At 51.9% G+C, this 137,543-nt stretch overlaps 6 protein-coding genes across 24 annotated transcripts in view; 2 read left to right on the top strand and 4 right to left on the bottom strand.

Moving 5' to 3' along the window:
• The window catches only part of FAM83H (family with sequence similarity 83 member H), a 32,769-nt gene extending 14,106 nt beyond the window's left edge, over positions 1-18,663 (bottom strand). The window contains exon 1 of the mRNA XM_033156083.1: positions 18,584-18,663. The gene's annotated coding sequence lies outside the window, so the exon portion shown is untranslated. The remainder of the gene's footprint in view (positions 1-18,583) is intronic.
• Positions 18,664-30,406: 11,743 nt separating this feature from the next.
• On the top strand, positions 30,407-33,904 carry LOC117050414 (putative IQ motif and ankyrin repeat domain-containing protein homolog). Its single transcript, XM_033156082.1, has 5 exons — positions 30,407-30,533; positions 30,921-30,983; positions 32,514-32,647; positions 32,952-33,116; positions 33,787-33,904. The coding sequence occupies exons 1-5, from the start codon at positions 30,440-30,442 to the stop codon at positions 33,811-33,813; spliced, it is 483 nt and encodes a 160-aa protein (XP_033011973.1). The 5' UTR covers positions 30,407-30,439; the 3' UTR covers positions 33,814-33,904.
• A 3,313-nt stretch (positions 33,905-37,217) lies between these two features.
• Positions 37,218-44,912, top strand: IQANK1 (IQ motif and ankyrin repeat containing 1). The gene is made up of 10 exons (XM_033156177.1): positions 37,218-37,247; positions 37,670-37,795; positions 38,038-38,177; positions 39,507-39,561; positions 39,836-39,928; positions 40,263-40,371; positions 43,259-43,355; positions 43,547-43,681; positions 43,890-44,018; positions 44,688-44,912. The coding sequence occupies exons 1-10, from the start codon at positions 37,218-37,220 to the stop codon at positions 44,851-44,853; spliced, it is 1,080 nt and encodes a 359-aa protein (XP_033012068.1). The 3' UTR covers positions 44,854-44,912.
• A 786-nt stretch (positions 44,913-45,698) lies between these two features.
• SCRIB (scribble planar cell polarity protein) lies at positions 45,699-101,916 on the bottom strand. 17 transcript variants are annotated; one of them, XM_033156073.1, is made up of 46 exons: positions 101,716-101,916; positions 93,125-93,242; positions 92,360-92,438; positions 90,659-90,748; positions 90,525-90,581; positions 90,196-90,259; positions 89,028-89,102; positions 88,395-88,539; positions 87,044-87,162; positions 86,704-86,903; positions 76,670-76,836; positions 76,408-76,529; positions 75,928-76,053; positions 75,315-75,593; positions 72,487-72,816; positions 72,227-72,289; positions 70,580-70,669; positions 70,390-70,467; positions 69,511-69,828; positions 69,232-69,312; positions 68,279-68,563; positions 67,923-68,033; positions 66,962-67,138; positions 66,487-66,603; positions 65,927-66,115; positions 65,635-65,754; positions 65,409-65,465; positions 62,063-62,131; positions 61,877-61,960; positions 60,064-60,348; positions 58,767-58,835; positions 58,576-58,626; positions 58,116-58,160; positions 57,626-57,751; positions 57,416-57,523; positions 57,086-57,338; positions 56,425-56,605; positions 55,998-56,090; positions 55,716-55,910; positions 51,252-51,437; positions 50,622-50,761; positions 50,447-50,484; positions 49,727-49,801; positions 48,694-48,742; positions 48,573-48,606; positions 47,192-47,255 (listed from the first exon to the last, which is right to left on the bottom strand). In XM_033156073.1, the coding sequence occupies exons 1-45, from the start codon at positions 101,875-101,877 to the stop codon at positions 48,602-48,604; spliced, it is 5,871 nt and encodes a 1,956-aa protein (XP_033011964.1). In that variant the 5' UTR covers positions 101,878-101,916; the 3' UTR covers positions 47,192-47,255; positions 48,573-48,601. The 17 variants fall into 17 exon arrangements, 15 of the variants coding, with proteins under 15 accessions (XP_033011966.1, XP_033011957.1, XP_033011962.1 ...); XM_033156066.1 differs by lacking the exon at positions 48,573-48,606 and having other exon boundaries at positions 46,975-47,255; XM_033156071.1 differs by lacking the exons at positions 48,573-48,606; positions 49,727-49,801 and having other exon boundaries at positions 46,975-47,255.
• A 1,721-nt stretch (positions 101,917-103,637) lies between these two features.
• PUF60 (poly(U) binding splicing factor 60) lies at positions 103,638-115,381 on the bottom strand. 2 transcript variants are annotated; one of them, XM_033156063.1, is made up of 11 exons: positions 115,283-115,381; positions 112,812-112,907; positions 112,301-112,390; positions 111,511-111,561; positions 109,228-109,389; positions 109,028-109,120; positions 108,318-108,531; positions 108,044-108,234; positions 107,597-107,741; positions 104,315-104,550; positions 103,638-104,069 (listed from the first exon to the last, which is right to left on the bottom strand). In XM_033156063.1, the coding sequence occupies exons 1-11, from the start codon at positions 115,307-115,309 to the stop codon at positions 103,770-103,772; spliced, it is 1,605 nt and encodes a 534-aa protein (XP_033011954.1). In that variant the 5' UTR covers positions 115,310-115,381; the 3' UTR covers positions 103,638-103,769. The 2 variants fall into 2 exon arrangements, with proteins under 2 accessions (XP_033011954.1, XP_033011955.1); XM_033156064.1 differs by lacking the exon at positions 111,511-111,561.
• An 8,505-nt stretch (positions 115,382-123,886) lies between these two features.
• Positions 123,887-137,543, bottom strand: part of NRBP2 (nuclear receptor binding protein 2) — a 21,516-nt gene continuing 7,859 nt past the window's right edge. Inside the window, exons 2-18 of one of the 2 annotated variants that reach the window (XM_033156061.1) lie at positions 133,227-133,349; positions 132,973-133,074; positions 132,247-132,336; positions 131,813-131,853; positions 131,622-131,716; positions 131,376-131,399; positions 130,568-130,651; positions 130,417-130,472; positions 130,109-130,204; positions 129,117-129,249; positions 128,913-129,015; positions 128,772-128,822; positions 128,357-128,492; positions 128,016-128,069; positions 127,754-127,817; positions 127,401-127,456; positions 123,887-126,533 (exon numbers count right to left, since the gene is read on the bottom strand). In XM_033156061.1, coding sequence (XP_033011952.1) covers positions 126,465-126,533; positions 127,401-127,456; positions 127,754-127,817; positions 128,016-128,069; positions 128,357-128,492; positions 128,772-128,822; positions 128,913-129,015; positions 129,117-129,249; positions 130,109-130,204; positions 130,417-130,472; positions 130,568-130,651; positions 131,376-131,399; positions 131,622-131,716; positions 131,813-131,853; positions 132,247-132,336; positions 132,973-133,074; positions 133,227-133,349 — 1,377 coding nt within the window. In that variant the 3' untranslated portion in view covers positions 123,887-126,464. The remainder of the gene's footprint in view (positions 126,534-127,400; positions 127,457-127,753; positions 127,818-128,015; positions 128,070-128,356; positions 128,493-128,771; positions 128,823-128,912; positions 129,016-129,116; positions 129,250-130,108; positions 130,205-130,416; positions 130,473-130,567; positions 130,652-131,375; positions 131,400-131,621; positions 131,717-131,812; positions 131,854-132,246; positions 132,337-132,972; positions 133,075-133,226; positions 133,350-137,543) is intronic. The other variant, XM_033156062.1, reaches the window with a different exon arrangement.

Raw genomic sequence — 137,543 nt, 5'->3', positions numbered from 1 at the left:
ATATTAGATATGAAAAAAGATGTGAATGACAGTGCAAAAATAATTGATGAGCAACTTGATAGAATGGGAAGTAAAATTGATCAAAATACCAAAATTATTGTGGAACTATCAAGTGGGATGAACGATTTGGTAACAATAAATGTGGAATTAACAAAAACAGTCCAATACCTTAAATGCCAATCCCAAAATCTAGAAGAGGCAGCTAAGAGGATGCAGAATGAGAGTAAGGAAGTGAAAAGGGAGTGTGACAAGATAAAAAAAGAGACCGCAGAACTGAAATGCAGGAAGCGGCACTGGATGCAACAGCGACATTACAGATGCAAAGGAGAGAGAGCATTTTAAGATTCAGAGGTGTCCCAGAGGAGCAGATTGAGGAGAAAATTAAGAAAGAGTTGGCCAAGTGGTTAGATTTGGATGAACAGGTGACGTCTCAAGGTATAGAAAAAATACTCAGAATTAGATCAAGTGTAGCCAGAGCTAATAAGTGGCCTGGTGACTGCCTAGTGTCCTTTACATCAATTGACATCAGAGACAAAGTGCTGCAAATGAATAGATGAAAGAGACATTATCATTCTTAAGGAAATCCCTGTTAGGCTTCTGAAAAAACAAAGAGACAGCTACAAACTTCTTGCCAAAGCCCTAAAGGCAAACTCTATAGTTTACAGGTGGGAGTTCCCAGAGGGTATCTCCTCCTTTTTTAAAGGAAAGAGACAAAGGTATATGACGGTGGAAGACACCAACAAACTGGAGGAAGTATTGGAAGGAAATGGGAGGGGGAAAGCTAGTGAGAGGAGTGGACAACACGGACCCGACAACGGCAACGAAAGGAGTGATTTAAGCATCACTTGAGGGTGTTAATAAGTTGTTTATATTTGTATTATATTTGTATCCAGTTAGAACTGGATATGGAGCAACTGATTGGTTCAAAATTGGGAAAGGAGTACGACAAGGCTGTATATTGTCTCCCTGCTTATTTAACTTATATGCAGAATTCATCATGCGAAAGGCTGGACTGGATTAATCCCAAACCGGAATTAAGATTGCCGGAAAAAATATCAACAACCTCAGATATGCTGATGATACTACCTTGATGGCAGAAAGTGAGGAGGAATTAAAGAACCTTTTAATGAGGGTGAAAGAGGAGAGCGCAAAATATGGTCTGAAGCTCAACATCAAAAAAACTAAGATCATGGCCACTGGTCCCATCACCTCCTGGCAAATAGAAGGGGAAGAAATGGAGGCAGTGAGAGATTTCAATTTCTTGGGTTCCATGATCACTGCAGATGGTGACAGCAGTCACGAAATTAGAAGACGCCTGCTTCTTGGGAGAAAAGCAATGACAAACCTAGACAGCATCTTAAAAAGCAAAGACATCACCTTGCCGACAAAGGTCCGTATAGTTAAAGCTATGGTTTTCCCAGTAGTAATGTACGGAAGTGAGAGCTGGACCATAAAGAAGGCTGATCGCCAAAGAATTGATGCTTTTGAATTATGGTGCTGGAGGAGACTCTTGAGAGTCCCATGGACTGCAAGAAGATCAAACCTATCCATTCTCAAAGAAATCAGCCCTGCGTGTTCACTAGAAGGACAGATCCTGACATTGAGGCTCCAGTACTTTGGCCACCTCATGAGAAGAGAAGATTCCCTAGAAAAGACCCTGATGTTGGGAAAGATGGAGGGCACAAGGAGAAGGGGACGACAGAGGATGAGATGGTTGGACAGTGTTCTTGAAGCTACTAACATGAGTTTGGCCAAACTGCGAGAGGCAGTGAAGGATAGGTGTGCCTGGCGGGCTCTGGTCCATGGGGTCACGAAGAGTCGGACACGACTGAACGACTGAAAAACAACAATTTGTATTATAAGTTGTTTATATTTGTTTTTATTTCTGCGAAATGAAGATACATTAAAGTATGAACTTAAAAGATTGTCACCTGGAATGTAAATGGACTTAATGATAAAGCCAAGAAAAACAGAGTAGAACATATCCTAACTAAACAAAAATGGGACGTAGTATGTCTGCAAGACACATGTTGTGAGAAAACATAAAAGAGTGTTGTCCAATAAGAGACTAGGATCAGACTTCGTGTCATCAGATGAATTAAAGAAAAAAGAGGCATAGTTATTTATGTAAAACCACAACTTGAGCCAAAGTTACTATATAAGGATGCAGAAGGAAGAATAGTTATGTTAGAAATATTGGCTCAAGGTGAGAAAGTAATAGTCATAGAAATCTATGCCCCCAACAAGAAAAAAGCCAAATTTTACCAATTCCTAGAGGAAAAGACAACGGAGTATCTAGGAGAGAAGATCATCTTTCTAGGTGATCTAAATGAGGTCACCTCACCAGAGTTAGATAGGACAGCAACGAAAACAGAGAGCAAACAATCAGAGCTGCCACATCCATTATTTTGATTGGTAGAAATCTTAAATATAAACGATTTATGGAGAACTAAGTACCCCACCAGAAAATAATTTACACATTTTTCTGAAGCCAACAACTCTGCCAGTCAAATTGATGCTATTTGGGTCTTGAAGGAACTGTTACTAAGAATCATAGAATCATAGAATCATAGAGTTGGAAGAGACCACAAGGGCCATCCAGTCCTACCCCCTGCCAAGCAGGAAACACCATCAAAGCATTCCTGTCAGCAAAGCTGAAATTCAACTGAGGACCATCCAGACCACAATCTAGTATTGGTATGGTTGAAAAAAGACGAGAGGACAGTAAAGAGATGGAGATTAAACGAAGGTTTGTTAAACGAAAAAACAGTTCTGCAAAAAGCCAAGAAAACCTTAAGAGTTTTTTGACCTCAAATCAGGGGGACTGACATTAAGACTGTATGGGATGCAAGCAAAGCCATCCTAAGTGGGTTCTTCATACAATAGAACACAATCCAAAAGAAAATCACAAAGAAGAAAAAGATGAAAATGGGAAGAAATTGGGAAAAATGAAAAATAATTCTTTAATAACCCGGACAGTGAATTAATCAAACAAAATATTAAAATGCTCCAGACACAATTCTCAATGATTATTAACCAAGAAAATCAAGTTGCTAAAACATGGAAGCATTAAGTTTGCAAATAAACCTGGCAAACTATTAGCTTGGCAACTTAAAAAAAAACAGAATTAAAGGATCATAAACAAAATGATAATTTCCTATCATTTTTAAATAAATTGAATTTTAGTTTTGCCTGTAAAATTTCTACTACAAGCTGTAAAATGTATGTGATGTATATGTTTATGTTTTTGTGATTTTAACCAATAAAGAATTTATTTATTTAAAAAAAAAAAAGATTTGCTGACATACTTTTGGAAAGACTGAGAACGATTCTTAAATATATCATTCCCGAAGACCAGGCCGGCTTTCTCCCTGGATGTCAGATGCAAAATACCGTCAAAAGTGTTATCAATGTGTTGGAATACTTAGAAATCAAAATTGACAAACCAGCAATATTAATGCTGGTCGACACAAAGAAAGCCTTTGATAATATCTTGTGGAGATTCATGAAAAGAATGGTGCAACTAATTGAGTTGGGTGAACAGTTTTGTAAAGGAATTGAGGCTATATACTCTGATCAACAGGCCAAGATTATTAACAATGGCAACATTACAGAAGACTCTGTAATAAGAAAAAGGACAAGGCAAAGGTGTCTGCTATCCCTGTTAATATTCATTCTGGTAATGGAAGTGCTGAATAAAAAAATAAGGGAAGACCAAAACAAAAAAGGAATAACATTAGGAGAGAAAGCATATAAACTAAAGGTGTTTGCCAATGACCTTATTATAATGACAGAGAACCCAAAAGAAAGTTTATTAAATATATTAGAAATAATCCTGAATTTTGGGCAGGTAGTAGGGTTCAAATTAAACAATTCTAAAACAAAGCTCTTGGTCAAGAATCAAACTAAACAGGAAAGAGATGATCTAGAACAGGCATAGCCCATAACTTTGGGGTAAAATTGTAAAAAAAGCTCAATAACTTCAATCTGAAAAAAGCTCAACAGCTTTGGTTGTTCACTTCATCAAATCTGGCCCTCTTTGAAAAAAGTCTGGGCACCCCTGATCTAGAAAATGTCTCGAACTTGGACTTCCGGCGGCTGGCGCCATTATGGATGGTCGTGGGTTGCTTCGGCTGCGAAGCACCCATTTCATCCCGGGGGTCAGGAGCCCTGCAGCCGCATAGCGGGGCTCTGGTTGGGGCGCGGGAAGAGCGTCCCGTGCCCTGGGCTCCCCGGCGGTGCCCGTTGTGCTCCGAACCCTTCCCCCGCTCCCCCTGTAAAGGGGGAGTGGGGGTGAAGGGACTACGGAGCCGGGCTTTAGGGGACATGCCCCAACCGGGATGTTTACATGCGGCGGCAAAGTCCGTGATGAGCGTCTCTGTTCTACCTGTCATTAAGGAGTTGCTAAGAAACCAGAAGCTGTGAGTAATTGACTGACTCTTTGTATTCCGGGAAAGCTCTGGGATTAAGAAGAAAGGCAGCCCGCCTCTCTCCCTTCGGGTGGTGAAAGAAATTAACTCTTTAAGTGACTGCTGCTACAACAATCAATTGAAAGTATTTGGAATTTGAAAGCTGACTCTGTTGAGATCTCCTTTTGGGGGTTAACTGAGGAAAAAATATCTCCTTTTGAAGTTTTGGTCTTTATACTCTGGCATCGGAAGAAATGGCGGCGACTTGGACTTGCGTAGGAAAAAATTGAGACAAAGAAAGGAAAAGACAGGAAACGTAACTTGATACCCACCTCCCCCCGAAGATGTTGGACTTTGCGCTTATGTTGGCACTGAAGGATTGGGAGGATGAGGAAAAGCTTACTGTCTTTCAATTGGAACTGCTTGATCGAAAACTAAGAGCCTTGAGTGGGATTATAAATGGAAAGAATTTGTTTTCCACAGAGGAGGCTTTTCGAAAGTTTTATTCAATGGAAACAGACTTTTGCAAAGAGTTGGAAGATGTGTTGAAAGGATGGTTTGAGATGGCTGAGCAAATCCGAGTGAAACAGGGGCCGATTTCAGGGGGTGGCAGCAGCCCTGGAACGGAAAGATTTTTAATATCCAGACTCCGAGGTGGCAGTTCGGGGTCGAGGGACATAGAATTAAGATTTCTACAAGAAGAAGAAGTATGGTACAAAGGCTCGGAGAAACTCAGAATGGAGAGGATGAACATCTTGGAGCTCGATGCAGGGTTTGTTGTGGGTGCAACCTGGATCTGTGGACATTCAGAAGAATATTATAGGAGATCCGGTTCTGGTGAAAGACAGGAGAAGATAATGGACAGAAGGGGAGTGGGTTGAACCAATTAATGTATAATATAGATGGTCTGCCATGGAACCGAAATCGGAGTGTGAAGTCTGTTAATTATAAGTCTATTTTAAATAAGTAAGGAGATATTGAATTTAAGTTAAAAGCAGCACGATAAATGATAGAAGAAACAAGTTTAGCTGTAAGAATATTTGGTTAAGTTTTAGGTTATAATGCAAAGATTAAGACAAAGGTGTTTTTTCTTTTTTAAGTAAAGTTAATCTTTATAGAGAAAAGTTGTTAAGGAAATAGTGTATTGTTTTAAAACCGAAGGTGTACAGGCGGGGGAAGTCAAACGTCAAGATTTGGAACTAGAATTTTTTTTTTTTTAGTAAGGTATACAGATAAGAAGAAGAATCCTGACATTATGTGTATTTGTATTTGTTTTGATATTTGTAGGTGTGGGGGTTGGGTTTGTGTTATATTGTGAAAATGTCAATAAATTCTGTTAAAAAAAAAATAGAAAATGTCTCGAACTTGAAGATCTGCAAAAAGGCAAAATATTTGGGAATATGGATCTTGACGAAAAATATTAACCTATTTCAAGATAACTACATTAAGACCTGGATGGAGATCAAATCTAGAAATATGGAGCAGATTAAATTTATCTTTCTGGGGGAGAATATCCACTATTAAAATGAATGTTTTACCAAAAATGCTTTTCTTATTTAAGACAATTCCTGTGATCAGGGGAACAGGCTGCATCAAAGACTGGCAACGAGACATCTCAAGATATATCTGGCGGGGGGGGGGGAACCAAGGATTAAACACAAATTATTAATTGTTCTTAAAGAAAGAGGATTTTCCCTGCCAGATTTGAAATTCTACTATAAGGCAGCCTGTCTCTCCTGGATCAGGGAATGGTGTATATTACAAAACACAGACCTTCTAGATCTGGAAGGGCATGACAACAGTTATGGCTGGCATGCCTACTTAGGCTACAATAAGATCATGATACACACAAAAAATTTAAACCACATTATAAGGAAGCCCCTATATATGGTTTGGGCAAAGTACAAAGGTCTGCTCAAACCTAAAACCCCATGGTGGATATTGCCCCAGAAGCACTGGCAGTGAAGAAAAAAAATATGAAAGGGAATTGGCCAACATATAAAGTATTGTTAAAAGAGGAAGAAAATCAGTTGAAATTTTTAAAAAATTGAAGAAATCAGGGCACACCTGTCAGGTTGGTTACAATATCACCAACTTCATGAGATATTTAAACTCAACAAAAGAAATGGCTTTGAGATGGAACCCTCCAGATTGGAAAAAGAACTGAAACTCTCTCCAAAATGTAACTTTCTTCCCAGTCAAGGAGGAGGAGGTAAAATCAGTAATGGTTAAATGGGCTCAAGACTTTAGTCACAACATCCCTATGGATGCCTGGGAAAAACTATGGAAGGTAGACACTGCCTCCCGCAGTTTGGCCAAACTCATGCTAGTTGCTTCAAGAACACTGTCCAACCATCTCATCCTCTGTTGTCCCCTTCTCCTTGTGCCCTCCATCTTTCCCAACATCAGGGTCTTTTCCAGGGAGTCTTCTCTTCTCATGAGGTGGCCAAAGTACTGGAGCCTCAACTTCAGGATCTGTCCTTCCAGTGAACACTCAGGGCTGATTTCTTTAAGGATGGATAAGTTTGATCTTTTTGCAGTCCATGGGACTCTCAAGAGTCTCCTCCAGCACCAAAATTCAAAAGCATCAATTCTTCGGCGATCAGTCTTCTTTATGGTCCAGCTCTCACTTCCATACATTACTACTGGGAAAACCATAGCTTTAACTATACGGACCTTTGTCGGCAAGGTGATGTCTTGGAAATCTTAGAGGTAATTAAACAAGGGGGAAATGGGAAAGCCCCAGGGCTGGAAGACATTCCAATAAAATACTATAAGAAATTAAGCCAACAATTAGTCTCCCCATTAAAGGAGGTAATGAACCACATAATGGAAAAAGGACAGATTCCTAAAACATGGGTAGAGGCATACATTACGTTAATCCCAAAGCAGGGATCAGATCTCACAAGTGTTAAAAATTATAGGCCAATATCCCTGTTAAACAATGATTACAAATTGTTCACAAGTATCTTGGCCCAAAGATTTAAAAAGATCATGATTCTACAAATACACACAGATCAAGCAGGATTCTTGCCAGGGCACCATCTAAGAGATAACATGCGGAACATGGTGAATATAACTGAGTATTTGGGGATTAAAATAAACAAGCTGCATTAATCTTCATCGACGCAGAAAAAGCGATTGATAACCTGTCATGGGTCTTCATGAAAAGAAATTTGGAAACAAGGGGCTTGGGTACTAAATTTATGAGAAGCATTGATGCGATATATAAAGATCAAAAAGCAAAATTAATTATAAACAATGATTTAACAGAAAATTTCCAAATTACTAAGGACACAAGACAGGGGTGCCCATTGTCCCCCCTGTTGTTTATATCAACATTAGAAGTTTTGTTACAAAAAATAAGAAAAACAGATAAAATCATTGGAATAAAACTTGGAACAAAAGAATACAAGGTGAAGGCTTTCGCCGATATTGTTATAACAATTCAGGAACCGCAAACAACAATTGGGGAGATGTTAAAAGTTATTGAAGAATTTGGCTCACTGGCAGGTTTATAAATAAACAAAAACAAGACAAAAATGATGGTTAAAAATCTTAATACAGAACAAGTGGACCATATACAAAGGGAATCAGGGATATCAGTGGTGAATAAAATAAAATATTTGGGTATTTGGCTATCTCCGAAAAATTCCAATTTATTTAAGGATAACTATGAAACAACATGGAAAGAAGTTAAAAGAAGTCTCAAAACATGGAGTACATTGAATTTGTCCTTCTGGGGAAGGATCGCAGCCATTAAAATGAGTATTTTGCCCAAAATACTTTTTTTATTCCAAAATATTCCTATTATAACAGGCCAAAGATACATTATAGAATGGCAGAGAGTAATTTCAAGGTTCATGTGGCAGGGGAAGAAGCCCCGAATAAAATTCAAACTTCTAATGGATAAAAGAGAAAGAGGCGGCTTCTCATTACCCGACTTTAAAATATACTATGAAGCGGTGTGTATAGAATGGCTAGGAGAATGGTTTAGATTGAATAATACGGATATATTGGACTTGGAGGGAGTAGAAAGTAGATATGGGTGGCATGCCTCCCTCTGGTACAATAAAGTCAAGGTCCACAGAGATTTTCTAAGCCATACCATAACAACAGCATTGTATGAGATATGGAATAGATATAAAGATTGGTTTGAAAGAAAAAAACCCACGATGGCTGTCGCCTCAAGAAGCACAAACAGTTAAAAAATTAAACATGGAAAGTAAATGGTTAACTTATAGAGATCTACTGTCAGATGAAAATAACACAATTAAAACCAGGCCATATGAAGAAATAAAGGATAAAGTATCAGGGTAGATGGAATATCATCAACCGAATAGTATATTTGTAAAAGATAAAAAAAATGAAGGGGTTTGACCAGGAAAGATCAATAGAGAGAACATTGTTATGGAATAATACGAAAAAACTATCAAAAATTTATGATTTTCTACTTGAATGGAACACAAAAGATGAGGAGATCAAGAGTGTCATGGTAAAATGGGCAATGGACATAGGCTATAACATCGAGTATGAAAAATGGCTGAAATTATGGAATACCAGAATAAAATTTACAGCATGCACATCGCTGAAGGAGAATATATATAAAATGATGTATAGGTGGCACCTCACTCCTACCAAACTGGCAAAAATGTATAGAATGGGCAATAAAAACTGTTGGAAATGTGGGGTGAAAGAAGGTAACTTCTTTCACATGTGGTGGACATGTGATAAAGTAAAGATCTATTGGGAAAATATCTATAATGAATTAAAGAAAATCTTTAGCTAATACGTTACTGGGCTTTATCGATTTGAAGTGCGCCTTTGATTCAATCCCTAGAGGGTTATTATGGGACAAACTGAAAGCTACTGGGATGGAACCTCGGCTACTCTTTCTGATTAAAAAGCTGCATACTAACAATATAGGTCAGGTGAAGTTCTCTGTTGAAGATCATCTATCTACTAGTTTCACAACCACTAAAGGGGTCAAACAAGGCTGTATCCTTGCCCCACATCTATTTAATCTATTCTTAAATGATATGAATCAACAATTACTTGCTGTAAACGTCCACCCTCCTAGGTTAGATGCTAAAGCAACTCCCACCCTTTTGTATGCGGATTATACTGCCCTCCTCTCCTACACCAGAGTTGGGCTACAAAGATACCTAAGAGCATTCTCTAATTACTGTCAAGTGAACCACCTAACAATTAACTATTCTAAGTCAAAGATTCTGGTTTTTTTCTAAAAGTTGGCGTCCATCCAATTGGTTCATTGGAACCCAAAAAAATCAAACAAGTAAAATGTTACAAATACTTAGGAGTCACTTTTCATTATACCGGGTAATTTAAAATGGGTGACCCATCACAACAGAACAATTAATTTAGCTAAATGCTCAGTTGCACAAATCAAACGTTTCTATTTCCTTGGCGGTAACCAATTTGTGCCTGCAGCAATTAGTGCCTATAAAGCAAAATCAGCCTCTCAGCTCCTATATGGGATACCCCTATGGATAACCAACTTTAATAACAAAGTTGAGGGAGTCCAAGCATCCTTCTTTCGGCAAATTCTAGGAGTTCCAAAATGTGCTACATATTTGGCTATCTGCGCAGAATTGGGCCAGCACCTTCTTGAAACAAGAGGTTGGATCATCACTTTTAAATACTGGTTGAAAATCCATTTTAACACAGAACCAGAAAGCTTACTATCCTGCCTACTAAAAGATAAACATAACTTTATTTGGTTCTCTCTCTTTTTTCATTATTCATCTTTATTGTTTAAAAACACACAAAATAAACATATACATCGCAGATATCCACTTCTTCAAATATATTTACATATATAACTACTATCCACATTTACACACACATACATCTCGTACCTCCAATTATCCTCATTGCATTTTGTAATATTATATTTATCTGGCGTACAATTATAATTTCCATTTATAATTCATATTTTTCATCTTTGGATTTCTATTTACTTGTTTAAAGGTTCAGTCTACCTCTGCCATTAGGATTCCATTTATACCATTATTCCTTAAATATTCTTTAAATATCCTCCATTCTTTCCATACTTCTTGAGTCATCTGTCTTCTTATTTTACCCGTTGTTTGGGCTAGTTGTAAGTATTCTATCATTAAATTTTGCCAATCCGCTATAGTTGGTGCAACATACATAGTACTCTTTCTGTTTTTTTAATCTCTTCTGGCAAAATACTTAACAGGAACATTTCTGGTCTTTTTTTGAATGTACATTTTATCAATTTTTTAAGTTCTTCATATATATCATTCCAATAATTACAGGTGTAATAATAAATAAAGAAAGTGGGTCGTACAAACATATGTGGTGGACATGTCCTGTTATATGTAACTTTATTTGGTTCTCTGATATATATTATCTTTAAACTTAGGCAACTAGGCTTTTCAGTGGATTGCCTCTTGTCATTTGAGGAATCACATATTTTTGCACTTATTAAGCAGAGGTTGCTAGATAATGAATTCCAAAAACTCCACCCTTCTCAGCCCTCAGTATGCTCTCCTGCCTCTCTGGGGCTGCCGCCACATCATGGACTGATGCCTAACTACTTCTATGATTTGGTTACACCATTATATGTTACAGTATTTAAATGCCTTTCCGTCTTCCGTGCTATTCGGAAGGCTCAAAGGCATCCCCTACCAGAACAGACTCTGCCCTTGTGGCCAGAAAGTGTCGGACTCTATGGACCACATGATACTGGATTGCCCTCTCTCTAACATTTTTGATTTTGGCCCATCAATATCCTTTATGTGGCTCAGGGCCCTCCCCAAGAAACAACTCGCGGTCCAGCTTCTGCTGAGGGATGACTCCCCTGAACTCACTAGAGTTATGGCTCATTATTTGAATAGGATCTATGAAATTAAAGCCAGTATATCTGGCCTATCTAACAATGACTGCTGAGGATTCCTTATTTTCTTCTCCTCTCCTTTTTGTCTTGTATGTTGTAGAGTTATTATATTTATAGATGGTCTGTATGTTTTTGTTTTTATTTTATATATACCAATAAAGGTGTTGATTGATTGATAATATGTTTAAGATAAAGCCAGAGGCATTTTTGTTAGGAATGGTAGGGGAAGGTATCGGAAAAAGTGATCAAAATTATTTCTATATGCAATGACCGGGGCGAGACTGTTGTTGGCGCAGGTTTGGAAGCAACAACAAATCCCAACAGTGGAGTAATGGCAACAAAAAATAATGGAGTATGTGGAAATAGCTGATTGGTGGGGGAAATCAGGCAACAGGGCAATGAAACATTTCAAAAAGCACGGGGAAAGTTTATGGATTATATAGGTTAATATGTGTTGAATACAGAATACCAACAGAAACGAGATAAACCTCATAACGTGGAACGAAATTTATTATATCAAAAGTTACAAAGAGAAGTTGTATCTGAAGAAGTGTGCATGCACACGAAAGCTCATACCAAGAACAAACTTAGTTGGTCTCTGAGGTGCTACTGGAAGATTTTTTATTACCGTATTTTACGCTCCATAAGACGCACTTTTTCCCTCCTAAAAAGGAAGGGAAAACCCCTGTGCGCCTTATGGAGCGAAGGCTTCGCTCCCACTGCCTCCCCTCATCCCCTGCCGCGTTCGGCGGGAGGTGGGGGGAGGCAGCGGCGATGTTGCTGGATCATGCCAGCACCTCCGTTCACCGAAAGAAGCTTCTTTCGGCGAGCGGAGCTGCAGGCACGATCCACCAACATCTCTGCCGCCTCCCCCCACCTCCCGCCGAATGCGACGGGGGATGGGGGGAGGCGGCGGGAAGCGAAGGGGATGTTGGTGGATCGTGCCTGCAGCTCCGTTGCAGGCATGATCCACCAACATCTCTGCCGCCTCCCCCCACCTCCCGCCGAACGCGACGGGGGATGGGGGGAGGCGGCGGGAAGCGAAGGGGATGTTGGTGGATCGTGCCAGCAGCTCCGTTCACGGAGCTGCAGGCACGATCCAGCAACATCTCCGCTGCCTCCCCAGCAGAGGGGTGGTGGAGGAAACAGCGGGGATGCTGCTGCTTTCTCCACCACCCTGCGCCCCGATGCCAAAAGCAGGCTTATCCCCTGTTGCTTTAAAGGGACATGGGGAGGAGGGGAGAAACCTTCTCCCCTCGTCCCCATGTCCCTTTAAGGAAGCGGGGATGAGCCGCAGTGAAGGGAGAAGGGGCTTCCCCTCCAGCGCCTCCCTCCCGGTTTTTTAGAGGAGGAAAACCAGGAAAATATTTTTTCCTGGTTTTTCCCCTTTAAAAAACAAGTGCGTCTTGTGGTCCGGAGCGCCTTATGGACCGAAAAATACGGTATTTTGTTATACCAATTGTATTTTTTGACTTGTCCTATAACATGTACATGTTCTAATGGAAGAATAAAATATGATTCAACTACTGAGTTTCCTCATACCAAACCTTAACATGAGAATTACTGGTGCCATCACCTTACTATATCATTTTCAATGCATTAAAATGAATATTATATTTTAAATGAAAATTCTCTAATATTCTCATTAATTGAGAACATTCTCAAGAATATTCTCCAAAAAATTATTCTCGAGACTTTAACATCACTAGACTTGGCTGCTCAACTTCCAGCTTGCCAAGAACAAGAGGAAATTTCTCGGTTCCAGGCTCTTGCCGGAGCCAAGCCAACTCCAAGTGTTAAAGGAAAGCTTCAGGGGTGCCTTTTGCCCACTGGAGGCCCCCCCCCCCCGGCTTTGCTGGCTGGGGTCAAGCTGGCATTTGTGCTTCAGGTCTCAGCTTCCCTCAAGCAGAAAGTCTCCTTCCGCCCCTGGCTTGGCTATCTGCTCTGGCAAGTGATGGCCCCACACTGGGCTCAGTTCTGGCAGCCCCCTCCGCCAGCCCCAGAGCTCTGCTCTAGTCTTGCCAGGACCTCGTCCCCTGGGCTCTGGAGCTGCTCCTTCCTGTCCTGGCCTGTACCAGCAGGGCCTGTTGCTACGTGCTGCAGCTGCTGTGGCTGATTCCCAGCACCACCGGGTGCTCCCTTGCGAAACTGGCTTGGCAGCTTCAGACACACCCAGCTGCATGGAAACAAAGAGAGAGGGAGGGTGGGGGGAGGCAGCCCTTGGCTCTGCCCAAGCACAGCCAGAGAGAGGATCGCTGGAAGCAAAAGGATGGCCTCCCCTCACACCTGCCTCTAGGGGTGCGGTTGGTTGGCCTCAGCAGGTGGGGGGGGGATCTCCAGCAAATGCCACTGCCCCACAGAACACAGGTGGGCACCTGGTGGCTGGAAACCTCCCAGCCCCACTCCCTCCCTGCCCCACTCCCAGGTAAGGGTGGTCCTGCTTGGGGCTCATGCTGGCCCTGAGCTCTTCATCTGAAGACGAGACAGAGGCCTGAAGGACATAAGAACATCAGACCCGTGGCCCATCTAGTCCACCATCCTGTTCTCACAGTGGCCAACCAGATGCCTATGAGAAGCCAGCCTTCTGCCCTTGGGCGAGGGACATGGTAGGCATTGGGTGGGGGGCTGCCTCACCATCTTTCCAGCAATACGCGTACCATGGCTGCCCCTGGGAGTGCGAAATGGCAGAGGGGGGATTCAGCTCCCTGCTCTTCCTCCAAGGCAGGAGGCCCGGGAAGCATGTCTGCCTTGCTCTGACCATGAGGCGTATGGAGCACACACCCCCCCCCACAAACACAGCCCTGCATTCCTCTGGGTGCTACTTCCTGTGCAGCGACATGCTCTCATACCCCTCTTAGAAATTCATCCAAAGGGGGCCAGAGCCCCACTTCCCACCAAGCAGGGCCACAGGACTGTTTCAGACCCTCTAACATGATGGTCTTGGGGAAGCAGCTGGTGGCCAGCCAGAGACACCCACCCACCCCAGTGGAACAAGCAGACCCCTCTCCGCCTTCCTCACACACGAAATGAGCTCACCCAGCACCTCTGAAGCCAATGGCATAAGCGGGTGTTTGCTTGGGTGCAGGCATAGAGAGAGAAGAATTATCCCAAGACCACGTTAACCAGAGTTTCCAGGCAGCCATGACACATACAACTTCTCCATTACTTTAGAGGCCTCCGCCTACATTCTGTGGATACATTTGAGGCTTCACATTTCGAAGGCTGATGCAGAATTTAGCACCTTAACCACCTCAGCTTTCGGTTGAACACAACAAATTGCTAGCCCCCAAGGAAACGTGGGCTCTTATGAACAGGGGTGCACACTTCCCTCTTGTTCTAGGGATGAAGGGGCAGTCTTGTTCACCCACCAGGCCATGCACTCCCAGGCTCCAACTCACACTGGCTCCTCCCACCCAAATGACTGAGAGCAGGATAAGAGCAGCCTCATGGTGGGTGGTGGGCAAGGAGAAGGGTGCCAGACCAAGATGGGAGCCCTTGGCAAGGGGCCTCTCCCATGGCTACAATTCCCTGTAACGGTAGGATGTCCCTCCTTTCAGCAGCTGTTACAACCAAGAACCCGGACAGCAAATAAATAAAGCCACAGAGGACCCTGAAGAGGAAACAGCGCTCACAAAAGTGGATTGCCCAGTGAACTCCACATCTTTCTCACAAACAGCAGATGAGGCAGCCAACCTGCCTTTGCCTTGGTTATTCAGACTGGGGGGGGGGGGGTTGAGGGGGAGGGGTGAGAAAAGCTCTGATAAGACAAGACAGATCGGCTCCTCTATGCCAATAAACAAATACAGCCATTTGGAGAGCTATAAGCGGGGGGGGGGGGGGGGGGCACTCCCTCATGTGCAACTGGAGGTAGGCTGCTAGCAGGACCAGAACGCAGCCCTGTTCTCCCTGCTTGTGATTCCCAACAACTGGCCTCCTCCTCTGTGAATTTGTGTCATCCTCTTGTAAAGCTATCCAAGTTGGTGGCCAAAGCTACACCTTGCAGGAACCAATTCAATACTGCGTTGCAAAAAGAACCTCCTTTCGTACGTCCTGAAATCTTCCAACATTTTGCTGCACTGGACAACTCCAAGCTCCAGTTTTAAAACAGATGAAGACCTCTCCCTATTCACTTCTCCTCAATGCACATAATTTCATACCCCTTGTTCAAGTCCATCAATACAGTACTCCCCTTTCGCTAGAAAGCCCCAAATATTGTAACCTTTCCTCCTAGGGGACTTGCTCCATCCCCCCCCCCACTCTTTTCTTCTCTTTTCTTTTTGAATAATTTTTATTAAGTTTTCAATTTTACATTTCAAAATAAACATTTTACAAACTTTAAAATATCCAAAGACTTCCCTTCTTCACCTTGCATGGTTCATTTTACATATCACATGTTCCTGCATATTTTACTATAACCATTGAAAGCCGTTTTCCACTTTTACATCAATCAAATATTATATATTATACACTGTCAATTTCTCTTGATGCTGCCTGTGTTTTCAGCTGTGTAGTTATTTTCCATATATTCAATAAATGTTTTCCACCCTTCTTTAAATATATGTCCTTCTGGCTCTCCTATTCTATGTGATAAATCTGCAAGTTCTGCTTATTCTATCATCTTAAACTGCCAGTCCTCTTTAGTTGGGACCTTGCTCACTTTCCATTTTTAGGCTAACAAAACATGGGCCGCAGTTGTTGAACACATAAATAACCTTTTCTGACACCTAGGAATTTCTGTCTGGATTATTCCCAGGAAAAAGGACTCAGGTTTTTTTGGGGGGGATGGGCGGAATAATCTTAAAGATTTTTTCTACTTATTATAAATAATTTCCCAATATACTTTTCCCTTTTTTACATGCCCACCACATATGAAAGTTTCCATCTCACCCCACTCTTTTCTGAACCTTTTCCAGTTCCACAATATCCAGTTCCACAAAATAGCCTTTTGACCACCTCACAAGACAATCCTAAAACGTTATTTTTTAAAAACTGAAATTGCAAACCAAGCATAAAACAAAATCACACAAGGCATGTATGAAATACTGGAGTGGAGCATAGACAAAAGGGTGGCCAAATAGGTATGTAATATGTATATTCTAGACTTTGGGAATACAGTGGTATCTCAGTTTAAGAACAGTCTGGTTTAAGAACGATTCAGTTTACAAACTCTGCAAAACCGGAAATAGTGTCCCGGTTTGTGAACTTTACCTTGGTCTAAGAACAGAATACGAATGATGGAAGGCACCAGCGGCAGGGAAGGCCTCATTAGGGAAAGCGTGCCTCGGTTTAAGAACGGTTTTGGTTTAAGAACAGACTTCCAGAACGGATTAAGATCGTAAACGGAGGTAGCACTGTACTAGAATTTATAACTGAAAAAGTTTAAAAGCCCATAGGGGGGCTCCGTTTTCTAATCCAACTATACAGTAGATGGCAACTGCTATGTTGGCTCCCAAAGAAAGGGCCACAAATGCAGTGGAGCAGAATGGTACCTTCCAACCAATCAGCTCAGGTTGGCTCCAAAGTGTGCAACTTGTGCATTTTGCAGCTCTCACCATTAGACAGAAAGCTGGTGTTAACTTCCGGCAATGGCTCCTCCTGTGTGAATCTCACCCTGCCCTTGATATTCTCTGTGGAAGTCCTGCTCCAAAATATATCTTGCAGGAGGGCTAATGGGAGGTTCTTGGTAGCAGCCCCAATGTTCAGTAGCAGCCCGTCTCTGCTCTCTCCTGGGAGGTCTATGATCAGAGCCTCAGCTGGTGACCTTGATAGCATGTTGCTCAGTTTGGCTTTTCTTATTGTTTTGTGATTGTGTATTGATCATTATACCCATTTCTTTCAATTCAAAAATTAAATTGTGGGAGGCAGAAATACACTCAGACACCACTAAGGTGTGCTCTGTTCATCTGGCTAGTGAATTCAAAGTTAGCCAGAGCAAAATGAAGGGGGTGGGGGGAGAGAAAGCAGGTGAGGAGGCTTCAAAGGTCCTGGCTGGGGGCAGCCTCTGCCCCCACTTCTTGCCTCCTCCATCTTGGGAGACAGACCCACCATTCTCCCACTTCTCTGGCTGGAAATTGAAGCCCAGATAAAGTGTGTGTGTGGGGGGGGGGGTGTTCAGAGAAGCACTGGCCTACAAATGTTTGGGGGGGGCTCGCAAGCAGAGGGGGGTCCGATGACCCCCAGGGCCAGCTTTGCTGATGCTCAGCCAGGCTCTGCTGGCTTGAGGCTGGACAGGCGGGGGGGGGGGGCGCTCCCAAGTGGGCCCACCTGCCCTTCTCCCGGACAGCTCCTGCCCTGGAAGAGCGGGAAGGAAGGAGGCAGGCAAGCAGCTCCTCCTCCTCGCGGCCCCGGGATCCATAGAATCGTGGAGTTGCAAGGGAGCCCGAGGGTCATCCAGCTGAACCCCCTGCCCTGCAGGAATCACAACTCCAGCATCTCGGATAGGTGGCCCTACAACTTCTACTTCCCGAAGTGCTGCTTGACCTGAAGTCGCCGGAGATTTCTCGGCGGAGAGAGGAGGGCGTTGCGCGGAGTCCCGGCCGGGAAAGCTTTGCGGCAACTCAAGGGGAAGGGCAGGCGGGGCGGCGGCGGCGAGCTTTTGCCGAGGCGCGGCCGCACCCAGCTCGGCGGGCCAAGCACCTGCCGGAGCCCGGCCCCGCACCCCGCTGCGCGCAGGGCTCCGCGGTCGCCGGTTCCCGGATGGGCGAGCGAGCGCTGGCCTGCCCCGGCACGCCGAACGGCGGAGCGGAGCCAGCGAGGACGCCGGCACGTGTCTGGGCAGGAGCCGGCACTCCCAGCCGGCGGCCGCTCCATCTCTCGCGCGGGCCGGGAGCCTGGCGCCCCTCCGGCCTCCAGGGACCCGTCGCGTTGCGCCCGGCCGGCCGGCGGAGGAGCCCCGGAAGACCCCGGGAGTCGCAGCCCCGCGGCAGGCAGACGCTGCTCGGCCCTGCCCAGCCCCCACCCGGGTACAGGCTCGTTCCCTCGGCCCGGGGGGCGGACGCCCCCACGCCGCGCCGACCTCCGCTACCTGCTTTGGCCCCTGGAGAGCACTGCCCGTCCGCCACGGGCCTCTGCCCGTCCCCCATGCCGCGCGGCTGTGGCCTCATTTCCCCGACGGGCCGCAGGGATCCCGGGGCCAGGCCTTTCCCGGCTGCCGGGGCGAGGGCGAGGGGCCGCTCAGGCCGCAGCCCCACAGGGCGAGCCCCCTCGCCGGCCCCGCCTACCAGCCGCCTGCTGGAGCGGCCAGGCGGCCGGCCAAGCGTCCGACGACCTCGGCGGGGGGCGCCCGCCTTACCTTGCCAGGTGAGCCAGGGCAGGCGCGGGTCCTCTTTCCGGGCGGCGGCTGCCTCTCCTGCCGCGACGCCTGATTCACCTTGGCGCAGGCGGCAGCGAAGCTCCACCCAGGGCAGCGCGGGGCGCGGAGCGAAGTTGACCAGCGAAGTCGGCCGGAGAGGGAGAGCGAGAGCGAGCGAGAGCGAGAGAGATAAGGCGCGCCTCCCGCGCTCGCTCGGCACATTCCTGATGCGCCGCCTCCGCCTCCCGCTTCTCCGCCCTCGCCTGGCCCGGCTTGCCCTGCCCTGCCCTGCCCTACCCGCGGGGGACGGGGCCTTCGTCGCGAGGCCCCTCCCGCCTCCAGGGACCCCGTTGCCCCGCGCCGACTCGTCAAGCCTTAATCCGGACCCTGCTCGAGGGGAAGGAAAGCGCCCGGCAGCCCCTGAAGGGGGAATCCCCTCGCGCGCTCCTTCAGACCTTAGGCTTTCCTACATGGAAAGTATTCCCACGTAGAAAAACGCGTGTAGGGCGTCTCAGGGCGAGATCACCCACGTCGTGGGGAGCCATCAATCATGAGGCTAGGCAAGACTGCTTTGCTCGGAGGAGGAGCGTTTGCGAGGCTACTAGTCCTGCATTGCAGAGGGTGGACTAGATGGCCCTTGGGATCCCTTCCAACTCTACAATTCCATAAGCGAGTGTTCGCGGCCCAGTTCAGGACGTGCCTACGTTGTCCCATTCGATGAATCCTTACAACACCCCTGTAAATGATACTTCTATTGTTCCCCGCGCAGAAACCTTTTCTATTTACAATATATTTTATTTATTAAAGATACATCATGAAGGCGCCAGGCGAGCCTTGCGGATTCTTGGCGAGGGGCTGGCTCAGCGGCACGTGGACAGAAGCAGCAGCTGGCGGGCAACGCCTTTCTGGGGACGGGGACGCCGTCGGAGCCGGTGCTCAGACGAGGGCTCCCCGGCCAAGCCGTGCCTCCCGGGGCAGGAGCCCGAGGGCTTCCGCCCAGCAGACGGGGCGCTTTCCTGGGCTGCCAGGTTTACCTGCTCGGGCGGCGGTGACTCACACACCTGGGCAGCTCCGCCCCCGCTGCTTCGGCGCCAGCGGGCGGAGCGAGCGCTCCTTCTCCGGCGCCGGGAGGCGCTCATCCGGCCTCGGCAGCAGGAGGCGCCCTTAGCCCAGCCGCGCAGCGTTGCGGGGTCTCCAGCGAGGCAGGCTCGGGCTGCTGCCGGGAAGGGGCCCGGGCGGGCGGGCGGGTGGCTGGGCCAGGCTCTCCAAGGCGCCGCGAAAAGGGCTCCGGAGCACGAGCGTGTTGCGCCGCCGCCGCCGCCGCCGCCTCCCCGCGAAACCCGCCGGGATCCACGTCCCGCCGCGCAGCCTCCAAGCTCGGAGGCGCCATCCGAGCTCCCTCCGCCCCCCTGGAGTGCGCCGAAGCAGCGAGGCGGGACGTTTCGTCCGCGAACATCGCCGCGTGACGAGAAACAGCGAGGCGGGCAAGCGTGGAGTCGCCAAGAAGGGTCCCCACTCCGCGCGCGTCTCCCGGAAGAGAAGGGGAGGGGCGTGGCCTCCCCGCCCTCCCGGCAAGCCGCACATGCGCGTTCCGCCCCTTCTGCCGTTGCCTGGCGACGCTGCCCGCGGCTAGAGGGAGGAGCGGGTGAGCGGCGGGGGAGGGGAGGCCTCGAGACCCTGGGAGGAACCCGGGGGCCGCTGGGGGAGGGGTCCGGCCCCCGGAGGAAAAGGCCACGGCGGAGCAGTATCGTTGTTGTTGTTTAGTCATTTAGTCGTGTCCGATTCTTCGTGACCCCATGGACCAGAGCACGCCAGGCACTCCTGTCTTCCACTGACTCCCTCAAGTTGGTAGCTTGCAGAACACTGTCCCACCATCTCGTCCTCTGTCGTCCCCTTCTCCTTGTGCCCTCCATCTTTCCCAACATCAGGGTCTTTTCCAGGGAGTCTTCTCTTCTCATGAGGTGGCCCAAAGTACTGGAGCCGTAGCTTCAGGATCTGTCCTTCCAGTGAGCACTCAGGGCTGATTTCCTTCAGAATGGATACGTTTGATCTTCTTGCAGCCCATGGGACTCTCAAGAGTCTCCTCCAGCACCATAATTCAAAAGCAGGGCCGTCTTAGCCATTGAGGCTAGTGGCGCAATGCGCCAGGGCGCCATGGCCTAGAGGGTGCCTCCGCCCTCCAGCCCCAGCAGCAGCAGCCTCCACCCCCCAGCCCCGCCGGCAGCGCCGCCCTCGCAGGGAGAGAAAAGGAGCTTGGAAAACCCGTCCTCTCTTCCCTTGGACTACCAGTACTTCAGGGACGCTCCGGTATGAGAAAGAGGGAGCCCTCCTCTCTCCTTCCAAGTCCAGAAGAGCCCCTCTTTCTTTCGGAGGCGCGCGCAAGGGCAGAGGCCAGCTCCCTCCCCCGCCTCCACCTCAGCTCCTCTGAGCTCCGCCCCGCTGCTGCCTTCACCCTGCCTGAATGCGCCCCTGCCGTGCCTCCACCTCCGGCTTCGCACTTTGCACCCGCTGCTGCTGCCTCCTCCTTCCCCGCCCCGACACTCCTTCCCCACCCAGTCACCCTGGAGCAGCAATTCCCGTTTCTCAGCCCCGGACCCACCATTCTCCGGGCAGCTCGGCCAATCCAGACCCAGCCGATAGCAGCGGCAGCGGCGCTGCTCTAGGGTGCTGCACTGCACGCAGGCTTCACTTGCACACTCTTGCGCATGGACCCAGGCTGCCGTGCCGGCGGGAGGCTCGCCAACGGCCTCCCCGCGTCTGCAGCCTGGCCCTGCCCGGCGTCCCCGCCTGCTGCACCATGCCCTCCGGCGGCCCTCTCGCTCCACTGGGCAGGGCTAGGCGCGGTGGGCAGCCGGAGGGATCTTCGCACCAGGGCGCCAGCTGGGCTTAAGACGGCCCTGTTCAAAAGCATCAATTCTTTGGTGATCAGCCTTCTTTATAGTCCACATCTCACTTCCATACATCACTACTGGGAAAACCATGGCTTTAACTATACAGACCTTTGTCAGCAAGGTGATGTCTCTGCTTTTTAAGATGCTGTCTAGGTTTGTCATTGCCTTTCTCCCAAGAAGCAGGTGTCTTTTAATTTCGTGACTGCTGTCACCATCTACAGTAATCATGGAACCCAAGAAAGTAAAATCTCTTACTGCCTCCATTTCTTCCCTTTCCATTTGCCAGGAGGTGATGGGACCAGTGGCCATGATCTTAGTTTTTTAAATGTTGAGCTTCAGACCATATTTTGCGCTCTCCTCTTTCACCCTCATTAAAAGGTTCTTTCATTCCTCCTCACTATCTGCCATCAAGGTTGTGTCATCAGCATATCTGAGGTTGTTGATATTTCTTCTGGCAATCTTAATTCTGGCTTGGGATTCATCCATTCCAGCCTTTCGCATGATGAATTCTGCATATAAGTTAAATAAGCAGGGAGACAATATACAGCCTTGTTGTACTCCTTTCCCAATTTTGAACCAATCAGTTGTTCCATACTCAGTTCTAACTCTAGCTTCTTGTCCCACATAGAGATTTCTCAGGAGACATATGAGGTGATCAGGCACTCTCATTTAAGTACAGTGGTGCCTCGCTAGACGAAAAACTCGCTAGACGAACGGCATTCATCTAGCGGAAGCTGCCCCACAAGACGAAAAAGTCAATGGGGCTGCTTCGCAAGACGAAAAATTTTCGTCTTTTTTTCCGTTTAGCGGAGCGTGGCTGTCATTGCCGCTTCGCTAGACGAAAAAACCGCAATACGAAAAAATTCGTAGAACGAATTATTTTCATCTTGCAGGGCACCACTGTACTTGCCATATTTTGCTGTGGCCTTGTTATTAGCAGTGCTTTCTAAGGCCCATTTGACTTCACATTCCAGGATGTCTGGCTCAAGGTCAGCAACCACACTACCTGGGGTGTATAAGACCTCCATATATTTCTGGTATAATTCCTCTGTGTATTCTTGCCACCTCTTCTTGATGTCTTCTGCTTCTGTTAGCTCCTTTCCACTTTTGTCCTTTATTATGGTAATCTTCGTACACAATGTTCATTTCTCCCATTTTCTTGAACAGAACTGTGGTTTTTCCCTTTCTATTGTTATCATCTATTTTTTGCATTGCTCGTTTAAGATGGCCCTCTTGTCTCTCCTTGCTATTTTTTTTGGAAATCTGCATTCAATTTCCTGTATCTTTCACTCTCTCTATTGCATTTTGCTTGCCTTCTCCCTCCCGCTATTTGTAAGCCCTCATTGGACAACCACTTTGCTTTCCTTTTCATTGTGATGGTTTTCGTTGCTGCCTCCTGTATAATGTTACGAGCCTCCATCCATAGTTCTTCAGACACTCTGTCCACCAGATCTAAATCCTTAAACCTGTTGATCACTTCCACTGTGTATTCATAAGGGATTTGATTTAGATTGTTAATAACTGGCCCAGTGGTTTTTCCTACTTTCTTCAATTTAAGCTGGAATTTTGCTATAAGAAGCTGATGATCTGAGCCATAGTCAGCTCAAGGTCTTGTTTTTGCTGACTGTATAAATCTTCTCCATCTTTGGCTGCAGAGAATATAATCAATCTGATTTCGATGCTGCCGATCTGGTGATGTCCATGTGTAGAGTCGTCTCTTGTGTTGTTGGAAAAGAGTGCTTGTGATGACCAGCTTGTTCTCTTGACAGAACTCTATTAGCCTTTGTCCTGCTTCGTTTTGAACTCCAAGGCTAAACTTGCCAGTTGTTCCTTTTATCTCTTCACTCCCTACTTTAGCATTCCAATCCCCTATAATGAGAAGAACATCCGTCTTTGGTGTCATTTCTATAAGGTGTTGTAAGTCTTCATCGAATTGGTCAATTTCAGTTTCTTCAGCACCGGTAGTTGGTGCATAAACTTGGATGACTGTGATGTTAAAAGGTCTGCCTTGGATTCGTATCGAGATCATTCTATCATTTGATATTCTTGTAAAGAAGCTGGTAAAATGTGGGCTAGACAAACTACCATTCAGTGGATTTGTAACTGGCTGACTGCCCGACCCCAAAGGGTGCTCATCAATGGCTCTTCTTCATCCTGGAGAGAAGTGACTAGTGGGGTGCCACAGGATTCTGTCTTGGGCCCAGTCTTATTCAACATCTTCATCAATGACTTGGATGATGGGCTTGAGGGCATCCTGATCAAGTTTGCAGATGACACCAAATTGGGAGGGGTGGCTAATACCCCAGAGGACAGGATCACACTTCAAAATGACCTTAACAGATTAGACAACTGGGCCAAAGCAAACAAGATGAATTTTAACAAGGAGAAATGTAAAGTACTACACTTGGGCAAAAAAAAATGAAAGGCACAAATACAGGATGGGTGACACCTGGCTTGAGAGCAGTACAACTGGCTTGAGAGTGATATGATAGCCATGCTCAAATATATAAAAGGATGTCATATAGAGGAGGGTGAAAGGTTGTTTTCTGCTGCTCCAGAGAAGTGGACACGGAGCAATGGATTCAAACTACAAGAAGATTCCACCTAAACATTAGGAAGAACTTCCTGACAGTAAGAGCTTCTGGAGCAGCAGAAAACAACCTTTCTCCCTCCTCTATATGACATCCTTTTATATATTTGAACATGGCTATCATCTCACCCCTTAACCTTCTCTTCCCCAGGCTAAACATACCCAGCTCCCTAAGCTGTTCCTCATAAGGCATTGTTTCCAGGCCTTTGACCATTTTGGTTGCCCTCCTCTGGACACGTTCCAGCTTGTCAGTATCCTTCTTGAACTGTGGTGCCCAGAACTGGACACAGTATTCCAGGTGAGGTCTGACCAGAGCGGAATACAGTGATACTATTACTTCCCTTGATCTCGATGCTATACTCCTATTGATGCAGCCCAGAATTGCATTGGCTTTTTTAGCTGCTGCATCACACTGTTGACTCATGCCAAGTTTGTGGTCTACCAAGACTCCTAGATCCTTTTCACATGTACTGCTCTTAAGCCAGGTGTCACCCATCCTGTATTTGTGCCTTTCATATTTTTTGCCCAGGTGTAGTACTTTACATTTATCCCTGTTAAAATTCATCTTGTTTGCTTTGGCCCAGTTCTCTAATCTGTTAAGGTCATTTTGAAGTGTGATCCTGTCCTCTGGTGTATTAGCCACCCCTCCCAATTTGGTGTCAGGATGCCCTCAAGCCCATCATCCAAGTCATTGATAAAGATGCTGAATAACACTGGGCCCAAGACAGAACCCTGTGGCACCCCAGTAGTCACTTCTCTCCAAGATGAAGAGGAGCCATTAATGAGCACCCTTTGGGTTCGGTCAGTCAGCCAGTTACAAATCTGAATGGTAGCATTGTCTAGCCCGCATTTTACCAGCTTGTTTACAAGAATATCATGGGGCACCTTGTTAAAGGCCTTGCTGAAATCAAGATAGGCAACATCCACAGCGTTCCCTTCATCAACCAGGCTTGTAATTCTGTCAAAAAATGGGATCAGATTGGTCTGACATGACTTATTTTTCAGAAACCCATGCTGACTTTTAGTGATCACAGTGTTCCTTTCTAGGTGCTCACAGACCGTTTGCTTAATGATCTGCTCTAGAATTTTTCCTGGTATTGATGTCAGGCTGACTGGGCGGTAATTGTTTGGGTCTTCTCTTTCCCCCTTTTTGAAAATAGGGACAACATTTGCCCTCCTCCAGTCTGCCGGAACTTCGCCTGTTCTCCAGGAATTCTCAAAGATTACTGCCAGTGGTTCTGAAATCACCTCTGTCAGTTCTTTTAATACTCTTTGATGTAGTTCATCTGGCCCTGGAGACTTGAATACATCTAAACTAGCCAAGTATTCTTGTATTACCTCCTTACTTATTCTGGGCTGTGTTTCCCCCTGCTGAATCATCTGCTCCATATTCTTCAGGTTGCGCATTGTTTTCTTTTTTGGAGAAGACTGAGGCAAAGAAGGCATTGAGGAGTTCTGCCCTTTCTCTGCCCCCTGTTCGCATTTCACCATCTTCTCTAAGTGACCCCACTGTTTCATTGTTCTTCCTTTTGCTACGGACATACCCATAAAAGCCCTTTTTATTGCTTCTAACCTCTCTAGCAAGCCTGAGTTCATTCTGTGCTTTAGCTTTTCTGACTTTGTCTCTACGTCTCTACATGTGCTGGGTATTTGTTTGAATTCCTCTCTGGTGATTTCCCCATTTTCCCATTTTTTGTACATATCCCTTTTAAATCTTAAATCAGTTAAAAGTTCTTTAGATAGCCACCCTGGCTTCTTTAGGCACCTTCCATGTTTTTGTCTCATTGGTACTGCTTGAAGTTGTGCTTTTAATATCTCCCTTTTAACAAACTCCCATCCATCATGAACTCCCTTCCCTTTTAGTATTACTGACCATGGGATCACACCCAGCATTTCCCTAAATTTTCTGAAGTCGGCTTTCTTAAAGTCTAGAATTTGAGTCTTAGTATGCTTGGTTGCTCCTTTCCGCTGTATAATAAACTCCAGTAGAGCATGATCACTCCCACCTAATGATCCTGCCACTTCTACCCCACTAACCAGGTCATCACTATTGGTTAGGACCAGATCTAAAGTGGCTGATCCTCTTGTTGCTTCTCCCACTTTCTGGACAATGAAATTGTCTGCAAGGCCAGTGAGGAATCTGTTCGACCTTGTGCTCTTGGCTGAGTTTGACATCCAACAAATATCAGGATACTTGAAATCCCCCATTACTACTATCTCACTTCCTTTTGAATGCTTGGTCATCTGTTCCAGGAAAGCATCATCTGTGTCCTCAGTTTGGCTTGGGGGTGTATAGTAAACTCCCACAATGAGATCACTGTTATTTTTCTCTCCCTTAATTTTGACCCAGATACTCTCAGTTTGGCTTTGAAGTTTTAAATCCTGGATCTCTTCACAGGTAAACACATCCCTGACATATAACGCCACTCCTCCTCCTTTCCTGTTTGGTCTATTTCTCTGAAATAGATTGTATCCCTCTATTACTACATTCCAATCATGAGACTCATCCCACCAGGTTTCAGTGATGCCTATTATGTCGTATTTAGTTTGGTGTACCAAGAGCTCAAGTTCATCTTGTTTATTTCCCATGCTCTGTGCATTAGTATACAGACATTGAAGACAACTGATCATTCCCCCTAGTCTCTTATTTAAGGATTTTTTCTTCCCACCACTAGGTCTGCGTGCTGTTTGCTCCATTTGGTCCTTGACATTTGGATGATCATCTTCAGCACTTGATAGACTCCTACCTTCAGGACCACTGTCTCCCTCCCCCACATAAGTCAGTTTAAAGCCCTCCTGATGAGGTTTTTGAGATTGTTGGCGAAAACATTCCTCCCAACCTTTGTGAGGTGCAGCCCATCACTTGCCAGAAGTCCATCTTCAAGAAACCTCAGACCATGATCTAAGAATCCAATCCGTTCCTGCTGGCACCATTTGTGAAGCCAGATGTTCACTTCCCCTATTTTTCTCTCTCTCCCTGGGCCACACCGTTCAACTGGGAGGACAGATGAGATGACAATTTGTGCATTTAATTGCTTCAACTTCCTGCCCAGAGCCTCATAATCACTTTTGATCTTCTGGAGGCTATGGCTTGCAGTGTCATTGGTTCCCACAGGACCAAAAGGAAGGGTTATTTGTCAGTGGGTTTTATGATTCCTTGCAGCCGCTCTGTTACATCTTGAATCTTGGCCCCGGGGAGATGGCACACCTCTCGAGACGTCTTGTCCCTACTGAGGGGTACAGATCACTGCTTCTGTACCCCTCAGTAGGGAATCCCCTATCACCACTACACGCCTCCTCTTAGGCTTGGTTGGGATTCTTCCATGTGCTGTCCCTTCCAAGGTCACTTGCACATTCCCAGAGGACTGACTGTGGTGCTCGTCTTCATATTCCTCATCAACTGTGATGAGGGAGAGATCTTCAAATGGAGTTTGTTCTTCCATGTTAAGGGAGAGCACTTCAAATCGATTGTGTAGTTCTAAACACTCAGAGCGATCCCTGGGCTTTCTACTTCTATGAGTCACGTTCCTCCATACATTTGGCTCCTGTGTTGGGGAACTGTCCTCCTCAGGGATGTGCCCTGACTCCCCCTTGGTGCAGACAGTGTGATCTGCTGCATCCATGAAAAGCTCCAGTTCCTTAATTTTCTGAAGCGTAGATATATGGGCCTCAAGTTGCTGGACCTTGTCTTCTAATAGGGCAACCAACTTGCAATTGCTGCAGGTGTAGCTGCCTACATCCTTTGGCAAGAAGACAAACTGCGCAGGAATTGCAGGTGACTACAGTTGTCCCCTCACCCTCCATCCTGAAAAGCTTGAAGTCAGGACAAAAAGGAAGCCTAGGTCTCCCCCAATAAACGTAGAGACCAGTTCCCCTTAATCTAAAAGATGGGTCAAACTGCGCGTGCCAACAGGCGCACGGCGCTGCCCTCCAGGCACTGACTAGCTCCGCCCACAGCTAGTCACCTGACTCAACAGAAGCCCTGCCCCTTCAGGGAGTGCACACAGCCAGAAACAAACACACACACAAGCCTGGATAGTCCCACAATTCCAAGAGGCAGAAGCCCTAGAAAACAAGCACAGCCCTTGTGCTCCCTCCTCAGCCGCTGCCCTCCAGGCAAGTCTATATACAGTAGTAACTTATGGATACTTGTTGCTTCAATAAATACTGTATATAGTTATCCAAATGAAGTGCTGAGTTCCTGTGTTGTGCTGTCCAGTCAATGTTCTACAGCCAGAAGCTTCCAGAAAACCTGCGTTCACTCTGCTGTGTCCAGGACTCTGTTATTCCTGACACTAAATCTTAATACAAGTTTCATGGTTCTTACATTCCAGGTTCCTACACAATATTTTTCTTTACAGCATTGGGCTTTCCTTTCGCTTCCAGGCATATCCGCAACTGAGCGTCCTTTCAGCTTTGGCCCAGCCGCTTCATCAGCTCTGAATCTACTTGTACTTGTCCTCCGCTCTTCCTCAGTAGCATGTTGGACGCCTTCCGACCTGAGGGGCTCATCTTCCAGCATAATAGCTTTTATATGCCTGTTGTCTTTGTCCATGGAGTTTTCTTGGCAGGGATACTGGAGTGGCTTGCCTGTTCCTGCTCCAGGTGGATCATGTTTAGTCATTTCATTATAAATCAAATCCCAATAATTTTTAACTATCTTGCAATTCCACCACATATGAAAAAACATGCCTTCTTTTTCTTTACATTTCCAACACTTATTGGAGCCTGTTCTATACATTTTTGCTATTTTTGCAGGTGTGATATACCATCTATACATCATTTTCATATACCGGTAATTCTCTTTTAACAATATACAATCAGTAAATTTTAAGTTCATTTTCCATACTCCTAGTCTTCCATTTGTATATAGAGCACATAGAGTGTAACAAGGACTGATAGATTTGGTGGGGGGGGCTTGTTTAATCTCACTGTAAACATGTGGTACAGTGACAATAAAGTATTTCTATTATGTCCTAGGTCTTGTGCCCATTTAATCATTACAGATTTAACCTCCTCATCTGTTGTTTCCCATTCTAGTAGTAAATTATACACTTTCTTCAAAAGTTAGGTATTATCCTCTATTATTTCTCTTTAAAATCTAGAGATAGTACAGTGGTACCTCGGGTTAAGAAGTTAATTCGTTCTGGAGGTCCTTTCTTAACCTGAAACTGTTCTTAACCTGAGGTACCACTTTAGCTAATGGGGCCTCCTACTGCCGCTGCGCCGCCAGAGCACGATTTCTGTTCTCATCCTGGGGCAAAGTTCTTAACCCGAGGTACTATTTCTGCGTTAGCGGAGTTTGTAACCTGAAGCGTCTGTAACCTGAGGTGGTGTTGTTGTTGTTCAGTCGTGTCCGACTCTTCGTGACCCCATGGACCAGAGCACGCCAGGCACCCCTATCCTCCAATGCCTCACGCAGTTTGGCCAAACTCATGCCAGTCGCTTCGAGAACACTGTCCAACCATCTCATCCTCTGTCGTCCCCTTCTCCTTGTGCCCTCCATCTTTCCCAACATCAGGGTCTTTTCCAGGGAGTCTTCTCTTCTCATGAGGTGGCCAAAGTACTGGAGCTTCAACTTCAGGATCTGTCCTTCCTGTGAGCACTCAGGGCTGATTTCTTTAAGGATGGATATGTTTGATCTTTTTGCAGTCCATGGGACTCTCAAGAGTCTCCTCCAACACCACAATTCAAAAGCATCAATTCTTCGGCAATCAGTCTTCTTTATGGTCCAGCTCTCACTTCCAGTGTGGTGTAGTGGTTAAGAGCGGTAGACTCGTAATCTGGGGAACCGGGTTCGTGTCTCCACTCCTCCACATGCAGCTGCTGGGTGACCTTGGGCTAGTCACACTTCTTTGAAGTCTCTCAGCCCCACTCACCTCACAGAGTGTTTGTTGTGGGGGAGGAAGGGAAAGGAGAATGTTAGCCGCTTTGAGACTCCTTTGGGTAGTGAAAAGCAGGATATCAAATCCAAACTCTTCTTCTTCTTCTTCTTCCATACCTGAGGTACCACTGTATAACTAAATCCCTTCTTTTTGTCCTCTTTAAATACCTCATTCAATTGACGATATTGCAGCCAATCATATACACGTTTTCTGATCTCTTTAAGAACTTTACAGAATCAGTCTTAAAAGCAGAAGAAAAATAGACACGGCGCAGATATCCAAGATCCAAAAGACTTGCTTTGCTTCAGCTTTGCCCAAGTTTCCTGGAGATTTTATTAATGATGCACCTCGGGATAAAAAGCTTGACTGTTCTGACAGGAGCAAGCCTTTCTACAAGAACACATGACCTGTGTGCTCGGGACGTGTTGGGCCGCCTTGGGTTTCGCTGAGGCCCCTCTGCTCACCTTGTTGCTCTTCTCTTTCCAGGGGGATGAGTGCCAAGAAGGCAGCGGCAGCAGGAAAGCCTCCACTTCGGAAAGGGGCAAAGCTAGCAGCTCCAGCAAAGGGGGTCCCTGTAAAGGCAGGTATAGCACCCATGGGGAAGAGGAAGGCAGGGCTGAGGCCCTGCTGCAGAGACAGCTCTCTGAGCCAGCTGTGAGGCTCCACTGCACAGTCCAGGGTGTGGAGCAAGGGGTGCCTGTAGGACTTTGGCTTGTCATGAGTACACAAAATGTACTGTGCTGTATACAATATATTAAGGGTGGCTCAAATGTATTTTGTTTGTTCCTCCTGCCTAAGTGCAGAACCTCACATTTGTCCCTGTTGAAGTTCATTTTGTTAGCTTGGGTCGAGTTCCCCAATCTGTTAAGGCAGGATTCTGTCTTCTGCAGCACTGGTGACAATTAGCATTTTTAAAATTTGGTTTCTCTCTTATTTTCCCTCTGGCTCGGTGCCCACAATTGATGGAAAAGATGCAGCCCTACCAAGCAACAGCACCAGACCCCAAGAAGTGCCCCTCAGCAGCCATCCGAAAGGTAGGTAGCGGCACAGCAGAATCTGCATCAGAACTGGGGGGATTTCTGCAAGGCCTTTGTGGCAGGGACTTAATGGTGGTGAAATATGGTGGGGGAGGAGAGCAGAGGCTCTCTTGAACAGCTTTGGTGCAAGATTGTCCTCTGAGCCCGACCCCTTGTAGGCAGGCTGGCTTATTCCCACAGAGTCAGCCCCACCACTGTTCGTGGCACTTCATGGAGAGCTCTTAAGCAAGAACAAAAATGAGGCAGGCTCTGACCCCCACCTGGAGGGATGGTAGAGGAAGGGGGACAAGGAATAGCGAAGAGCAAATGCAGCTGTTGGACTCAGGTTTGCCTTCCGCTTGGAATTTATTTGATGAAGTGAAGACCACGCTTAGGAGTTGGTGCAGGTGAGCTGCGCATGAGCAAGCTGATTGCTAGCTCGGCAGAGGCTCTTTTTATTAGCAAGAATATGCACACATTTAGGAACAGTCTAACCTTTAGCAAGTTTACATCATGAACTGACACATATGTTTCCTCTGACATTTGTGAGACCTGCTGCACCATGTTATGTTCCTACCAAGTGGAAAGTGAGCCATGCCTCTCAAAGGGAGGCAAAGGTCACAGCCAGGGCATGGCAAACCACTGAGAGAGCAGAAGGTTAGAGAGAGAGGCCATGGCGTTCAGAACGAAGAGGACGTGGCACTAGACAGCTGTGGCTTGTCTGTGGGCAGAAGTGTGCTTCACACCTGACGGCCATTGCTTCACTTTGATGTGTTCACAGACAGCCATTAAAAGCAAAACCCCTCACAGTGGAATGAGGATCAGGAGCGAGCAGCACTAAAGTTTGTTATTTTCTTGTGAAAACGATGAGGGTTATGTTTTATTTACGAGTTAGTTGCCTCAAAAAATAAATGTGCCAGAATGATATACAGCTGAAAAACAAATTCAAACATAACAGCACTAATTCCAACAATGTCATCCCCTCCGCCAATCTGCATTGAGCAGCAAAAAATGTTACTTGGACCGACATTTTCATATTGTGTAGAACTTCTTTTCTCTCCAGGAAGTTTGTGACTAGGTTCACCCTCACCACAATTGAAGAAGCAGAGAAAAGGAGCAAGTAGCTCAGCCTTGTACCTATGCCCTTGCCTGGTAACTGTAGCTCTGTATGAGGGCGCATGTCTGCTGTGAGCTGGCTGGCTGGCTGGGAGGGGAGGCAAGGCCTGCCCCCTTCCTCCTGTGGGCCCAGTCTCCAGAGTTATGGAATTGCTCCCCTCTTTTGCCAGCCTCCAGGCTAGTAGCATTTGGAAGCTCATTTACAAGGCTGAAGTACCTCTCTGGGCTCTGTGCTGCAAAAGTGCTTCCTTGGTGTGGCTGTAAAGCAGGATTGAGGTAAGGCAAGAAAATAGACTGTACATGGGGAACCTTTACCTAGAGAGCCCCCTATCCCTATCCCACAAGCGCCATCACCTCATAGGACCTAAAGCACCAGCAACTCCCTTGGAATTCCCTTTTATGGCTCTGCACTTCTGCTTTCTGCCCTCTCAGAGCTGACGCGTGAAGCAAAGGCTGCACTCACGTTGCAGAGTGCCTTCCGCCGCATCTTGGCATGTCGTGAGAGAGCGAGGCGATTGCAAGAGCGACAGGAGTACAATGAGTTAATGGACCGCCTCCAGAGAGAGGTGAGGTGACACCTGAGAGAAGCCCCCTCCAGGGGGAAGGGAAGCTGGGACAGACATCATCAACATGAAGGCATTGTAGACGAGACAGAAAATCCAGTCCAGGGCTCACTTGTGAGGGTGGCTGCTGGGGAAACATCTCTGTGGCTTGAAGCTCTGGCCAAAGCCCTCCAGACCTTCCTGTGGTCTCCCCAGGCTTTGCATTCTTCTTGATGCTCTTCCGCTTCCGCTGCCCATCAGTGTTGAAAGCCTTCCTGTTTTGCCTCCCCGTGACTGGGCCTGTTGGCTCCATGGGCTTCTGTCATAGGCCTTTGCTGCGCTGGTGAAGAGGGAGCGAGAGGAAGCTGAGCGGGAGAGAAAGAAAGAGGAGGAAGAGAAGAAGAAGCAGCGGGAGGAGCAGCAGAGGAGGAAGCGGATGTTGGAAGCGGCCTTTGATGGGGATGTGGAAGAGATGAAGGCCGTCCTGAAAGAGGTGGGCCAGGCCTCGCTGTAGCCAGAATCACTCAGCCCTGTCCTCAGCTTGAGGCTCCTGATCTCATGGCCTGTGCAGGCAAATTAGAGTCTCAAAATGAGGGCAGAGGGACCACACGGTGCACTTTGGACAGGGCAGCACAGACTACATCAACTGACTGCACAAAATAACCTCGGTAGCAGCACTGGGTACTTCAGCTGGAGTCAAGCTCACCCTCAACTTTACACTCAAAGTGTGTAGCCAGAGCTAATAAAAATGATTTGGCCAAAAAAAAAAAAAAAAAATGTGTAGCCAGTTGCTCACAGGGCGCCTTTCAGGGCTCCAGAGTTTCTGCTCTTGCACTGGGAATCAGTAACCTCTGCACCGTCCAAAATACGTTTGCCAGCCGGCTCCTGGGTGAAACCATATGAGCTGCAAAATGAGCTTTTTCGCAGCCTGCACTGCCACATGGTAGGCGTGACTGTGTGTTCTTTCCAGTGTTTGGTCAGCTTCAGAGTGAGACTTGTGCCACTTGGCTCCAGGCTTCGTCAGCCCTGTTTCGTATTCTGGTGCTCCTCAAAGTACCAAGTAGCAACCAGGTGTTTTTTGGGGAGGAGTTTTTTCTGATTGTTTCTCTCTCTCTTCCACAACTCCTCTCCCCACACCCCATCCTGTGACCTGCACTCTGCAGCCTTCCCACATGCCCTTGTTTCAGTGAAAGCTCAGCAGAAGACACCATGAGGTCACTTCCCCCTCAGGGCTTGTTCATATCAGAAGGAAGGGCCTGCAGAGTGCTCCAGTAGTGTTTTCTGGGAGTGGGGACCCCAGGCCACCCTCAGCCAACTTGCAACAATAAGATAATCTCACTCCATCCACTGAAAATCTAAAGTGCCCTGAGAATGAGGCAAAAAAAGAAAGAAAAAAAAGAAGGAAGCCTCTTTAGCATAGAAAGAAAACATTTGAGAAATTGAAGGGCAGATTTTGGCATATTACTAGTTTTACCACCCTGACTAATTAGGTGTTGTCAGTAAACTGGGCCTCACTGTGTTCAGCCCTGACTCCAGACAGTTTGCAGCCCTGATGTCTGCCCGCATGTGAGGTTTTTGTACCAGTCCAATGGTCAGGTTCCCTGAGCAACTGAACCTTCTGTGCTGCCGCAGCAGCTCAGCCCATCAGTGTCAGCAGCAGCTTCATAGCACAACTCCAGAAGGTCACTGCACCGAGTTGGAGACTTCTTTGTCCCTTTTCTAAGCTGCAGGTTCAGGCTTTGCAGTCAGAATTTATGTGTGAGGGAGTAAGGCACAGGGGAGTTGCTGTTTCTGCTGCGAGGTTTATTCAGCATGGAAAAGCCATGGCATGGCTTTGCTCAGAGAAACAAAGCAGGGAGTGGGAAAAGGACCAGATTGCTAGAGTGTAAGAGCTGCCTTCCTGGATTGGGCCCAGGTGAGCTTACCAAGCTCAGTATGTCCTGTTTCCCCTCTCCGCCAACAGAGCACAGCAGAGCTTCCTTTAGTTTGTTCTTCAGAGTTTGGCCTGCATTCTGCATGGGGCTTGTTTTGCCAGCTCTTGTGTTATTTCTGCAAAAGCCACTGAGGTTAGGGGCCACTGCCTGAGTGTGTGGGAATGAAATGCACAGGAGGCAAAGGGAGGTGCTGCCGAGAAAGTTTTGCTGGTGAGATGCTTGGAGGTGGCAGGCGCAGGTGGGTAGGGAGGATGTCCCAGGTTGGTGCCATGCTGGTTTTGGGTGCGGAGCCCATGCTCCCAGCATGCCAAGGGCCCCCTTCCCTGCTCTGCTATGGCACAGTGCAGAATCGCCATGTCTCTTCCCCACTGTGACCCAAAGATTTGGTTTCTCAAGGTGGCAGACCTGGATACCAAGAGCGGCCTGGGGACAGACGAGAGGGGCAAGGCTCTGCGCCTCCGGCATCACCTCAACATGGTGGACTGCACTGACGCCAACGGCAACACGCCCCTCTCTGAGGCATCTGGAGGGGGCCACCCTGACGCCATCCGGATGCTGATAGAGAATGGAGCCAACCCTAACAGCCGGGTGAGAAGCAGGAGGGAGGTTGCAGGGTGAAAGGTGGGGACTCCTAGAGGCTCATGGCTGCTGCTGGTGCTCTGGCTATGAGCCGGAGCCAAGGTGGTGCTTGGAGGCCAGAGTGATTCCGTGTCCCTGACCAGCCGCCTGCTTTCCTGGAGGCTGCTCTGCAGTTGACATGAAGGGTGGTGGGCCAGTACCTCAAACCTCCCTCCCCTGGGATTGCCAGCAAGGCTGGTGCTACAAATGCCACTTTGCTCACTTCTCTGGCTTGGCAACTGGTGTGCAGGTGAGGCAGCCAGCATACCTAAGAGGGTCACAGCCTGGTCTTCAAACTGGCTCTTCAGCAACCAGCAAGGGAAAGAGGGCAGAGTCATGGGGAGGCAGCCTTTCACCCCACAGGGCGGGGCCACAGCAACCAAAGCTCAGTTTAAACAAAACAAAAAAATCATTCCAGTAGCACCTTAGAGACCAACTAAGTTTGTTATTGGTATGAGCTTTTGTGTGCATGCACACTTCTTCAGATACACTAAAACAGAAGTCACCAGACCCTTATATATAGTGAGAGGGTGGGGAGGGGTATTACTGGGAAGGGTGGTGGGAATGGGGGATTGGCTGATAGGTGTGGTCAGCCTGTTGATTAGTGTTTGCTTGAGCCAAATTCTGCGTGGCAATTAAATAATCTCTTGCTTTCTTTCTGTCTCTCCCTTCTCTCTGTGTATTTACCCATGCTGAGGGATTTTACTGTTAAAACAAGATGTTTTTTTGTAACCTGATGGGCCAAGGGTTCTGTATTCCCATGTGTACTGCCACTTCACAGACCAAACCCTTGACAGATAAGGTCAGATAAAATAGCATTGTGGTAATGCCTTATCAGGAACAGCTAAGCTGTGGCGAGGATCACCTGGTGCCTTCATTACATATCTTCAGGTGCCAGGCAAAAACGATTCTTTTTAACCAGGCTCTGGCTGACTATGGCCTTTTAAATGTGTTTGTGGGAAGGGGTTGTTGGTTTGTTTTATTTTGTGTTCTCATTTTATTTTTATGTTGTGAATATAACATGTTATATTCAGATGAAGAGTGATATACAAATTCAATAAATAAATAAAATATATTTCTGCATATCTATAGTTCTTCCTCTAAGCAGCTTAAAATTAGGAATAAACTGATGAATAAGGGTTGGAGACAGTTAAGGGTTTTTTTCTGTGTGTGTGAGTGTGCTTGTGGTAGGGTTGGTGGTGTGTGGAGTCATGTCCTTGCCAGGATGGAAAAGTTGGGGAGGCAGGAGATGCTGCACCTGTTGAATTGCCTTTGGACATAGGAAGGTTTGGTTTGGGAGGCAGGTGGGTCATTCTGGGTGATGGGAGCATGGATGGTTGCCACAATTCCTGCATCAGTCTCTGTGTACCTGGTTGCTCCCCCACGGAGCTCCCTGTGCCTTCTTTGTGCCTTGTTAAGTTTGGGGAGGAGACCTCACTCGCTCATGGCTGAAGAGCCTGCCTGCTGGACAGCTGAAAGAAAAGGGCTTCTTCACACAGCATGCGGGCTTCCCAAAAGAGGTGTCTGGTTGGCCACTCTGAGAACATAGATCCAGCAGCTGTGGAGGCAGATCAAAGCCTCCACCATACCTAGTAGCCGCTGATAGCCTTGTCCTTCATGCTGTTGTCTTTGACCACTTCCTGGGTCTGGGAAATATGTCCGTTGCCTGTTGTGGATGGAGTCACACTCTCTGGAGGAGCAGCTTTGTAGGCGGAGGACACGTCTGTCTCCATCTTTGTCCCTGGAGGCAGAAATGGATTCAGGCGCTAGGAGCACCTTCTGCCAGTTTGGCCCTGTGACAGCTGCGGCTGTTGCTGGATTGGGAGATTTCCCTTTGGTCTGCTCAGAGCTGCGTCTTCGGTGTGGCAGCACCCACCCCTGGCCAGGCATCAAAAGCATTGGCATGGAGGCATCCACACAAAACTCTTCTGTTACCCTTGGCTTTTCCTGGTGGCATACAAATGTTTGCAAACCAAGAATTAAAATAAATATTACAGGGCCTCCGAGTCAATCCGAGGGTGAGCAAGAGCACCTCTGGCGATATGAGGAGGCTCCACTTCTGCAGCCCTGAGGTGCCATGCTGTACCCTCCTCTGATGTCCTCGAAGAGCTTGGGATGGAACCTCACAGGGAATCCATCTTCCTAGTTAGTCTCTTCTCACCATTGAGCCAGAATGCACAAGGGAGGCAGTGGACATCCATGTCTTCTATCTGTGCGGAAGATTCACTCCTTGGTAACAGGCAGTCAATAACTGCCGGTCTAGCAGATGGTATACTGCAAGTCCAATTTTCCCCCATTCCAGAGGCAACCAGAACTCATTTTTTAGAGTAAAAAGTTCTCAGATGCTTTTCCTGCATTGACAGAATTAGAGAACTGTTGGAATGTACTGTAAAGAGATTGTTAGTGGCATTAATGTGCCTCCTGCAGGTGCTTCACTTCCAGCTGCCTTCTTTCTGCAAACCCTGTTTGATCTTCAGCCCCCTTTATTTTTAAGGGTGCTTTTAACCGGACTCCTTTGTATCGTGCTGCCTTTGCGGGCCACCTAGCAGCAGTGGAGCTGCTTCTCCAGCATGGGGCTGACCCTCGACTCTATGCTGATGACGGCAACACCCCAGAGCAGGTACCAACCCCAACCGCCTCCCCCAGCAGCTGGCTGAGCCCTAGGTAGGCTGTTTCCACCAGGCCACCTGGCAAGAGAGAGAAAGAACTGAAAGAAAAGGGGAGCTGGTATCCCTGAAGAAGCCATGGAGAGTGAGGGAGAGCAAGAGCAAGGGGGAGAGCGAGAGTGCCCTTCTCACTACAGGCCAGGCCTGGTGGTTTGGATGGGCATTTCAAGCCCACAGTCCTTTTGTCTCTTCCAAGATTGCTTCCCTGGACAGCTTGGTGGCTGTGCTGAACTCCTGGGACATCCGCCTGACAGAGTCCATGCTCCAGAAGATGGAGGCGGAAGAGCAGCGAAGGGTGCAGCAAGACAAGAAGCAAAAAGAAGCAGAGACCCGACGGTGAGCCCTGCCAGGGAAGTTGCCGCTTGTGGGTAGCTGCTCTTCAGGGCTCAGGGCAGGATCAAGCTGTAGGAGCTTTTGCAAATGCACCCACTGGCACCCCCCCCCCCAATCCCACTGCAGCCATTGCACGGCTCACCTGCTGTCACTTGGAGCCACTGGGTGCTGACCCAGCCTGGAAGGTGACCCCCCCCCCCAAAAAAAACCAACCCCAGCGGAGCCAGTTGGATTCCAGGGACAGCTCAGTCCGTAGACTCAAGGAGGTTCCTTCCCCAACCCAGTGTCCTGTATCAGACAGGGAGGGGTGCTCGAGTTAAGAACACAAGCTGCTGATGGATTAGACCACAGGCAACCTTATTCACTATTGATTTGTCTCAACCCAAGTTGGCAGCCATCACTACATTTGGTGTTTCTTTATAAACTACTTGAAGAAGTTGTCTTTCCTTTGGTCTGTCCTCAGCCTCCCACTTTCAGCTTCATGGAATGACCTTGCTGGGCTTTAGGATCAAGAGGGAGGAAAGAGTTTTCAAAAGCACCTGGGGGGTGGCAGCAAAGGGAGTCTGCCCTGCAGCTTGTTGGCCCCTTCTCACTGCCAGCAGATGCTAGGGCCCTTGCCCCATGGGAGATGGAGATGCCCCTGCCTGCCAATGGGGGGTCTCTGGGGCAGAGCCCTTCCCCTCCCCCACCTTGGGCTCCTAGGGCAAGAGGGAGCAGGAGGGGAGAAGGCGGTGGCTGGCGCAGGGAGGTTCTCCCCCTTGCCAACTCTTACTATGACCAGTGACTACCATGAATCATTAAGTGGCTGCTTTCAGGAGGCGGCTGGGCTGCATTCCCCCACCTGCTCCTGCTGCCATTTCCCCTCAGACAGCTCACATGGCCGTGCCAGCTGCTTCAGATCTTCTGTTTTTCTTAACAGAAGAAAATACAGTTTTGTTTTTGATTTTCAATAGTACTTATAGTACTTTGTTTTGGCAATTCATGCTGATTTTACATTTAATTTTGACTGAATGGTTACTCCTTATTTAAGAATGACTTGCTTATTGCAACAAACACTTGGAGAAAAAATCCTTTTGTTGTTAAATTTGTTACGATCTTACTCTGTTGTTTTTTTTTTTATACTGTACTATTAGTTGATAAAAGTTTCCTTAACAGAAGGCGAAAGATCAAGAGAATTAAATGTATATTGCCAGCAATTACAATGATAGACTTGTAGTTGGAAGGGATCCTTAAGGGCCATTTAGTCCAACCCCACTGCATGCTGGTGGGGAAGGAGATGCAACTCCTTGAAGAGGGTCTCTGCAGCCTCTGATTCCTCTTTCCCCTCCACAGGATGACAGAGGAGGTAGAGCAGCTGGCCAAGGAGCACGAGAGATGCAGCAAGGAGGTGGGAGCTAAGAAGCTCTATGTGGTCATTCCCTTGTCTTTATGGTCTGCCTTCCCAGAAGGCCCTCTGGGGTCTTGCCTGCCTCACCATCTTCCTTGGCACCTGCTGGCGCTGGGGTGGCTGGCATCAGGGGGCTGTGCAGCAGGGCTCTGGCCCTCCCCGCTCTGGGGAGAAGCCACCCAAGGCTGGGCCCTCCCGCAGCCCCAGCTGTGTGGGTGTCCTCATTCCTCCCTCCCCATTTGCTAAAGGCTGGGGCTGCTCATCTTCTTTGCAGCTGCAGCAGGCCTACTGCGAGCTGAACCGGAGGATCACAGAGCACGACAAGTGCCAGCGGAAGCAGATGGACAACGCCGAGATCACCCTCCATGTGAGCACCACCTTCCTGTAGCCTCTCTGAGCAGGCTGGCATCCAAGTGGGTAGGAGAGCCTGAGCTCTCTGCCTTCTGTGCAGCTGGGATCGAGGGCTTCCTGTTCCTTGGCCTGGCACCTTGTCTGTGTGCTGTTGTGCAGCCCATAAGCTGGTGGAGGGAGCACCTGCTTGGCCTGCAGAAGGGGTGCCTGGGAAGATTCCTGCCTGGCATCCACTGCAGGCTACCCTGAGGGAGAGGAGGCTCTGCTGGGCACCCGGAGGCCAGTTCCCACAGGGCAAGGCCAACCACGCTCGGCACGAGGGCTACTCTGACAACCTGTTTCTGCAACAGGCCATTGCAGACGCAGAATCCCTGGTGCAGAGGCTGCGCGTGGCTGCTGAAGATGCTGAGGAGAAGGTCTCCCTGGCCCGGCTGAAGCTGCGGGAGCAGATGCAGGAAGGTCAGTCCTGTGCAGTGAAATGCTTGGCTCTTGTTCCTGGGAGACACGGGTCTACAGAAATGTCCTGCCTAGCACTCCCACACCAATGAACAAAGTGAACAAAAAGGGACGAGGCTTCTTTTCAGATGAATTGCCTCCTTCTCAAGCAATCAGAGGTCATAGAATCAGAGTTGGGAGGGACCCAAGGGTCTTCTAGTCCAACCCCTGAAATGCAGGAATCTCAGCTAAAGCATCTATGACAAAATAAAATAAAAATCCTTCCGTCCAGTAGCACCTTAGAGACCAACTAAGTTTGTTATTGGTGTGAGCACCCATGACAGATGGCCACCCAACCTCTGCTTAAAAACCTCCAGGGAAGCAGAGTAGTAGTAGTAGTAGTAGTAATAATAATAATAATAATAATAATAATAATAATAATAATAATAATAATTTATTATTTGTACCCTGCCCATTTGGCTGGGTCCCCCCAGCCACTCTGGGCGGCCTCCAACAGATATTAAAATACATTAAAATATCACAGGTTTAAAACTTCCCTAAATAAGGCTGCCTTCAGGTATTTTCTGAATGTCAGATAGTTATTTCTCTCTTTGACCTCTGATGGGAGGGCGTTCCACAGGGCAGGCGCCACTACCGAGAAGGCCCTCTGCCTGGTTCCCTGTAGCTTTGCTTCTTGCAGTGAGGGAACCGCCAGAAGGCCCTCGGCGCTGGATCTCAGTGTCTGGGTTGAACGATGGAGGTGGAGACGCTCCTTCAAGTATACAGGACTGAGGCTGTTTAGGGCTTTAAAGGTCAGCACCAACACTTGGAATTGTGCTTGGAAACGTACTGGGAGCCAATGTAGCTCTCTCAGGACCGGTGTTATGTGGTCCCGGCGGCCACTCCCAGTCACCAGTCTAGCTGCCGCATTCTGGATTAATTGCAGTTTCCGGGTCACCTTCAAAGGTAGCCCCACGTAGAGCGCATTGCAGTAGTCCAAGTGGGAAATAACTAGAGCATGCACCACTCTGGCGAGACAGTCTGCAGGCAGGTAGGGTCAGCCTGCGTACCAGATGGAGCTGGTAGACAGCCGCCCTGGACACAGAATTGACCTGCGCCTCCATGGACAGCTGTGAGTCCAAAATGACTCCCAGGCTGCACACCTGGTCCTTCAGGGGCAGTTACCCCATTCAGGACCATGAAATCCCCCACACCCGCTCGCACCCTGTCCCCCCAAAACAGTACTTCTGTCTTGTCAGGATTCAACCTCAATCTGTTAGCCGCCATCCATCCTCCAACCGCCTTCAGGGAGTCCACCACCTCTCATGGAAGTCTGTTCCACTGCTGAACAGCTCTTACTGTGAGAAGGTTTTTCCGAATGTATAGTCGGAATCTCCTTTCTTGTAACTTGAAGCCATTGGTTTGAGTCCTACCCTCCGGAGCAGGAGAAAACAAGCTTGCTCCCTTTTCCCTGTTATAGGCCTTATTTAAAGATGGTTCTCATATCTCCTCTCAGTCACATCTTTCCCAGGCTAAACATACCCAGCTCCTTCAACTGCTTCTCATAAGGCTTAGTTTCCAGACCCTTGATCAACTTGGTTACCTCCTCTGTCCACATTCAAGCTTGTCAACATCCTTCTTAAATTGTGGCGCCCAGAACTGGACACAGTATTCATAGAGAATTGTAGAACTGGAAATGACCCCGAGGGTCATTTGGACCAAGCCCCTGCAATCCAAGAACTGGTCTGCTCCAGATGGCCGTTTTCTTTGTGTTGGGAAAGTCCTCTAATGGCTTCATTTTCTCTTCCAGTCAGTGAGGCCTGTTAGTGAGGTCTGCCCACATCTTGTGCTTTCCATTGCCTTGCTGCTCCAAGGACCTCATACGGGCAACTTTGCCTCAGAGTAAACCCTTAAGAACTTTGGAAGAGCACCTCAGCAGAATCAGGCCAAATGGGATGAATCAGGTCCATCTAGTCTGGCATCCTGGTCTCAGTGGCCCAGTAGGTGTCCACAAGCAGGACTTGAGTGAGCAGCAACTTTCCCCACTTTTCATTCCCAGCCATTGATCACCTAGCCATGAAATTTTCTAATCTTTTAATGCCTCCTTAGGCGGTGAGTTCCATAGTTCAACTATGGGCTGTGTGAAGGAGTCCTTCCTTTAATCTGTCTGGAATCTTCCAATATTCAGCTTCATTGGATGTCCCTGAGCTCTAATGTTTTGAGAAAGGGAGACAAACTTTATCTGTTTTATCCATACCATAAATAATTTTATGCTTTTCTAGCATGTCACCTCTTACTCACCTTTTCTCTAAACTAAAAAGTCCCAAGCGCTGTAACCTTTCTTCATAGGGGAGTTGCTCCATCCCTCCCCTTTGATCCTTTTTGCAGTCTTTTTCTGAATCTTTTCCAATTCTACAGTATTGTGAAGAGCGATGACCAGAATTGGACACAACATTCCACATGCAGTCACACCAGAGATTGGTATAAAGGCATTATGTTATCAGCATTTTTATTTTCATAGAATCCTAGAGATCTAGAGTTGGAAAAGACCTAAAGGGTCATCCAGTCCAACCCTGTGCAATGCAATAATCTCGTTACACATAACCATCCAACGTCTGCTTTAAAACCTCTGCAGCCGAGTCCACTCACTCCAAGGGTTGAAAATTAGCTGGAATATCTTGTAACTTGAATCCATTAGTTTAGGTCCTACCACCTGGAGCAGGAGAAAACAAGCTTGCTCCATCTTTTATCTGGCAGCCCTTTAGATATTTGAAGATCCTTGAAATATCCATTTTTTTTGCTTTGGTCCTTGCTACTGTCGATGCTGGAGCACCAAGGGGTGTCTGGAGCCTGCAATGACTCATGTCAGGACCCCAGTGCAGCCGTGCTCAGAGTTGTGCTGGTTTTTCAGGGTCAGCAGCAGAGTTCCAGGGCCTGAAGTGCTCTGTGCAGGAGCTGGATGACGTGCTCTTGAAAGACGTGGGTGGGAAAATCCATGCAGATGGACGGTGAGTTGAAGGGAAAGCATTTTCACTAGACATTGGGAGTCCTGGCCAGCATCTCCCACAGCCTCTTCTCCCCCTTTGGCCTCACAGTCTTAGCCCCTCCCCTTTCCCAGCTGCTGAGGCCCCTACCCATGAGGTTTCAGCTGCTGGGCAGTGTGGAAGACTTGCTCCCTCTTGTGCTTTCTCTCCATAAGGTGGCCACTGATCATTGACCCTTCTGGGCAGGCAGCCATCTTCCTGCGCTATCGGGACACCAACTTTCTGAACACAGTGAACCCCAGCGACATGGCTGAGGAGACCATTCGCCTGGCATTGCTGGGCTCTCTGCGGTACGGGCACAAGTCAAATGCTGGGCAGAGAGGCTCCCCACTGCCAGGCAAAAACACCTGGGGGAGAGAAGCACTGCTGCTGCCACCACCTGGTGACCCACAGCCGTGGCAGGAGTGGTGAGCAAGGAAAGGAGGAGTGGGGTAGCATCCAAAGGCATCTGGTCCACTGAGCGAGAGACAAAGACTTGCTCTCTCCTGTCTCCTCCAGATATGGGAAGCCCCTTGTCTTTGACATGATGGAGGTGAACATGTTTGACACAGTGAAGAAGCAGCTGGAACGGCTTAAACCAGGCTTGGCAGAGGCACTGCTGGACAAGAAGATCCTACAGAATGAGAGGTGGGACAGTTGACCTTCCAACCACTGTTTAAAAGCCTCCACAGAAGGAAAGCCCCCCACCATCCAAGGGAGTCTGCTCCAGCCAGACGACTCTTAGCAGCAGTCCTGTCAACTGACAAATGGGTGCCCAAATCAAGAGCCAGTGGTTTTATCAATGCCTAGTGCCTCCCCACCTTCTACCAAAAGGGTGCTTACTCCCCCTCCTTCAGTCTGCTCTCTCTCTCACTCCCATATTTCTCTATTCTGGGCACTTGCTTCCCCCGTGACCCTTCTATTGCTCCAGCCAGGCTTTGGGCAGCCTGCCATGCAAGTCCCAACCCCTCACCCCAGGACTGATGGGAGATTTATTTCAACCTGCTCTTGAAACTTCATTCTTTTGTGGGTTTCAGACTTGTAGCTTTTTGACACCTCCCACTTGGGTGCGGATGGTACTCTTTTTGCTGTATAGTAAGTGGCACAGAAATGAAGAGCAGGATGCTTTGGGCAGATGCCCCCAAGCCCCACCAGGCAAATATATTCATTGCCCAGAGCACTGGTCCTGTTTTAGAAAGCCAAGAGACAGTGTGGAAGGTCAAGGGTCCTCCTCCCCCTGCCCCCCCCCAGCAGCAGCACAGGGGGCAGCTTTCCATGAGACTTAACTCCCGCCTTGCTCTGTCTGCAATCTTACAGGTATCTTTCCCTACGGAGGCCAACAGATGGGCCTGAATATGCAGAGACAGAGTTTCAAGCAGCTCGAATAGAAAAATTCAAACTCTTCATTGTAACTAAACAGCAGCATCCTCCTGAAGAGATGCTGCAGCGGCTCCTTCCAATCCAGGTCACCCTGTCTCGGTAGGCAATGCACTGCAGGCGGCCTCATCCAGTGCTGGACATTAAAGGAAAACCTGAGCAGTGGGTTTGTGTCCTGTAATGAATTTTGTAGGCCCAGCACCCTGCAGGTTCTCTGCAAAGAGCTGGCTACCTACAGAGCAAGGGGGCAAGTGGTTGCCTGCCCCCACCAGTGGCTGCAGGTGCTGCTGGCCCCCAAGGGAAGCTGCAGCCTGTAGCAGGCTGCTGCCTCACTAAGACTATTGCTTGTTTCCTCCCACTAGAAAGCGAGGCTTTCGGAGAGCCCCCTTCTCACACCAGCGTCCCTTTGCCCTATGAAAAGTACATCCCAAAGCCTTGGGGCCAATCCTCACCTCAGCCACGAAGACTTTTCTTTCACCTTGGCACAACTCATTCCCCTTGACTCTTGTAAGCAGGCAGGCAGGCTTGAATGCAAATAAAAGTTTCCTTGAAAAGATGCCTCTTGAGCATTTCTACTACACATCAATGCAGCAGGCCCTGCAGGGGTCTCCCCTAGAACAAATTGAGGGAGCATGCATGGAGAGGAAAGGGAGGGAAATGTGTGGGTTGGAGACACCAGACATGGTTTGCACTCGCTCACCTGGCCCAGGACTTCCAAAGAAAGAGGTAGCCTTCCACAAACATCCCACTCCCCCCAACCCCGGTCTGCTTCTCAGGCTATTTCTTTGTGGTTGGTCAGTGTGAGAACAGGATGCAAGACTCAATGGGATGAGCCTCATGCAGCTGAAGGACTTCCTGCACTGCCTCCCTGAAGGCCTGAGTCCCTGGAGTGGGCTGCACAACACAAGGTGAGTGGGGCAAAGGCTCTGCCAGCTCAAGAGAGAAGCATCGTTTCTAAAATGTAAAGTAAACTTTATTGTCCTTGAACCACAAAATAGATTTCTTTGGTGTACAAATGTCACTAGTTACAGTCTTGATCCTCCCTCGGAGAGTTCTGGGAGAGGAGACAGACAGACAGGAGAGACATGCCACAGCCCAGCACCTAGAGAAGTTGTATGTTAGTCATGGAAACCCTGCCTGATCACTTCCCAAATTGCTCATTAAAAGCAAATGCTAAAATTAGATTAAAATCAAAAAGCTCTAACTGCTGCTGTGGAAGCAGCCACTGTGCAGCTAGAGAGAGGCAGGCAGAGGGAAACCTCCCCTCTCGCCCTCTGGAGACGAACATAGATGTTCTGTTAAAATGACCCTCTGATTTTGGCATGAGGAGGTTCTGCATCTTGTCCTTTGGCAGAGGCTGCCTGGCAAGTTTGCACACGTGATGAGAGCACACACACACACGCCAGCCAGCGCCACCCACTGCTCACCACCACCCAGCGAGGAGCGAGGCTAAGCCACTGCCACGCACAGGCAGTGCCACTGTTCTCTGAAAGGGGCCCGAGAGGCTGGAGCCAGCAGGCAGAGCAAGCAGCAGCCCTGGCCCTTGGCCGCCAACCTGTGCCCCAACATCTTTGTCCTACCCTGCACTACCCTTCTCCCTGCACCCCAAACACCAAATCCCCCCCATTTAGCTGTACCTTCTATCTGCTTCACCCCATCCTAATGAAACTAGCCTGCTCCTACGCTTGCTCCCACGATGCTCTATGTTTGCTAGCACCAGGCAGCTCCCAAACGTTCCCTCCAACCCTTGCTGAAGAGGCAGAAGTGCCCATTTCCGCCCGTGCCCCCCTCACGGCATGGATGGGCCCCCAGGCTCTACAGAAGAAGGAAAATGGCAGCACTTGGCAATAACTCCCTCCCCATCCTGCACAAGGCTGCTGTCCCTCTGCTGCCCTTTGCCCTGAACTGGGGAGGGGGCAGGACAGCTGGTGCTTCCCAGGTGGCCCCCTCGCTGTTTGGCAAATGTCAGCTGGGGCTGGGCCCTCTGCAAACGATGGTCAGCCTGAAGCAGCTGCAGCACCTGGGCACCCCTGCCCTTGCACGCACGCACGCACACACACACACTCCTACCCAATATTTACACGCACACATGCCCTGCATGGGTCCCCCCGTCCCTCTCACTGCTCTCTTCGGCCCCAGTTTGCTCACAACCTGCCCCTCTGCGTGGTGAGGAGGAGGAGGGAGAGTCACAGCCCACAAGATGCCAGCTGAGGCTCCAGGGAGCTTGTTCTGTCCAGGCCCACCTGTAAGCCAGCTGGCCACATCACCACACTGTCCACAGAGCGGACCCCCCCACTTGGCTTGGTGGTGTTTCTAACAGCCCCCAAGGGCAAGTCTACTATGTGGGGACAGCAGTTTCCAGGGTGTGCTGGGTTGGCCGGAGTTTGTGCTTGCCGCTGCTGCTGCAGAGCCCCATCTCTTCCCGAGGGGGAGTTGCACTGGGAGTCGAGGGGTCGTGTGCCCCAAGGGGCTCCTGGGCTGCTGCCTGTCCATCTTGCTCCTGGCTCACTGGAGTGGGGAGAGAGCAGAGGAAAAGAGGTCATGGAGAGCCGAAGGGGCGGCAGCATCTGAGCCCAACCCCCTGCCTGGCTTGATTCTGGTCAGGGCTGGAAGGGCCCACGGCAACCTCTGCCCCCTTCCCCCTTTGGTGGCTGCTTTGTGTACTGCCTGCTGCAGGGGGGTCTGGAGCCCCCAGGCCTGCACCGGCTGTGGCCCTGCAAAAGGGGTGGGGAACTGGGACGCCTCCGCTTTCCAAGCAGTGTCCAGCCAGCTTCCAGCGGGCTGAACTGAGGTGCCCAAAGCCTGCACTGGAAAACGGCAACAGCAAGACCTCGGGAACACACAGGCAGGCAGGTAACCCAAGGCAGGCAGAGATCCTTCCTGCTTCACTGGAGGTGGAGCAGGAGCTGCTTTAGAGCAGTCAGAAGTGGGGGGATCAAGCAGAGCCACCAACTTCCCTGCTGACAGACCCTCCTAGGACCCCTTGCTGTGCCCTCCCCCACCCCCCGCTGGTGAAGAATGGGAGCCAGTTGCTCCAAAGCAGCATCCTGAGACCAGAGGTGGCAACTTCAGCCCCAGACTGGGGGTGCCCAGTGGTGCATGTGCATGACATCGTATCGTTTGTGGTGGTGACTGGGCTGGGGCAGCGGAGCCTAGATGCCCATGGCCCCACGGAGATGGCACTCCAGTGCCCCACCCCTGCCGTGGCAACCAGGCCCTCTGCTGCAAGTCCTCCACTGCACCCCAGAAGCATGTCTGTGGCTGCAGCAGACGCCAACAGAGGCCCCACAGCGGAGGCTCCTGCGCCACTTGCGGTGCCAGAGAGCCAGCAGAGGTAAGGTGGGGGGGGGCAGATGCAAACAACAACGTGATGGCCAGGCACCCACAGTACACATTTTGTGGGTGCCCAAACCCTCAGGACCCCCCAGAGATGGCACCAGTGCCTGAGACCTAGAAGCAACCTCAATGCTCTCCCACAAAGCACAGCAGCTCCTCCCCTGGCCTTTGCAGGGAGGGAAGCCTTGAGCCTTCAACGCAGCTCCCCCCAACCCCCCCAACCCCGCAGTGGTGAAGGCAGAAGACCAGCCCCTCATCTTCTGAGAATGCTTCCTGCCTCCACCTTCAAGCCTTGCCTGGAATTAGGCTTCCAACGTTAGGGTCCCTGAGGGTATCCCCAACTTCCTTTCCAAACCAAAATGGGAGGTGGCTGGGCATGCTCATTGGGCCACTCCCAGCTCCTTAGGCAGGATCAGACACAACCCCCGCCCCCACCAACTGCATGCTCATCACAGCACTCCATTCCTAGGCAGTGCAAGGGCGTCCTACCCACTGCTCCTTGCTGCTCAGCTGACCATTCACTCTAGAAAGGAACAGAAAAAGCAGAGGCCTCAGGAGAGAAGCGCTGGGGGCAGCAACCAAGGCCAGGAGGCTCCAGCTGGGCACTCACCTGAGCTGCTGGCATCGTTGAGTCTGCAGGTGCTTCCGCCATCTGGAGTCTGGAAGGGGAGGGCAGAGCGGGATCAGTCCCTGCCTGCTCCCCGCCCCCCAGCACCCAGGACATAAAGCGTCCCTCGCCCATTCCCACATAGTTGGGGGGGGGGGGAGCAGGTGCTGAAGAACAGAGCATGCGGTGGGAGGGGGAGAAAGGGGGTGCAGAGAAGAGCAGGCAGGAGGCCCCAGAAGCAAGAGAGGGAATTCTAGAGCCAGGGCGCCTGGTGCTAAAATGCCCCTCACTCAGCCTCTGGGCCGCCTGCCCACCAGCCAGGCAGAGGGATAGAAAAGCAGGTCCGGCATGAGGTGGGGCTAGGGAGATCCGGCAAGAGATCCCACCAGAGCCCATTACATATCTTGTGTGGTTCACATGCTCCCTATCTGTGAGGCCCCCAGACCCCCCAAGACACTGCTGTGAGGAGAGGGTCTCCTAAGGGCAGGCCCTGCTGGCCATCGCTGCCAGACGGAGGCTTCACAAGACAGAGGCCAACTGGTATCTGGAGGAGCCTCCAAGAAGACGGCTGAAAAGGCAGCAGGGCAAGGCAGGCAGCAAGCGGCCCCTTCGCCACCAGTGCTGCAGAGCCAGCCAGATCATGAGCCAGGGTAAGCCCAGCAGCCTAAGGCCACTGCCAGGCGGGATCCAGCGCAACACCTGCCTGGCTTGGGGGGTGTCCTTGTGACATGGCAGGGAGGGGGCCAAGAAGCCACTACAGGGCGGCCCTGGCCTGCCTGAAAGGGGTCTTCAGCAGCCTCTCCCATCACCTCCCCACCAACAGACCTTGGAAGGAGGGGCAGCAGGGTCCCCACAAGGCCTGGGACAGAGGGGAGGAGCCCCCAGAGACTCTGCTCTGGGTTGGGGGCAGCCTCCAGCCTAAGCCCCGGTGGCTGCCAATGACCCCCAGGCTAGATGGGGGCAGGAGGTGGAGCGTCAGGCCCCGACTGCCTTGGGGGGAGGTGTTCCTAGCTGCCCCACCACATGCAGCTTGTACCTGGATTTCATAAACTGGTTTGGAAGAAGGAATGGCAGCAAATTCCCTGTAGAGAAACTTCTTTTCTGGCACAGACTGGAGGGCCAAAGGAGTGGCAGAAAGAAAGGAAGAGGCAGAAAGAGAGAGGGGGAAAGAGGATGAACGAGCATATGGGGAAGCAGGAGGGGGGGGGCTCCAGGAGGGGCAGACGGGGCCCTTCCTGCCTTCCTCCTGCTCTTCTTGGCAGGCTGCAGGGCTGGACTTGGGGGCAGGGGTCAAGGGGCTCCCTCATGACGTTTCCCTGTAGCAGCCATCTTCCCACCTCCTCAAGGGTCAAACTACCTTAAAGGCCCCCCCTGCCCCCACGTGTGGAGCCTGCCCCTCCTGCCCTGACCAGAGTGCAGCAGCAATGAAGTCATGCCTGAGGCCCACAGAGTGCCCCCCATCCCTCAAGGGGAGAGGCTGGCTATGCTGGTCAGGGCAGGAGCAGAGACGGGGAGGGGGGTTGTCCTCCCAGCCAATATCCTTAGGAGACTCCAGGAGGGAAGGGGAGGAGTCAGAGCAAGAGGGAGCACCAGGGACCCCCCCCCCAAGACAAAGAGGGAATTGTGGGAAGCCAGGAAGGAGTCCTCTGGGCCACGGCCAGATGCACCCCCCCAACTGAAGAGCTGCAGGGACCTCCATGCTCCCAGGCCCCCTCCCCTCTGAAGCATGGCTGGTGCTGGGTCCCCCCCTCCTTACCAGCCTGCCTGGAGAAGTCAGGATTCGGGTGCTGCAGTCTGAAATAGGGACAGAATTTGGAGAGAAAACAGAGGATGAATTGTGGGGGGTGGGAGACATCAAACACATCCCTTCCCCCTGAGCCGCTGTGGGTTCCCCTTCCTAAGCCAGACTGCCATGAAAGAAGGTGACCTACCCTCCAGGGGGGTGGGCGAGGGGGTGGGGGCAGGTGAGGGAGACTCCGCCAGCTGCTCCAGGGTGGACCTCTTCTTGCCCTCCTTGGACTTGGCAATCACCATCTGGGCCTTGAGGGCATCCTGCTCCAGGGACTTCATCCTGCCAGGCGGGAGAGGAAGAGAGGTTGGCACACCTGGGGTGGGCTGGAAATACAGGTGGAACAACAACAGTCACCCGGGGTGGGCATTGCAGGGCCCTCCTCACTTGGCCAACTGAGGAAGTGCTGAGTGGAACTGCCCCAAAGGTCAGTGGCAAGGGAGGAAGGAAGAAGGGGTGCAGGAAGAAGCCCTCAGTTCCCCCCCATTGCTGTAGAGAAGGCAGAAACTTGGTGGGGGGCAGAAGGGCACCCCTTGCCTCCTTCAGCCAGGGCGGAGGCTCTCAGGAGCAGACTAGGGTGCAGATCTGCTTGGCAAACATGCCTGTCCACCGCAGGAGGAGCAGAGGAAGGCAGAGCAGGGACTCTCCAGTGGCAGCACCAACCAGGCCTTCAGCACAGGTGTGGCCCAGCTGCCCCTTTAGATCTGGGGGGCACCTCTGGGGCTCTGCAGGCCCTGGGGTGTAGGTGGGGTTGTGTGGAAGTTCTGCACACCTGGGGTGGCCCCCTGGCCCAGGGCTTCTTGTGGTGGTGGTGGTGGCAGCGGCGGCGGCAGCAGCAGCAGCAGCAGCAGCAGCAGCAGCAGGGCCCTGCCCCCCCGGTGCCTGCTGGCGGGCCTGGTAGAGCCTCCTGGCGAGATCCTGCTCATACTCTTTCATGCTCTCTTCTAGGGTGGAAGAGCTGAGGAGGAGGAGGAGGAGGAAGAGTAGAAGGGAGGCACCGAAGATGTCCCGACAGGCAGGAAGATGGCAGAGAGCAAGAGAAAGAAAGAAAGAAAGAAAGAAAGAAAAGGAGAGGGAAGGAAAGGGTGGGCAGGAGGAAGAGGCAGGTGCCAGCAAGGGGGGCGGGGCAGACCTCACCTGTCTTGGTCAGTGGAGAAGACGGCAGCCCCCCTGCCCCCCCAGATCGCAGATGAGCGAGTCCCACCAGGTGCATGCAGATGGGTGGAGGGGGAAAGGAGGCAGGGGCCTTCCCTGGAGGGCCCCACACGCACAGCCAGTCATACTGAGGGAAGAGGACTCCAAATGGGGTGGGCTTCTGAGGGGCACCGTCACACAAGGGGAGCCCTCCCTTCCAGATACTGGAGACAAGGAAGGCGGTCCAGAGCCTCTTCCCAAGACACCTCCCAGCCTCTCTCGTTCGGTGCCCAGCTGGCATCAGCAACTGGCAGGGGGCACTTTCCTGAGAGAACCAACTCTGCTTTGAGGGGTTGCAGGGGGGCAAAGAAGGGGAGGGAAGCCAGTTTGGTCCCCAGAGCCCTGTGGAGATTCGGAGGTGTGTCTTAGGGCACCACTGCCAGGCTGAGCCTCTTGCAGAAAACCTGGCCTCTCTGTTCCTGGGCTGCGTTCGCCAACTAGACCCTGAGCAGCAACGGAGAGGAAACAGGAAACGGCCTGGGAGGCAAAATGGGGGCCACTTAAGGGCAGCGACTGAACTGAGCAGTGAGCAGAAGAGGCTCCTCGTCCTGCCGTAACAGAGCCAAAGGCCAAGAACCAGAGGGGGCACTTGAGAGGCGGAAGAGGGGCCCGTGGCCCCAGAGCAACCAACCCCCTCCAGTGCAGACTAGAGCTGGCTGGGCAGCTGCCATCGCATCTCACCCAGGAGAGCTTTTCTGGGCAGCCTTAGGGTCCGCTGCAGCTCTGCCTGCAAGGGGCTTTGCAGATGAAGCAGCTCCCCTCCCTTCAGAGCAGAGCCAGCAGATCTCTCTTGGGCCCCTTTGGCTCCTTCTGGACTTGAGCAGCCTGAGGATGCGGACAGAACCCCGAGAGGCAAAGCACAGCAGCTGGACGCTCTGTCTTGGCTCCTCCTCTTCTCAAATCTCTGGACTGCATGAAATGTTCCATCCTTGGGCAAAGTGCATGGCAGCCTCTCAGCACAAAGGTTAACTTTGTCCTGTGCAAATAAGTGCTTTTTCTTTTCTTTGCTAGGACTTATTCCTGCAGAAGCCATACTGGTTCCATTTCAGCAACACTTGTCCTTCTATATCCCTGGCAATTATATCTTTAACAATGCCTTCTGGAGCCAGTTTTTCTAGAAGCAGGTGTTAGTTTAACCAGCATGTAATTCATCATATCCTCTCTTAGAAACCTTTCTTGGCCACTTTCCAGGGCTGATCTTAGTGACAAGAGGTTTGTTTTTGTTTTTTTAAGCATATCGGTAGTTTGACATTTGAATGCTTTAACAACTCCTGGGTGGGTGCTATCTGGACCCAGTGATCTGACAGTTTTTACTTCATCTTTAAAGCCTAGAACTTTGTCTCTTGTTACCACTAATTCTCTGTTCCTTTGATTCCCTTCTGGTGAAAGCTAGAAAAAGTGGGGGAAAGAAACAAATGATTCTGAGACACTTTGACTTAAAATAAATACTGTTTAACAGAAAGTGGAGAAGATTGATATTATCATGGACTGAATGTCTTAACTAATCTTTCTTCCCTTTTTTATGCCACCAGTAGACAGAACATTTCTTTTATCTTTTCTTTTGCTTTTATCTATGTCTGTCTCTCTCCTTGTTTTTTTCGTTTCTTTTCTTAGTCTTCTTCATTTTCTTTCTTCTTTGGAGTCATATGTTTGGGGACTTTGCTAAGGTCCAGGGATTATGCATTCATGGGGGTGGTAGATGGTTGATGGACGGTCCTGGGTGGAAGACGGGGAAACGTTGGTCTCCCAGCATGAGAAGCTGGGAGAAAAAAGGGAGGCCCCTTGGTGAGGGCTGAGAGGGACGGCTACCTTCTCTGGGTGGTGGAGGCTGACAATTACCTTTAGGAGAGGACTGTGTGTTTCTTTGTAGTTGTTATCTTATTGTATTGTGTAAAAACTGGCATCTGTCCACTTTCAAAATGTTGACTCAGGTTAAGCTTGTGGTCCACTAAGCCCCTTGATCCTTTTCCAGTATATTACTGGCAATGTATCATAGAATCATAGAATCATCGAGTTGGAAGAGACCACAAGGGCCATCCAGTCCAACCCCCTGCCAAGCAGGAAACACCATCAAAGCATTCCTGACAGATGGCTGTCAAGCCTCTGCTTTAAGACCTCCAAAGATGTATTTTTAATCTCTGTTGGAAGCTGCCCAGAGTGGCTGAGGAAACCCAGCCAGATGGGTGGGGTACAAATAAATTATTATTATTATTATTATTATTATTATTATTATTATTATTATTAGCCAGGTATCCCCCATCTTACATTTGTGCACCTGATTCTTCCTGTCTAAGTACAGAACATGACATTTGTCCCTACTGAAACTCATTTCGTTAGCTTGGGCCCAGTTCTTCAATCTGTTAAAGTCCTTTTGAGTCCTGATTCTGTCTTCTGAGGCATTAGCTGCCCCTCCCAGTTTGGTGTCCCCTGCAGTTTTGATGGGCATCACCTCAATTCCTTCATCCAGGTTGTTTATGAGGAATTTGAACAACGGGCCCAGGACAGAAGCCTGAGGCACCCCACTTGTCACTTTTGGGGGGTATATATCTTAAGAGCATGCTTCTTTCTTAATTTTTTTCATCCTCTTAATGGGGTCTCCTCCTAAGCCAGCCATTGGGTCGTATTTCAAATGAACCTTTTAACTGGCAGAGAGAGAGCTTCAGTAGTATTTTATAGACGTTTTGGAAGTCATTAAAGGAGGCTTTGCTGGTCGGGGCTATTGAGTGGTGTTGGGGCAAGTTTGTGGTTCTTCTGCTCCCAGGTCACTCGCCCCATCTGCCTGGGTCCTTTGAAGATATCTCCATCCCACAGCGAGGGAGCAATCCTTCCAGAGCATTGGGAAGTTAATTCCTGTTACTGTATCTTTGTTCCTCAGAGATAATACGATAGACAGTAGCTACATTAATCACCACTTCATTGCCTCTGCCGACAGCGTCTCGACAGAGGCAACTAACCAGCTATGATGCCTCCCCAGAAGTCCTCCTCCAAGGGTGCCTGATGCGGGGCTGCCACCTCCTCAAGCGCCTTGCCCAGGAAGGGGCCACTTGTCACTTGCCAGTATTTGCCTAATGCTTCTGGGTCCAGGCAGGTCTTATTAAGTGGGGACACATCCATGCCTCCTTTGACCCCCAGCCAGCCCCCGCGGCTAGTTCTAAGAGGCCAAGATGGGCAAGGGCCAAGGCTGGCCGCACTTCTTCAAGCCGCTTGTCCATATCCTCAGGCTGCAATAATCAAAACTGACGCAGTGCAGAGGGAGTGGACAGTGCGCTAGATGCCTCTGCTAGATTGCTCTGAGGTGGCATCCCTCTGTCCAAATCTGAGTCATTTTGTCCCTTAAATGCACGGCAGGAATCATCTTGTGGCTGGCCCCCAAGAGTGTCAGAGCAACGGTCTCTTGGTCAGGGGACACAAGTCCATTCGCCACTCAGAAAAGCTTGGCCACAAGGCTACTTGTGGAAGCCATGGTGGTGGTGAAGTCAGATTTCTTTGCTGCAGCCACCACCACATGGCAGGTGCAACAGTGCCACTTCACCTGTTTTGGGTCAGGCTAAATTTACACCACCCCAACGCAGTGGGTGCCCCACCCTGGCAGGGCAGGGCAGCTGCCTTCTGCCCAAACCTCACCAGGGAATGGTCCATGCAGGATGACGGAGTCCCTCACTCCCCCTCTGCCAGCTCTGTCAGAGAGGCAGGCAGAGTGGTGGTGGGTGGCATTAACCCCACCTGCATTCTGTCAGGACAGGGGGCGAGACAGTGGGGTGAACATTCAGGCCACAGGGACCCACAGAAGCAGAGCAGGCACCCATGGTGGCCCCCTGGCGTCCCACACACCCCACCTGAGAACCCCTGGCTGGCCGTGGGGCGAATGCAGGGCCCACTCTGGCCTGATCCAGCAAAGGCAACCGATGGGCAGGGCAAGCAGCTAAGAAACCCAACATGCAGTGAGCTGGTGCTCCACAGCCCCTCTCCTGCCAGCCCCCTTCAGAAAGCATGCTGGGGGGGGGGGGAGGGATGCTGTCCCTGCCCGCCCCTCCCCACCTACCGTGCTGCTCGCCACATGGCCCTCTTCTCGGCCTCCAGCGCCCGGCGCTCGGCTGGGGAGAGCTCTTTCCTCTCCTGGGCGCTGAGCAGCTCTGGGCTCTGCATGCGGAGGCGCTCCTGCTGCCGGCGCTCGGCCTTCGCTGTCCTCACGGGAGCCCCAGGCTCACTGCCACCTCTGGGGTACACGGGGCTCAGCCTGGCCAGGAGAGAGCGTGGCTCAATGGGGGCAGACCCACACGCCCTCCCCCACAGGCCCCACCCTCCACCTGCCCTCCCATCTTACCCAGCCATGGTCGTGGGCCGCACCTCCAGCCTCCGGCCCTCCTCCAGGGAATCCCTCTGCGGGGAGCCGTTGTGCCTCTCCGGCTCTGGGAACCTGGCAGGGCACAAAGTTCTGTGAGGGACCAGAGCCCTGGAGGCGGGGAGGGGGCTTCCCTTTGGGGAGGAGCCAAGAGACCGAAGGGGACACACTCAAGCCAGGAGACCCCTGGGGAGAGGAGTCCGCAGGCAGACACTAAAAGCCCCCATGCCAAGCGCTGGGACTTGGAGGGCAATCCCAGAGCTGTTGACAAAGCAGGGAGAAGGCTGCTCTTCGCCTAGGGTCCTGTCTGTGGGCTTCTTCCCACCAGGGTCCCGGCTGATTCCTGGGAGAACGGAGGCCGGGCTGGAGAGACAGAGCATGCAGGGGGCACGGCATGCAGCTCACTCACCAGGGCGTGGAGGGCAGCAGGCTCTGCCCATCCAGCTTCTCCACTTTGTACTCCACGCCCTCAATGAAGATGCTGGAGGGAACATCTGGGTGGTGTCTCTGCCTGGCAACCTCCGCCTCTTCCTCTTCCTCCTCCTCCTCTTCCTCCAGCAGCTGAGCTCGCTTCTGCTGCAGTTTGCGAGCTGCCCAAGTGAGAAGCCAACAGGTCAGCCTCCCCACAGCCCCCCAAGGGTGGAAGGACCCTGGCTGGGTAAGGGAATGCCTCCAAGAGGGTGCAGCCTTCTGAGATCCAAAGATGAACCAGGAAGACAGGTGGTGGTGGGGAGATCCACCTGAAAGGTATGAGGGGACCCCACCCCGATCTGTGTACTTCCCGTGTCCTTCAAAGAGGACCTTCCCCACCAGGACGGCAGCTGAGGCACGGCGAGGAGAGCGGCTGCTGCAGAAGAGCTTCCTCTGCCCAGGGCAGCTCTCTGCGCTGCTTAGCCAAACATGGAGGGCGAGGGAGGGTGGGTGTTTCACTATAGAGCAGCTTCCCCCCCCCCAGCAGTTAGCGGCCTCTGAGCTAGTAGCCCCTGGGGGGCGGGAAGGGCCCAAGAAAGGTAGAGTAGGGGGCCTCGGCCTGGCTAACCCCATGGCTCCCCCCTGCCACTACCACACACCTTCCTCCTCCTTCATCTTCCTCAGGTCTTCCTCCCCAACCAGCGACACTCTCTTGGGTGGCTTCTCGGCCGGCTGCTGCTTCAGCTCCACCTCAAAGTACTTCTGCCTCTCGCGGAAGGACCTCTGCTCTGGGCTGTGCAGGCCGCCTCCCAGCAGCGGAGCCTGGGCAGGAGAAACAGGCCCCCCTGTTCCCCTGCAGCTCACCTCAGAGAGGGATTGAGGCTTCTCTGCACTTTTCTGCTTCTGGGGCTCCTAAGGGAGGAAAGGGCAGGCAATGGCTACAGCTGCAAAGGGCACTCTGCCACCCCCAAGGGCCCCCCCCAACTCACCTCAGGCTCCAGCAGCAGATGCGGAACGGGGACAGCCGCAAAGGCCTTGTAGGCCTGCTTGGCGCTGACGGGGACGTCGCCTGGCGAGGGGGGCCTGGGAGATCGCGGCTGGGGGAAAGAGGGCGCAAGTCAGAGGAGGAGGGAGAGCGGCCCCAGGCCAAGCGGGTGCCACTCAACCCACCAGCCCCGGGGGCAGGGGCAGCAACTTACAGAGTTGTGGGTGCTGGAGCAGAGCTCAGCCTGCTGGAATGGATTGGGGCTGTCCCGGCCTTCCAAGGTCGCCAGGGTTGGGGCGGGCCGCATGCGGGTGATGGGCTGGATCACGCCCGGCTTGGTCTGGCACAGGTGAGAGGGGGTAAAGTCAGCCAGAACAAAGGAGAGGAAACTCAGCCTCCAACCCAAGGCAAGCAAAGGTCAGGGCAATGGCTACGCAAGTCTTATTCTTACCCTCTGATAAAAAGGGACAAATTGGGAAAAATGAATGAAAGCAAGACTTCCCTAAGCACACAAACTAGTGTGACAAACTATTCCCAGCCCCCAACGCGGCTCAGCCAGACCCCCCCCCCCAAGTGGCCAAGAGGGGGCTGGGCAACGTGCCCAATGGTCACACCCCACCTGGAGCCCCTTCCAAGCCCCTTTTGTGGCCCACGTGGCACCAGAGGAGGCCATGGGCGCGGGTGGAGGGGCCACAATGACTCACCGAGGACTTGCTTTCGCTGTGGCTGGGAACAAAGTGGACGGCAGCCTGGAAGGAGAAAGTCAGGAATGCATTTGGTGGCCGGGAGGGGCGCTGGGGGCCCCCACCCAAGCCCAGGCACCTCCAAGCTGGCCACGCCAGAACCAGGAGCCCCTCCCCAAACTTACCCAACATTAAGCTCTTGCCCCTGCTCCCAAAAGAGACTTCGCATCTTGAACTATGCTGGAAAGGCCCCCCGAGTGATGCCACAAACTGGTTCCTCCTGCCCCTCCCAGACTACAGCTAGAAACCACTCTTGCAGAAGCAGCCAAAAAGACCAGCAGCAGCCAGGGGGGCGGCACGCAGTGAGGGTCCCCCCCCCCCCGCCCCACAGAGCATCCTCCCCAAGCACAGCCTCAGCAGCCCCCTCCCCCCACCCAGGGCAGAGGAGGAGAGCGGGCACAGCACACCAAGGGGCACTTACAAAGCGGGTCTCTCTGCCCACCAGGTGGGCTGGCCGGGGGGCAGCAGGAGGCTGGAAGGCAGCAGTGCCAGGGAGAGAACCAGAGAGAGAACCAGAGAGTCTGGCTGACTGACAGGCAGGATAGGCAGAGGAAAGCCCCCCCCCCCAACACACACCGCAGCACCCTCCACCCCCACTGCAGCACCCCTTACCTGCTGGCTGCCAGGAGAGTAGGGAGTGTCTCGCCAGGCGGCTCCTGGTTCCCCTTCCCCCGAAAGGGCCTGAAAGGACAGCTGGTGAGGGGGGGCAGTGATGTTGAGGAGGGACCCCCCTGCCCAGAGAGACCAGCCTCTCCCAACCCCCAGGCAGAAGCCTCTTCCCTATGAAATCTGGCCCCAAAAGGGGCTCTGGCTGCTCATGAATCTGCCTGATCTCCCCAGTTGGAGCCACAAACTTGCCAACACTCTTCCTCCACTTGAGCCAACTGCCCCTCAGAGCAGTGCCAGCTCCTCTGCTGGCCCCCCTGCCACGCTCAGGAAACCCCTTCCTCAGTGTGGGAATCTCTAGTTTTGCTCACACTAAGAAGCCCCTCTGCTGCAATTTGCTGAAAGAGCATCTATTCATTGGCTGAGCAGATACTGCAACTCTGCCCAAAGGCAGGGAAGGAACAGCACATCCCCCCCCCCCCCGGTTCCCAACACACGTTCCTCTACACAAGCTCCTAGTCCCCATGGATGCACATTATAGGATCAAAAAACCTGAACCTGCTTCTGTGCCAACTCCCAAGTGGCTGGATCAGTCACGCAGAGAGGGAGTTGCGTCAAGATGGAACTGTGCACACTGCAGAATCCCACCCTCTTTGGACATTTAGAATTATTACTTTTATCCTGTTTTGCTTTCCACGGACGCACAAAGCGGTTGACAAAGCTGGCACACCAAACCATGAGCACAAACACACCGTTGGAACTGTCAATGCAGTGACTGCATATTAGTGGCCCTTCCAAGAGGGGCTCAGCTGCCCCAGGGGGTGGGGGGCTCCTCTCACAAGGGCAGCCAACAAACGCTGCCAAAATGAGCCAGGCCCAAAGCAGGTTAGTAGCCAAGCAAAACTGAAGAGCAGCCAAACAGAAGAGCAGCCCAAAGACTTTGCAGAGAGTCAAGGGAGGAAGGGGCCAGCAGGGGCCCTCCTCTCCAAGCCCACTGCCTCACCCCCCTGCCCTTCTTCTCAGGGTCTCCCAGAGGCAGCATAGCCTGGCCTGCAAAGGCATGTCCCCTGCCTCTTCCCCTCATGGCTCCCACCCCGCTCGATTCCACTCCACACACGCACACACACACACACACACTTCCTGCATGCAGTGCAGAGCAGCTGAGCCCCCTCAGGCAAGAGACAGGGTGGGGGGAGAGGGTCCCAGCCCAAGCGTGAGCTGTGGTTGCCTTCTCCCCCCCGCTCCCCCCAGGCATGCAGCAGAGGCACAGCACACAGCAGGCCAGGCCCACAAGGCCGCTTGCCTTGGTGCAGAGGCTGGTCTTCAGCACTCCCCCCTTGCCATAGCCAAGGGGAGGCCCCCCCAGGCACGCCTTGCCCTGCTGGTTGGCCAGCACAAAGGGATTGGCGCTGAAGGGGATGGGCTGCGAGTCCACCAAGCTCTCTTCCTCCTCCACCTCCACAGCTGGCAGTGAGAGGGCAGCCCCCTTGGTGGGGGCCATGGCGCTGCTTGCCTGGCCCAGGTCCAAGGGAGGGGGGGCCGGCAGGGGAGGCGCCCGTGGGTCCCTTTCCATGGCAGGAGGGGCAAGCTGAGGAAGAGACACAAGAACTGCGTTTTCAGGGGCAATGGTTGGTGAGGCCAGGGCAGCTCTGCGGCTCATGGGGGCAGCTCTCTGTTGTGTGGCCGGGGGGGGGGGGGGCTTAGGTGCCTGCAGGGCCCACAGGGAGGGGGAGACAGAGACCTTCCCAGGTGTGCAGGAGGGTGTAGAGATGCCTCCCTGCCATGCTCCAGCTACAGCAGAAGGGGCTGGGAGTGGCTCCCCCCCATACCCCCCTCCCCATTGATTCCAGCAGTGGCAGAGTCTCAGGATGGGACCAAAAGGAGAGGAGGGGGCTGGGAGGCCCCTGGCTGCCTCTGCCCAGGAAGCTCCCATGGATGCAGGGAGGGCCTTATGCGGGGGGGGGGGGGAATAAGCCACTCTGTGTTGGCCAGGGGAGGCAGGCAAGGGGCTGAAGGCCAAGAAAGACCTCCATGTGGGAGATAGAGTCACCTGCTCTGCTCGGCCGGACAGAAGGGCCTCTCCCTGCCACCCTCCTTTCAAAAAAGCCAAGTGGAGCTGCTCACAAAGGAAACCCCCAGGATCTCTGCACAGGGACGCCTTTCTGGGATGCTCATCGCCTTGCCCCCTGCCATCCCTGGCACACCCAGCCAAGGGATGGAGCTTCTGCCCTTTGGCACCCGCTGCCTGCTGAACCAGGAGTAACATGGCAGGCCTGAGCAACATCTAGAGGGGCACAGCTTGCCTGCCCCCTGCCCCCCCATGAAGGCGGGCACAGCAGCAGAGCCCCTGACCCTGACCAAGCCTGAGGAAGCAGCTCCCCCCACTTGCTGCTGCCCACCAGCTGCCCGCTCACTTGTGCCCAGAGGAAAAGCCTTGCAGGTGCCAGGAGAAAGAGAGAGACTCACCGCGCCTGCCAGCAGCCACAGACAAAGGAAGACCCCCACCCACCCACCCCCACCCCGCCCAGTCCCTTCCTCCAACGCCCACTAGTCAAACCCAAAATAGCCGAGTGCTGGGCTGGCTCAGGAATCTCACTCAGGCAGATCAGATTTCCAGAGAAGCAAAAATGGCCCCCAAGCAGCCCACCTGCTCCCTCCTCACCCAGCCAGACCAACTGGGTCTTTGGCAAGTGGGGGGCAAACACGCCACTGCTCTTCATCGCTGCTGAGGGGCAACCTCCAGCCCCCCCCCAAAGCAGAGTTCCCACACATGCTGATGCCTGCCTCCAGTGTCAGCTGGTGTTCCCATCTCTCGAAAGAGCCTGGAAGGTCCCTCCTCAGAGCTCTGGGTCCTTCTCTCCTCAGCTTCTCTGTGCCCCCACCCCACCCCAGAGAGCCAGCCCTGAAGCCAGCAGCTGCTTCCAGGGCACAGGGCCCCCCCTGCCCCTCCCTCCAAGTGACAAGGCCTCCAAAGCAGCTGGGGAGACACGCCAGGGGCTCCAATCCACAAGAGCCATCGCTTGGGTTGGCTGAAGGCAGAGGGAGCAGCCAAAGTTGGCTGGGATCCAGCCCGCCCTTTGCAAAAGCCCACTGGCCAGTGGATCCCCATCACTTACACCTCGGGTGGCTTTCTGGAGGCCGCTGTTGGGGAGCGCTGCCAAGGTGCGGTAGTCCAGCTGCAGGGGCTCAGCACCAAGGCCCTGTGGGGAGGGGGGAAGAGGGTCAGCGGGGACTCGGGAGCATGCCCACCCAGCCCAGTCCCCCTTCCTCGCAGCCCCTTAGCCCAGCCGCCCCCCTCTCACCTCGGCCTCCTCCTCCTCCTCCTCCGCCAGGAGCTGCGTGGCCGTCTCCCGCTCCCGGCGCTTACGCTCCTTCGCAGAGGCAGCAGGCAGGCAGCACAAGCGAAGAGAGAGCAAGAGGGGTCAGCAGCAGGCCCAGGGACCCCACAGAGCAAGAGGGAGGGAGGGAGAGAGGGAGAAGGAAGGGCCCCCCCCCGGAGCAGCAGGCAGTCCCAAGCAGAACCCACAACTTTACAGCCAGAAGGTGCTCCGCCCAGAAACAGGGCCAAGAGGGTCCCCAGAGGATGTTTGGCCACTCAGCGGGGGCTGCAGCAAAGCAGGGACCCAGGGCCAGCCAGAGCTCCAGCAGCAGCCGAGGAGGCCCTCCCCTTCCCAGGCTCTGCCCCGGGGGGTGGGGGGTGGGTCTTCCCTCCAGCCCCCCTCCTGCTTCTGTGACAAGAGCATCAGAAGAGCTCAGCTGCACCTGCTGGATCAGGCCCAAGGCTAACCAGCCTCCTCTACTCATGGCAGGAAACCAGCAAATGGAGCCGGGGCTCAAGGGCCCTCTACCCTTGGGGAGAGGCAGCCGCACCTGCTGGGAATTTGCTCAGTCCTCTTCTGAAGCCATCACTGCCTCCTGCAGCAGGCAGTTCCAGTTTAACTCTTCCAACATTCAGCCTCACTGAATGTCCACAAGTTTGATCGTTCTGAGGGGGGGGGGGAACTTTCCTCTCTCCACTTTCTCCAGGTCAGGCATCATGTTATAAACTTTTTTCATGTCACCTATGACCTGCTTTTTCTCTAAACCAAAAGTCCCCGACGCTGCAATTTTTTCTTCATAGTAGTGGCGCCAGCCCCATGGAACAATCTCCCATCAGATGTCAAGGAAATAAACAACTATCTGATTTTTAGAAGACATCTGAAGGCAGCCCTGTTTAGGGAAGTTTTTAATGTCAGGTGTTTTATTTTATTTTTAATATTTTTGGGGGGAAACTGCCCAGAGTGGCTAGGGAAACCCTGCCAGATGGGCTGGGTATAAATAAATTATTATTATTATTATTATGGAGTCACTCCATCCCTCCCTCAGTCATGTTCGTTGTCCTTTTCTGAATCTTTTCTCACTTTTACAATTTTTAAGGTGAGGTGATCCCACCTGTGCAGGGGACTCTGAATGCAGTTGCACCACAGATTTGTATTATATTACTCGCAGTTTTATTTTCAATTCCTTTCCTAATGAAGACTAAGAGGAAAATTTTGAGAGCAGGGAAGAGAAAACTTTATAAAATGCGGAACTTGCAAAACTGACTGACAGGATCCAAAACCAGGATGAATCAAAATTTCAAAAGGATTGGAGTAAATTTATTGATTACATAAGATCTAACTGTGGAAGTTTGAAGACACTAGCAGTATTGGACTGACCCTACGACATTGTGGAAGGTTTAAAGAGAAACTGCATGTTTATACTGGACTAGAAAACCTGCTGATGTGAAGGGGGGAAGTCAAAGCTCGGCAGAGCGAGATTTATTTTTATGTGTTTAAAATGTTTATAATCTGTTAAATTTGTTTAATTGGGAAAATATAATAAAAATTATTTAAAAAAAACTTTAACTGGGATGATAAACACCACTGAAAGCCGGGCAAAATAGCCCTTTTTTCCTGCCCACCTAAAAACTGTCCTTTTCAAAGAAAGCAAACTACAGACCCCCACGGCCAGAGGCAGGTGCCGAGGAAAGGCCCCCTGCCTCTCACGCATGGAGCAGCCAAGGTACTTGGCCCCGTGGGGAAGGAAAAGGGAAGCGTCTGGCTTGACCAAGGAGGGCAATGAAGGCACCCGGCCTCCTTGGACCTCGGCTTCGCTCTGACCTGAGGACTGAAGAGCTCAGGATGTTCCTCACAGGAACTGGCTAAGATGAAGCCTGGAGGGAATTCTGCACATCTCCATTTGGAAGTCGCCCCAAAGCCCAACCAGTTGCAGCGGCTGAGGAGCTGGACGAAGGGCCTTCCGCTTTCTGCTGGAAGTCCAGGCTCCAGGTGCCACAAGGCACTCCCCAGACCCTCAGACTCCCCAGAGAGCCAGGGTGGTGTAGTGGCTAAGAGTGGTAGACTCGTAATCTGGGGAACCGGGTTCGCGTCTCTGCTCCTCCACATGCAGCTGCTGGGTGACCTTGGGCTAGTCACACTTCTTTGAAGTCTCTCAGCCCCACTCACCTCACAGAGTGTTTGTTGTGGGGGAGGAAGGGAAAGGAGAATGTTAGCCGCTTTGAGACTCCTTCAGGTAGTGATAAAGCGGGATATCAAATCCAAACTCCTCCTCCTCCTCCTCCTCCTCCTCCTCCACCGGATCCCCCTGGAGGACTCAGCCTGGCCCTGAGCGCCAAGATACAGGCAGCCAAAGCCCAGAGCCCAACTGCCTCCTCCAACCTCACATAAAGGGAGGAATGAGTGATTGCTCTTCCAGCCAAACCCAGGCCTCGTCTCTTGGGCCATTCCACGCCCACATTCCTTCCCAGAGCAAATCCAGACTCCCTAGGTCTCACAGAAGGAGGTTTGCCCAAGGATTCTTCCTCAGAAGGGAATATCTGAACAACAGGTATGGGAAAAGCCACCCCATGCTTGGCCAGGACCCGTCTGCCTCTGCCTCGCACAGACCCACAGGGGGGCTTCCCTCCCTTCCTGAGTGGCTGGCACTGTGCCTACGGGGAGCCAGAGTGCGGCCACCTCACCGGCCATGGGTCCCCCTGGGAAGACCTATGGGGGCCTCCTAAAACTGCCTTGTGGTGAAGAACCTGTCTGGCAGGTCCTGGTCCCGGAGAAAAAAGGCTCCCAGCCCGTTGCTGCTCCCAGAAGGAGAACGCCTCACGCCATGAATCGTGGCCAGACTCCACCTAGTTTCCACTAGACAAAAAGGGCCCATTGCTCAGAGATGGAGCAGCGCCAGGCCCCGAGATCGAATTCCAGAACCTCTTGGTAAAGACCTGAGGAAGACCTGTGGCCCTGCAGGGACCTCGGGGGCCAGGCCCACGAAAGCGGCGGGGACGACGACACTCTGCTGAGCACAGTATCTCAGCAATGCCTGTGTCTCTCCCCCACGGAGCCAGGGAAGGCGGCACAGGCGTTATGGGAGGCTCAATGCACCTGGCATTGCAGGCAGAGGGCATGGGCTGGGCTAGAACAAGCAGCCTCCTACGGGCAAAGGCAGGCTGGAAGCCAGAGGTTGGGGGGAAGAGCCCAGGCCCCAAAGCAGCCCCAAAGCAGCACCAGCAGGAGGGAGGGAAGGAAGGAAGGGGGCTGCCGGAGGGAAAGGAGGCCCTGATCCAGGCAGCCCCCTTCCCTCACCCTGGAAGGGTAGAGCAGGGCCATCACGTCTCACCACTTTCTCCGTCTCTTCCCTCTCCCACTGGGTTGTCTCCCTCACCATCTCCAACTCCTGGGGACACAAAGGAGGCGGTCAGAGCTGAGGGCACCTGCCAGCCAGACACCTCAAGGTCTTTTCTCCAGATTTCTTTTCTTTGGGGGGGATTAGCAGCCTTGCCAGAGAGAAGGGGGAGTTCTCCCCTCACCTAAGCCTGCCCTCCCCTGGGAACCACAGGCCTCACCTTCTGAAGGACGTCCAGCTCCTCCGGACTGAGGTCCCGGTCAATGGAGGAAATGCTCTCCAGGCTGTTCTTGCGCCCAATGCCGGCCGCAAAGGGATTGGCAATGATCCCAGGAGATATCTGGGAGGCAGACGAGAAAGGTGAGGCGGGCATAGGGGGTGTCTGGGGGCATACACCAGACCAATGTTGCACCTCCTCTCTAAGAAGCTGCCCCCCGCCATGGGGCATCAGCAGGAAAAGGCACTGAAGGCAACCTTCGGTCACTGGCAAGGGGCCCCTGGCTAGCACCCACCTCAATGGCCACCACAGCCTTGGGGTCAAACCCATCGCAGACCAGCACCAGAAGGGTGTCTCCCACAGCGCGCAGGATCTGGACCGCTTCCGTGTGCGTCATGCCCAGCAGGCTCTGGTGGTTCACCTCCAGGATGCGCATGCCCACCCTCAGCCGCCCGTCACGGGCTGCAGCCCCCGTGGAGCTGACCTGCACAAAGCAGAGAGGAGGGTGAGGAAGGAGCCTTGGCAACCCCCACCTTCCAGGCCCTGGGAGCAGCCAGAGCTGGAGGGAAAGAGGGCCTCACGGATCAGGGAGGCAGGGGGGCAGGCAGAGGGTCCGGCACCTTCTGCTCAAGGCTCCAGAACTCTGCTTTCCGCAGCGCGCCCCCCCCCCCCCCAGCAACAGAAGTTCTCAGAACAACCCAAGAATGTCCCACTGGGTGGGAGGGACGTGGTATGCAGACAAGGCTGGAGGCCCTTCCAAACACAGCTGGGACCTCCCTCCCTCCCTCCCCCCCCCACTTGGCAGTCAAGCACAGCAAACCTTGGCCAGGGGGAGGGGGATGTGCTACCCTGTACCTTAGAGATGAAGATGCCCTCGTCCGTGGGGTCAAAGGGGTTCCCTGCGTGGCCCTTGGCGCCTCCTCGGATGCTGATGCCAAGTTTCTCCCCTGGCCTCTTTTCAATGCAGATCTCCTGACAGAGTGAGCAAAAGCAAGTTGGAAGGGGTGGGCTGGGCAGCTGGGAAGCAGCCCCCCCCAGCCCCCCCTTCCAGGAGAGACATGCCTCCTCCTTCCCAGTCCTGGCTGCCTCCACCTCAGCTCCAGTAGATGGGCACTGGGGAAGGCTCTTTTGGAAAGCAGGGAGTGGGCAGTGGAGGCCTTCACGGAGGGGGGCAGGAGACCCCATCCTGGGGAAGCCATGGAGGCTGCAGGCCAGAGGGGAGGGAGCTCTGGTGGGTCAGCCCAGCCACATCCCAGCGGGGCTGAAGAGCACTCCAGGCAGCGGGAGATGCCCAGTGGCAGAGGCACTACAGCAGAGCTGCGTCTCCTACCTGCATGCCAGGTGGCGGAGGGTCTCTCCGGACAACCATTCTCAGCTCCTGAGTGTTGGAGAGCAGCGCACTCACAGCCTCCTGGTGCGTGGCGTGTCGGAGGCCAATACCATTCACCTCCAGGATCCGGTCTCCCACCCGCAGCCCACTGCGAGAGGCCAGGCCACGAGGAATGACCTGCCAAGGCAACACAGGACAGAAGAGATTGGAAAGAGCCCTGCCGGTGGCCTGGGAGGGACAAGCTAGCAGTGTCCCCAACACCTGCAGCCGGCCGAGAGGCTGAAGATGCCCCCCCCCGCCCCCCAGAGGCACTTCTGTCTGCTGATACACATATATATCTCTTCCTTTTGGTCTGGCGTGGCTGCTGTCCCTATCCATTTTTCACGGGCAAAATCCTCAATGGTTGCAGAGGTCCGTGTACTTTCAAATCACATTCCTGTCGTCTGGGGATTAGTAATAGTGCTATAATGGGGATTAACGACAGGCCAACAAACATGGACTTTGCAAGCTCTTCTGGTGCTTATACAATGGTCTGAAGGCCTGGCTGTCTCCTGGCCACTTCTGAATGCATTCCCTATCAACGCCCATCTCAGGGGAGGCCCTCTCTGCCTCCCTGGGGGGCCTGGAATCCACTTTTGTGTTTCATTTGAGATGACTGCACTGAGGGGTGTTGGAACCCCTAATGGGGGGCTGGTTCATTCCCTGTTCTTCCTTGTTAAAATTTGCTACTAAAAATTATTTAATGAAAACAGGGGGCTCTGTGCAGAGAAAGTGGAGAAATGGGGGGGGGGGCTTCCTTGCTCTTCGGGCCTCCAAGGGGTTTTTTGGAGCACACGGAGTGGCAAGACTCGCAGAGTCAACGGGTTGTGCAATAACTACTAGGCTTCCTAACCACGGTGTTCTCAGGGCAGGGCTTTCAGGGCCCTCAGCAGCTCCACACACAAGCCCTGCAAGCCTCTACCTTGGAAATGAAGACCCCCGGCTCATGGATCCCAAAGGGGTGGCTGGAGTGGTCGCTGCCGCCCACAATGCTGAGCCCCAGCGGACCCCCCGCTTTGACCAGGATCACCTCCTGCAGGCAGAAAGCAAAAAACCAAGCCAGGGTCAAGAGAGGGCCTCATGGAGGAGGAGCTGCTGGGACCCAACTCCAGGCCAGGGGAAGAGAGAGGCTGGAGGGACCCACATCCGAAGGGGAGCTGGCGAAAACCAGGCTGGGTGGGTGCCAGACTCAGAGAAGCTGCCTGGCCACAGGAGGGGCCTTCCCATGCCAGCAGCTTCCCACAGGGACAGACAGTGCTCCCCATGCCCTTCACCTACCTCCGTGGGGTACTGGCCCTCCAGGCTCTGGGCGGGGTGGCTCCTGTGGGGCAGGGGTGTCTCCTCAGGTGGGCTCTCCCCGCGGGTGGGGGTCGGTGGTGGCGGAGAGTGTGCCCGCTGTGCCCGCTGCCCCAAGGGCAGGTCTTCCTCGCTGGGCTGGGTGGCGGCGGTGGGGGCAGCGGGCACAGCCTCTCTCTCTACCAGCAGCGCAATGGTGGGGGAGGCGGCAGTAAGCAGCGCTACGGCCTGATCATGCCTGGCTTCCGTCATGTCTACCCCATTGATCTAGAACGGCCCCAAACCAGCGTCAAAGGGGGAGGGAGGGAGGGAGGGGGGACATGCACACAGGGCACCCAATCCCAGGCCTGGGACCAGAGGCAAGGGACCCCAGCCTCAGCAGTCAGAAGGGGGCTTGGAGGGCAAGGTGAGCCCCCCCCCCCCCGATCAAGGCAAACAGCAGCTCAGGACAGAGGGCCAAAGAGCACAAGCAGAAGAGGTGGGGGCAAAGTGTACATGACCCAGCAGAGGGCAAAGGAGAGAGAGGGAGGCTCGCAGGCAGGCAGGCAGGCAGGCAGGCAGACGGAAGCCAGCACTGACGAGGCCGTCTCGGGGCTTACCCCCCCATCCTCTCTCATCATGGCTGCTGGGCAGAGATCGGCTGTGCCTCGGGAGGGGGCAGAGAAACAGGCCACAAGGAGGAAGAAGAAGAGGAAGAAGAGGAAGAGGAGCAGCAGGAGAGGGAGGGAGGGAAAGAGCTTCAGAACAAAATGGCTGTCCCCCCACCTGCCGTGCCCACCTACCCAGAGTTCCAGAAAGGTGACTCCAACACCACCTCCCCCCTGGCTAGATTCAGCCCCACCCTGAATGGGCAAGCAGGGGGCAGAGGGGACCCCAGAGCCTCCTGAAGGAACCTCGCCTGGCCCTAAGGCAGCCCCCCAAGAGAGTCCACTCACCAAGATGACCCTGTCACCAACACAGAGGGTCCCGTCCCGATGGGCTGCGCCCCCCTCTGCAATCCGTGAGATGAAGATCCCCTGGGGGGAAAGGAAAGTCAGGGCCCCTCCCTGCAAGGCAAGGGCCCTTCTGTCCCTCCGTCCTGGGAACAGTGAAGTGCCCCCGTCAGCGAGGAGCCAGGAATAAGTGCAGAGGCAGGGATCGGGTGTCGCCCGAAGCCCCTGCCAGGCGGCTGCTGGCCAGAGAGAGGCGGTCCCCTCCTTCCCTCCCTTCCTCACCGTGTCCCCTGGCCGGTAGGGTGTGGAGCCCTTCCCGCCAGCGATGCTGAAGCCCAGCCCCCGCTCGTTGCGCATGAGGCACGTGGAGAGGCGCTCCGTCAGGGGGGCTCCCTCGGGCCTCTCCGGGAAGCGCAGGCCGACCCCCCGCCGCTCCCGGGGGCTGTAGTCGTCCTCCGGCCGCAGCGGGGTCACTGTGACAGCGTTCTCCGGCTCCACCATCCGCTCCCGCAGAACCGTCATGGAGACCGTGGTGCCCGAGCCACGCAGAGCCTCCACTGCCACATGGTGCTCCGCACACTGCAGAGGCACCCCGTTCACCTGCCGGGGGCGCAAAAGAGGGGGCTGGCTCAGGCAAGTGCCCCACCAGAGGCCGGCTGCAGAGGCCCACCCTAGCCCCCTCCAGAGCCCCAAGGGGAGCCTAGCACGGCTTTCACAGGCAGCCCCCTCCCATGGCAGAGTCTGGCAAGGGCCATCTTCTCCTCCCCCTCTGCAGGGCAATGCAGAAGCAAATGCCCGCCTAGAGCTGCGAGGGAGCCTGGGCTGCTGTTACCAATTCCAGCATGTACTTATTCTGACTGGTGACTCAGGCCCCAGGCAGGCAGGCAGGCAGGCAGAGACCAGCCATGGGGCGGGGGCAGGCATGGCAGGAGGCCAAGTGTGCTGGAGAGCAAGGGAGAGCAAGGGAGACACCACGGGACCGGGGGGGGGGGCAGCTTGGCCTGGAAGGGCTGACCAAGGCCTTCTACGCCCAGGACAGGGCCTGCCAAAAAGGTGATGGCAGGGAGGGAGCAGCTGGCCGAGGGTTTATGGAGATGTCTCCTCCCCCTGGCAGGGATGGGTGCCCTCCCCAACCCACCCTAAGGGTGCCCAACTACTCACCTCCAGGAGCTTGTCCCCCACCCGCACCCCTGCCTGGGCAGCCGGACCCTCCTCAGAGACGCGGGAGATGAAGATGCCCTGCAAAGAGAGGGGAGCAGTCGGGGGGGGGCACTTTCTGGGCAGTCCTGCCCCAGGTCAAGGGGACCCCAAAACCCTAAGTGGAAAGCCTCCCTGTTGCAGCTGCCCGTACCTCATCGTCTCCCTTGTAGGGTGTGGAGCCTTTGCCCCCCGCAATGCTGATGCCCAGCCCCCCCGTCTGCCGCACAATGCTCAGAGTCAGCTGGAAGCAAAAGGGGGACAATGTTAAGGGAGACACAGCAGCAAAGACATACGGAACGAGGGGAGGCACCATGGACCAGTGTCTGAGCCCATAATGAGGGGTGAGGAAGCAGCCCCCCCCCCGAAGCATCTCCTTTGGGTGCCCACAAGACCTGCAATCCACCCCTGGACCAAATGGCCAATTCACCACCAGGGCCACCTATGTGGGAGGGGGCTCCCATACGTCTCACCAGATCCCAGGTCCCGAAATATCTCCCACTGCCACCCACCCACCCAGCTTCCAAAATACCCCCCCACCTGAACAGGAGAAAGCTGTGTCCGTCTTACAGCGCAAAGCCAACAGAGACCCTCAGGGGGCCCCACCACCCAGGGCAGGCCTGAGACACTCTTGCTTTTCTCCACCCCACCAGCACTGCAATGGGGGGGGGGGCTTCCCTTGCCACAGAACAAGTGCTCAGGCCCCAGGAGAGCCAGGGAGGCAATGCCAAAGCCCTCCAGCTGGCGTGGCAGAGCGTTGTGCAAAGAGGGTTGGGGGAAGCCTCTGGCCACACCAAGGCCACATTCTGGGCACGGCAAGCAACAGGAGCTCCTGCCTTGGTACAAACCAGGCAGCCCTTGAACACTTTCCACCCACCCCATCATGCAAGAGGCGTGAGCAGAGGTCCAGGGCCCCTTCCAGCAGGCCAAAAGCTCACGGAGGGAGCCAAGCAGGCTATGTGCGTGTGCCCCTATGGCAGGGGATGCCCAGGGGAGAGAAAGGCCCTGGAGGCGTCTGAGGGCCCCCCCCTGCAGTCAAGCAGAGGGGCATGGGGGGTTGAGAGGCGGCCTCAGGGGACAGAGCAACAGCAGCAGACCGGCATTTGCCAAACCTGCCAGAGCCAAGCTGGAGTTACTTTAGCAGCCCAAAGTGCTCAGGGGAGATGGGGCCCAGTGGCAGCTCTGCCTCCTCTAGCGGGGACCCTGAAGACCCCCTGGAGAGGGAGGAGAGGGAGGCCATGGCGCAAGGCATCTCCCCACCCACAGCACCCTCCTCTCTTGGGAGCTCAGGGGCCCCGGCTGCACTGAGGCTGCTCTGCCCTGAGGAAAAGCAGCTTTGGAGTGTCTTTCTGGGCTTGCCAAAGGGCTCTGGCAGGGACACCGCAATCCACACACCTCCAACCAGGATGGAGTGTGCCTGGCGCTTTCAAGGAAAGCACACCCCTGGGAGCGCTTGGGCTGGCTCTGGATGCTGGGAAGGGCTGCCCTAGACTCCCGCTGGGGAGAAGAGAGCTTGTCCCAGGCTAAAGCACCAGCCACGGCCCAGTCTGCAGCCAACACAGCCCTCAGCTGCTCAAGGTTTCAGGCTCTACTGCTGGCTTCCTCCTCTCCTCACCTTTCTCCCTCCTAGGCATGGACCGAAGCCCCCCCCCCCCATCACCCCCCCCAAAAAGTTCAGGTGCGGGAAGACAAGAGGGGAGGAGAGAAGCTGCCACCACAGTGCAGAGAGGGGCAGCCCCTGCAAGCCCCAAGGAAAGGGAGTGGTGTGGGGAGAGATGGTTGGGGGGGAGGCAGTACAGACCTCTTCCTCCTCAATGCGAGCAGGCTCAATCAGCAGATTATTGGCTTGGTCAAACGACACCCCCTGTTAGGACAGGAACCAGCAGAGAGGCATGCGGATTAGTGGGGGGGAGGGTCGGGTGGACCGCCACCGGGTGGGGGGGGGACACAGACAGAGGGAGGGAGAGGCAGAGGGGCAGGCCCCACCCGAGCATCCAGGAGCCCCAGCACCAGAGAGATAAAGAGAGAAAGAGAGAGAGCGCTGCCCCCCCAGCTCCCTACCTTGACCGAGGAGGGTGGGGCAGGTGCAGCCCCATCCTGGGCTTGGTCTCCATCCCACCTGGCCGCCTCCTGCTCCTGCTCCTGCTCCTGCTCCTGCTCCTCCACGGGGGCGGCCTCCTTCTCCTGGTGCCCCCCCTCAGCACTCAGCCCCTGCAAAAGGGCCACCACTGCCTCTGGTCGGGGCAGCTGGGCGATCCTGAAATGCTTCTTGTAGTGGGGGGTGTCCTTGCGGATGAGCCGCTGCTTCCCTGCTGGGAACGGGTGCTCTTCCTCCGCCTCCTCTTCCTCCTCGCTGCGCACCAGTGTGTCTTCTGCAAAGTGCACCGTGGGCTGCAGGGAAAACAGGCTCTCAATACAAGCAGGTCAGGCAGCCTCTTCTGCAGGTACCTACTCCCCTCCCCTCCGTAAGAAAAGCCTGCTGGATTGGGCCACAGGGGACCCCCGAGTCCAGCATCCTCTTTGCACTGGCTGACCAGATGCCTCTTTGGGAAAGCTGCAAGCTGGACCTGAGCGCCACAGCCACTCCCCCCCCCCCAGTGCCCTGGGGGGAGCCACATCTGGAAGGCCCCTGGGGGAGATGAAGGCCCCCACTTCTGCCATTAAACAAACCTGAGGAACAGAGAGAGCCTTAATCCCAAATCCCAGAGATTAGTTTCCTGCCGCTGGGTCAGGCCAAAGGGCCCCCTTCTAGTCCAGCCGGCCAGGTGCCCCCGTGGAAAGGCCCCCTATGCAGGCCTCTGAGCGCAGCAGCCACGCTCCCCCCTGCCCTGAGTACCAGCATTCAGAATGAGATGGCCCCAACAGCGGAGGCAGAACAAAGCAGCTTTGCTGAGCCAATTCACAGAGGAGAGAGCTATCAATGGCTACTGGCCAAGATGGCTTGCTCTGCCTCCGTGGGCAGAAGCAGCAATGTGCCTATATGCCGCTTGCTAGGAACCACAGGAGGCGAGAATTGCTCTTGCGCTCGACATAATGGGCAGCTGGATGCAGGATGAGATGGGCCACTGGCCTGGTCCAACAGGTTCTTCTTAAGGTCTTATTAGCCAGAATGGCTAAGCAGCTGGTCGGCACGACCCCCCTGCATGACAAGCTCCATCATTCAGCTACGCACCATGCGAAGCCTCCCAGTGACACAAGACCCTGCTGCTGCAGGACACAGGAAACGCCACTAGTTCAACTGCCACTGAAGGATGCAGATCCCACAGTAGCTATATGGAACCTCCACATGCTGAAGAAACCTATCAAGGAGTGTCTGGGGTGGCCCAGTGGAAGAAGGCTGCTGCTCCTGCATTCAGGCAGCTGGGGGAAGCGACTGGGCAGGTGAAGTTCTGTCGTTCGAGGAGGGTCTTCAGCCTGGTACAGTGGGGCTCTCATTTCACTTTCCCAACCTGCTTTCTGGTGCTGACCAGCACCTGCACAACCTCTCTGGGGGTCTCCTCATCAGCACCACCAGATGTTACCTGCTCTGTCTTGTGCCAACAGCTTTTCTTCAGGTTTTTTTTTTTTGAAACTGCAGGTGCAACACCCTTAAATGAAGCTGCCAAGCACCCCCCCCCCAGATCCTCTTGGGATCCTCTGCTCCAAAGCAGCACTCAAAGCCCCCTCCCCGGGAGCTGGCCTGGGCTGCGGCTAACAGAAGAGCTTGGCAGGCCCACAAGGTGGGGCATCTCAAGGGGGACCTGGGCAGCCCAAGCACCACTCAGCAACAGCCACGACAGAAGCCAATCACCCAGGTCGGAATCAGCTGCCCCAGGTGCTCATGTGACCCACTCCTGGAGGGGGAAAGAGACCTTGGGGAGGACAAAGGCTCTTCTTGGAGTGACCTTCCCCTTTGGGTACAGATTCTGCTTCCCTCTCTTGGCTCTTAGCCAGGCACTGGTTGCCCTCTTGTCTTACTCCACCACATCAAATGCATCTGGCTTGGATTTTTTTTTATGTCTTAAATATGTTTTTATTGCCTAATCACTTGTTTGCCACTGTGGGTCCTTGAGAGGAATGGGGGTGCCCTACATTACAATCGGTTTACATTCAACCGAGGAGTTTTTGTTGCACACAAGTATTTACAAAGGCAGCAAGACACTCCTCCATGGCCAACATGTGAAATAAATCCAGAGTGAAAGGCCCTCCATGGCTCATTTGACCCTCCCCCCCCAGCCTCTTTGCTTTGGCTATTTGGACACGGCAAAACAGGGTTCATAGAACTGAAGGGTTGGAAGGAACCCCAGGGCTCATCTAATCCAGCCCTTTACAGTGCAAAATGCTCACACTGAATTCACACAGCAAAAACATTTAATGAGGGTTCTCCATATGCAACCAAGTGAGAGAGAAAATCCTCAAGGTGGCAGCAACGTGCCCAAGGAGCGATGATGCCACCGCCTGCCACCCTGTCATATTCTGTGCAGAGAACAGAACCCCATCCATTGACATGGCCTCCCCAGCCCCTAAGAAGCTGAGGCCCTTCATGGTGCTAACAGCCTTCCAGTTCCCCAGGAGGGGACCTGGATGTGCCCTTCACCAGGCAGGAGGCGGGCAGATCTCCCTACCCTAGCCCCTTGGCCAAAGGCTGCCCTGTGGGGCTGCAGGGAGCTAGGGAACACCCCCTGCCCCCACTTCCTAACGCGGCCACCAACACCATGGCATCCTGGGGCAGCCCCCCTTCCTCTCACAGCCCAGCAGGGTCCCTTTTCTTCCCTTCCTCAGCCAGGCTCAACTCCCACCTACCTGCTGCTTCCCAGAACAACAAAGGGGGGGGGTCTGACTTTGGCCCAAGTTGTTGCCACGGAAGTAGCCCCAGCACCCCCAGTCCTGCTCCCAGAGGCTCACTGTACCTCATTGTACTCCAGCTCCTCCTCCTCCTCCTCAGGGCCAGCTGGGGCTTCCTCCACAGCCCCCATGGCCTCCTGCTGTTGCCGCCGCCGCCGCCACCAGCCTTCCTGCTCCTCCTCCTCCTCCTGCCCCTCAGTGGCCCTCACTGCCTCTTCTGGCCTTGAGGCCTCCCGCAGGTGCTTTGCTGCCACCACTGCTGCCTCCTGGAAGCTGGCAGAGACGGTGCTGCTGGAGACACGCGAGTCTTCGCTGCGGTTGGAGGTGGCACTCAGCCTCTTCTCCTGAGGGGCAGGATGCAGAAGGGGTCAGCAAGGGCGCAAGGCAGCCGCACTGCCTGGCACCCAGCGCCTGAGCCCCTGTGCAGGATAGGCCTCCTTCCCCAAAGGCCACAGCTGGGCCAGGCCAGGCCGCCCTCCTTTCCCCATTCAGAGCCCTCTGTGCTCTAGATGGGCCTGCAGCAAGTCTGCAGAAGGTGCTCATGTCACTACTGCAAACCTCCCTCTGAGGAAGCCTTGTCCAGGCACACTGCCCTGTCCCGCTCTGTGCCTCCCCCTCCCCCTCCTGCAACATTTTATATTATGGACATTGCCCAGAGCCCACCCCATGCCCACTCACCTCTGAACTGGAAGAATCGGGCTGGGTGTCCAGTTTGGCAGCAGATGCCTCGCTGCGGCGCCCTTCCATCACCTTCTTCATGGACTTCAGCTCACTTGGGTGGGGAGTTGCCCTTCGCTGCAGGCCCTGTGAGCAGGAGCGGGGTTAGGTGGGGCAAAACTCCCCCGCCACCTCCAGGCCCCCAAGCAACTGCAGAGGCCAAGCAAACAAAGCCGGACCACAGGACAGAGGTGTCAGCGCTCAATTGTGCTCCCCCCATTTCCCAGCTCTGCTCCCAGGTAGGAGCACAAGCCCAGCCAGCCAGCCTGACGGGCAAAGAGCAGCCCTGCAGTCCCCCACTCCCATTCTGTGCTCCAGAAGGACAGGGCAGGCGATGGGCATCCCTAGCTCCTAACCCCACAGCGTCATCGACAGCCCAATTCCAGGCTTGGGGAGGACAGCTCTTCAGCAGGGAAACGGTCCTCATCCCCACCCACTTACCCTCCTCTCGGCCCCCGGCTCCTCCTCCTCATCCAACTTGGGCTCATCCACAAACTGAATCACGCTGACGCGGTTGAGGTTGGTATCCATCCAGCTGTCGTCCAGGCTGTTCTGCAGGTTCTCTGCGGGAGGAGAGCAGAGTCAGGGATCCTGTTGCAGGCAGGACGGCCCCAGCCTTGCCAGACACCCGGCCCGGCAGGAAGCCCCCCCCCCCCACTAAAGCATGCCTGGCCGAGGGGGTGAGGCAGGAAGCAGCATTTACCCAGGCTGGGCGACGGCTGCTGCGGGAGGAGGTAGCAGGTGAGCACTTTCTCCCCGGTCTTCTCGTCATCCTCTGCCTGGAACTTGAGCATCGGCTGCGACTGGTTCTCTGCCAGCCAGAGTGCCTTCAAGTTGAGATTGGTCAGGGCAAAGGGCAGGTGCTGCAGCCTGCGCCGGAAGGAAGAAGGGAAGGAAGGATGAGGTCTCCTACCAAGAATGCCCAGGCCCAGCCCTCCAAAGGGCCTCACGGGAACCTGTCCCAGCCCCCTCTCTCCCTGCTGCGGCTGCTTCCTTCCAAGCGTCTGCCCAGGAGGGACCCTGCACTGAGTCTGCAAAAGGGAGAGGACCACAAGGGGAGCCATCTCTTGCAAGCTTTCCTAAGCCACCTTTCAAGACAACAGGTTTCCAGCAACGTGCAATTTCATTTTGCCTGGCGCCTTCACCCACCTCACAGAGTGTTTGTTGTGGGGGAGAATGGGAAAGGAGATTGTTAGCCGCTTTGAGACTCCTTAGGGTAGTGACAAAGCGGGATATCAAATCCAAACTCTTCTTCATTCTTTTTTTTTAATAAGAATTTATTGATAATTTTTTAAAAATACAAAAAATAAACATACAAATTACAAAACACCAAATAAAAAATACAAAACAAAAACACTAATACAATACACTACAGCACAACACAACACAAAAAACAAAACCTAACAATCAAACAACTATTTAACTAGACTTATCTTATTTATAACCTTATTTTGGGGACTTCCTCACGTCCTCTCCTCTGCGTTCATTTCAAATATACTATAATAACTTTGTAACATTTTTAATTACTTCTTTTTCAACTAAACTTAATCCTTATCTATCATATATCCATAATCTTATTTCTAACAAAATACACACATAACCCAACTCTAACTTCTTATATCCTATTTAACCTAACTTTATATAGCTATCGCCTATAATATCCTCTGACTTCAATTCAAATGTCTAGCTTTTCACGTCGTTTCAAATATTCTTTAAATTTCTTCCAATCTTCTTGCACCTTCTCCTCCCTCTGGTCTCGGAGTTTCGCGGTCAGTTCTGCGAGTTCCAACTCAATCAACTTCATCTGCCATTCTTCGACTGTTGGTAGCTCTTCAGTTTTCCATCTTTTAGCAATTAAAATCCTAGCAGCTGTTGTGGCATACATAAAAAATATTCTATCTTTGTTGGGAATCTCATGGTTGGTTATGCCCAACAGAAAGGCCTCTGGTTTCTTAGTAAATGTGTTTTTCAACACTTTTTAAGTTCATTATAAATTTTCTCCCAGAAGTCCTTTACCTTTGGGCACGTCCACCACATGTGACAGAAGGTACCTTCTACTTGTTTACACTTCCAACATTCATTACTCATACCATGATACATCTTAGCTAGTTTCACTGGTGTAAAATACCATCTATAAATCATTTTCATGATGTTTTCTCCTAATAATTACATGCAGTAAACTTAGTACCTTCCCTCCACAGTCTCTCCTAATCCTCCAGCATTATGTTATGTCCCACATCTTTAGCCCAGTCAATCATTACTGATTTAACCATTTCATCTTTTGTATGCCACTCTAGCAACAAATTATACATTCTGGAAAGATTCTTAGTGCTCGGTTTGATTAGTTCAGTTTCCAACTTGGATTTCTCTGACTGAAAGCCTTGTTTCCTATCTGACTTAAAAACTTCATTTATCTGATAATACTGCAACCAGTCAGATACTTTCTCTTTCAATTGTTCATAACTTTTCAATTTAAAATTCTGACCTTCTTGTTCCAGTATATCAGCATACTTCAGCCACTTTGCAGGCATATTAGGTCTCTTATAGGCCTTAGCCTCCACTGGTGACAACCATCTGGGGGTCTTTCTCTCCAACAAGTCTTTATTCCGAATCCAAACCTGATACAGGGCATTCCTGATAATATGGTTCTTAAATGCTTTGTGGGCCTTAACTTTATCATAACAAAGATAAGCATGCCAGCCAAATACATTGTCATGTCCTTCAAAGTCCAACACATCCGTGTTTTCTAACTTAAACCATTCTTTCAACCAGCAAAAGGCTGCAGCTTCAAAATAAATTCTTAAATCTGGCAGTGAAAATCCACCTTTCTGTAGAATCAGTCAAAATCTTATATTTTATCCTAGGTTTCTTCCCCTGCCAGATAAATTTAGATAAATCCTTTTGCCACCTTCTAAAACAATCCAACTTGTCAATAATCGGAAGTACTTGGAATAGAAACAACATCTTTGGTAATACATTCATCTTTATGGCTGCTATTCTGCCCATCAAAGACAGCTTTAATCTAGTCCATATCTCCAAATCTCTTTTTATCTCGTTCCACAGTTTTTCATAATTGTCCTTGAACAGGTTCAGATTCTTCGGTGTCAAATTCATCCCCAGATATTTTACCTTATTAACAAAACTTAGTCCAGTTTGATCTTGTAGCTTCTGTGCCTGCAAAGGTGACATATTTTTTGTCAAAACTTTGGTTTTTGCTTTATTCAGCTTAAATCCTGCTACTTGTCCAAATGAGTCGATTATCTCTAATGCTTTAGGCACACTGGTTCCGGGTCTTGTAGGGATAAAACCAAATCATCGGCAAAGGCTCTCAATTTATATTCTTTCTCTCCCACCCTTATTCTTTTTATCTGCTTGTCAGTCATATTCAAAAGGACCTCCAGGACCGTTATAAAAAGTAGAGGGGAGATAGGGCACCCTTGTCTCGTTCCTTTTTCAATTCTAATTTCTTCGGATATCACATTATTTATTAGGATCTTTGCTTTTTGTTCTTTATAAATGGCATTTATGCCATCCATAAATCTTTCACCAACCTCCATCTTTTCCAGATTCTTCTTCATGAAACTCCAAGAGACATTATCAAAGGCCTTTTCCGCATCAATAAACATCAGCACTGCTTCTGTATTTATCTTCTTTTCTAATCTTTCCAATATATCCATAATATTCTTTGTATTACTATTCATGTGTCTTCCAGGTAAGAAACAAAATAGAAAATTCTTTCCAGTAGCACCTTAGAGACCAACTGAGTTTGTTCTTGGTATGAGCTTGGTATGAGCTGAAGAAGTGTGCATGCACACGAAAGCTCATACCAAGAACAAACTCAGTTGGTCTCTAAGGTGCTACTGGAAAGAATTTTCTATTTTGTTTCGACTATGGCAGACCAACACGGCTACCCACCTGTTCCAGGTAAGAAACCTGCTTGGTCCTTGTGGATATATTCCTTCAACACCCTTTTTAACCTCGTGGCCATGACATTCGCAAAGATTTTATAATCCACATTCAAAAGCAATATTGGTCGGTAATTCTTCATTAATGTTTTATCTGAATCTGGCTTCAAAATTAATGTGATATACGCTTCTTTCCATGAGTCTGGTGCCCTCCCTCCCTCCAACAGTCCATTACATACTTCCTTCAACGGCTGAATTAACCAATCTTTCAAGGACTTGTAATACTTTGCTGTCAATCCGTCTGGTCCTGGGGCCTTTCCAATCTGCATTTTGTTGATTGCTTCCTCCATCTCTTGATTTGTAATAGGGTGGTTGAGTATTGTAGCTTTCTCTTCTGGGATTTTATGCAAACCATTCTTTTCCAAGAATTGTTCAATAACTCTCTCCTCTACTTTCTCTTCCTTGTACAATTGTTTATAAAATTTCTGGAAACATTTTCTAATCTCCTCTGGATTCTCCACATTCTTATCTTTTACCTTTAAATTGGTGATGGTATTCAATTTCTGTCTTTTCTTCAACTGCCAAGCCAACAATTTTCCACATTTATTAGCTGATTCAAAAGTTTTCTGTTTCATCAACCTAATTTTCCATTCAATCTCTTGATTAAGTAATTTTGCGTATTGAGACTGCAAGATCTTTATTTCTTTCTGAATTTGTTGATTTTTCGGGTGCCCTCTTAATTTTTTCTCTTTTCCTTTTATTTGCTCCAGCAATCTTTCTTTTTCCAAATTTTGTTCCTTCTTCTTCTTCTTAGCTTTTTCCCTCACAATGAACCCTCTCATCACAGCCTTACTTGCGTCCCAAACAATTCTTTTGTCTACTTGTGTGTTCAAATTTATTTGAAAATACTCTTTCATCTTTTTTGCGGCTTCTTCTGTTACCTTAGAGTCTCTCAACAACGCATCATCCATTCTCCATCTGAAAGAATCCTTGAAGAAAATTTAAGTCCAATTGTACAGCATTATGGTCTGAACATGTCTTGGGGCAGATTTCTGCCTTCTGGATTTTAGGTGCCAATACTCTGGAAATCCATATATAATCTAACCGTGACCATGACATCTGTGGTTCTGAAAAATAGGTTGCCTCTGTTTCAGTTGGGTTTTTCAATCTCCATGAATCTATCAAATCCAAATTGTCCACCATTTCAAAAAAAGTTTTGGGCACTTTCCCTTTCTTTGTAATTTTTGAGACCTGTCCATCAAAGTGGAAACTGCCCCATTGAAATCTCCGAGGCAAATAATATTGTAGTCCAAATAATCCAAAAGAATGTCATGGATCTTTTTGTAAAAGATTGACTTTCCATCATTTGGTGCATAAATTCCCAGTATCAAGTATTTGTCGCCTTGTACCTTAATTTCAATTGCAATATACCTCCCTTGTTCATCCTTGAACAGCTGCCTTGGGTTATATTTCTCTTTTGCATAAATCACAACTCCTCTCTTCTTGACTTTATCCGATGATATAAATTCTTGGCCTTAATTTTTTATTTTGTAAAATCCTTCTGTGGTGCCGGATTACATGGGTCTCCTGTAAACAAATTAGGTCCAAATTCTTTCTTTCTAATGCATGGTATACTATGTGTCTCTTTGGCCTATGGCTCAGACCGTGAACATTCCACGTCAACACTTTCAACGCCATTTTACTTCGCACTGCCTCCTGTTGCTCCTTCTAATTCTTCTTCTTCTTCTCCTGTTCTGGATCCTCCTAGTCCAGCTGGGTACAATCTTGACGGGTCCAATGAAGATCCTTTAAAGTCTGCTGCGTATTTGTCCAGAAATTTCTTCTTGTCCTCAAACCATCTAATTCTCACTCTTCTTTCTTTATACTTAAATGTTAGGCCTTGTGGAAATTCCCAGCTGAAGGGGATCCTTCTTGCTCTCAATTCAGTCGATAAGTCGTTATAATCAAATCTCAGATTCAGGAAGTAACGTGGGATGTCCTTGTAGATGATGATGGGTTTCTGTTGAACCACCAGGTTATTCTTGTAATGGAGATCAAGGATCTGGTCTCTCTGGGCTCTATTCTGAAACCCCACCATACAATCATTCACTGTCTTTGGATTCTTCTTTCCCTTGGCTCCAAATCTATAGGCCTTTACAATAAATGCTGCCAAATCACTTTCTTCCAGTTGCCAGAATGTAGAAAATTCTTTAATTATATAATCCTTCAAGCTATCTTGCTCCAGCTCAGGAAGATTCCTCAATCTTAGGTTTGTCTCTCTCTCCTTCAGTTGAAGGAAAGCGAGGGATTCGTGCATGTCCCTTTGTTGACTTTCAAGCCTCTGAATTTTTCCTTCATCAAAACTCTCAAGTTTGTGTTCCAGTCTTAATTTTTTCTTTAAATTCTTCTGATTCTTTTTTAAGGACTTTGACCTCTTTTCCAATCCTATCAATTGCCGCAGTGTTCTCCTTCACCGTCTTATCAACAGCTTTAATCGAACTGTCCAATCTGTCTGATGAATCTTTAATATCACTTTGCAATTTTTCTGCAACTGCCTGCAGATTGGCATTTACTTTTTCAATAGCTGCAAGCATTTGTTCTTCAATAGTTTTCGAAACAGAGGCTTTTCTCTTCAATTCTTCCTTTTGTTCTTCTTTTTTTGATTTGGACCTTGTAGTTGGTGTTGTATCTTGCATTTCCAAAACACACTGCAGCTGAGAGCTCAAGGTCACCTCAGCCACAGTGAGCCAAAACCCAAACAATCCTTTGAATAAACACCAGGTGGCTGAGAAGCAGAGCCAGAGAACAAAGAGCAGAGCAATCACCAGCAACTTCCTTCACAAGAGTCCCCTTGCAGTTCCAGCTCCACAGTCTTATTGCAGTCTTAGGCACTCAAAGTATCTAGAAATCTTCCAAAGCCAAGAAAAGTATCCAAACTAAGTCAAACCAAGTCAGTTGTTACTTATAATCCAAGTTCCAGTACAACGTAAAAAGTTTCAAATTGAACAGTAGCAGAAATCAAAAAGTATCCAGTCGGAAACAAAAGTCGGAAACAACTTAATGCAAAGTATCCGCTGCCCGCTAACTGACCCGGACTCCTTAATCCAGAGGGTGAGCGGTGTCTTCTTAAATATTTGTAATCCACAGGAAGAAAACAGCAAAATTCCACAGTCTTTGCCCTAAAAAGGCTTCTACAGTCTACAAAATCAGCGCTAAACTTAGCAACCAGTCTTTTGCGGCTCCAGCACTTTTGTGTTACTTTGATCTTGCTGCTGTCAGAGAGAGATTGACTTCCTCTTTCTATCTCTCTCCATAAGCCAAATTTCGAAACTTTAAGCTCAAATTACGCTCAGTACTTACAGAGTCCTTGTTTTAGATCCAAATTGAGGGAAAGCAAAGCGCTCAAAATCCGTCAGTTACCGCTGCTTCGTGCTTCTCGGGCAAGTGGTAGATCTTCAGTGCTGTGCCGGAGCCCCACTCGCTTAAGCAGACTTTACTAAGTCTACCCAAGAGCTGGGACGACACGTCTGGCACCCGCTAGATCCCAGGTCCTCAGGACGCTCCTCCTGAGGTTTGAACGGAGCCCGCAGCGCGGTTGCAGTAGCTCCAGACCCGAAAACACCGGAGCCCTCTTGGAGCTGAGAGAGCTCCCGACTGCACGGAATGGCGCTTCACCGGAAGTCCTCTTCTTCTTCTTCATTCTACTCCTTTAGGCGCCAGGCAAAAATGTTCCTTTTTAACCAGGTCTTTGGTTGATTTGACGGACATCCTATGCCCTTTTAAAATGTGGGGGTTCGGGGATATTGGTTTGTTATTGCTTTTATTATGTATTTTGTGGTTTTATATATATATATTTAAAATAAACCTTTATTAAATTTGTGTTTTTTAAAAAAAAATCCAAACACAAAACAAAACATTAAATCTTGCATCACACAAATAATAACAGACATAAATTTACAATAGTCTTTCAAATTATAAATCAAATTTAAAATATGACTTCATGCTTTCTTAGTATAATCCTCATTTCATTACTCTAGCTAATAATTTAATTACTCTCATTCTTAAAATAAAACCAACCAGATTATATGTAGTTTAAATCTCCCACGTGCATATCTTAATCTAAGCAAATCATTAGTTCCGTTTTCAAACCTTCTTTTCTTAAATAATCTTCCACATACTTCCATTCTGCTTTTGTTTATCTCTTATTGCCGCTGTCATCCTTGCTAAATTCATATATTCTATTAGCTTAATTTGCCATTCTTGGACTGATGGTATTTTTTCTCCTTTCCAGGTTTTAGCTATAAGTATCCTAGCTGCGGCACAAGCGTACAAAAGGATGCCTTTTTCTGTCTTCAGGAATATTCTCAGGGGTCATACTCAATAGAAATGAGGTTTTTCCCCAAATGTGATTTTCAACATTTTCATCAATTTTCATATATAATGTTCCAAAATTCATAAATCTTTGAGCATTTCCACCAACAGTGGAAATACGTACTTATTTCATCTTGGCATTTCCAGCACTTACCCACATTTGTTCCATATATTTTTGCCAACTTCTCTGGGGTAAAGTGCCATCTGTAAACAAGTTTCATCATGTTCTCTTTAATTCCAGAACATGCTGTAAATTTCATGTTAATTTTCCATAATTTATCCCATTGATCCCTATATATGGGTCTCCCTAGATCTTGTGCACATTTCGTCATTACGCATTTCACTTCTTCGTCCTTTAATTCCCATTCAAGTAAAAATTTGTATATTTTTGATAATGGTTTATTCAAATGTTCTAAAAAAAGTTCTTGTAATTTTGATTTTTTCCCTACAAATCCAATTTCTTTGTGTTTTTTAAATATATTCTGTATCTGGTAATAATGTAGCCAGCTTGCACATTGATATTTATTTTGTTGATACAGTTTCAAAACCCATTGGTCATTTTCTTTCACTATCAAATCTTGATAGGTCAGCCATTTTTCTTCCTTAATTTTATTATTCGTCGCCGTCATCTCTAACGGCGACGCCCACCATGGCACCTTTGGTTCAATCAAATCTTTAAATTCTATCCAAATTTTGTATAGGGATTTTTTAATTATGTGGTCGGTAAATTCCTTATTACTTCCCTTTTTCTCCTGTAACAAATATGAGTGCCACCCTGTAATATTCCTGAATCCTTCTAGTTCCAACAGTTTTGTTTTCCAATAAACACCAGTCCTTTATCCAGCACAGGCATGCTGCTGCATAGTACAATCTGATGTTTTATATTGTGATTTTATTCTGTGAACAGCCCTGAGACCTTTAGGTTTAGGGTGGTATAAAAATTCAATAAATAAATAAAATAGAATAAATTTGTAACTAACATTACCACCACAAATAGAACAACCACTTTAAAGTGAAGCAGCTACAGTAAAATATGATTTAAGACACACTCAAGGCCAGATCTCTGTTAACACTGTTGACTATCCACGTGTTTCTTGAGACTCTCAAGGGAGGTTAGCGAGACAAGACTTAACTTTACAGAAAGAAGCCTTCCTGGCTCTGCTTCCAGAAGAATTGATTTTCTATATGTTGAAGGATTATATCCAATACTATTTCCACCAATTTTCCTGACAGCTATGTTAGGCTAACCAATCTGCAATACCCCAGAGCCCCTCTTTTTTCCAAAAAACAAAACAAAAAAAACAAAGAGGTGTTGCTACAACAGCTACTTTCCAGCCCTCATGTGTGGAGGCTGATCTGAGGGCCAAGTTCCTTTTTACCATTAGCAAACCAGCAATTTCACGTTTGAGCTCTTGAGCAATGCCATTTGGAGCAAGGGCACAGTGAATTGAAAAGGTCTGGTTGGTGAGAAGGCAAAATGAGACTTCTGGGGGACTGCTCAGCACTCGCCAAGACCAGCAAAAGCAGAATCAGGACAAGAGAAAAACAGCCCTCCGCCACACACATACATGGGAGAGGAAGAGAGGATCTCCTGCATGGCCACTGACCCTGCTCACACCTCCTCCTTTGCAACTGCCGAGTCCAGCCAGCATCTGAACAAGGAGCCCACAGGTGAAGCAAACCCCATAGCAGAGGCCCAAAAGAGACACCTGTCTGCACAACTTCAGGGTGCCCCCCCTGCCAAGAGGGGAGGAGGGACTCGGAGGCTGTGGCACCCAACTTGTGCAGCTGTTTTGCCAGCGAGGCATGCCTGCTTATCGCCTTTCTGGCACCCGGCAAAGTTTTCCATTTGCCCTGGCCTTTGAGTTCTGATAATATTTTATGACTGATCTTTGTATTGCAGAAACAAAATAAAATAAAAAATTCCTTCCAGTAGCACCTTAGAGACCAACTAAGTTTGTTCTTGGTATGAGCTTTCCTGTGCATGCACACTTCTTCAGATAGTATTTTTGTATTGTAGATGAGAGATGGGGTGGAAATTGTGGGTGGAATTCAGTGGGGCTCTGGAACCAGCATTTGTGCAGCACAAGCGCTGCTGCCCCTCTTGCCCCAGCCCCCGAGCCCACTGGTAGGTGGGACGGAGGGAGAAGGGAGGGCACGCAAGGTTATTCACAAGGGAGCAGGCTGAAGGAATGGAAGTTCTGGACTATAACAGGAGTGAGGAACATTCCGGGGTGAGGGGAGGCCCAGACACTGTGGGTCTCCTGCCCCCAGCATGGTCCGTCAGGGATGATGCTGAGGGTGAAGGTGATGCAGCCAAGGCCTCAAGGGGCTGCTCCCCCAGCGCCTGCTTCCCCAGCGCCTGGCCACAGAGCTACAGAGCTTCCTCTCTGTCCTAGCCAAAGGCACCAATGCACAGCTGAGTGCCCAGAGGCCCAGCACACCCAGCACACTCACTCACCTGTTGCCAGCCACATCCAGCACGTGCAGCTCCACGGTGCCGGCCAGCTCGGGAGGCAGGAACTCCAGGCAGTTGTCCCGCAGGGAGAGCACGTTGAGGCTGCTGCAGCCCCCAATCTCAGGGGGAAGCGCCATCAGTCGGTTCCGGTCCACATTCAAGTTGGTCAGCTTGGTGAGCTTCCCCAGGGTCTTAGGGAGCATCTGAGAAAAAGCCTCCGGAGTCAGAGAGGGGAATCTCAGCTCACATGGCACCCAAGGAACACCAGCTGCCCCTGGGGCCCCCCAGGCCAAGACCCCAGGGAGAAAAGCCAGCTGACCAGGCGAGGGCTGAGCACACTCACCGTCAGCATGTTCTCCGTCAGGATGAGCTCTGACAGGTTTTCACAGTCCCCAATTGCCTCCGTCACCTCCCCTAGCCGGTTCTGGTCCACCTTCAGGATGGAGAGCTGCTTCAGCTGGCCTGGGCAAAGGGCAAGAGCGCCATGGGCCACACTGCACCGGGTGGGGGGCTCCACACACGCACACCAGACAAGGAGCATGCTGGCACATCCCAAACAATTCTGCATACTGACTAGTTATTCTAACATTTGCTAACAGCTAATCACTTCTAAGAGCTTTAGCAAAAGTGACATGGTGCCAAAGAGATAACTTGGCACCTTTTGCATGAATTAGAAACCAGGCCCAGCAGTGCCTGGGGAGGGCAGCATCTCTCCATCAGATGAGGAGAAAAGGCCCCCCTGAGGAAGTCTCAGAGTACTGAAGGAGGACGCAGGATCACCCAGGCTGGTCTGCCAAAGGGGTCTCTCTGCTGACAGTGACTCTTCCCATTTCTCTTTTAGTCTCCTCTGCACTGAAAATGTCTCTCCCTCCTCCCCAGTCATTCCACTGGTGGGAGCCAAATCATCAGCTGAGCAACATCACTGGGTGCAGCGCAAAGGGAGAACATTGGATGGTCTCAATACAGGACAGTGCCTCCTCCAGGCAGGCCCCAGCACGGGGGGGGGGGGGGTTGCCAACCCTGGGTCCACAGGATCCGCCTAATAACCATGCTGAGTCTCAAAGACAGGTACCATATTTTCCCGTGTATAAGACGACCCCTATTTTTTAACCCTAAATTAAGTTGCTTAACTTTTGGGGTGGGGGTGGGGGAGGTAACTTCCGCCAATAGCTCAAGTACCTGCCTGCCTGCCACTGCCAATCGCTTGCCACAGCCACTGCCGATCGCACACCTCGCCGCAGCCACAAATTGTCTGCCCACTCACCGCCATCAACAGTCCACCCGCCCACTTGCTGCAGCAGCCACCAATCACTCACCCAATTGCTGCTGCCAATCTCCTGCTTGTTGCTGCCATTAATTGCACCCCCCCCCCCCCGCATTCACTATCAGTGTATAAGACAACACCCAATTTTTGCCTTTTTTTATTTTAGCAAAAAGCATTGTCTTTGACATGGTAAAATGTGGTATGTTCCTCCTGATACCTCAACTACTAAGAAGTGTAGCCAGTCTGGTTTAAAGAGAAAAGCAAGCTGCTGCACCTGGGCTGCTTTTTGTTTCCTGAGTCAAGATTTGTCTCCACTCTCCCCATAGCACCCCCACCCAAGAGTAGGGAACTCTTCCCACGTTCCCCAGGAGGCACACACCTCCCAATGGGGCCTCCCCCCCCCCCGTGGCCCTACAACCACCCAACTCACCAATCCCATCCGGAATGGACTCCAGCAGGTTCTGTGAGAGCAGCAGGTCTGTCAGGGCCACCAGCCCACTGACCTCGCCTGGCAGCTGCTCCAGCTTGTTCTCAGAAACATCCAGGCACACCAGGCGGCGCAGATTGCCCAGCTCCTGCGAGGGAAGACCAGCAGGGTGGGTGGGCAGAGTCCTGCAGGGGCAGCACCTGCCACCCGAAGTTGCCCCCAACATTGATTGATGCCTGCCCCATGGGGCCCTTCCTTTCCCCTTCCCAAGGGCCCAGCTAGGCTCCTCCAGCCTGTCTGCTGCCTCCCTGTTTTTCAGGAAAGGCTATGGGCTGCCTAGCAAAGCCCCGTGAAAACCCTCTTTCCTGCTTCCGTGGTTCTGGCTTCCTTGCCATGGCAAGACACGCAGGGAAAGCCTCCTTGCCAAGGAGCCGGAGTCACTTGCAGAACGCCGGGTTCTTTCGTGTGTGGCGCCATCCACCGGCTGCCCTGGTTCCATTTTCAGGATCCCCCTCAGAACAGAAGCGTTGGCTTGCTTGCTTGCTTTTCCAAGTGCCTTTTAAGAGAGCAAAGACAACCCCCCCCACCCCCACCCCAGAGCATGGCCCGGCCTGAGGGCTTGGTGGGGGCACTCACAGGGGGCAGTGACGACAGCTGGTTCCTGTCCAGCCACAGCTCCCGCAGATTTGGCAGTGCGCCCAGTGTGTCCGGCTGTGGATGAGACAGAGCAAGCGGTCACTCAGGAGGGCAGCTGCTCAGGACGCCATGCTGCGTCCGGTAAAGAGGCTGCCCTCCAACTTGGTGGCCCCTCAAATTAGACTAATTCACAAAAAGAAAACAAGATGAGGAAGGAACACAACGCTTCTACAGCCCCCAGTACAGGACTCCCGTCCCAAGGGCCATGTTCCCTTCTGGGCAACCTTCTGGGGGCCACATGGGGCTAGAGGAAAAAGCCTGTGGAGCCAAAGATGAGACTCTTCCTCTCATACCAGAGGTCACAGCAATGCCAGATCCATCTCTCTGCAGCCAAGTGTTAAAGGAGAAATCTGAGGACTCCCTTGGACAAAAAACAAGGACACTAGCCAGGAATACCAGAGCAAAACAGCAGCCAGTAGGCTTGGTCTTTATTTGAAGACTGTTGCGACAGGGCCCCCACCTGCCACCAGGTGGAATAAAATGGAAGCCCCCAGCAGGAAGAGACCCCAACTTTTATTAGTTACTAATCCCCCAAGTTACACCCCAGACGACATCATTACTACATCACAGATACATCACAAACTGGGAGGGTCAAGGGAGGTAACCTGAGTGTCTTGACACCTAAGTCATCCCTCCTTGAACCCCTCCCAGGCACACATATCTACAAAACCAAAGAGTGTTCCAAATGAAGATGGGTCATTTCCCTCACAAAGGACCCACCACCTGAAAATGGATTAAGCCGGGCTAGAGCGAAGGACTCTGGTCCATGGGGTCACGAAGAGTCGGACATGACTGAACAACACAAGAAGAACAAAGGACAGTCATTAGCCCTACCTGCCCAAGGAAGGAACTTCAGAACACTCTTTTGTTTTGTAGATATGTGTGTTTTGCTCTGGCATTCCTGGCTGGTGTCCTTGTTTTCTTGTCCAAGGGAGCCCTCAGATTTCTCCTTTAACACAAGCAAGCAAGGAGCCAAGGAAGAGCACTCGAGAAGGGCATGAAGTGACATGGCCTGGGAAGAGCTCAGAGGACCAGGCAAGAGCAGCCTGGAGGGTAGCATTCAGCCCCAGGAAGGGAGACCCAAGTTCCCACACCCCACGGCACTCACCAACACCTCCAGGTCGTTGCCCCCAAGGTCCAGTTGTTCTAATTTGACCAGGAAGGAGAGGGAACTGCAAGGCAGAGAAGGCTCTCAGTAAGGGGGCTGGGAGTCCTGGGCACCAAGAGGGAGGGGTGGCAAAGAATCTCCGCCCCCCCCCAAACAAAACTCCAAGAAGGTGCTGAAAGCTGGAGTGCTGAGCGATCCTCAGGCCGCCCGCTTCCAGAAGTGCTGGTCCTCCACCTAAGGTGGTCACCCAAACGCACTGCCCAGCAGAGGCAGGCAAGGAGGCAGACACCCCCCAAGATAAGCTGGGGGCCAAGCTTGCACACACTCACGCAGGAAGAGACTTGAGCAGGTTCTCGCGTAGCTCCAAGGTCACCAGGTTGGCTAAACTGCAAGAGAAAGAGGGAGGTTGGCAATGCAGGAGGGAAGAGGCGGTCCCTCCCCCCCCCCCCAGCCAAGAACTCACTTGCCAATGTCACTGGGCAGGCTTTGCAGGGAGACGTCGTTCAAGGCCAGGTGGCCCAGGCTGCGCAGCTGGGTGAAGCCCTCCGGGAGCCTGGGCAGAAGCAGAAATGACAGGCCTTGGTCACTGCGCCCCATGCAGCTCGCGCTCCCCCCCCCCCGGCCTGCTCCTGCGCCCCAGTGCATTCCAGCAACACGCAAAGAGAGGCCTCCACCTGCCTGCTGCTGGTCCTGGGGAACCAAGCCCCAGCTGGCACAGCCTGGCAGGTGGGAGCTCCAGAAGCAAGAGAGCCCCACCTTTTCAAGGGAAAGGGACCAGAAGGACCCTGGGGTACTCAGCGACCACAGGACAGAGATCAGCCTTTGGGGCCAAGGACCACTGCTGCCTCAACCACGTGCAGCGCATTCTGTGTCAGGAGACCCTCTAGCATGGGGGGGGGGCTGAGGGGGGAGGGGAGGAAGCTTTGTGCTTCAAGAAATTCTGCTGGATCAGGCCAAAGGGGCCCCATCTAATTCAGCATCCTGTTCTCACAGTGGCCAACCAGATGCCTCAATGGGAAACCAGCAAGCAGGATTCAAGCCCAGAGCCCTCTTGCAGTTTCCAGCAGCTGGGAGAAAGGCACATTGTGACCTCCAGCTGGGAGGTGGAGCAGAGCTTTTGTGCCTAGCAGCCACTGAGAGCCCTTTCCTCCTCCATGTATTTGTCCAATCCAAATTGGTGGCCTCCTGAGTGAGGGAGTTCCACAGTTTAACTCTGTGCTCTGTAAAGAAGCCCCTTTCCTTTATTTTATCTGCCCAACATTCAGCAGCACTGGATGCCCACAAGTTCCAGTGTAACAAGAGAAGGAGGAAAACATTAAGCTCTCAATTTTCTCCATTCCAAGCTTAACGCTATATTTCCCCCCCATATTTTAAAAAAATGTATTTGCATGTTTAACACAAAAAACCCCACACATCCCCCATCCCCTTCCCTTCATCCCCCAATCATACAACTTTCATACCAACCACAACATACAACTAAATACTAGTGACTTCCCTTCCACCCTTTTCCTGGTTTCTTTACTTTTCTACTAAATTCTACATATTCCAAATTTTTAATCATCACATTTCTTCCTTTGTTAATTTCTATTCTGCTGGATTTACTCAAGACCTGCTATGTTATTTACTTGTTTATACTGGTTCTTAAAATATTCAATTAACATTTTTCAATCCTCCTTATATTCTTCCCCATCCTTTTCTCTTGTCCTAGTCATTATACCTGCCAATTCAGCATATGCAAGCTTTTAAACTGCCACTCTTCCTTAGTGGATGCCGTACTCGTTCTCCACCTTTGCACCAATGAATTTTTTAGCCACAGTGGTGGCATAGAGTATTAAATTATTTTGTTACAGAACTCCAAGCTTAATTTTATAAACTTCTATCATGTCACCTCTGACTTGCCTTTTCTCTAAACTCAAAAGTCCCAAGTGCTGCAACCTTTCACCTTTCCTTTAAGCGGAGAGGATTTCTACAGGATTCTTGAACCAGCAAGACCTCCCCGCAAAAGACAGGACTGGCCCTCCATCCTACTTTTGATCCAGTTGTCTGTGTGCCTTCAAGGAGCACTTTCTGAATCCCGCCAAGACCCAGACAGACCAACAGAGCCTTGGAACAGGAAGGACACCAGAGCCCCTACCCCCAACCCCCCGTCCCGCTCCCACCATACCTAGACAAGGGGTTTCCACTGAAGTCCGCGATCTCCAAGGATTTGCAGAATTTGATGCTTTCAGGAATTTCCGGAATGTCTGCAGCACAGAAGGGACACAGCAATGAGGCTTCACCCACAAAGGTGCCACTCCTCAAGGAATTCAGAGCAGCAAAGCCATTCCCTCCCCACTGACAGGTCTTTGAAGAGCCTCCCTGAGAAGACCTGGGTTCAAATCCCCACTCAGCTCAATGAGTTACCCCAAGGGAGTGTGCTGTGGGGATACAGATGGGCCAACCTCACTTCCCTGCCTCCAGGTACTTGGAGGAGGGAAGGCGGGCATTCTCAAGAGCCACTGCTGTGGAAACGGCAGGGGAGGCTGGCCAGGCTGAAGGAAGCTTCCTCAGCAAAGGCTGTCGTGAAGCACCCACAGACAGCTGCCAGCTAAGCTGGTTGCTGCTTGAGCCCAGACCACCACCTCAGTCAGAGGAGGAAGCCCCCTCTGGGGCCCTGTCTCTGGGTCATGGGAGCAGAGCCTGGCCTGCAGCCCTGTGCTCAGCCCCCAGTTGTCAACACAGGAAGCAGCAGCTGCCCCTGCAGGTGATCCCTGATGGGCAGGTCGCTCTCCAACAAAAGACCTCCTGCCAGCAGGGCAGCCATGGGGCCCTTCTGCAGGCAAAGCGGGCCCTGTGCCCCTCCCAGAGGGGAAGGATCAGGCTCCCACTGCAGGGGACAGCCCAGCCCAAGAGGCCTGTCTGCCTCCTCCCCTCCCCAGCATCTACCCACCATTGCGGGAGATGTCCAGCTCCACAAGCTGCATGAAGTTGGCCACCTCGGGGGGAAGGCGCTGAATCTCATTGTCGCTCAGGCCAAGCTTGCGCAGGTTCAGGAGTCGGAAGAAAGGCTGCAGGGGGGGGGAGAAGTTAGTCACTCATGCAGAGTCCACAGCTCTGCCAGAAAGGGAAGGGCAAGCCCCTGCCCCTGCCCTGCCTGGCCCACCTCAGGGCCTCTGGGGCTAGCCTGGCAGACAACCTTCCCTCCAGACCAGATCTGGGGTCGTGGACACAGGACACTGGGGAAGGCACAGGTGTGCCTTGGCTACAGGGAGTGAGGATGGCAGCAGTCCAGCAGAGAACCCCCCCCCCCAGGGCAGGAGGGGCAAGTGGCTTCTCTGGGTGAACCTGAAGGGACATGGAGGAAGAGGAGCCTCAGGAAGAGGAAGTCTCTGCATCACTTCCCATGAGAGGGATGCCAGCCAGGCAGCTCCCAGGAGAAATACTCCTCTTGGATGGAAAGAGCATCTGCATCCCTTGGGGAAAGATGTGGGTTTGCCAAACACAATTTCAACCCCCCCCCCTTTCCCCCCTGCTAAAAACAGTGCACACCTCTTTCTTTTCTTTTTTACAGTTTAGTCCTAAAAGAATTCTGATGCACCATTTTTAAAAACCTGCCAGGAAACACTGAGGCTCATCTGAGGATCGAAGGCAGCAGCAGCTGCTGCAGCTGCAGCCATTACTTGCCAATAAAACCAGCCAAAGCTCAATGGGTTAGAAGCACCTTTGCTTGGGGCTGAAATCCCAGCTGAGGGGGGGCAGCTCTGCCCAGGCATGGCATGGGGTGGGGAGACACAGAGCAGGGCTTCCAGGAAGCACATTAATGCGCAGGTGGGAATGATCACATAGTGGGAGGAAGCCGTCTGCCACAGAAGGGTGCTCAAGGCCCAAACAGACCATTTTGAAGGACTGAACAACAACAGCAAGGAGTCTGAAAGCGGCTCACAATCTCCTTTCCCTTCCTCCCCCACAACAAACACTCTGTGAGGTGAGTGGGACTGAGAGACTTCAGAGAAGTGTGACTAGCCCAAGGTCACCCAGCAGCTGCATGTGGAGGAGCGGAGACACGAACCCGGTTCACCAGATTACGAGTCTACCGCTCTTAACCACTACACAACACTGGAAAGGGCACAGCTAGTGCTCCCAGACAAAGTGGAGAAAGGTGTCTCTTACCATGGAAGGCATTCCAACATCAGGATGCGGAACCTGACACAAAACGTATGCATCCAAGCTGTCAATGCACCTTGTCAGGGGAAGCCAGGGCTCCAGGGTCACAAGTCCACTCAGCATCCCCATCTCAGCCTTTTCTAGGTGGGGCTTTAGTCTCTGGACCCTCACCCAACGCACTACTGACTCCAGGCACCAGCTGGGAGACTCCACAGCCTCCCACAGCATGGGAGACGCAGCAGGGTGGAGTGGCACCTCCCAGGGCAATTCTTGTTGGGGCGGAACAACTATCCCCAGAAACACCTTCTGGAACCTGCCGGGCAGGTAGGAGTGGAACCACTGCAAACCCAGGCTCAGCCACAGAAAGAGTCAGAATATCAGCTACAAAATTGTGCACAGTGAGCAGAAAGTGGCTCTCCCTTTCTCTCGTGATACCAGAACTCTAAGGGGTCATCCAAGGAATCACCTGGCTGGTCACTGCGAGAAAAACCTGCGGCCTGATCCACAAAGGCTCTTTGTATACCACAAATCCCCAAAAGGTCCAAGCCCTCCTCCCCACCCCATCCATCTTTGTTGATAGCCAAGCAGTATGCAAATAAATGCAAACCACAAACTGATGCAAGGAAGTGACTTCTACCAAAAAAGTTGCCTGAAGGCAGATTAATGTGGATCCAGATATTCCGCCTCATGCCAGGTAGCTCCTAGCAGGCTGTGGAAAGAGAGCTGCTCCCCTTCCCTGTGACCACGTCTGAAGTTACCTGGCCCAATGCACCCAGCTGCTTCCAAGTTCAAGATCAACCCAAGCACAAGAAGTCTCCACACAACAGTGACCACCTTGCTGCTCTTCTTCCTTCAGCTGGGCTGCTCTGGAATGGCCCTGCCTCTGCCCTGACCATACCCCTCCGTCCCTTGGCGCTCCTCTCTGGCTGTCCTGCTTGCCCAGGGGCAGACTAGAGCCCAGGGCTGCTTTTCCTCCTTCCCTCCAGCAAATGGCCTCCTCCTACAGCCAGCCCCATGGTGGCAGACTCCACCCAGCTTTCTTTCACTGAACCAGAATTTCACCTTCTTAAGAAAGGCAAAAGGCAGCCTGCGCTCTGCAACAGGTGGAGAAGTGAACCTGTTTTCTGTCCCACAGACAACAAAAAGCATACAAAAATCATCTGCCTCCAATAATAATAATAATTTATTATTTATACCCCGCCCATCTGGCTGGGTTTCTCCAGCCACTCTGGGCAGCTTCCAACAGAATATTAAAAACATGAAAAAATATCAAAAATTAAAAACTTCCCTAAACAGGGTTGCCTTCAGATGTCTTCTAAAAGTCAGATTTATTTCCTTGACATCTGATGGGAGGGTGTTCCACAGGGCAGGCGCCACTACCGAGAAGGCCCTCTGCTTGGTTCCCTATAACCTCACTTCTTGCAGTGAGTGAACTGCCAGAAGGCCCTCAGAGCTGGACCTCAGTGTCCAGGCTGAACAATCGGGGTGGAGATGCTCCTTCAGAAAACTGGTCTAAAAGGGAAAGAATTCACAGCCCAGAAGATTTGTACCAGTCAAACCAGATTAAGGTGTCCCTGGACATCCCAAGGTCCAAAATCCACTGGCTTTTGAAATTCCCCAGGCACGTTTGCAACTGGCACGTGTCCTACTGCAACCATGTGGGGATCTCTAGATGCCAGGTTGGTGACTAACATCTCCATCTGACTGGCCCCTACAGCTTTCTTAAGCAGGTAAGCAGAAGAGCTTTGTCATTACATTCATATCCCACCTTTGTCTCACAAGTAGTACATAATTCACCCTCCTTAGTTCCTCCCTGCAATGACCCTGTGAGGGAGGTTAGATGCTGCGACAGACACCAAGGTCTCCTGGTGAGATTCATGACTGGGTCGGGACTTGAACCCTGATCTCCCAGGTCCTGGCCCAACACCCTAACCGCTACACCACACTGACTTCCAAGAGTACTTCTACTATGGGGTAGCTCTATAAATTAAGGAGATAAAGAAATATGGGGAAAGCAAAATGTCACTTAGAGAAGGATCTGAAATATGTTCCTTGAGGCTAGGATTGTTATATTTGATGTTTGAATGTGTTGTAAACTGCTTTGAGATTTTTTCTTTAAAATATAAAGCTGTATAGAACTGAAAGGAATACAGGCATCTCCCCTCTTGCACGCAATCAGTACACGTGCTCCTGCTGACACACACCCAGTTTTGGGCACCGAAAGCGGGGGGGGGGGAGGAATTCACACACCTCCGAGTGATGCAGCGGCAGCTGGGAATTGAACCCCCCCCCCCAATAAGCAGAGATTCCCTTGTAATAATACAGTGCAAAAAGAGACGCCTAGACATTTTGATGCGGCGACCATAACCTAGCTTTAAGGTGCCAATTGGCAATTAGTTTATATATCTGAGTTTCTAACTCTGCTTCTGAAGGATGGCAATGTGGCGTCCGCCACACAGAGCAAAATGCAAGGAAAGGAGGGCCCTCACCCACCCAAGCTGAGATGGACCAGCCCCTTCACCACCTCCACCAGCTCCAGCTTGTGGCCAGAATCTGCCCCTAAAAGACCTGAACCCTCATAGGCCAGGGCAGCAGTAGCCAAGGTGCCACCCTCCAGTTTGAGAACAACAACTCCCTCAGTGCCAGTGGGCAGGAATGATGCGAACTGGAGAGCATGACCCTGCCCACCCGAGCTAAGGAAGCCCCCCCTCATCACACCTGGATCCCAGGGGCAGCAACTGACATTTCACAAACAGGAGGCTCCACTTTCAAAGGAGGGGTGGGAATAAAGAGGGGAAACTCCCCTCTCTTTTTCAAAGAGCAACATACAAACAGCACAACACGTGTGCTCTAAGTCTGTTTGTGTTGAGAAATAAGACGGCACTCTGCTGCAAGGGCAAGACTGGGTGGGAGGCGACAGAAAGTGGGTCAAGATGAGGCAACAGCAAATGGACCTCCAGAATGGGATTTCCTACTCCTCCTGTCTCCCCAGCACAGATTGTGGAGCACCTTAATATTTAAAAGCCAGGGTCACTGTTTCAGGGCTGCCTGCTGCCCAGGCACCTGGCATGGGAGGCAGCTACATCCCATGACCTGAGAGCCACCTGCAGGGGCTTCCCCCCAGAATGGTGTCAGCACTGCCTTCCCGCTCTGAGTAAAAAAGGCAACAAGTTCCTCTAGGCAAGGCGGCAACTCAGTACCATCAGCGCCGCCAACGCTCCCCCTGGCGCCTTCAGCAAAGGATGTCAAGGGAAATCAATGCAGCCTTGAATGGGGTCAGGTGCCCATCTCCTCCCTAGACAACTCAAACTCTGATGCTCAGAATCACAACCTCCCACCATGCCTGGCACCTCACAAGGACTCGCAGGGCTCTTTCCAGGGGCAAGGAACTGGGCTCCATGGAGAGGCTGCCCCAAGCACCGTCCTGCTTCCAGCCAAGGTCCCGTCCAGTTGGGCCAAAGGAAAGCTGGCAAGCAGAGCCTGAGTGTCACCCCCACCCTGCCCAGCGGCTCCTCCACTAAGCCGCTGACAACTGGTGCAGCCAGTACAACCCCGGGGGAAGACGCCCAGCAAAGGGAGCAGGGGCAGGAGGATCAGGCAGGGCAGGGGGCTTGAAGACCCAAGGCAGCAAAGTGCCAGAGGGGCAGATGAGGCTGTAGGGGAGAAAGTGCAAGATGGTGTGTGGTGGGGGAGGGGGCTCAGCATGAAAGCTTCAGGAAGGGTCTTCTGAACGTGTTGGTTTCTGGGGTGGGGACAAATTCTATGCAACCCACACAAACACAGATGCTTGAAACTAGGTCCCTTGCCCTCTTGACTTTGAACCTCACAGGGACTGAAAATGGACCAAGGCTTTCCTAGGGCAAAATCTGGAGAAAATCTTCTTCCCAGGAGAAGCCCCAAGCACTGCCTGGAGCACCCAGCCTAAGGCTTGCAGCAAAATAACCCCCCCCCCCCGGCCGACTCCACCTGCACCCCACACCTCCAGCCCACCCTGGTCCTCCACTTTGAATGGCACCATCACCCAGGCCAGGGAGGCCCAGGCAATACCTGCTCCCCCCAACACATTTTTGAGGCCGCCACCCCTTTGCCCCTCTGCCAGAACAAACCCCCACCCCACCCCGGCAGCCACTCAACCACATCATGGTTGGAAATGAAAAGGAAGAATGGCTGGAGGATAAAAGGATCAGAGCCAGGAGGCAGCTTCTCAGCAGCAGACAAAGCCCCCCCCCCCCCAGGAGGCCGCTGTGAATGGCTGGCCAGGATTAGCAGTGAGCACAAGAGGCACCACCACCCTCACCCACACGCCCCCCCCCACACCCTGGTGCCCCTCCCCCTGCTTCCCAAGATGGCAGCTCCCAGATAGCCAGCCCCTCTCCCGTATGCTCAGTGATATGCTCAGTGATGAGGCGGTATTCAAGCATCACAATAGCCATCCCCGCCCCTTGGTCCCCAAGTGCAGTAGACACCCCCCCCCACCGCGGGTCAAGAATAAGAGTGGCTTTGTCTGTCCGCCCAGGACTGCCTGCTCCTCCCCCACACCCCATATTGGGGCCTGGGAAGCACTGTGCAGGGCCTCACCCAGCTCCTGGAGGAAGCAGGGCAGACCCTAAGCAATTAGCAAGAGGCGACAGGGTCCCTGAGCAAGGCCCTTCCTGCTCTGCCTCAAGGAAAACTTCCCCAGACCAAACAGCCCCTCCCTCCCTCCCCCCCCCCCACACCACAGGGGCAGCCGTGCCAGGAGAGGGAGCCAAGCTGACTTCCAGCACCAGGGAGGGCAGAGCAATTCTTGCAAGGGGGAGAGGGCAGAGGGCTTACAATCAGAATGTCAGCTCAGAAAGAGGCACATTGCCAGCACAGGGAATGGCTCTTGCAGGGCAGGGCTGCCTCCTCCCGCCTTAGCTCTGAGCTCTGGGAACAACTGGGGGTAGGGGTGGGGTGGGATGGAGGCCAACATGAAGCTCTCCTGGCCTTGGTGGCCTCCAGTGGGACCTGTTTCTCTCCCCCTCTGCCCAAGGGGAGCATATACGTCACAAGGAGCAGCTGAGGAGGCTGAGGAAGCCAGCCAGGCCCTTTCTATCCATACACACCTTTCCTCTGCTCTTCCCAGGTATAGTTGTGCTTAAAAGCTCCGTGTCCAAGCACCCTTTCCCATGGATACCTGCCTCTGAAAGCTGAATCAGAGCAAATGGCAATGCATGGGAACGTCCAAAGGACACTTGAGGGCTAAAGTGTTGTGTTTTGCAGGAAAACCTCCAGGGCAAAAGGGGGGAGGTGCTCCGAAAGAGCGCTAACAACAACAACATCAACAACAATAACAATAATTTAAAGCAGGGACGTGTGCCTGGAAAGAGCAGGGCTAAGGGTAAGCATAGCTAAGCCCAGAGGCAGCAGACCTGCCAAGCTGCCAATCCACCATCCTCATAACACCCACCTGGCTGAATGGCAAGCATCAGTAGGACAGAAGTAAAGGCCAGAGCCAGAGTAGGAAGGAAAAGTGCAGCAGCAGCAGCAGCAGCAGCAGCCTGGTCAGAAAAAGACCCCCTTCCCCCTCACAGGCAGGCAGGTAAGCAATGAGCAGCCGCCAGAAAAGCCACCGCTGCCACAGCAACCCACACAGAAAGCAGCCCCTTTGGCTCCTTGGCTGCAGCCCCCCCCCCCGCAAGGCAGGCTAGCCGGATTTCCTGCTATTTAACCCTCCATTCTCAGGCTCCAAAGAATGCATATCAAATGCCTGGGGGGGGGAACACTCTGGCTGCAATTCCACAACATGCACACAGAGCTCAGGGCCCAGCCCTACCCTGGCCACTGTGGGGTGGAGCCCGGCAGCTGTGGAACAGTTGCACAAGAGGCTGGTGCCTGCCTGCCTGCCTCCCTCCCTCGGAATTCAGGGAAGCCCTGGGATTTGGCCATGGCTGGGGGGTGGGGACTGATGGCACCCCATTCAAGTCTCAAATGATGGTGGGTGCTTGCTCAGCTGGAAGTCCAGCTCTACACCGTTAAGAGGCAAAGGAGGAGGGCACCAACCCATCCCAGCCAGAGTTCCCGACAATCCTACTGTTTGCACTTCACAGGCTTCTCGGTCCAGAACATGCTTGGTTTGCACTTACAGAAGGAATCCATTCCCCTCTGCAGCTTCCACAGCCAGCAACAGCCACATCAAGGCCTCGGGGAAAAACCAAGGAAAGGCCCACAGCCTTAGGCACATCCTGAGGGAAACAACTAGCTGGACTTCTGGCAGAGTGATGTGAGTCACTAAATGCCCTGGGATATACACTCTCCTGCACCTTTGGGACTTATCTAGAGATAAGCCATCAATGCCTCACAAGCTCAAGAGTCAAGCCCATCCACCTTCCAGAGGGACTGGAAAACTGGCTCTTTTTTAAGGCCAGGGTCAGGTGAACAAGGAAGCTTCAGACAACTGCACTGTGTGCTCCAGAGGGAGTGTTTAGTGCTGCAAGTTTCACTTGATTACGTTTAACATGTCATTACCAACCTTAACTGCGCCCTAAAGGTGGGGAGGGTTAAAAAAAAAAACCCTAAACGCATCAACACAGCTGGTATGGGGAGCTCAAGAACCCGCTGGCCCAACTGGAAAGCGGCAGGAGCGGAAACACCTGAAGGCACCCACATGCTGCAAGGAAGCTGCAGCTCAGAGCCCTGCCCAAGACAAGAGGCTGTGATGGGGCCTCAGATGGTGCGACAGCACCTGCTCACCTTGACTGAAGAGCAACATTTGCCAAAGGGCTCACCCAGAGGTTTGTCTGACTGTGGCATCCGCCTTGCAGCATCCACCCGTCTTGTGCGCTGCCTTGGGAGCACAGCTCACCTGTCGGCTTCCCAGTGGATTTCACACTGAGCCTTGCACACCACAGAGCCTCTTAATGGTTCTAAATGAGTCCAGCACTCGCACAGATGGCGGATAGTTGCACTACAGGCAGAGGAGAAGGGCGGCTCTGGGGGATCCTGGGTGCAGGCTGAAGGACAGAGTGCTGGACCAATGAGACTTGGCCAGGCCACCACTTGCCCTTATAGCATCCTAGAACGGTAGTGTCGAAGGGACCCCAAGGGTCATCCAGTCCAGCCCTCTGCAATGCAGGCGTCACAGCTAAAGCATCCCTAGCAGGTGGCCATTGGCCCTCGCCCTATCCCTTGCTGGCTTCCCCCCACCTCACAGCCCCCCCCCCCACGCCCGGGCCTTGCAGGGCAGGCAGGCAGGCGGGCAGGCAGCATTCCTACATTGCAGGGGGCGAGACGACATTCGAGGAGCGGCTCCTACCAGCAGGGTCTCTTCTCCGGCGGACCTCTCTAGGCCCACCTCGGAGGCGCCTGGCCTCGCCGCGACCCCGGAGCCCCGCCCGCCCCGCCCCGTCCCGGCACCTTGGGCAGCTCCCGCAGCTGGTTGGCGTCGAGCAGGAGCTCCTCGAGGGAGCGGCTGTAGCGGTAGACGTCGTCGGGCACGGCCTGCAGCGAGCAGTGCCGCCGGTCCAGCGCCTCCACCTGCCGGTTGCAGCGCCACAGCGGCGGCATGCAGCGGAGCATCCTGGCGGCGGCGCCCTCGGCCTCTCGCCTCACGCGCTCGCTGCTCTCCGGGGCGCCCCCCAGGGCCGAGGCGGCGGCGGCGGCGGCGGCAGCGCCGGAGCCATGAAGGGAGCGGGCGGGCGGGCAGGCGCTGGCGAAGGGGCCGGCCTCCCTCCCTCCCTCCCTCCCTCGCTCGCTCGGTCCCTCTCGGCGCGGCCCTCCTCCTTTCCTCCGAGACGCTGACCGGGCCCCGCCGGCACCTGGCGCCGCCCCGCCCCCGCGCCAGGCACCCTGGGAAAGGGCGCCCGCCTCGCCCTCCGCCCAGGGGGACTACCACTCCCGGCAGCCCCCGCGACCCAACGCCCGGGACCCGAGGCGCTGCTAAACTTCCGGGTCCGCTTCCGGCCAGGGCCCCGCCCTCTCGGCCTCGCCCGCCCACAGCTGGCCCGGCGCCCCTTTTCTCCCCTCTCTCTCTGCGGCCTGGACGCTGTCCCTTAGGCCCGCTGGCATCCGCAGCAGCAGCTCCATCTCTCTGGAACTCAGGCTTTATTTGGGATGGCGAGACTGTTAATTCTTAAGCCGTTCAACGCACAAGGGGCTTCCGCGTGCAAGGGGGGGGCGGGGGCGGCGACCTGAGCGGCATATTTTAGGGGACTGACATTCGCTGCAGCTTAAGGGGTTTTGCTGCAAGGAAGGGGGGAAAGACGGTTCAGCGACCGTCCCAACCCTCCCTCAGCCCATCATTTTCTGAGGGTCAACTCGTAAGGTTGTTATCCCCAGCCCCCCTGCCCCTAAATTACCAAACAATATTTGTTATCATTCTACCTCTTGCCTCAAAGCAGCTCACAGAATGGCAATTTAAAAACAGAATAAAAGAAACTTGTTGCTGCCCAGGTTGGGGAGGGGACACTTCAGAGCAAAGCAGCAGGAAGGAGACACAAACGCACCCCCCACCCAGGTTGGGGGAGGAAGAGGGCATGGAAGAGGCACATCCACTTGGGGAAGAGGCAACCCCAACTACGGCCATGCGGGTGCTTGGGAGCCTAGTCTCCAGACCCCAAAAGAGGCCTTCAATCTTCCTTTCCATTCTTCTTCCTCAGCAGGGGTAGTCCTTCTGTACATTTGACAACTAACATTGCATATATGTTTCTACCAGCAAAGCCTGGTTGGGGGGACAGATCATTATTTTCTAGGTGGTACTTTATTCTGCTGCTCTCACACCCACCTTAGAACCTTATGAGTTTGCAATCTATCCTCTGGGCCAGCCTTCCACCAGCTTGGTGTCCTCCCCAGAGGTTTTGGACGTAACTCACATCATCCCTGACCACTGGTCATGACAGCCGAAGCTAAGGTGAACTGCAGCCCAAAACATCTGGCTGAGCAAAGCTGAGCTAGATGGTGTGCCTGCCATCTTCATTTTCTCCAGAGAGCAGTGGCTTTGAACCTATGTGGCTCAGGGGCAACACGCCTGCTCTGTAGGGGAAAAGAGATGTTGGCCACTACTGCTGCCACCACCACCACCAAGCAAGGGGTATGGAGAGAGGACCAGAACATTCCACATAATTGCCAGAAAGGGGGTGGTGTGAGGTGGGGTAATGAACTGGCCCCTTTTTCTTAATTCCCACCCCGATGACTAAGTAAAAGCGGCCCATTCACTCTTCTGGCCATCTGGTAAAGGGCAGGGGAGAAAGACAGCATGGGAGGGGAAAGAGAGATTGCGCGCAAAGTCTCTTGCCACTGGGAAGGGAATGCCGCACCACCACCACTGCAGCACAAAGGTAGAAAGGTTTTCTCCTTGCACTTTTATCCGAAACTACAAATACATGACAGGAGCAAGTGATGCTGGCCCAGAAGCATCCCTGAACACAAAGGGGGTTGAGGAGAACAATAACAAAGTCTCTCTGGAGCAGAGTTCATGCGGAGAGGTCACTGTTGTCAAATCGCTCCTGGTCATACACCTCGGCCACCACCTTCCGGCCAGCAAACCAGCGGCCATTCAGCGCCTGGATGGCTTTGTGCGTCTCTGAGGCCATGGAGAACTCAACAAAGATCTTGACAATGATTTCAGCATCCTCCTCTTCGCCCTGCTTCTCTTGGTAGATGATGACCCTGTTGACAGCCCCAAACTTGCCACACTCTTCTGTCACTTCCCCTTCCAAATCATCGTCAATGTCTTTGGGGTCCACCATATTGCGCAAGACCATCACAGTTGACTGCCAGGAGAAAAGGGAGAGCAAAATATCACAACTCCACAAGACCCCTCCCTGCCCACTCTGGGGTGGGGAAATCATCTGGTAGCTGGCTCCCCACACCCCAGCCAAAGGGTGTTGTCAATCTTGACCTCTGGCTGTGCCCCCTGCATCACCTTCCACCACATTTCCTGTCCTGTCCCTTCTCCTCCCAGTCCCAAGGCACAAAGCCAGGTGCAGCTAAGTTCACTGCCCTGGCCCCAACTCACCTCCTGCTTCCGAAGCAGCTTCTGCATTACCATGTGACGGGCGCTGCTGCCAGAGATGCTCATGTGCTCCTGCTCACTGAGCATTTCTGGCCTCTCAGACTCCTGGAAAACTTCCTCCTCTTCCTTCTCCTTCTTTACTTCTAGCAGGCCCAGTGTTGGGGGGCTGGCCAGGATGGGGTTCACCACACCCACCTGGGGAATGGTGACGGGAATGGGTGGGCGAGCAGGGGTCACGCCTGAAGGGAAAGAAACAGACCAAGGCATAAGTTAGAGCAGTGTCAGGCAACTCATATGCTCCCTCCCCTAGCCAATGAGCAGGGCACCCAAAAGGGGGGAGGCCAAACACCACCAGGGAGAATGTAGTAATGACGGCTCATGGGACGGAGCTCTGATTCAGGAACATAGCAAGCTGCCTTGATACCAAGTCAGGCCACTGGATCCATCCAGCTCAGGACTGTCTACACAGGCTGGCAGCAGCTTTCAAGTATTTCAGGCAGGGGACTCTTTCAGTTCTAACTGGAGATGACAGGGATTGAACCTGGGACCTTCTACATGCAAAGCAACTGCTGTACCACTAACTGTTCTACCTCTTTCTCTGCCCAAGATCTTGGAGTCCTTCTCTGCCAGTCAAAAAAAGACAATACTGGGCTATGTATAGAGTCATGTTCTGACTTGGTATAAAGCAGCTTCCCAATCCTCCTGAATGCAGCCCTGCTCAATTAGATCAAAGGCCCACCTGGTCCAGCAACCAGTTTTTCAGAGAAATTATGCTGCTTTGAAAAATCACAAGGCAGGCATACACGCCACAACATGCAATATTTGTGAAGGTTCAATGACCATCATAGCTTATAGTCACTGAGAAAGCTGGCCTACACCAAATCTTCTATTAAAGGAAATATGGTCATTGCTATGCCTTCTAACAGCGAATTCCATATTCCAAGAAGTCCCCTTATCTCTGCTGAACCTACTACCAATGCCTCTTGCTAAGGTAACCTAAATTATTATTGCAAGGAAGAAAAACTGCTCTCAGTCCACTTTCTCTATGCCATGAAATAATTTCAAAAATCCCTCATATGCCTCCTTGCTCACATTTCAATACTACAAAGCCCCAAACATTTCTTTTCCAGCTCTACAGTATCTTGTTTGTGGTAAGGTGACCAGAGTTGTACACAGTGTAAATGAATTAATGTCCCATCATCTACAAACATGACTTCATTGCTCATCCCTATCTCCAAGCCAAGGAGATGCACAGAGCAAGTTTAACAGGTGTGGGCAAAGGGAGAAAACACCTTGAACTGAGGTTGTTTTGAGATTCTCCCCAGAATTGCAAAGGCTACAAAGTACCTCAAAGATGTAGCATGGGATTAACAAGTGCTTCTGGAGGTGCATGAAACTGATGTGCTGCAAGCATGATGAGAGGGTGGCTGCAATAAACTAGTGACTTCTTGCACTAGGCAAATGCATCCCCTGACATGATCTGTCCCCCAAACCAGGCTTTGCTGGTAGAAAACATATATGGAAGGCTACAGTTGTCAAATGTACAGAAGAGCAACCCTTGCTGAGGAAGAACCAGCATGGCTTCTGCAATAAGAAGTCCCGTCTTACCAACCTTTTAGAATTCTTTGGGAATAGCAACAAATATGGAGATGGCTTTCGACAAACTTCCTCATCAACGGCTCTTGAGAAAGAGGTCAAATCCTCTTATGCATTATTTAACTGAATGGTTTAAAGACAGGAAGCAAAAGGCAGGAATTACCTGTTTTCACAAGGAACATAAGGAGAGCCCTTCTGGAAAATAAGAAAGGCCCGTGGAACACACAGCATGCTGCTCTCAGTGGCAAGCCAGATGCCTCTGGAGGGGAAGCCCACAGTGCTCTCCCCCTCTGAGATTCCCAGCAACTGGCATTTAGAAGTATACTGCTTCAGGCACTGATGGCAGAGCAGAGAGCCATCATGGCTAGCAGCCTTACCCACCATTATTTAGTCAAGATATTTTTGATGGCCAACACGACATTTTGTGGGAGCAAATAGCATAGTTTAACTATGCACGGTATGAAAAAGTACCTGAATCTGTCCTAAACGTGCAACTTCTTTGGAAGGCCTCTCTGGGTTCTGCCATTTCGTGGCCAAAAGAAAACCTTATCCTTCCCACTTCCTCCAATTAATGCATGCCTTATACACTTCTATGATGTTTCCCAGACTTCTCTTTCCCCTGCTATACTGTCATGTTGGTTGCCCTTTTCTGAACTTTATACACCGCCCTGGTATTTTATGATATAGTGGTAAAAAAGTACTTTTATAAGCCAACAAACCTTTGACATCTCTACAATATCCTTTTGAGGCGAGGCCACCAGAACTGGACACAGTATTCCAAATGTGGTCACACCATAGATTTTTGCAACATTATGATATCAGCGGTTTTACTTTCAGTTCTTTTCCTAATGATCCCTAGCATGGAATTTGCCTTTTCACAGCCTCCACACACTGGGTCAAGCTCTTCACTGAGCTGTCCACTGCAGCCCCAAGGTCTCGGTCCTGGTCAGTCACTGCCAGTTCAGACCCCATTAGCCTATGTGTGAATTTAAGATTTTTTGCTCCAATGTACTTAACTTTCCATTTGACTGAACAGAATTGCATTTGCCATGTTAAAACCCATTTAACAGTTTGGAGAGATCATTTTGGAGCTCCTCACAATCCCTTTTCATTTTAATCATCTTGAAACATTTGGCATCATCAGCAAACAGCCACCTCACTGCTTGCACCTAACTCTTATGAGTAAGTTAAAATGCACCCATCCCAATACTAATCCCCGGGGGACTCCACCTCCTACATTGGTTCTACTCTCTGCTTCCTGTTCCTTAATGAGCTAAAAACCTGCCCTCTGACCCCATGACCGCTAAACTTATTCTGGAGTATTTAGTGAGAGACTTTACCAGCAGCTTTTACAAAGGTTCAATGTGCAATGCTGACTGGACCACTTTAGTGTAGATACATGATGGGAAAACACAGAAAAGAATGATGGTGTGGAGAAGAGAAAGCAAATAAAGTTATTTTCGTTCTCTCAGGAATTTAAGGCAGCCCAATGAAATTAGACTGGTAGCAGGTTCAGGACACAAAAGGAATGACTTCTGCACACAACACACCTATGGAACTCCTCGCTGAGGGCTTTAAAAAGAAGATTCAACATATTCAGGAAGGAGACCTCCAGCTGCCAAACGCCAGGGCCACCCTCACTTCCACACCCAGCATGTGAGACTTTTAGCACCCTGTCTGCACACTCACCTGTGATTACACCTGGTGCTTGGGCAGCCATCACAGCCTGCGGCAAAGCACCCAGGGGCTGTGCTAAGGTCAGTGCCGGCGTCACCAGCCCTGGAGTTGTTAACGTGCTGAGGACGGCAGCTCCTGTCACACCTGCCACAGCTTCCTACAGAGGGAAAGGCAACAGCACCACATCAGATCTACCCAAGGAGCCCTGGCCCTCCTTTTCCACGCACCCAAAGAGGCTTGAGGGGCCCACAAACTGTCTTCAACGCTACACCCACCAGCACTTATGGCAGGCCGAAACAAGAGAGTCCAAGTAGGTCGCTTCAGCCCCTAAAGATGCTCCAGGCAGATGCAAGCATGTGATGGAAGAGATGCATGAACACGTGTGCAACCTGGATCTGCAAAACCAGACCACGGAGCAGCACACATGGCTCAATGCTAATGCCCAACTCTGCTTCTTACCTGAGCTGTGATCTTTGCTGTGGCAGCAGCAGCTGCAACTGCCGCTGCAGGGGGCAAGCCTCCTGGAGTGGCCGGAGTCAGGAGCGGCATAGGGGGCGTGACAGCTTTGCCCACTCGGAGGTACTGGCCTCCCAAGTCAAAGAGGTTCATGGACGAGACAGCATCTTGCGAAGATTGAGCCTTTTCGTATTCTGCAAGAAGAGAAGTCAGCGATTGGAGGGCAGCTGCCCCATACCAGAGTGGATTTTCCCCTCTCCGCTGACAGCCCACTTACCAATGAATCCATAGCCCTTGTGCTTCCCTGTCGTGGGGTCCCGGGCCAACGTGCAGGACTTGATCTTCCCAAAGGCTTCAAAAACACTCTTGATGTCATCATCCGAAAGGTCCTGGTGAACTGAGGCCACGTAGATGCGGTTGAAGGCCCGTGCCTCCTCTGCCAGCTGGTCGATGATGGGCTGGGCCTGGCCAATGTTGCTAGGCCTCCCCACCTGCAAGCAAAGGCTTCTGTCAGAGGTGCAGGCGAGGCCTGGAGGGCAGCCTCTCAGGGACCACTGGCCTGGCTTGCCCAACAGACGCTCCTTGCCTTGAGGAGGACAGACATACATGCCGCCCACCCAACGCTCTGCTGACAGTACTGCACGTGGCAGGTGCTGCACACAATTCTACAGGGAGGCCCCCAGAAGACAGTGCTGGGTACAAGTGTCTGCTTCCCTCTGGACAATAAGCAGGCAACTAACAGGCCAGAGGGGAGGGGAGGTGAGGGAGTCCAGCCCCTGCTGAAAATCCAGGTGAGCAGGGGGCAGGCACCAAAGCAGATTTCCAATAGGGGGAGGGAGATAGCATGGGGCTTCCATGCCTGCAGAGCCCTGTCCTGTCCTGACAGGGAGAAAACCAAAACAAGTGAACTGAGAGGCAGTCAAATGGGCAGCAGCACCGCCCTGTCAGGGCCAGGGAGAGCTACCTGCCAGCGCTTGTGTGATGTACCTTGATGTTCCGTCCCCCCAGCATGACGGAGTTCATCTGCTCCAGGGCCAGCTGAGCAGCTTCAGGCACCTCATATTCCACAAAAGCAAAGCCCTGCAAGGGAGGGGGAGAGAGTGTTGTTCACAACCCATGCCAGGACCCTCGCGCCGTGCCCCTCCTGAAGGGGCTCACCCAACTGGCTGCAGCACAGCAGCACCAACCTTGTGCTTCATGGTCACAGAGTCCCAGGACATGTCGATGCTCTTGATGGGGCCGAAGGGGGCAAAGGCCTGACGGATCGTGTCCTCTCCAAGCTCATAGTAAATAGAGCCCACGTAGACCCGGCACATGATGGCCAGAGCCCGCTGCCTCTGGGCTGCCATCTGTATCAGAGAGAAGGTCTGGATGGTCAGCTTGGGGGGGAGCTGGAGGGGCAAGGGCAGCTTTTCCCCAACAACCCCACTTTCATTTCCTGCCCCCCAACACCCCCCCCCCAGCAGCGAAGGGAAGCTCCGAGTCTCAGCAGCCCCAGCCCAGCCTGGCCCACCTAAGCCATCTCATCTCACTCCTGCAAGAGGAACCTGCCACATCCTACTGCAGACAGAAAGGGGTCAACCACCTCCCATGGGGCAGCAAGAGATCCAGCTTCAGTCTTCACCTGACAAAACCCTCATCCCCCAACACAGGCCCCATCGGAAACAACCACCAGTCCACGTGAAGGGGACATCTCCATTGCCTGCGCTCCAAAGCATGGGCTGCTGTCCCAAGCACGGGCCGTAGTCATGCGTCTCTCTGTCCCTCCCCACCACATACTGTCCTGGCTGGAGCCCTGAGCCAGACACCCTCAGCTGGCGTCCAATCCCAGGTTTGCCACCACCCAGCTGCTGGCCAGCAATGGCACACAAAGCTACTGTGGAAACCCAGCAGGACCCTGAAGCAGTTGCACTCCCGCACCTGCGCATGGGGCCAACAGAAGGAACTGCTCTCTGGGATCAGGTGGGGAGAGGAGAGTCCAATGGCTGGCCCAGCCACATGGACTTTGTGCAACGGTCAGGGCTGCACTGGAGCCCCAAAGGGGCCCCGCAATGCTTCTCTGGCAGGAAGGAGCCTGCATGATCCAAGAGACCAAAAGGAGGCAAATAAGGTCTGCCCTGATCACTCCTTCCTTCATTGCTCCCTCCCTCTTTGGGACAGAGGCTGAAGACCATGCTAGGAGAAAACTGCATGGGTGAGGCAGTGGACAGCTGCAAGCCAAACCTGCCTTCCCTATACAAAGTGAGCCGGTCTGGGGCCTGTGGGGCCAGCAAAGGGCCCCCTCTCTGGCATGGGACTCCCAGCTGCAGACTAAGGAAACTAGAGCCACAGGGCAACCTAGAGGACCTCATCACACCTCCCAGCATTCAGGAGCCAGCAGAGCAAAGAGTTAGGGAGAGATGCTGCATGCACTCGCAAGGGAAGCACGTGGGGTCGAGGACAACCAACCCCAGCCCGCCCCAGGACCTGCCACCTGGGCTGCCTGCTCCCCTCCCAACACAAGCAGGGAAGCGACGGGCAGCTCCTAAGAGGTGCCAAGGGTAGGTGGCCAGGTGCACTGCAAGGCCGCCAGCCAGTGCACTGCAAGCCCGCCAACGCTAAGCTAAACTCAGGCTCCCAGCCCCAGAAGAGTGGCTGGTATCCTCCATTAAGTCCAGAGGCCAGCCCTCAAGGGCACTTCTGCCCTTCCGTGCTCATATGCTGGACCCTTCAACGGCTCCTGCAGGGCTCAGTCTGACTTCTGCCTCCCTGTCTACCACGCAGCAGTAAACGGGATGCCTCAGCAAGCTCCACCCCCACCCCATCCCCAGGCACAGCGCAGCACAAGGGCCTGATAGGCCCTGCCAAGTGCTCAGGCTAACCCTGCCGTGCCTCAGTACAGTTGGAGGAGTCCTCCTGGGACCAGGCTCTGTGAGGTGTCTGTGCAGTGCTTAGGCTCCAGCTACAGGAGCAGGGGCGGGTGCCCTACCAGCCCGAGCCCTGTGCATGGTGAAGCAGAGGGAGGACAGGCAATTGCCACCTCTCTCTCTCTCCCGCCCCCAGTAAACACTGTCCTAGCAGTGTTCTCCCGGGAGAGCAGTCCAACTTGCCCAGAGGGGCCTTCACTGCCCCAACACCCAGCAGCCAGGCCTCTTGCGTCCCGTGCTGGCCCACTGGCGAGTTACCTTGGCAGTTACTTTTAGGTCAGGACCTCAGCATCCCTAGAGAGGTGGCTCTCCCAGCTGCTTGGCTCTAAAGCTCTCTTGCTCTTTCTCTCTCTGCCCAATGCCTCCAACGGCCCCGGCTGCCCCCAGCCCACGGTCTTCCTTCCTCTGGGAAGCTAACACTTGGCCTGGGTTGGTGGGGCGTGTCCAAAGCAGGCGGGTATGTGGAGGGAGAGGGAGGGAGGGGGAGGCCACAGCTACGTCCTCCCCTGTGCTAGGCCCTGACTAAGACCAAGTGCCCCAGAAGAAGTGAATGTGTCTATTGACCGATTGTAAAGGTGAGAGAGGATCTCCAAAGCCCATTGTCACTGCTGCCATCTGAAAGACAGTAAAGACAGAGTTCAGTCTGTGGGAGCTGAGCATACGACGGCTTTTCGTCAAAACTCAAGTGGAAGAGGCCTCTCCTTCCTTCCTTCTTTCCTCCTTGCTTGCCTGCCGCTGCCACCTCCACCTCCTCGCTGCACAGCCCCTGCCAGCCCCAGGGAGCGAGGGGGGTGTTTTAAGGACAGGTGGGGCTCCTCTTTGACCCTCAACAGCTGCCTAATTGCAGGGAGGTGCCCCCACCCAGTAACCCAGAACTGCCCAAAGGGCCTGGTCTCAGGGCCCCCACCCCCACCCCACCCCACCCCACCCCCAATCTGTGGCTCTTGAGCAAGAGGGCTTCACCAGCATCTACAGATGCCTCTTGCACTGTAAGGCGACTGCCACTCCCTACCCCTGTCAGTGTGAAGACGATGTACCCAGCAACCCCAGGCACCCCCTTCTAGGCAGGTCAACAGCAGGACTCCCAGCTGGGAGCCCAGCTCTCCTCCTCCTTCAGCAGCTAAGCTTCCCCTACCCAGGCAGTGAATGCAAGCAAGTGTGTGGGCCTGGGAGCTAGCAGAGGGGGAGGGAATACAACACACTCCAATTTCGCAGCGGAAACGGAAGCTAAAGTACCTGGCTCCAGTCACATCTCAGGGCTGTGCAGTGGCTCTAAGTGCATAAAGGGATCCACCTTGGGGGAGGGGGGGAGGAGGGAGAGGCAAAGGCAGGGCTTCCCTGGGTGGTGCCTCACCTGAAGGTTGGTGAGCTGCTGCTGTTGGTGGGCAATAGTCTGCTTCACCAAGACACTCTTGATGCTCTGCTCCATTGCATACTTCTTGGCCTGAAGGGGACAGAAAGCCCAGAGTCACAGAGCAGACAGCCACAGCGACAACAAACTGGGGTGTGCCACACCGGCATCCTCAAAGCGTAAGGCATTTCCCAGCACTGCAAGCGCAGAGGACTGCCCCCTCCTCCTCCAGAGCCCACCTGCCTGAGACCAGTTCCCTTCCATTGCCAGGTTGGCAGTCAGTGGCTGTTGTCCAAAGCTGACCAAGAAGCTCAAGACCCCCCCATCACCTTCAAAGCTATTGGGGTTGTTTGCCAAGGGGGCCTAGACCCAAGAAGTGGACATCTAGGGATGGAGGAGCAGACAAGCCAATGGCCTTCTACTCCCCATGAGCTGTGATGCTTTCTAGCCTCATTACGGCTAGCCTTGAGAAGGAGAAGCATGCAAGCCGGAAGGCCCCTGCTGGTCCACTCACCTTCTGAAGAGCCTCCTGCTGCTCTGGGGTGAGAGGAGGGAGCCCCAACTTGGCTGCTGTGCTTTGTCCATTTTCTACCTTGACGGTCTCTGTGCCCTGCAATGAAAGAGACACTCATAAAAGGTGGCCAGGCCTGAGCAGTGTTGCAGGGAAAGTCTGTGCTGCTTCAGCAGGAAGAGCAATGAGAAGACAGAGGGAAAGTCTCTGAGCCTCCCTCAGAGAACACAGCTTTCTTCTTCCAGGAGTGATTGCCCACCCCATCCCAAAAAGCTGCCATGTGAGCCCCAATGTGTTGCCATTGTATCCTCACCACTGCTGCCACCCTCCAACTTTCCAGAGCGCCTCTGAAGAACAAGCTCTATTTCAAGGATGCACACATGGCCTCATAGCCCAGCAGCAGCAGCACTCAGAAAGGACCCCCAATGCTTAGCCACACATGCCTCTCTCCATATGCAGTAATGCAGCAACTGCAACGCCCAAAGAGGCCTCACCACACAAACACTTGTTGGAACAGCAAAGGAGGCTGCAGTGCAGCAGCACAGAGCAAAAACATTTCACTTTCATATAAGAGCTGCACATATCCGGTGGAAGTTTCCAAACCACTCGAGACAGAGAGAGATGCTGGCCAGTCATGTGGCTGCTCTACTCACTGTGGGGCCCTCACCCAAATTGTTCAGCACATGTGGCAACCCTGAATATGTAACCAGATCCAGGAGGAAAGGAAGTGAGTGGCAATCTACAAAGCACCTTGTCTTCAAGACGCACACGGGATCCTTATGAAGCAAAGTAGCATGCAGAGAAGGGGGCTGGTGTGGTGGCCCAGAAGGTGAGATGGAGGCATGCAAAGTGTTTTAAGAGAGACGGGCTACCTTGCAGAATACCAGAAGCAGCTTCAGACCAAGGGAGACAACTGATCCACCTAACTCAGTATGGTCTACCCTCACAGGAGGGCAAAGGTTAGACAAATGTATGACTTGACTGGGAGCTTGAAAAGGTGTGAGGAAAGTGGTCCAGGAGGATTTCCTTAAAGACCTTCCAGATAAACTGAAAGAGATGGACAAAAACAAATGGATGGTAGGTAGACTTTCCTCTTAACAAAGGAGCAAGAGGCAGCCTTGGGAGGGAGCACTAACACAAGGACTAACAAGTGAATTGATGGTGACTGCAGGATTACAGCAAGTGGTTCCATCTGATCCAGTGTTCCGCTCTCACCTACATATCTCCTCCCCTTTTACAAGCACCCAAGCCAGGCACAAGCACATCTTGTGATAATGACTTAGTAACATAGGTGCAACATGCCACTGATGCTAAAAATAGCAAGTTGGAGGTACATTTATACCAGACTGTCATAAGAATGGTCGTGCAGGATTAGTCTATGAGGCCCATCTTGGCCTTACAGAGGCCATCAAGACGCCTCTTTTGGGAAGTTTGCAAGCAGGATTTGAGCACAAGAGCTTTCTCTGCTCCTGTGGTTTTGAGCAACTAGTATTCAGAAAAATTGCTGCCTCTGCTTGTGACTCTCTTAAAGCCAAACTGGTCCAAACATCATTTCACTCCTTCAGCTGTTCTGTGAAACTTAGAAACATAGAATCAGCACAGCATCCTCTTCTCACAGTGGCCAACCAATGCAAAAAACGCAAGCAGGACACTGTCCCCTTATGTGGTTTCCAGCAGCTGGCATTCAGAAGCACTGCTGCCTCCAGGACACAGCATAAGCATCCTGGCTTGTAGCCATCGATAGACCTCTCCTCCTCTGTGAATTCGCCCAATCCTCTGTTAAAGCCACCCAGGTGTCCAGCCTCGCCTCCTGCGGGAGGGAGTTCCGTAGTTTCCGCTGCTGCTCCTGCAGATGGCATGAGGGCTCTCCCCCCCCCCGAACACACACCTGATAAAGGCTCCGCTCTAGAGCCGGGGATGCCGCCAGCGGCTGAGTAAGGGGGGGCAGGGGACAAGTCTCGCCATGCCCCTGGGAAGGAAGCATTTCCTCCGCCGCTGATCAGGGGGGCGGGGGTGAGAAGCGCGTCTTCCGTTCCCCCCGCCAGGAGAGGCCACGGAAAGGGCCGCTCCTCCGGGGGCCGGGGTCCTTTCGCTACGGCCGTCAGCGCCAGGCGGAGAGCGCCCTCCAGATGCGCCTGCGCCAAGAGGTCTCCTCCTCCCTCCTTCGAATACCCGGGAGCGCTAGCCTCTCCTCAGCGACTGAGAGGCGAAGAACTACGCGCCCCATCGGCCGCGGCAACTGCAGCCCCGTGCGCCGGGCAGGAGGGGCGCGGGGCATGCTGGGGGATGTAGTCCCGCCATCTTCCACCGCGCCCGCAGCCCGCTCCGGGATAGCTCTGAGGCTCAAGCGGGGGTACTTCGGCGGCGGCGGCGCCCCCGCGCCCCGAGAACGACGACGAGATATTCTCCGCGCCGCCGACCCTCCTTCCCGCCCGCCTAGCCCTCACCCGCCGGCTGAGGGGCGACTAGCTCACCAGAGAGATAGCCGTCGTCGCCGCCATCTTCCCCGACTCCTCCTTCCCCGAGTGCGAGGTTCTCGCGAGAACTAAACTGCCCGCGGGAGAACGGGCCGGCCAACTTCCGGTTCTTTGGGGGTCTCTCGCGCGCGGGGAGGTGACGACACAGGCAGGAGACCGACCGTCTGAGAGTGCAACGGCAGAGGGGGAGAGCGGCGCTCCGCCACGCCGGGTGGGCTGGATCGCAAGAGCGATCGCTCGTGGCCTTCGGCGCCAGGCTCCCGCTCCGACACTCGGAACCGCGATCGATATTTGCCTCGGCGGCAGCTCCGGGCTCCATTTCACATTTTCCCGCGCCAAGACAGGCGGCTGCGGCCCAGTCAGAGCCTTCGGTTTCCGATAGGACGGGAAACCAGGAAGTCCCGCCTCCGAGCGATGCGTTCGACAGACCGCGGCCGTCTTCGGGCCTCGTGGGCGCTCTCGCGACAGCTGGAAGGCTGCTGCTGCGCTGCCGCCTCGCTGTTCCCCTGCGGAACTCCCGGCCCGTTGGCGTGAGGCAGACGCTGGCCCTGTCGTCTTCTCGCCATTCGCTGGAAGCTTATAACAACGTTTACCTTTTTAAAAAAATTAATAAGTTTTTGTTAAATTTTACATTTTATATTGAACATACTGTATTAATCACATCAAAGAAAATACAATAAAACAAAACACCCCCCACCCCGGGACTTCCCTCTACTTCCCCCTTCTGGCTCTTTAACTATTTGCTACTTCTGCTTAATTTTATCTTATTTTTCATATTTGAGCTGAGTGCTCTTATATTCTTACCATTTTTATACCAAATTTCCTTCCAGTTACAACATCTTACATTTAATTAATTTCCATATTGTTATATTGTTGTCTTTTAACCTTTGCTTTTGTTTTCTTAGTTGTGTTTGCTCAAACTCTGCTAGTGAGTCCATTTTTTTACAGTATTTCTGTAGATATAACATTCCCAGTCTTTTTTAAAGTCTCTATTGTCTGTGTCTCTTTCCCTGAGTTTCGCCATTTCTGCATATTCCTCGAGTTTAACTTGCCATTCTTCTTTCGTCCATGTCTTGTCATCTTTCCATTTTGGGGCTAGTAGCTGCCGTTGTAGCATGCATGAACAATTTCTTCCGCTCTTTTGGTAGCTCCTGCCCTATGATACCTAACAAGAAAGCTTCTGGGGTTTTTTAGAACAAAAGTTATTTTAAACATCCTCAATTCATTATATATCATTTCCCAATAATTTTTGATTACAATTCCATCACATATGATGAAACGTACCCTCTTTTTACACTTCCAGCACTTACTCAAACTTGTTCTATACATTTTTGCAAGTTTAACGGTCATATACCATCTATACATCATTTTCATGTAATTCTCTTTCAAAGTTATACAATCAGTAAATTTTAAATCCACTTTCCATTATTTTTCCCAATCTTCCATTTGTATATTGTGACCTAAATCTTATTGCCCATTTAATCATTACACATTTAACCTCCTCATCTTTAGTTAGCCATTCTAGCAATAAATTGTACATCTTCAGTATTTTAGTGTTGTCATCTATGATTTCTCTTTGAAATCTAGATAAAGTAACTAAATCCTCTATTATTATCTTTTTTAAATACCTCATTTATTTGGAAATACTGCAACCAGTCACTGACCTATTCTCGGATCTCTTCAAAATCTTTCAATTTTAATTTCCCTTCTGTTTCTGTTAATAGATCTTTATAAGTGATAATTAAAAATGTTACATTTTTTTAATTGATTTTGCTTCTGTTGGCGACAATCACCACAGAGTCTTTTGTTGTAATAAGTCCTTGTATCCTTCCCAAACCTTTAAAAGTGATTTGATTATATGATTATAGAATCCTTTATGCACCTTCTCACAAGTACGCATGCCATCCAAATCTGTTGTCGTGTCCTTTTAATTCCAACATATCTGTATTTTCTAATTTGATCCAGTCCCGGATCCAAGCAATGCAAGCGGCTTCATAATATAATTTAAAATCTGGAAGGGAGTGGGGGGGTAGCATGAGTGCAAGTGAGAATAAGAGAGAGAGGCAGTGCTTGACCAGCAAGCTCTGGGAGAGAGTCAGGAGGAGAATCGTCCCCTGCACTCCCACCCAGGGTATGTTATTACACAAAGGGAAGTCATGACAGGATTCAAACAAGCCAATCAAATTCATCCAGCACATCCCTAGGAGTCCCATGTGAGATGGCTCAGGTAACAAAGATCTCATGGGAAAAACAGGAAGCTTAGCCTTCTCACCTACATGACTACCACATCCCTACACATCAAAGGATGGGATAGATCAGGGGTCAGCAAACTTTTTCAGCAGGGGACCGGTCCACTGTCCCTCGGACCTTGTGGGGGGCCGGACTATATTTTGAAAAAAAATATGAACAAATTCCTATGCCGCACAAATAACCCAGAGATGCATTTTAAATAAAAGCACACATTCTACTCATGTGAAAACACCAGGCAGGCAGAAGGTAATGAGCACTTCAGGGATGGAGTCCTAGAACTGCAGGGTTGATCCCAAGGCTCATCTTGCCCAACAGAAACAGAGGGCCTGTTGCTTTAAGGCGGGGTATTTGGGGCAGGCCAGGAGAGCTTCCCCAGGGGACACCTGACTTGCCCTCTCACTCTCTGCTGCTGAGCTGCCAGATCTTCCTTGGAGGAGGAGGAGAAGGACTTCTGGAAAAGAAAAAGGACATGTCTCACCCAGCGACTTCTAGGCTGCGAAAAACCCCACTGTGGGCAGAGAAGGGAACCACCTTGAGTCTTCTTGCCCTCTGTCCCTGCCCAGAGTGGTCTGTCTGTGCCCTCATCCCGAAGGCCCTCTCTTCTGTCTCAGTTTGAGCAGGTGTTGGGCTCCGAGATGGACAAGGTGTCCCACCTGAGCACACACCTGGAGGAGCTGGGCCAGGTGCACCTGGAAGCGGAAGCCATCCAGCAGCAGCTGGCCAATCTGAAGGTGGGTGTTTGGGGAAGGGGAGGGAGGGAGGGTTGGCTGGGAGCCGCAGGTGGAGCCCTGCCCTGGGGCAGCTCAGTTCTGCAGGGGCACCCTTTGGTGTCTCTACACAAGGCCAGCAACTATGGCAGGGGCAGCAAACTTTTTCAGCAGGGGGCTGGTCCACTGTCCCTCAGACCTTGTGGGGGGGCTGGACTATATTTTGAAAAAAAATATGAATGAATTCCTATGCCCCATAAATAACCCAGAGATGCATTTTAAATAAAAGGACACATTCTACTCATGTAAAAACATGCTGATTCCCAGACCGTCCGCGGCCTGCATTTAGAAGGCCTTAGTTTAGGGACCCCTGGGATAGATCAAGGGATGGGAAAGAGGCAGGAAACAGATACCAGGGAGTGACTTAGCATCCTGTAGACAGGACTCTTTATGAGTTTGCCCAGGCAATCTCCCTTCTGAGGCTTGGGAATCAAAGAGGAATTAACAAAGGAATGTCAAAGTAGCATTAGGCACTGCTCTAGTGGGACATGACTTGCAAGATTTATAGAAATGGAGTCCAAATAAATGCTACAAGGGAGAAGCTTCCACTGTCTTTAATATCCATAAGTAATTTATGTTTTATTCTTGGTTTCTTCCCTTTCCAGATAAACTTTGTAATATCCTTTTGCCATTTCTTGAAGCATGCTGCACTACTTATGACCAGTACTGACTGAGATAAAAATAACACTTTTGGCAATACATTCATCTTAATCATTGCGATTCTTCCTAGCAATGATAAATTAATTCTTCCCCATATTTCTAGATTCCTTTTTATTTTTTCCAAAAAAAATTGATTTTAACAGAATAAAACATTAAGAAACAAATACACCATTACAGATAACAAAAACAATAACACAAATATAGAACAAAAACAACACATAAATCTTAATACACCTATCTTACTTTCTTAACATTGTAGGTTGACTTCCTCCCGTCCTCTCTTCCTGTGTTCCTTGTAAATCATCTTTAGTAATTTCTTTACATTATTATAATCATCGTTATTAATTAAATTTTACCTCTCTTCAAACTATAATCCTTATCATTTATTCAAACTATTCTACATCTTAAATCTATCTTCTAATTCTGCAGCCTAATTTATCTTTCAGTTTACTTCTAATATTGAATCTTACAATAATTTTTTTTAATACAATTTAAATTTCTTCCAATCTTCTTCCACCGCGTTGTCCCTCTGGTCACGAAGTTTCCTGTTCAATTCACCAAGCTCCATATAGTCCATCATTTTCATCTGCCATTCTTCTATCGTTAGTAGCTGCTCTGTCTTCCAGTTCTTAGCTATCAAAATTCTAGCTGCTGTCGTGGCATACATAAAGAAAGTCCTGTCACACTTTGGGATTTCTTGATTTACAATACCAAGTAAAAGGCTTCTGGTTTTTTTTTATTAAATGTGTTTTTCAACACTTTCTTTAATTCATTATAAATCCTCTCCCAGAAGTCCTTTACTTTAGGGCACGTCCACCACATATGAAAGAATGTTCCTTCTACCTGCTTACATTTATTACTCTGTCCCTGATACATTTTTGCTAATTTAACCGGTGTTAAATACCACCTGTACATCATCTTCATGACATTCTCTCTAAGAATATTACATGCTGAAAATTTTATACCTGTTTTCCACAATTTTTCCCAATCCTCCATCATGATGTTGTGCCCCACATCCTTAGCCCAATCTATCATTGTTTATTTTACCATTTCATATTTTGTATGCCACTCAAGCAATAAATTATACATTCTGGATAGGTTTTTCATCTTTGGCTCTAACAATTCCATCTCCAATTTAGATTTTTCTAACTGAAAACCAAGTTTCTTATCTGACTTAAATAATTCATTAATCTGAAAGTATTGTAACCAATCGGATATTTTCCTTTTCAACTGCTCGTATGATTTCAATTTAAAATGATCTCCTTCTTGTATCAAAATTTCATTGTATTTTGGCCAATGCCCTTCCATATTCGTTCTTTTATGGGCCTTAGCTTCTGCAGGTGATAGCCATCTGGGTGTTTTTCTAACAAATCTTTATACTTCATCCATACCTGGAACAAAGATTTTCTAATGATATGAGATTTAAATCCTTTCTGGGCCTTAATCTTGTCATACCAAAGATATGCATGTAGATTCCTTTTTATTTCATTCCAATTTTTTCATAATTTTCTTTAACAATAATATTTTTGGTTGTCAACCAAATTCCTAAATATTTAACTTTTTATAAATCTCTATATCTGCAGTAATTCTTTTTTACCCTTCTCTGATAAATTTTTCACTAACAGTTTTGTCTTATTTTTATTTAACTTAAAGCCTGCCACTTGCCCAAATTCCTGTTTTTTTCTAGAACTTTTGGAAGAGAGTTCTTAGGATCCTCGACTGTAATTACAAGGTCATCTGAATGTGTCTTTAATTTATATGTATTTTTCCCAACCGTAATTCCTCTAATGGCTTCATCTGCCCTGATGTTTCTTGTCAGGACTTCTAGAGTCAGAATAAATAATAAAGATGATAATGGACATCCCTTTGTTCTTTTCTGTATCTTACAATTATCTGTTACCACCTGGTTTACAATTAATTTGGCTTTTTGATCAGAATATATTGCTTGAATCCCTTTCCTAAAATTTTCTCCAAAATTCATTTCTTCAAGAATTTTTTTCATAAATTCCCATGAGACATTACCAAATGCTTTTTCAGCATCTATAAATATCAACGCTGCCTGCTTTTCGTTTCTTACTTCCAAGTATTCTATCACATCTATGATATTTCTTATATTATCCCTCATTTGTCTCCCCAGGAGAAAACCTGCCTGACCGTGATGTATAAATTCCTTCAATATTGTTTTCATCCTATTGGCCAATATTGTTATTTAATAACAAGATTGGTCTATAATTTTTTATTGAGGTCAAATCCATATCTTGTTTTGGGATTAAAGTTATATATGCTTCTCTCCATGTTTCCGGCACCTTTCCTAGCTTTAAAATTTCATTCATTGTTGCTTCTAATGGTCTAGTAATTGTTTATTTAATTTTTAAACAATATTTAGCCGACAATCCAGGTCCAGTACCTCTGAAGATGTTATTGGAGCATTTAGAATTACTAATATCTCATCTGTAAGTTTTGGTAATATTCCTCTATTTCAATCTTTTTTTTCCTAATCCTGTCCTGTATAGATCTGTGAAATACTTAAGAAATTCATTCCTAATCTCTTTTGGGTTATCTATACATTTTCCCTTGACTTTAGTTTTACTTATAACATTTTTCTTCTCATTTTTTATTAATTGCCATGCCAACAACTTCCCTGGTTAGCATGCTCAAAATATTTTTGCTTTGTTGTTGTTTTTTAATTTTCCACTCTACTTCTTTACTTATATTGAATATTGCATCACAATGTTTACTTTTAAGTATTCATTGTATTTCTATTTTGTTTTTGTTTTTTAACTTGCGTTTAGCTTTCCTTGCGGGGGTTATCTTCTTTGTTTTGATGAAATTGTGCCTGTCAATCATCTTCTCAAGCCCGGCTCCAGAAGTGGGGGCAGGGCTTCCCGTCTTCTCCCTCTGTTCTGCCCCCAGTTGGGAAGTCCAGGCTGGCTGGCCCCTGCCACTTGGCACGTGTGGAAAGGGCGGCACATGGGAACAGCAGGTGGGTCAGTGGCCTGAAGCAACAAGCTTTTCTTGTACAGCATTTTTTATTTATTGTCTATCTATTCCATCTTTCTCTCCATGGAGCTCAAGCTGGCTCACATGGTTCCCTCTCCCATTTAGTCCCCACAAGTAGTTTAGGCCAAGAGTGAGTGACTGGCCCAACGTCACCTGGTGAGCTTCACCACTGAGTGGGAATAGCAAGCCTGGTCTTCCAGGTCCTAGTCCAGCCTTTCTCAACCTTGGGTCCCCAGATGTTTTTGGCCTACAACTCCCATCATCCCTGACCACTGGTCCTGCTACCAAGGGATGATGGGAGTTGCAGGCCAAAAGCATCTGGGGACCCAAGGTTGAGAAAGGCTGGACTAGTCTGACACCTTAACCACTAGGTAAAGGTAAAGAATCTCTGGACGGTTAAGTCCAGTCATAGGCAACTATGGGGTTTGGTGCTTCAGGCTGAGGGAGCCAGTGTTTGTCCACAGATAGCTTTCCAGGTCATGGGGCCAGCATGACTTAACCACTTCTGGTGCAACGGGACACCATGATGGAAACCAGAGCACACGGAAACACCATTTACCTTCCAGGTGCAGCGGTACCTATTTATCTACTTGCATTGGTGTGCTTTCAAACTGCTAGGTTGGCAGAAGCTGGGACAGAGCAATGGGAGCTCACCCCGTTGCTTCCATTCACCAAGCCCAAGAGGCTCAGTGATTTAGACCGTAGCGCCACCTACATCACACTGGTTAGATTCAGCTGGTGAATGCAGCCAAGTACTATTCCTCCTGGCCTTGGAGACCTCCTCATAGGAATGACAGTCCCTGCAGTGACTGTGTTGTGCAGGCATACAGACTTTGGCTGTTTTGCTCTTGTTTTGAGGCTTTTAGACTCTGTTTCATTGTGCCTGCCTGTAGCTTCTGCCCTCAGTACATTCTGGACCCTGCATGAATTTTTGCCCTTCCCTTTAACACATACACAATAACAACATCAGAGGAGCCCTGCTGCCGCTGCTACAGCCCAGACGGGACCCACCAAGTCTGGAATCCTGCTCCCCCAATGTCTCACGGGCTGTGTATGGGAAGCCTGCAAAGCAGAACATGAGCACAACAGCACTCCCCCCCCCCGCCCGTGACTCCCAGGAAAGGGTGCTCCATTAAGGTTTCCCTTCAGATGTTCCTCAGCCATCTTATAGAGATTGACTGTACATGGTGACGTCTGTCAGACGGTTGAGTGAGAACTGTCTTCCTCTTCTTGGTGCAAAGGAGGCTCCTTGACTAGCCTAGCAGGAAGAAATCTGTATGAAACAGCATCCTAAAGAAGCACGTTCCCCCTTCTGGGTTCTACAAGAGCAACAAAGACCAATAATTGACACTGGAATTAACGGCATGATCTGGCCTAGATCCTGAAGGCACTGCAGATGCGGAATCTTCCCTGGTGCCAAAAGCCGGACGTTGTGGGTTATGAAGCTCAGGTATCTGATTCAAAGAAGTTGGGAAAGGACAGCGGGCCCAAGTGAAGTAGGCACCAAGTAGGTGAGGCCGAATTGCTTTCCTAGTTCAGCTCTCCAGTGTCTGAAGCAGAGGGAGCCTTTTCCCAGGCCTAGTGCCAGGAGGCTTTCTGGTGAGCTGCAGGAGGTTGCTTCTGGGCCCAGCTGCATACAAAACAGCCCCTCTTACTGCAACTAGAAGTTGATTTGATTATGCAAATCTGGAAGATTTATCTGGTCTGCCTGCAACCACGGGTATCAGTGGGATTTTCTAGGGAAAGTGCACTGTGGATTGGGTCCTCTGACCCTCTTGCAAAATAGTGCAAAGAGTTACCTGTTTTTGGTGTCATATACAAATAGTTTTGTTTTTACAATCAAGTAATGCTTAAAGTTTATGAAATTAATTAATTAAGAATCAGTGCAAACACACATAATAAAATGTCTCGGACACAGATTATTAACAAGTGAAACGTTGTATTTCCATAATTGAAAAGGCTTAACTTCTAGAACTTCTGTCTGCCACACAGCTGTTAAAGGCACAAGGAGCCTGCTTTCCCTCAATGCCAGCCCTAAACCAAAGCCATAGGGTAAGCCCTGTTTATCACAAACAGGCTTCTTAGTAGACATGTATATCACTGTACTGTAAGTCAGCTATAGATGACTTCTGAATGAGTGCACAACAGGAGACATACCTAAGCCTCTTGGCAAAATTTCCACATTTTGCCATTTGCAAGGGTCGGTTGTTGTTGTTTTTTTTTACATCCATGCATACTTACTGTATTTGCAGAAAGTAACACCACAGGAAAGATGTATCCTAACTGCTAGGAGAAAAGGGTGGGCAAACTACAGAGATTCTAAGGATTAGAAAGTGAATCACAAGCCAGAAAAGTGTGCTATAAAGGAGTGGGGGAAACAGCAGTTCTTTAAGACACCAGGCAATAGGAATCTCTGGGGTCCTAAACAACTCACTCATCAGTCACAGCTCTGACTTCACTCACTGGCTAAAAACCTTGAAAGGCAGGAGCAGCCAAATTGGCTCTTCTTACAGACAGTGCCTAGAAGAGGACTGGAGACTTAACTTTTTTCAAAAAAAGAAATAGAAAGAAAACAGAGTCTGGGGCTCCTGCTGGCTGGGGGCACATGACATCCATGCCCCCTGCGCCCACTTCCGGAACTTCCTCTCTGGACCTCGTGGGTGTCCTTTGGAATGTGCATCTTAGTACTGAAAAGCCTTTCAGCCTCTTACAGCACAGCAGGCCTGCATCTGCGCTCCCAGCAAGGACTGTGCTGGGTGATGGACTTGGCTCAAGGAAGCCAGCAGGATCTGAGGCTCATTTAGCCCAACTGTCTTGATGGAAATAGGGCTTTGGCTATTTGACAAGTGAAGCCTAAGGGCAGCGGGGGTGGAAGTACAGGTTACATTACATAATTCACCTGAGCAAGCCCACCTGCAGAGAGGATCACAGCTGGCTTATCAAAGAGCAGCAGCAAGCAAGCAAGGACCCCAGGGCGCTGGCAGGCAGCATTCCTGTGCTGAGGAAATCCACGTAGTACAAGGGCCAGTTGTTTCATCAGCACAAGCTTCTCAGCTTGCCAGGCGGGATGACCTCCTCTCTTCCTCCCAAGTGCAGTTTGGGGAGATCTCCCAGCAATTTCTGTGGGCACAGTGGGAGAAAGAGGAGCCCTCGTGCTGGCTCTGTTCTGCTAGCACGGCTTGCTAGTTCAATCTTGCCTTGGGATTTGCTTTGCTAGCACATGGCCGTGGGGGGGGGGGGGACAGCCAGTAACCCAACCATGGAGGCAGCACCAGATAAGCAGCTTCTGCTACCTCCCCATCCTCTTTCCAAGCAAGCAGCAAGGCTGATGGTGCTGAAGCAGGGCATGCATATGGATTGTGGGTTCCGTGCCGGGGCAGGATGTTGGGTGCAGGTGAAGCAGCTTTTTGGTCTAGAGGAGTGTCCCCCCACAAGGCCCTCTGAGCTGAGCGTTTCCTCTTCCTGCCTCTGTCTGCCTTTCCTGAGAGCTGCTTTGCCTCTTCCCAGGGGACAAACAATCCAGCTGACTGGAGCTGCAGGCACCCGAGCTGGGCTCCATGGGAGGCAGGCAGAGCAGCTGAGGCTGTGCAGGCTCCCAGCGCCCTTGCCCAGAGAAGAATGGCTGGAAAAGGGCCAGTTGTTAGAGACGGAGGAGGCAGCAGTTCCCCACGAGGCTTGTTATATTTTAATATATTATTTGCTATCATCACAGGCACTGACAAAGCAACGGGGGGGGGGAGAGATTTGGCACAGCCAGCACAAGGTGCCCAAGGCAGGCAGCTCAGCAGCAAACACAACATACATCACAAAAGAGCAGAATCCGCACACACTGCCTGCCCAGAGCAGCAGGGCACAGCTGAGCAGCTCAAAGTGGCAGCAGCAGAAGCAACTTCTGAAGCAGGGGGTTCCTGGGGCCCAGCTCCTTCCCAGTCCAAATGCCAGCAGCTCAGCTGCCCTGTGGCTCCCGACCATTCCGAGAAGAACGAGGTCCTGGGACTTCGCCCTTGGGTGCCCGCCATCTGGGACGGACAGGAGCAGAGGGGGAGATCCAGCGGGTGTGGTAGCCAAGCTAAGGCCTCTGGAGCTCTGCTTCCTTCTCGTGGCTCTGAGCCCGCCACCCTCTCCACCGCAAGGTCAGGCCACCGCCCAGGGGATGCTGCAGAGCAAGAGGGGCCAGCGGGTGCTCTGAGCAAGCCTGCACTTCCTCTGCCACCCCCACCAGCAGCTGCTTCCAGTCAGAGGGAGATGGGAGCGGGGGCTGGTGGAAAGGCAACCATTCCTGAGATTCGCCCTGGCCAGCGCCAACTCTCAGCCCTGCCCAGCTCTTCCTGGTCTTCAGGGTGGGGCAGCCTCAGGCCTCCTGGTGCCTCCCCCACCTGGCTGCTGCCCTCCAAGCCAGCGTGGGCACAGAGGAGCCTCAGCAGCCTCCCTCCGGCCCACCACACCCAAGGTGGCTCCTGTCCCTTCTCCAACGGGGCCCACCTGCCCCGGACCATGTTGGCTCAGGAAGGAGGAGGGTGCTGCTTGCGGAAGGCGCTTTCGAGGAAGGTGGCCAGCTTGTCACAGTCGTCCTGGGGGAGAACAAGAGGCAGGGTCAGCGGGGGCTCCCCTCCTGCTGGGCCTCAGTGGCTGCCCCCCTCCTCCCAGTTGGCCCCTATGTAGAGGCTTCTGCCCAAGCGCAGCCTGGTGCATTTCCCCCCACTGCCTTCTGCCCGGCTCTTCCGAGCCCTTTCTCCCTGCTCCTCTGCCCTCAGTGCACAACTCCACCCCCAACTTCCAGGGATCCCAGCAGAAATTGAACATAGGGCTGGCTCTGAGCTGGCTCTCGTCCCCCTGCCAGGTGACCTTGAGCCAGTCACCACCCCCAGCCCAGCTGACAGGGTTGTTGGGGGGGTGAGATGGGGAGGGGGAGCACCATGTATGCTGCTTTAAGCTCCTTGGCAGGGAAGGGGGGATAGAAATGTAATAAAATAGATTTGAAAAAGAGGGTGGAGAATTGGTCTGGCTCTGCAGCTTTGCATGTGCGTTTGAGAGGGTAGCCCTGGAAGAGGAGGGCCTTTTGGTGCCCCCATGTCAGCTGACTGAGGGGGAGCAGGAAGGAAGGTGCCCACACCCCAGCAGGGGGGCAGGCAGAGGCTACAAAGAGAAAGGGGAGGAGAAAGAAAAGAAAAAGAGAAAGAGAAAGAAAGAAAGAAAGAAAGAAAGAAAGAAAGAAAGAAAGAAAGAAAGAAAGAAAGAAAGAGTTTGTGAAACTTGACAGCTTGGATTATTTTCCTAGGCAGACAGAACTGGCTGAAAAATGCAGCCCCACCTGTTTTTCACCTGCTTAATCCCTGGGAGGAGCAGTACCAGAGCTCTTGCCTCAAACAAACCTTCCTTTTCTATTTGCTTCCCTCCCCCCCCCCTTTCAACAGGGGGTGGGTCTTGAAGAAGCTCACCGGGCTGATGAATCCATAGTGCACAAGCTCCACAGCCAAGTCCTTGGGAATGTCGCCTGAGGAGGAGGAGGAGGAGCTGCTGAAGGGGGGGGGGACCAAAGGGCCCGAGGCCTGGCTGGTATTTCAAGCCTCTTGGCAATGAGTGAGAGGTGAAAGGAAGACTGGCATGGGGAGGGTCCCCCACAAAGCATGGGAGGCACAGCTGACCCCAGGCCAACAAAGCAGCCCCCCAACCCCATGGCTGTGCCTCTGGGAGCCCCCCACCAATGTCCCATGTCCAAGAACCAGGCAACTGTGAGGGGGTGGGTACAGGGGAGGCCCACCTGCCCTGGGGGAATGGAGAGTCCACTCACTTGGCAGCAGGTCGTAGCTCAACTGGCGGTGAAGTTTGTCTTCCAGGACCAGAAGGAGGGTGAGCTGGGAGGACACACATGGATAGTGTATGGTGGGAGCTCTTGAGAGAGAACCTTCTCCCCCCCCCATGTGTGAGAGGGGGAGGCTGGCTGACAGCACCTGCAGGGCACCCACAGAGCTGCCGCCTCTCCTCTGCCCCACCCCCAGGGCTCCTTCCTGCCCTCTTCCCCAGCCCTGCCCAGGAAGGGAGGGGAGACATACACGCCATTGCCTCTTCTCCTCGCTCCACTCCATGCCGCACTGCATCTGCACCACCTGGGAAGAGGGAGGGACACTCCTCAGGAGGGGGCTCCTTGGGCCCCACCCCACGGTGGAGGTGAGACTGGGGAAGAGGGTCCCCTGTGGGTGCTGAGGCCAGAGCCCTTGGGCTCCACCGAGTCTACACTGGTTTCCCCCAGGGATTCAGGCTGGAGGTCTTTCCAAGCCCCCCACCCCAAAGATCCCCTTGGGGGGCTGAGGTCAGGATCTCGCGCATGCAGAGCAGACCCTCTGGCCGCTCCATTGCAGCTCTGCAACCCCCCTCCCCCCCCGGCTGCTCTTACCTTTCTGGTCTCCACATCAAAGGGCTCTGGCGTGGGCGTCTTGGCTTTCTGAGGGTCCTCGGCGGGCTGGGATGTAGATCTGGGGAGTGTGTGGGGGCGGGTAGCAGCAAAGTTCATCAGGGGATAAATGCCATTCCTGGGGTGAGGGGAGAGAAAGACAAGCCCGCTGGGAGCATCAGCCCCATGGATCCCGCAGCCCGGCAGAGCCAAAGAGGGGAGGGGGGAGGGGGGCTCTGGGGCTCAGCCCCCTAAGAGAGCAGCAGCTCTGCTTCTTCGTCAGTCTGCCCAAAAGCAGGGCTGCTCCTCTGCAGCCCCAGAACGCAAGGGAGCCACACCCTTGGAATCCTGCTGTGGGGCATGAAGGGAGCAGGGGGTCCCGCACACACCCACACGTGCAGCCCATGCACAGACTCACCTCACATCCTCCAGGAACTTGTCCAGCTCCAGGAAGGAAACTTCTGAGTATCTAAAGTGGAGAAAAGGAATGAGGAGCTGGCTGGCTGGGGGTGAGGGAGATTCCCTTTGCCCAGCCCCACCCATTTCCCTGCCTGCCCACCTCCACTGCACAGGCGGGCGACCCTCTCGCTGGATCTCTGCCATGACGATACTGAGGTCCAGCTGCTTGGTTTTCTCTTCCACCACATTCTCAGGCCACAGGTCTGCAAGAATCAGGCAGGGCTGGTTGGGGTTGAAGCAGGATGACCCAGCCAGGGGGCGGACCTTCCCAGCTGCCCCCACTCCCACCCCCTCCCCAACTCACACTGGTTGCTGATGAAGCAGTGAGCGGCCAGGAGCTTCAGGGAGTGGACCTCAAAGAGGACGCGGTGGAAAAGGAGGTTGTGAGCTGTAGGACGCCGGTCTGGGTTCAGGAGGAGGCAGCCCAGGATGAACTCCTGCAAGGACACAGGGGCAGCGGGGGGGGGGGGTGTCTTAAGGGGAAGCCGGGCTCAGTGCCAACCTCCTGCCAGGAGGGCTGGGCACCATAGCCAAGAGGCCAGCCAGGAAAAGCCACAGGTCATTGGCCACAGTGGCCAGGCAAGAGGCTGCCCAGGAAAGCAGGAGAAAGGGCAGGGAGCACAGAAGTGGGCAGCTGAGACGCTGCCAGGGAATTGCCACGTGCGACACACATTTGCTCCCCCTCCCCCTCCCAAGGACCTGCCTTGCCTCCTGGGAGCTTCCTGGCTCTGGCCTCTTAGGCCCTGCTTGACCCAGAACTGGGATTGCCAGAGGGGCTGCCCTTCCCCTCTGGCGGGAGGGGGGAGGCAGGCAGGGCTGAAGCGTCCTCTGCATGGAGGGTGGCTGTGCTCTGTCTCCGCAGTTGGCGGCAGAGGTGCTTCTGAATTCCAGTGGGTGGAAGCCATAGGGGGACCGAATCCTGCTTGCAGGTTTCCCACAATGGGCACCAGGTTGGCCACCATGAGAACAGGATGCTGGACTAGATGAGCCCCTTCGGCCTGATCCAGCAGGCTCTTCCTATGCAGTAAAGCTGCTCACCTCCCCCGTAGCCATGGGGCGTCCCAAGCCTTTCACAACGGCCTAGTTCAGGTGTCACACTAAGCCCAGCAATGGCTTGGCAGGGGGAAGGTGCCGCCAGACTCCCAACACAGCCCTCCAGCTGTAGCCAAGGCTTGTTCCTCAAAGGAAGGGCAGTGGGGCATTCCAGGCCTCTACAAGGGGGGTGGGGGCAAAAGGGGTAGCCTGATCCCCTGCTGTGGCACCCCATGTGGGAGGTGGCCAAGCCCCTTTTCTCACCCGCATGATGGGGTCATCCAGAGAATGCCTTGCCCGCTCAATTGCCTCCTCCGACACATTGGTGTCCCCATTGGACTGGATCTCCAGCACTGCCATCTGTGGGGAGAAGCAGAGGGGAGGGGGCAAGGGGGTGCAGCTGGGGCCAAACGAAAGGGGCAGCACGGCTGGCAGCAGACAGAGCCTGGCCCTGGGAAGGAGCCCCCTGCTGAAGAGGTGATGGATGTGGGGAAGGGAGCCCCCCCTCCCACACACAAGGGCAGGGTCATCAGGGCCCCTGGGTGGCCATCCGCACTCCCCAGCTTCCCTACCTCCAGAGCGCACATCCCAAAGGAGAAGATGTCCACGGCTGTCCCATCCGCCACATCTGAAAAAGCAAGCACAACCAGACCCAGCTCGCCAAAGCCCCGCCTCCAGGGAAGCCCCGCACACCCTCCAGAGGGCTCTTGCGCCACTACTCACGCCCGTACTCCGGGGGGAAGAAGTGCAGGTTGCGCTGCTCCTCTCGCTCCGCACGGATGGGGCTGCGGAGCTCAGGTGGGATGGCTGTGGGAGGGCGAGAAGGGAGAGGAAGGCTGGAGTATTCAGGGCGGATACAAGGAAGCAGGGCATGGTTAAACTATGGAACTCCCTCCTGCAGGAGCCAGTGGCAGCCACCAGTGTGGATGCCTTTAAAACAGCATTGCACAACTTCACGGAGAAGAGGGCTATTGACGACTGCCCTCCACAGCCAGATGGGCAGGGTATAAACAATAAATTATTATTATTATTATTATTATTATTATTATTATTATGCTTCTGAAGACCAGTTGAACCCAGGAGGGGAGAGGGCTCTTGGGCTCGGATCCTGCTTACAGGTTTCCCACAGGCACCTGGACCACTGGCCAGACCTGGCAGCCTCTTCTGATGGGCTTACCATAAGTGACAGCGCATGGAATGTCCAGAGGGGCCCATCCTCCCCCAGGCAGCAGGTTGTGAGAGATCCCACAGCCTCCAGAAATGGACTGGGGCCAGAACAGAGGGCGGCGACCCCCCCCCCCAACACACACACACTCCATTGCCCCCGAAGCCCAAGACCACCCTACAGTGGCCCAGAGAAGGTCTTCACAAGGAAGCAATCCAGCACTCCCAGAATTTAGGGTGGCTGTGCTGCCTCTGGTCAAACACAAGACCTGGAGCCCTGAAGAATGTGGAGAAAAACCCGCCTGCAGCTCCCTATGAAACAGGGGGGAATACATTTGGGGGTACAAGAGGAAGAGGCAGCACTTACCCTTCGCAAAGACTCTGTGCCAAACTGCAGGGGAGAGAACAGGGAGAGAGTTACTGAAAAGCAAGTGGTTCTGTGAAGCAGGAGGGAAAAGGCTTTCAAAATAGCCTTGAGGCCCCTGCCTGGCCACTGGGGGAAGCTGTGGGGGCTGGACTAGGTCCTCCCTTGTCAGTTTGCTCCATGCGTAGCAAAGGCGGTTCTCCCCCCCCCCTCCTGCCAAAGCCCAGGATTCTGGCTCCAGCTTCATACCTGACCCGATCTTGATGAGTCCATTGTGCTGGATGAAGATGGTGTCACTGGTGAGATTCCCGTGGATGATGGGGGGGTCGCAAGAGTGCAGGTAGCTGCAAGAGGAAGGGAGTTGAGGGGCATTGGGCTGCTTCTCCCCACAGAGAGGGTGGGGCTGAGGCACTGCGGGAGCAGCAGCGGTGGAGGCTTACCTGAGGGCCGAGAGGATCTGGGTGCACCAGCGCTTCCAAGCCTGTTTTGTTTTTTGGTAGGGGGAGCAATGGGAGATAAAGTCAGCTCAGGAGTCACCCCCTCCCACAGCCACCACATCAACTCAGTGCCTTTTTCGCTGGACTGGGCAGCAGCCTGCCTTGAATCCACCTTCGCCCACCCATCGGGGTGCCCCTGGTCAGCCTGCAGGGAGTAGCTTCCTTCAGAGGAAGATCTGTCTTGCCTGACCTGCTGCTCCTGTTGCAAGGGGTCGTCTGGCTCTCCCCCAGCCCCCCAACTGCCCTTGTACCACACCTGTCGCCCCAGGTTGCAAGCTGAAGCATCCCTGCAGGGGCCTAGGGGCTGCGCTCCCTGTATGGCTTGGAAGTGGGGGTCGGGGTCTGCCTCCACCCAGGGGGCAGGGCAGAGGTCCTACCCGGGCATTCATAGCCTTGTGGTTCTTCTTGGTCTTCTTGAGGAACTGCTTCAGGCTTCCGGAGGAGACGTACTCTGTGATGAAGATCACCTGGTGGGGGGGGGACCAGGTGAGTGAACCTGAGGGGTTGACCTGCCACCCCAGGAAGCATCTCAGGCACTACATTTCCCACAGCAGCCCCAAGGGGGAGAGGCTCCTTCATCGGCAAGGTCTGGAAATGGGCGCCCAAAGACAAACCCAGCCCCCCAACAGAAAGAGGGTTCTAGGAGTCCTCCCTTCTGCTGGGCTCTTACTATTCTTGGGATCCTGCCCTGGACCTGCTGCCTTTCTTTCTGGGCACCAGCCAGGTGGCTCTTTTGTACATGATGACTTTGCTGAAACCAGGGCCTGGGCACCAGACTTTGGATGTGTGGGGCTGTCGCCCACCCTGGCATGACCAAGTCAGGCTCTGGGTCACCTGGAGCAGCAGCAGTGGCTCCCCAGAGTCACAGGAGAGTCTTGGCCACTGCCACTACAGCTGAGATGGGAGACACTGCCAGGATTGAACCCAAGGGCTCCCACCTAGAAAGCAGTTCCTTTGCCCCTGAGACCCCTACACAAGTCCATCTTCCCCAGGGTGGATGTTTCCCCACTCAGGATCAGGTATGGGCCACGTATCGTGGAGGGGGCTTATCCCTGGGGCTGGGGGGCAGCCCTGCCAACCCTCCGTGGGGCCCCCTGCCTCACCTGGGCCTTGATTTCCTTCACATCCAGCCAGTACTTGTGGACCTTCACGATGTTTGGGTGGTCAACGACAACCAGTTGCTCAAACATGGTCTTGATCTTCTCCTGTTGCCAGAGGAAGTGGGCAGGGAGGGGAGACTCTCAGCAATGGGGAACAAACTGGGGGTCTGGAGCTGGGCAGGGGGAAGCACCGCATTCTTTGGGGAAGAGCGCTTGGCGTGCACCACCCCCAAGGTCTATGGGGTTGCCAGCCTCACCTCATGAGCTTTGAAGGCCGCCTTGTCGGTGAACTGCAGCTCATTCCACACGACCTCCACGCCTTCCTCCGTGTCCATGGCCAGGAAGGTGCTTTGCAGTCCAGGCATGTTGCCCTGGTTGACCTGAGGGGAGAGACGCAGCTTCAGCGCGCAAGAGGCTCAAAGTGGCTGCGGGACCTAACCCTAACCCCACCAGAGCACAGCGGAGTCACGCCCCAGGTCTTCTCTAAAAGATTAGACAAGCACGGTGAGACTGCTGCAATACATGGAGACGGCTTGGAATCTGGCTAGTGCAGAAGGCAGGGCTCTATGGCCAACGGGAGCAAGGAGGAGCAGATCTGTTTGCAGGAGGGGGTGTGGGCTATTGCTTTGTTTTTGTTTTGTATTCTGTGTTATTTATCTTGTATTTTTATGTTGTGAACTGCCCTGATATCTATGAATGGTGGTGAACAACAACAGCAACAACAACATTTAATACTGTTTCTTGTGGAAACTGCCCTGGCCTAATTCAAAGTGATGGTTCTGGCCTTTTAAACCTCCTCCCATGGCTCCTGACTTCCAACCCTAGAGGACTGTATCTCCCCACATTTACCTGCCTAGTCCCAGAGATCCTTGCCTGAGGCCCTTCTGGGTGTGCCATCTCCCAGGGGAGCTAAAGGACCAGCAAAATGACCTGGGGTGGATTGACTCCCCAATGAAAGAAGGTTGAAGTGTTTGGGACTTTTAAGTTGAGAGAGAAGCCGAGGAAGGGGCAGCATGAGAGAAGGAAGTGGGGAGAGGAAAGGCTTCCCTCCCTCTTGTAATGCTGGAACTCATGGACATTCAATGAAGCCGAATGATGGAAGATTCAGGACAAATAAAAGAAAGTCCTCCATGCAACACAGAGTCAAACTGTGGAACTCTCTCCCACGGGAGGCTGGGAGGCCTTCAGAACAGGATTAGACCAACCCACGGAGGACAGGGCTACTGGAGACGACCAGTCACAATGGCCATGCTCTGCGATGCTTCTCAATGCCCCTTGATGGAAAGTGCAGCAGGGGAGAGTTGTTCTTGAGCTTGGATCCTGCTTGCAGGTTTCCCACAAGCAGCATCTGGTTGGCCACTGTGGGAACAGGATGCTGGACTAGATGGGCAACTGGCCTGATCCTGCAGGCTTGTGAGAAGAGACTGGGCCTTTTCTGCAGTAGCTTCCCAGCTAGAAAATGCCCCAGGAGACCCATCTGCCTCCAACTTGTCTTCTTTTCAGTGCCAGGCAAATCTGCGCTTGCCTTTCTGGGCAGCTCCAGTGACTGGATGCTTTTACTTTGGTTCTGTCTTAATATGTTCATTATTTTCTTCTGCTTCATTGTACTTTGTTCTTCTAAATCGCTGGGGGACCATCTGTTGTGGGAAGCTATCAGTAAATTTGCTAAGCTAACCCCCATGACCAAAGGCAGTAAATTTCTGAATACAAGGAAGGGCGGGGGGGGGGGGTTATTGGGCTCCTGTCCTACTGCTCAGCCTCTGTGGGGGGCAGGAGGACACTTTCTCAGCCTCTCCCTGAGTGGCATCCAGGGCAGGCAAAGGAATGTGGGATATCTTTTCGTAAACAAATGCTGAGATTCCCAGGGTGCCGGGGGGGGGGGGGAGATCGCCATGGCCCCCCAATTGGCCAAGCTACTTGCCCCCAGAAATGGGTGGAAGAAACAAGGCCCAGCAAGGGCAAAAGGCAGCCTGCTAGCACAGCCCTGGGCTCCGGCCTGCTCTCCTGCCCGGCTGGCCACTCCTGGACGAGGGACCGAGGGCATGCCCTGCAGGGGGGCTGTGCCAACCCCTCAGCCCTTGGGCACCTGCCTCCGACAGCCAGCAGGCACTGCAGGGGGGAGGCAAGAGCTGGCCCAGCACCTGCTGAAAGGCAGGATTGTTTGTGGCCCAGAGAGGACACCCTGTCCCGTCTGCCTGCCAGGGCTTGGGGCACCAGCAGACGTCTGTCTTGGCAGGCCAGGAGGGACAAAGGCCTCCAGCCGCAGCGCCAGCCCAAGTTCATTAAGAGGGGAAGATGGAGCCGTCCTGGCAGCAGCGCCTCATGGCCCAGTTCCTGCCAGGGGAACAAAGAGGCCCCATTGTCTCCATCCTCCCCCCCCCCACGCTCGGCCACCTGCCTCCCCCCCCAGGCCAAGGAGTGGGGTTGCCAGGGCCAGAAACCAGCCGCCTTCACCCTAGGGTGGCTCTGCTGCTGGCTGCCTGGCTATCTGGCATGGGGACCCCCTCTGCCAAAGGCCCAGAAAGGTGTGCCTGGGGTGACACACCTTGGCAACTTGCCAAAACAGGGCACCCCTCACGTGGGCACCGTGCCAAGGAGACCCACCAAGAGGGAAGGGGGTCTCAGAGGCAGCGTCTGCCAAAAAGGACCCTGCCTGCCCCCCTGGTAAAGGGGCAGAGGAAGCCAGAGTTGGGCCGGTGGCCAAGCCCAGTCAGGGAAGGCCTGAAACAGGTCACAATCCGCCCACCTTTCCCACATGATGCAGGCGCCACCCTCTTGCCAGTCTATTAGTTGGGATTGCAAAAGGGGCAGCCAAGTGGATGTCAGATGAACTCCCCTCCCCCCTAAAAAAGTCTTCTTGAAGGTCTATGCCCCCCCCAAGAGACCAAGGGGGAGTGACTCACCTCAGAGCCTGTCTTTGTGGGACCTTTTTATTAAGCAAGCCCAGGGCAGGGTCCCTGGGCGCAGAAGCCCAAAAAGGACTGGGACGGGGGGGGGGGAGAATACACAGGCATTTCTTCATCCAACAGCCCCCACCATTGTTGAGCAGAAAAAGCTGAGACTGCTTTGCTGGTGCAAAAGGGTTCGTTGCTCTTTTGCCTCTGGCTCTGTGGCCTGGAAGGATGGGGCATGCCAGGACATGAGTGGCATCACTGAGAAGAGGAGGAGCAAAGGGCAAAGGGGGGGGCAGACAAAGAGGTCAGGGCAGAGAGGGGACAGTTCAAAGCAGAGGAAGTGTGCTTTGCAGAGAAACACACAGAAGCAATAGGGGTTAAAGTTTTTTTAAGGAAGGCAGGTCCCTGTCCCCAGAAGCTTACAGTCTAAATTTCAACGGGGCAGAGAAATACGACACTACGACAGCCTCCTGGACTAGCTCCCTGAGAAGAGAGGGGCCTGGAAAGAGGGTGTCCTGGTCCCTGTTGGGAGGCCACTTCCAGACACTGGGGGTTCCTGCTGGGCACCTGAGCTGCTGCCCCGGGTTGGGGGTCACAGACGCTTGTCCCCCAATACTGAGGGGGTCACCAGGGATTTGCAGTTCTGTAGTCTCAAAGAAGGCTGATCGCCGAAGAATTGATGCTTTTGAATTCTGGTACTGGAGGAGACTCTTGAGAGTCCCATGGACTGCAAGAAAATCAAACGTATCCATTCTGAAGGAAATCAGCCCTGAGTGCTCACTGGAAGGACAGATGCTGAAGCTGAGGCTCCAAGACTTTGGCCACCTCATGAGAAGAGAAGACTCCCTGGAAAAGACCCTGATGTTGGGAAAGATGGAGGGCGCAAGGAGAAGGGGACGAGAGGACGAGATGGTTGGACAGGGTTCTCGAAGCTACTAGCATGAGTCTGAGCAAACTGCGGGAGGCAGTGGAAGACAGGAGTGCCTGGCATGCTCTGGTCCATGGGGTCACAAAGAGTCGGACACAACTAAGCAACTAAACAACAACAACAAGTCTCAATGAGCAGGTGGCACCCAGCTCTGTCTCTTCTTTCGTTGTCCTGCTAAGGCAGGCATCCCCAACCAGCGGCCCTCCAGATGTTTTGGCCTACAACTCCCATGATCCCTAGCTAACAGGACCAGTGGTCAGGGATGATGGGAATTGTAGTCCAAAACATCTGAAGGGCTGAAGGTTGGGAATGCCTGTGCTAAGGCATCTAGGGAGGTCCTGATCTGACATTGGGAGGTGGCAAAGAAGCCAAAAGTCAACACAGACCTGGCACAGGTGCTGGTGGTCTTTAGAATGGGGACCCCATCCATACTGGATGAGGCTGCCCCTCCCTGGGAACCACAGGTACATACTCTTGAGGATTTCTCTTGACCAGGGTGGGGCAACTTTAAGTCTGGGGGCCACATTCCCTCCTGGCAACCTTCCAGGGGCCACATGCAAATGGGGGTGGAGCAACAGGTGTAACAGCAGCCACACAAAGGTCTGGCGTTTCTGCACAATGATGTCCCATCCTGGCAGGCAAGCAGCACTGGCGCAGCCCAAGGATCCAGTTCAGCTGGGCAAAAGCACTCCAGGAGCCCAAGGAGCCCAAGGAAGGGCATGGCCTGGGAAGAGGGTCAAGAGCCACAGAGA

Source organism: Lacerta agilis, chromosome 7, assembly GCF_009819535.1.
Source record: "Lacerta agilis isolate rLacAgi1 chromosome 7, rLacAgi1.pri, whole genome shotgun sequence".
Lineage (NCBI taxonomy): Eukaryota > Metazoa > Chordata > Lepidosauria > Squamata > Lacertidae > Lacerta > Lacerta agilis.
Note: the sequence above shows the minus strand (reverse complement) of the source record. Positions and strands in the feature narration are given on the sequence as shown.

What these genes read in the sequence shown, in the direction of transcription:
- LOC117050414 (XM_033156082.1), top strand. Translation starts at nt 30,440, where the DNA reads ATGAGTGCCAAGAAGGCAGCGGCAGCAGGAAAGCCTCCACTTCGGAAA. An exon ending in GGGGGTCCCTGTAAAGGCAG is followed by an intron (nt 30,534 to 30,920) that starts GTATAGCACCCA and finishes TTGATGGAAAAG; the next exon opens with ATGCAGCCCTACCAAGCAAC. An exon ending in TGGACCGCCTCCAGAGAGAG is followed by an intron (nt 32,648 to 32,951) that starts GTGAGGTGACAC and finishes CTTCTGTCATAG; the next exon opens with GCCTTTGCTGCGCTGGTGAA.
- SCRIB (XM_033156066.1), bottom strand. Translation starts at nt 101,877, where the DNA reads ATGCTCCGCTGCATGCCGCCGCTGTGGCGCTGCAACCGGCAGGTGGAG. An exon ending in AGCCGGGGGCCGAGAGGAGG is followed by an intron (nt 76,054 to 76,407) that starts GTAAGTGGGTGG and finishes TCCTGCTCACAG; the next exon opens with GGCCTGCAGCGAAGGGCAAC. An exon ending in CCCCACCCTCCTCGGTCAAG is followed by an intron (nt 72,290 to 72,486) that starts GTAGGGAGCTGG and finishes CTGTCCTAACAG; the next exon opens with GGGGTGTCGTTTGACCAAGC.
- PUF60 (XM_033156063.1), bottom strand. Translation starts at nt 115,309, where the DNA reads ATGGCGGCGACGACGGCTATCTCTCTG. An exon ending in CGACGACGGCTATCTCTCTG is followed by an intron (nt 112,908 to 115,282) that starts GTGAGCTAGTCG and finishes CTTTCATTGCAG; the next exon opens with GGCACAGAGACCGTCAAGGT. An exon ending in CAAGGGCTATGGATTCATTG is followed by an intron (nt 108,235 to 108,317) that starts GTAAGTGGGCTG and finishes CTCTTCTTGCAG; the next exon opens with AATACGAAAAGGCTCAATCT.
- IQANK1 (XM_033156177.1), top strand. Translation starts at nt 37,218, where the DNA reads ATGAGGAGGCTCCACTTCTGCAGCCCTGAG. An exon ending in ACGGCAACACCCCAGAGCAG is followed by an intron (nt 37,796 to 38,037) that starts GTACCAACCCCA and finishes GTCTCTTCCAAG; the next exon opens with ATTGCTTCCCTGGACAGCTT. An exon ending in GCGGGAGCAGATGCAGGAAG is followed by an intron (nt 40,372 to 43,258) that starts GTCAGTCCTGTG and finishes CTGGTTTTTCAG; the next exon opens with GGTCAGCAGCAGAGTTCCAG.